The sequence below is a fragment of the Python bivittatus genome, unplaced genomic scaffold, assembly GCF_059951505.1.
Source record: "Python bivittatus isolate LINGU-HERP-01145 unplaced genomic scaffold, Pbiv_v1 ctg000210_np1212, whole genome shotgun sequence".
NCBI classification, from domain to species: domain Eukaryota; kingdom Metazoa; phylum Chordata; class Lepidosauria; order Squamata; family Pythonidae; genus Python; species Python bivittatus.
Window position 1 is genome coordinate 8,636,149 of NW_028277053.1, and position 144,179 is coordinate 8,780,327.

General features: G+C 40.9%; 1 protein-coding gene and 1 long non-coding RNA gene across 8 annotated transcripts; one reads left to right on the top strand and one right to left on the bottom strand.

The window, feature by feature from the left end:
- Window positions 1-683: 683 nt before the first annotated feature.
- Window positions 684-30,865, top strand: LOC148216161 (uncharacterized). 3 transcript variants are annotated; one of them, XR_015795910.1, is made up of 4 exons: window positions 684-1,900; window positions 2,483-2,564; window positions 8,219-8,371; window positions 17,947-19,153. It is a non-coding gene; the product is annotated as an uncharacterized LOC148216161 (long non-coding RNA). The 3 variants fall into 3 exon arrangements; XR_015795911.1 differs by lacking the exon at window positions 17,947-19,153 and adding an exon at window positions 30,205-30,865 and having other exon boundaries at window positions 688-2,564; XR_015795909.1 differs by having other exon boundaries at window positions 690-2,564.
- Window positions 14,644-88,895, bottom strand: FGFR3 (fibroblast growth factor receptor 3). Of its 5 annotated transcripts, none has more exons than XM_088139436.1 (18): window positions 88,763-88,895; window positions 88,176-88,415; window positions 61,173-61,436; window positions 50,891-50,953; window positions 45,508-45,677; window positions 41,531-41,654; window positions 38,851-39,041; window positions 36,290-36,434; window positions 34,714-34,901; window positions 32,245-32,390; window positions 32,020-32,141; window positions 31,272-31,382; window positions 29,596-29,786; window positions 26,150-26,272; window positions 22,916-22,986; window positions 22,403-22,540; window positions 19,175-19,280; window positions 14,644-18,069 (listed from the first exon to the last, which is right to left on the bottom strand). In XM_088139436.1, exons 2-18 carry the CDS (start codon window positions 88,363-88,365, stop codon window positions 17,908-17,910), a joined length of 2,505 nt encoding a protein of 834 aa, XP_087995562.1. In that variant the 5' UTR covers window positions 88,366-88,415; window positions 88,763-88,895; the 3' UTR covers window positions 14,644-17,907. The 5 variants fall into 5 exon arrangements, with proteins under 5 accessions (XP_087995562.1, XP_087995561.1, XP_087995560.1 ...); XM_088139435.1 differs by having other exon boundaries at window positions 32,245-32,393; XM_088139434.1 differs by lacking the exon at window positions 36,290-36,434 and adding an exon at window positions 37,306-37,456 and having other exon boundaries at window positions 32,245-32,393; window positions 34,714-34,898.
- Window positions 88,896-144,179: the final 55,284 nt, after the last annotated feature.

Consider the following 144,179-nt stretch of genomic DNA (forward strand, 5'->3'; position numbering starts at 1 on the left):
GATACAGCATTGAACAGGAGGGAGCAGAAGGAAAACAAAGCTCACGTTTGTTTTCAGGAGAGCAAATGTTCACTTGGACTAAGGTCAAAACAAAACACTATCAGTTGTGTTTGCTTTCTCTGTGTAGATACAGAGACAGGAGTGTGGTTTATGAGAAGACATTGCATTAAAAAGGAGACTGCAGGGAAAAATGGTCAGAGTGATTTCACAAAGACTATTTGATAGGAACATGTGAGATCCATTGGCCCTAACAGATTTGACAGAGAACTCTTATGCAGGTATCCGGACTCTGGGGGTCTGCGTGCAAAGCCACTCAATTTTAGATGTGCATAGCCACCAGGACTCATCCTCATCCGTAGGATTCAAAGTTCTCCAAGGTGGTTTTGCACCTCAATCTTTTTTAAAATTTATGCATGCAGAGCAATTCTATGATATGCTGAAGGAAACAGACTGGGACAAATGAATACTGTGGAATCTGTGCTACATACTTTCTTGAAACAAATGCTGCTTGGTTCATGTTGCTTTCTCCCCAGTCAACCAGTGTAGCAGGATGTGACCAGTTTAAAAAACAAAACAAAACTTTTCATCTATGTAAGATTCAACTATTTTCTAGAGGCTTTTTATTATTATTTTTATTGCATTAATATAGATACAGATAGAAAAAATACATTAGCCAAGTACAAAAAATGCAGATGTATTAAAAAAATAAATAGAAATGAAAGAAAAATAGAAACAACACTAATGAGCCAGAAATATATAAGATTTTAAAAAAAGGTTCAGTTCTTAAATGTGAACTCATAAAGTAATATTGATTTAACTTTCCACCATGTCAATTCATATTAAATCAGATATAGATGTTTTCCCCATCTTCTTAGCTGTAGGCCAAGTATAATAAATCCAAAATTCTTTATACTGCATAGCTTCCATATTTTCAGTATATAATTCAATGACACATTCACATCTTTAAGCCTCATTTTTCTTCAAATACCATATTAACAACCCAACACCTGGTGAATATTAAAGCAAAGAGTATACAAGAATCTCAAGACACAGGAGTCATTGTCCTCTCCATAATATTATATTTCCAGTATACTGAAATTAGGATCCTGCCCCTGGTTGCACCTTAAGATCATAGATACAAATTTAACTTTATTTTAAATTCTAATCCATAGATGTTCTTGTAGGTTTCCCATATATATCTTCGTAATATCTTTCAGTTGTGCATAAAATTTTTAACTGAGACTAGGGGACCTCCAAAACTTTTTCTAGTTAGATAATTGTTTAGAAGTTACAGGCATAACAAATGCATCAAGATCAAGTTATAAAATTCTGTGTGCATCACATCAAATGTTTTAAAAGACCATAACAATAAACTGCTCCAAAGTGTAAGAGCTCCAGAATAAGATTTTATGAAGATACTGGTGTGGAGTTTCACAGCCAGTGTCAATCAACAGGGATAAGATTTTGAGCTGAATGGCCGTGGCCTAGTTTTTTGGTGTCCTGACATTTCACTGGCGGTTGTCTTCAGAGACAGAGTGAGCTGTTTTGTGGTGAGCCTTTCGGCAGCACTTTTCAGGTTGGGCTCATTCTTGAGCGTCAGTTTTTCATGTGAATTAAGATCAAATTCAAGTTTAACTCCTGCATCATCGAAAGATGCCTTGCAAACTTTAATATAAGAAAGGCAACTGACTTATAATTAAAAACAGGTACCTGCAAAGACATCAAAGGGGCAACCTAATTTTCTGTATCTATTTTTAAATTATTTTTATTATTATTCTAATGTTTTGGGGATAAGTCATTTACATTTTCAGAGAAAACTGAAGTCAAAATGTAAGCTCAGTGATAAAGCTGGAAATCAGTAAAATTGAACCCCCATCCTCGTGTGGAAATTGGAATTCAGGTAAGGAAAAGAGTCTTTTGAAATATCTTGTCAATCTATTTACACTTTAAAAACACTTTGCAGGCATTAAGATGGGAATCCCTCTGAGAACATATAAAAATCCTGAAGTAGTATCATCTTAGTATCATTTATTGCTTTCTATAAACCTACATGATTTTAAACCATATGTTTATTTCATTATTAATTTGACGTAAACAGTTTGAAATACTAATTTCTATAAATGAAGAAATCTTTCCTGGAATAATTATGCCAAGATATAATTATTCCTTAAAGGAATTCCTTAAGGGAATTCAGACACTATATAAGTGTCCCCCTCATTTTTATTTATTTTTATTTATTTTGGATTTCTCCGCCGCCCATCTCCCCCACAGTAGAGGACTCTATTTTTGTTCTCTTTTTTACAGAACATCATTATTTATCATTTACAGAGAATGTAAGACTTATTCCAATTAACTGAGTAATCTGATTATTTACCAAAGTGTGTACTATAACCATACATTTAGGTAAGGAATATTGATCATTATTAATAACACATACAATACCATCAAGCTCATAGCAAAAATTTGTGTTCCACCCTAACAGTAGTTGACTGCTAAAACAGACTTCTGTGCAACATTCAGATGGGTAAAGAAATAATTCAATCTGTGAAAACTTCAGCTAACAGGTAAGAATGCCAGCTTTATCCATGGTGAGTTCTACATATTTAAACTGCACCATATTGGAGGGCTTTTTCACATCCAGTATACCTGACAATCGAGGACTTATTAATCTAATACTGGGGCTTGACATCCTTTTTAAAATGAGATTGGGCAGGATGAGCCTTTGAAGGTAATATAGTTTGAAATGTGAGCCGGTCAAAATGTAAGCATTATTTAACTAAGAGCTTGGGCAATAACTTGCACAATCTGTAGGACCCTGACCAGCTTTCAAAATCAAAGTTATAAAAGCATCTTTTAAAAAGAAGCCATTGCTATAAGCCTTTGGCTTTTCCCAAGTCTGTATGAAACACATTCTTATAATTCTCCCCAAAATAGGAAGAAAGAAGTCAATAAATAATAATAAGTCAATAGGGGAACCTTAACTAATTTCACCCATCTAATAGTACCTATTGTCTCTTGAAGTGATCATGGAGAGGCTAAATAAGTAGTATGATCCTGAGTAATCTTTTGGAGATCTATTTTATTAAAAGAATCTTTGATTTGTTCATCTGAAACCTTTAAGTCAATATTATGAAGTTTGGTATAGCAATGGAAAAAATGCTGATTTATCAGATTACATTGAGCTTGTCCTGAGAATGTTGTTGTTGTTGAACCAGTGAATCTGACTTGTTCACTCCCAATAATAATTTTTGACATTATTCAATAAATGTTTGATACTGAGTGCAAAAAAATAATTAAATTCCACTTTAGCAGCTATTAATGTTCTATAATACCAGTGACCTTGGTCTCATTATCATTCAAAATCTCCTTGATTTTGTTTTCCAAATTTTCATGTTCTAATGTTTATTTCCTGTTTGGATGCCCTAGAAGCATCTAAACGTTTGCAGTATGCGTATATATATATATATATATATATATATATATATATATATATTCTGAGACTCTTGATCCATTTGCTTTGTAAAATAAGAGTTTCTTCAAGCAATATGTCTAAGTAGAATGTTTTTCTTTAAAACAATAATGTAGCAGGAACATGCTCAGGAAGTGCAATCAAACATATATCACAATTGTCTACTTGATCAAGTAAAGATTGAAAAACCAAAAAAAAAATAGTCAAACCGAGTACAAGTTTTATGAAGAATTTAAAAAAAGGTATGTTTACACTGAGATGAATTCAGGAGTTGCTAAGGAGCTTACCGAATCTAATTTCAATCAATAAACTTGCAGTACTTTTCATGAGTGAGCATTCAATTGATTTGAAACTATTAAAATTAATAAAGGACCCAAAATTTGGTTAAAGTCAGAATTATTTGATAGACCACCAAACATAGACGCCTGGACATTGGGGAGGGACAAAATGACAAAAAATTCATCAAGAGATTTTGTGAAAATGTCAGTGCTGCAGATGCCTTTGTTAAGAATTTGAGCAAAGCACCTGGATGGCCTTTAGCTGGGCCCAAGTAATTAAGAAGTGCTACCCTGTTGTTATAGCTCTTATTTTTAACATTAAGTTTTAAAATTCACCCTTATGAATCGCTTATTTTTTTGTTCCATGACAAAAAAAATCAGATTTATTAATCAAAGCTACAATGCAATCCATTTAGCAATTGTGAGTTTCTTCTGGTTTATGTTTAACCTAGCCATCATCTAAGAAAAATATTCTTTTCTTCTGTGAGAATGAATTTAAAAACTGTAGGTTTTAAATCACCCAATTTATTAAAAATCTATCTCCTCTTGGTAGGTCACCTAAGATCTTTAACATCACTGAGGGCGACATAAATATTAAAAATTGTGTGTGTGTGTGTATAATACAATATATATTACACACACACACACACACACGAAAAAGGTAAAAAATAAAAATGCATTTATATTACTGACATATTTGTGTAGAAAACTAAAATTAAAAATGGAAAAGATACCAAAGAAAAGAAAAAAGGGAGACATTTGAAACACTCAGAAAGCATCATCATCATCATATCTTTTTTTAAAATGGGAATTTTTAAAAAAAGTGGCTGAAAGGAAAAGAGATTGAAAAACAGAGACACCCCCCTCCCCTGCCATCAGGAAATCTCTCTCCAACTAAAATTTTGTGAAAATAGTACTTCTTTGATCTATTTGCTCCTCACTGAGTAAAGCTGTCAGCAGCTTCTGGATCAGAGAATTTCTGCAGTAAATTTCAATTTTATGCAGTGCCTAAGTTGGTTCATTTATTTATGTATTTATTACAACTCCTTTTATGAAGATTCAGTCAAGTGAAAATAAGCAACTTACAAAACTGTGTAACACATATCCAGAATATTAGGAAAATCTGTGTTTCATAAACAAATTCAACATCAGTGATGGCAGTAAAACAGTTATTATCATTCAGTGACCACAAAACCTACCAGATACATACTTCATTGATTCCTCAATCCTCAAGGAATGTTGGGACTGGCAGACCCAAAGTGTGTGTATGTAGGTGTCTACAGCCTATGGGACATCTGTTGTCCCTTTCCTAGCAGATGAAACAGTTCAATACAGGGTTGTTTGGTGAACAACTCTAAGAACAATTTAAAAGCCTTCATCTCAAATCCAGCCAGAGTCTTCCAAAGATTTTTTTCAGTGCTCAGCCTGAAAAAGCCCCTCTGCTCAAATCTCAGGTCATGATGGTTCAGCTGGATGCCTCATTGTCTATGGCTAATTCTTCTCCTCTCTTGGGCCAGATCATAATCCAAAGGCTACTCTGTGGCTGGTGTCTTGTTTCTCACATATTCTTTTTTCTGTCTCTGATAGATGGATACTATTCCCATGAGAGTGGGAATAGTAAGTACGCCATTTTTTTCTTTTGGCCTAGCGAATAGCTTTGTCCATCTGCAAATTTAACTTGAATGTGTAAGATAATTAACAGATGAATGCTTGCCTGAGTTAATGCATCCAACCCCTGAATGCTTATGAGAGAGAGTTGTTTTCAATATAGAAGCAGGTTGTATCAGTGGGGTGCTGTGCAAAAGCCAATCGCTTTCCCACACATGGTTCAACATGGGTATACAGTATGTGCTGGTTTGCATATGAATGGGCAGTAATGCAGGAAGAGTTGACAAATCAGGTGACTTTAAAAGAAGATTAGACAAATTCATGGAGGTTAGGCCAGTTATTGCCTCTGAGGTGTGTTGATAACAGATCAGAATTGGTTCGTGCTTGGTACCCGTTGCTAGGCAACGGGTGTGGGAGGGTGCATTTGTACTTGTATTTTGCTGATTTATTTTCTGGGGTTAGCTATTGCAGCTCCTTATAATAACAAAGTTGAACTAGAGAAGGTTTGGATCTGGTCCTGCAGGTTGCTACTGCTGTGTTTCTCCTCCGTTTGCCAACTATGAAAGTGAAAATAATGTAGGTGTGTTCTCATTTTGAACGTTTTTCAGTTCTGGGGTTATATTTAGCATACACATATGCAGTGTGTATTCATTTTATATCTTTCAAAAACCCTTGGGTAATTTGACTCCTCAACTGAGTAAATGTTCAAAGGGCTTTTAATGTGGGCTAGTTCCAACATCCCAAAATTATTTTTGATCCCTCAAAATAACTGGGTGTGTACCCAGTTTCTCCCTTGCATGTATGGCAAGAAACAGCATGTCTTTTTCAGTGTAATGTTGATGTTACCTTTTGCCAGAGAGATGCTTCAGAGAGATGCTGACATGCACACACACCCTGCATATATATGGGTGGATAATTAAGTAGGAAAAAAAAAATCTGGTAGCATTCTGTCCATACATGTCTTAAAGGAAAAAAATAAAAATAAATTGAAAATAGCAAGGTTTCCATAGGAGATGAACGGTGGTGTTTAGGCATTGTTATAAATAAACTAAAAGCTTAACTTTTTCATAATCCTATTTTCAGGATGGTCACCTTTGCAGCATGTCTCAGGTATTCACTTCTGATTCTTTGGCTGATCTTACACTTCCACCCAATTTTAAAACTCTACAGATGTTTTCACAAAACAGTATTGACAAAGAGGCGGATGTAGAAGATAGCGCCAGGTCTTTCTGAGTAACTTGCTGTTCAGTGGCTATTCCTTTCCCAGATTTCAAGGAATGATTAATAGCCATTGTTTTAAAGCAGCCTACTTGAAGATTGCCATTTGAAGAATGATGGATAAGTGCACCAAGAGCCAACGTCACTGGCTTAGGAGCTGCATTGTTCAAATATGTCACAGCATGAAAACATGCCTTTGAAACCAAGTGAGTGGGATTAAGGTTTGGATTCCCTGCTTGGAGGAGGACATAAGGCCCTGGAAGAGTTCTTTAAAGCAAGACCCTGGTATGCCACACTTTGCTTTTTAGAGTAGAATTTACAATTATGAAAGTCTCAAGAGAAGAGGATTAACTTTCTGACAAGTCTCCAACCTCTTGAGGATGTGGTGGGGATCCAGCTGCATAGCACCCTAGAGGAAATAGATTGTTTGAACTCTTTTCATCAGGGTTCAAGCCTGGACATGGGATGAAGTCAGCATTGGTTGCTGTTACGAATGACCTCTGCAGTGCACCCCTCTTGGTCCTTAGTATCCTTCTGGACTGACATTGGGAGATTGGGGACCCTGGTTTGCAGGGGTTCCATTCCAGTTAGTGGTAGTGAGGGAGGAGAGGCTGGCTGGGTGATCATGCCCCTGTGGGGTTGGTCCTCCTGTTCTTGTTTAACATTAACACACAGCTGCTGAGAGAGGTCCATGTCACCTATGGCTCAGATGAAGCTTCTAGTTAAAGCTTTTCAGAGGCTCTAGAGGCTCTCAGTCTGGATGGGGCAAAATTGACTAAAATTGAATTCAAGCAAGAGAACGTTGCTATTTATCCGCTGCATTTCTCTCTCAACTCTAATGCAGTGTTGTCCCTCAAAAAGGGTGGCCCTTCCTGGAGGGAGGAAGTTCATAATGTGAGGAAAGTTCTCTCCTCAAATTCCAGCCTTCTGTGTTTTATGAAACTACTTTCAAACTTTTGTACTCCCATTTATTTATTGATTTGACTTATGCCCCATCTTTGTACTCCAGCAAGTACTCAAAGGAGTTAACAAAATGTACATAACAGAAACAGAAGACAACATACAGTATTTAAAAAGCTGATTATAATTAACAGTAAAGTAAGAGCTGAAGTTATTTACTAATTAAAACTTAGCAAAAGAAACCTTGTTACAGATTTTTTTAGTGTCCAGGAAGTGGCAGCCAAATTCAAAGATGGACTCTGGATTTGTTAATTCTTATAAAAGAGATTCCATGTTTATCAAAAGGAAATGCAAGTATAATGGGAGTTTTGCTTCTGTGATCATGGCAGTAAAACATTCATATAATCTGAGTGTGTGTGTGTGTGTGTGCATGCACACGTATCAAGTACTGTTAGTGCTGAAAATATTTGCTTGCTACAAGGAACCCATAAATCAACGGCTTTTCCTGCTTTGCCAGCAGCAACTTAATAATAAAGCAAGTAAAAATGTTTTTAAGATTTTGCTTCAAAAACAAGCTATACCAATTCAACCGTAGTTTAATTAAAAAAAGATGATCTATCTGCCTGGGCAAGGAACCAAACTGTAATGTGTGTAGTGAAGGATTAACTCCTTGCTCTCATAACAGGTTTGAGGAGAACTTTCTGTCATCTGAAATATACTTTGCCAATTTGTGTTATTTCCTCAGCTTTCTCGCTGTGTATTCCAAAATGGCATGGTTCCTGTCTTCTCTGTATGTCACAAAGGGATCCTGAAACCAGCAGGTTATTCAAGGAGCCATTGGCTAATGTCCTTTTTTCTAAAGAAGATTCCAGTGCCTTTGGGATCACAACAGCTCAAGGTAGGGTACCATTCGACAAGGTTCACAAAATCTGATCAACTAAAATGCGGTTTGTTCATTGGTGGTTTAAATATGTTGTATGAACCCAGCTGCTGTGGTTCGTAAAGCAGGATTTATGGCTTAGCCTGTTGTGTGAACTCAATGAGCGCAGCTTATCCGGGGAACCACAGGTAAGCGGAGTTTGTCCCAGTGTGCAGGGCTGTCAAGGTGATGATTACACTGCCCCTTTTTAATGTGTGTGACATGTAAAAGATGCAGGGCTTTTATGGTGCGATCATGACACCATCTTCACTCTTCTTGATCCTCTGTTAATATGTGTTGAGATCTGCTGTGATGGGCTACAGTGGCCCCTGGTGTGAAATGTGAACCCAGATATATTTAGTCCTGATTTTACCACGCTTATGAACTCAAAGTTAGATGCAAACCATTTCTCTCACCTCACCATCTGAGAAAAAACCCCCCAAGATGGATTAACCTACTTAGGATGTCAGAACCACAAGATGCTGAATAAGTAGCAATTTCCCCACCATTAGATATTATGCTAATTAATTTCATTGTGCCAGTGACTCTCCTTACCTATATTTATCCTGAAAGGGATGAATGTAATGGTAGCAATTGTTAACCCTGCCAATTGGCTTGATTTTCAGCTAGGCAAGCCAGTGGAGAAACTTGGGGATAGCTAGGAAAACATTTTCTTCTAGGAAGTTCTCACCTCCAAACAGGCCATTTGAACCTCAGAATGGGATATCTTGCCAGGATGTTCTGCATATTCCAGATGTGCTCCAATCTGTTTTGATGTTTGACTCTTTCTACAACACAGAATGGCCTGTCAGGGATTAGAACTCTGCAGTGCTTGAGCCATTACAGGGAATTCACATAACATCTGGAGGGTAAGATCACTCATAATCCCTTGGAACTGGATCCCAACTGGGCTAGTCCAGGCAAGATAGTAGAGGCCTCATCTTGAGAGATTATCTGGGATTAGTTTGAGCCCATGGATCTTGAGGAAATGGATGGCGTTCTTGGTTTGGTTGGTTCTGCCACCTGTGTGTTACATTTCTGCCCTTCTTGGATGGTAAAAGGCACCAGGGAGGTGATAGGAGCTTGGTTTGAGCAGGAGTTAATGCAGCCTTGAGGGAGGGGAAGATGCCACCAGCCTTGAAAGCAGTGATGGTGTGTCCCTTCCTCAACAAACTATTGCTCGACTCTGCTATTTTGGATAAGTAGCAGTTTGTCTTCAACCTTCCTTTTTTTAGGGATGGTTGTTGAAAAAGTGGTGGAGCTGTGGTACAGAGCATCCTGGTGGAAACAGATTATCTGGACTCCTTTCAACTGGGATTCAGGCCTAGGTAAAGGATGCTTTGGTTGTTTTTGTTGATGACCTTTGGCAGCACTGGCACACAAAGAGTGTGACTTTCATGGTCCTGCTGAATCTCCTGGCTGCTTTCCATATAATCAGCCAATATATCCTTCTGGGCTAGCTGAGGATTGAAAGTGGGCCAAAGGGCTGGTTCCAGTTAGTACCACAGAGCTAGATTTTCTCCCTCTGGCTGTTTGACATCTAATGAAACTCCTGTCATCCACCGGCATGGGGTGAGGTATCAACAATGTGCAGATGATACTCAACCATAGATCTCTACTCTTAGCCAGGCAATGTGGTAGAATTCCTGACCCATTGTCTGTAGGTTGTTAGGGCCTAGATGGGGAGATACAGACTCAGGCTTACTATCCTTCTGGACTTGCAACTCCTGCTTCAATTGCAGGTAGAGGCCATCGCCAGAAGGACCTTTGCACAATTATATCTTGTGTGACAGTGCGGTCATTGCTGGCTCAGGAGATTTTGCTTATGGCCTTGTCATCTTGCATACGGATTGTGTTTCACACAGAGCTATGGGGTACCTTGAAGACCATTCAGAACCTTCAGCTGGTTCTACATGTAATGGCCCAGGTATAGTTATGGGTACTTTTAGTAATACTGCTACTATAATTGTTAGTTGCAATTCAAGGTGTTGGTGCAGAGGAGCAGATATAGCCTTGAGGAAAACATGCAGCAGTTGTTAGAAAGCATCAGTTTAGCCTGGAAAGAGAGGGTGAAAAAGAAACTCAAGATTGACCTACTTGTACTGTCATGGGTATAAGAGGGAGGGAGGGGGAAACTCTGTCAGGCTCTCAAGATTTGGTTATTATAGTTGATATCAATAGAGTTCTAGCTGAGCCCATCTGACTTAGTGGCTCCAAGTTAGAAAGCAGGAAACTGTGAGTTCTAGTCCAGCCTTAGGCATGAAAGCCAGCTGGGTGACTTTGGGCCAGTCATTCTCTCTTAGCCCACGATGTCAGTCAACAAGCTGGTCAGTCAATTCCTGTTGCAACCAGTGGATCAACATTCGGTTGATTTCCCCCCCACCCCCAAAAAAATAACGTGGGAAAAATGCTGAAAAGAAAAAAAAAAAATCAATAGCGTTCTAGTATGTCTTGTGGTGTTTGTTTCCTGACTTGGTCTATCTCAAAAGGCTGAGAGTGAGTTAAAGCCCTGGATGTCTCAGGGCCTGGCTATCTCAAAGAATGTCTGCTTAGGGTTGATTCCGCCATACAGAAAATCAGAGAGAGAAGACTGTCATCTGCAGGGATCCCATAGTCCAGCTTTTTTGGTGAAGACCTCCTCCTTTGTAACAGGGTAACCTGAATATCTGGACTATCCCCTCTTTGTTATGATTCTGAAGAGTTGTAGGAACATGGCTGTTGAGGATGGTTGAGGATTCTTCTACCTCTGAAAAGTAGAGCGTTGGGTTGGGTTGGGTTAGTTTGAGCATTATTGTTGTCATTTAGTGGTTTTTAGATTTTCTTCTTGGTTTCTTGAGCTCGTTGTTAGCTGCTCAGAATTACTGCAACCGGAGTAGTGTACAAGTTGGAATAATCAACATTTGATGGCAAGTTTTTAAGGACAATGCTTTGGGGGGAGCTGAAACTGTGCTTCTTCTGCCTGACGACGGAAATAGGCAACCAAGGGCCATCCAAATGGTGAGGGACTGCGGGATGTGTTGCTTAGCTGACCTAGGGACTTGTGGGTACTGTCCGTGGATGAACAGGGGTTGAAACCAGCCAGGCTGATGAAAGCAGCATTGCACCATTGCAGTGCGTGCCGTCATGTTTTGCACACATTTGCACACGTTGCATGAATGTCCCAAAGAGGTGAAGCTTGTTGTATGGCGCTGCTTAAAGCAGATGGAGATCTGGAAGCGCCTGGGCAGAACACAACTGTTGGAGCTGCTGCTCCCCTCTCCTTCCAGCAGAATCTCCTAGAAGAAGGCTGAAGCCACACACTGCAGCTTTCCTGCTCTTTCTGTGGAGGTCAGTGGAAGGGAGGACGCTGTGTGCTATCCTGGCAAACGAGAGATGATCCCAGAGAGGGAGACATTTCCAACTCAATCGAGGCTGCTTGTCTCAGCAAGTGGCAGGGTCTTGCTGACTTTGGAAGCTAAGCGGTGTCAAGGCTGGGTTAGTTTTTAGATGGGAGACCACCAGGAAATTCTACAGTGTTAAGTTAGACCGGGAATTTGAAAATGCATTCTGGATGAGGCAATGGCCAAGAAAAGCAGCCAAGTTTCTACTCCAAGTCTCTAGGAGTCAACCCTGACTTGAAAGAAACTTTTTAAAGGAGTCTGGCTCAGTATCTGAGAGCTATCAGTGTTCTGCTGTTTTTCCTCTCTCGTACTTCACAGTGTAGCAGTTCCAGAACTCCCTGTTGAGTGTTCTCTTTTATGAAACAATCTGTTTACTATGCAAAATGAGCATTGCTAGAGGCAAATTACAATTATTACAAGATTAACACTTGTGGGGGGAAAAAAGCTTGCCAAGAGTATTGAAATGTATCAGATGTAGAGATTTCAATGCAAAATACAGAAGCATCTACTAGTTGCAGATAGCAGCAGACAAACTTCTGATGAGAAGGCAGTTGGCAGTATATATCCTCGAAATACAACAGCATCACAACTGAAAACCACACGTGCCTAAAGATAACCCAAGTGTCTCATTCATTTCCCACTGAATAGCAGTGGTAGAGAAACCCTGACTTTTCCTAGATGTGCATCAGGAAAGAGAATTCCTACTGACTTGGGTCTTATTTTGTGCTAAAAATGGGGGGGGGGAGAGATTGTGAATGGCTCAAGAACCTGCCCAGGTTCCCCAAGGGATCTCCTGTTAACACTGCAGCCTAGAGTTGATGGGTCACCTTTTTTGGGGTAGTGGGAGCCCTGGCTGGGGAGGACCTGGGAAGGAGGGGGTATTCCTAGTGCTGCAGAAAGACAACTATCTTGGGAGGCCTCCAGAGAAAATGCTTGTCTACTCCAGCAAAGAAGGTCCTTGTAGGAAACGCACTCTTTTCTCAAAATGGTTGATTTTAAAGATGTTAATAAATTACAGTGGAAATGCACGGAAAGGTTTAAAAAGGGGGGAAACTCCTCTTGAGCGACATTTGACGCCCTGCATCTACACAGGTGCCCCTGTGCAGCTTCCTTGGAAACAATCCATCCAGAGTTGGCTTCTCTCTGGTTGCTTCAAGGACGCGAATTCAGTTGTTAACCTCCCAATCTAACCTATAACTTCCTGCAAGTGTCCCATCCAAGCAGTCCTCAGCCCAATCCTGTTTTGAGATTGGGCAAGATGGTTGCCACCCAGCTGGGCACAAAGTAGAGAGAGCACCGTTTCCTGACCCCTCAAACAATTCCACGCATTTCTGCTGTGTTCCTCTAACAGAACCCTTTTCTGAAAGCAAAGCTGAAATTAGATGAATAAAAATAGGAAGACCAATTGTGTCAAGTATATCTATTTTAAATCAAGAAACATGCCTTTTCTATATATTAAATGCACGCAGATGGAAGTTGGGGTATTCCTCTCCTGGCTTGCCTCCACCCCTCTTTGTGCTTGGAAGATAGTTCATCTGTTCCTGAGAAAGATTTCTAAATTTAAAAACCCACTGACACTGTACATTGCTTGTAATTTACAAGTTAAAAATTTCCCAACAGTCCCTGCTTAGTTTTTATTTTTGGTGAGATAGGAAAGAGTTGTCTTTTGAGACAGGGATGGTGCAAATGGTTTCAAGATAAATGCAGCCCCATCATCCTCTCTTTACTTTCAAATAATAGGCTCTCTCCTTTTTTTTTTTGCCTCTCTCTCTCAAGTCAGAGAGAACAGCTTTCTTGTTTGAGCTTCTAATGATCCAGTCTCCTATTTGGAAACCCTTGTTCCACGTAGGAATTCAGTTCTGGTTCAAGGCCACTGAGATGCTTCAATTTTTGTTTCACTTCTGGGTGGGGGAGATTTGATTACTTATGTATCATGCCAAGGAAAAGGATCTGCACGGCTGCTTCCCAGAGATGCCAAAGTTTCTTTTGGATAAAGTCATGTTACGAGCAGCTCCATATAATAATTGTTTTTTTGGGGGGGGGGGTCTTCAAGTCAATCTTGACTCCTGGCAACTACATAGAAAATCCATGCAGGCAACATTTTCAGAAGGGGTTTTCATGGGCCTCTTCCTAGGGTTGAGAGAGAAGGATGGCCCCAAACTTATCTGCTGGCTTCCATACCTAAGGCAGGACTAGATCTCAGGTTTTCACGCTCCTAGTTCAGTGCCTTAACCACTATACCCAACTGCATCTCTTTACTTATAACAACATTGCATCAAATAGTAATATTGCATCAAACGGCAATACTGCATGAACAGATATACAGTAATACCTCGATTCATGAACGCTTGTGTTTACGAACAATTCGGTTTGCGAACAGAGCGTTTGCAAATTTTTGCTTCCGTTCGCAAATTCCGCATCAGGTGACGAACACAACCCGCTGCCATCTTCCCTGCTCTGACACGTGGTCGTGGCTTCCTCTAGGCAAGATTGCAGTCGCAGACAGCAGCTGTGAAGCTTTTTGGTGTCGCTTTAAGATTAGTGTTCTCTCTCTTCATACTGTACTGTACTGTACATTGTTTCATATTTTTGTGGTTAAAAAAAAATACATATGGTTCAGAATGGATTAACTGTATTTACATTGAACCTTATGGAGAAATTTGATTCGGTTCGCGACCAATTCGGTTCGCGACCAGAATCGTGGAACAAATTAAGTTCGTGAACCGAGGTACCATTGTAATCTGATGTCCTTTTAGGATGAAAAGCTCTCAAGATCCCTTTTCTAATATATTCTATTATATCTCTGTATACATATAAAATCTTAAAGATTTACTCATAAAATAAAGGCAGGAGTGACAATAAATTATGTTTAACTTTTTTATTTTTGGGCCAGGTAAGCAAAAACAGAATAAGATTTCTTTTGCTTTTTGTTTCACATTTTCTAAAATGTTCAAAGCAATACAGAAACTAGAAGATGCTGAACCAGGAAAATGTTCATCAAAATGTCACAATATGCAAACGTATTGATCGCAACATGGACAGGAATAAAGATTTAAAGAAATATTCAAGTTTTCAAATCCTGGCTTTAAAGTTATATAAGAAATATATCTTTGTAAATCTTTCATAAATATATTATATATGAATATAATATATTTAAGGTAATTAATGAACTCAGACTGGAATAGCAATTTTCAGATCCTTGGAATGTACAAAACTACCATATGTGGTAAGAAAATAGCACAATTCTTTATTTCCAAAAAAGTACTTGTATACAGAAATCTATTTTTTAAAACTCTTTGAAGCTTCAGATCTATAAATTAACTATTTTGAAACAATCTTGTGGTATTGCAAGAATATACTGACTACTGATCTGGAATGGTGCTCATTTTCTTTAGTGAAATTGCTGATCTGTAGAGAGAATACAATTGCTATACTATAGGTTCTTGCATTCAATTTCCTAGTTCTTACTTCTTTTTATATAGCCCTACTTTTTACTTCCTTATTCAAAAGATATGTCCCTTGCTCCAATTGTTGCATCACTTTGGGATCACCTTTGGACCTGACAGCTTTCATGATGCTGTCGTTGAAGCTGATTCATGGCAGAGCTGCCATCAGTTGCTGTGGTTCTGCAGACCTGGGAGGACATCCATTTTCCTGCGTAGGGGAACTTTTGCTTCCTTGCTCTGAGAGCTAAATGGGCCACGATCTGCCCTCCCCCCGCCCCCTGCCCCCAACTAAAGGCTCATCATCTTGTTCCTGGAATCTGTGTCTTCTTGTATGCATTAGCTATCTATTGTTTCCTCCCCTCTCCCAACCTAGCCACACTATAGCAACCCCTGCAGCTGTAGTTAGAGCTACTGGGGAAAACAACTCTTTGCAAAGCTGCTGACTTGCTACCCTTTCATTTTCACAACTCACAGGGCTTTTCAATGCAATAAAGGAATGACGGAAAGATGGCTGGGAAGCTTATGGGGAATTTCCATGCTTTTGTTGATTTTCAGAGTTTAACAATTAACCTTCCCCTGCATAGCTTCCCATCACAGAAGCCTCTCAGACTGGAGTTGTGATTTGACACGCTACCCAATGTACACCAACAGATGTGGCAAACATGGAGGAGAGCAATAGCAATTTAGGCGCTTTCCTCTTCGTGTGAAATGGGCTGAAAGGAGTTTTTGACTAGTGATAGATCAGAAACTTGGGAACTGACTGAATGATGTCCTCTGCATTCTCCTACTGGAAGAATGCAACTGGAGAGTGTCCGCAGCATTTTCTGCATATTCATGTTTCAGGGCCAGCAGGAATGAAAATCAGCCTTCAGTTTCAAATTGTTATGTGAGAAACTGGAAGGTGGAAAAACCAGTGATGGTGTGGAACTGCTCTCAGAGACTCTAAAAAAAAAATCTTTAAAAACTCTTTAGTGTGTTTTGACTGAGTTATCTACAAAACCTAGTATTTTCCCAAGCTAAATGTTAGGTTCAAAGTCTACCTACAATCATCAAAACTTTCTCTACATATATTTTAAAGTATTATTTTGTTTGGATCCATGTCTCTACCATAAAAATGCAAATGGGAACACACACACGTAGAGGATTAATCATTGGCAGTCAACATTCAGCTCTGCCACATATCTGTTATTTAGTCAACCATGAAGAACACCTTCATTCAAAGGAAAAAACTGGAAAAAAAACCCCTCTGACTTAATGCACAGTGGCAAAAGTGATGAAAGATTCCTTAGCTCTTACAGAGATGGAAAAAGGATTATTTCTGCTGCCATAGGTTTGGATTTAACATTAATATATTACAGAATGCATGTCCTGATAATTGTTGCAACCCAGGAAAGGCATTTTTTTGTTTTTAAAAAAGAAAAATTAGTATTAAAAGTAATGTGTTAAATGACTATACAGCTATACATTTTTCTAAGATTTCTCAGGAATTCAGAAAAACAATCTTGAATTATCTTCCTCTATTTTCAATAAGTTAAATCCTTAAATCTGATGAAAATTTAAGTGTATACATTAATGAACATATGTTAATATCTATAAATAATTTTACAAATATACATGTTAAAATATAACTTTTAAAACAAAACAAGCTGACAAGATAAAAAAAAAATTCTTTGCCTAAATCAGTATGTCCTACTTTAGAAGAATTCTTACTTGGAGAAATTCTCTTTCAGACTTGTCAGCCATGTTAATATCAGAGATATTATATACACACAAGAGCTATTTATAGATATATGCACAATTGTAGGAAATAAAACTTTTTGATTCACTGAAAGGCGCTTGACCATGGGTACCCGTAATATTTTTTTCTCCAAGTGTCTGATGATAGATTTCTGGGAAAAATTTATAGACCTCAGTTACAAATATATTTAAACCTTATCTACAGAAAACTCACCCAGAAAATAGCTGAATAAATGTAACAAATAGCAAAATTTGGGTCTGACGCAGTTTACAATTTATAGAAATCCCCTGGAAATAGTTAGCAAAAGTAATTGCTACATGCTCATAAACAAATGACACACACACACCCCAACACACGCACACTCCATTTCCTAGAGCGTGCAACACCCCCAGTCCTTCACGTTCCTTCTGCCTGCATACATTCATCTATCCAACTGTTAGTGCAAGGGGTGACTGTTCCCCACCGTGAGAAAGTAAAGGCAACTTTAAAAGAGGTTTAATGCTTTCAAGAGTGATTAACTCCTCAGAATGGCTTTGAATATGTTCTTAAGTAGATGGCAAATTTTATATTTATTAAATATAAAATTAGTACTTACTTAAGATTCCCTGCAGGCAATGTGGCTATTGAGCCCCACCAAAGAAGATTCATGCGCGGATTGCATTATGCCAAAGCCTCCTACATTCTTTGCACACTTTTCATCTTCCCACCCACCACCAGGATTGCAGGCACAGAAAACTGACTTGAAGGCTGGAGGTTCACGATCCTCTACCTGCCTTTCAAGGTTTTCATGTGTTTTACAAGAAAGTAGGAAGAAAGTATGTTCAGTGCCACGGCTTCACAGCAATACACTCTTCTGTGCCATGGAGCAGAATAACATCTTCCTGGGCATTTTGTTCTTGAGTTCCCTTAGACATACATTCATGAATCTATTTCTTGCAGCTCTATCTGTCATCATGTCCTGATGATGCCATTTGCTTGCTGTTTTGGAAGACAGGGCTCATCTGAGAGAAGGTCATGTGCAAATACAGAGTCATCTCCTGAAGAGCAGGCACTGTGGGTATCGTGGCCTGCAGGGGAGTACTGCTCAAAGGCCACTGACAGGTCAAGATATTCCTGCAAGAAGAACAACTGCGTGAATAACAGCGAGGTGTACACACAACAAGTTCATCATTCCCAGTGACACCTCCTTTTATTTACTGAGATGAGATCTGAAATTCCACTCCAAGCTGGTAAAATCTTCTGGCCTCCACACATTAAGGGCCACCCTACCTTCAAGAATCCAAAGTGTGGTTTCATGCCAACCTGGCAGGACTCAAATGAAATTAGGATTCAAAATAGGAGTCAAAATGCATTATGGAGCAGAGTCTAAGGATGATACCAAGCTGAGGCTATTATTCCATTAACTGCACGGTGCAACAATGGGCAAGGCTCCTCCTATGTCAATTGGTCCAATTACTGAGGTCATCCTCATGGGCCCTATTCAGAAAGAGTCCACCTTTGAATGAAAAGTGGGTGGGCAGAAACAGCCTTTTCAGTTGTGGTACTTGGATTGTTGGACACATTCTCTTACAGATTTGCCTTGCACCTTCTTAAATAGTTTACAAACTATGCACAATTCTTTCTGGTACTTAGGATTTTTATACTGTACTTTTGCTACTGTTAGACAGTCTTTTTTGGTTTTGTCCCATAAGCACTTCCTCTTTTCTATTGCCAGTTGGTTGTTTTCTTTGACTGAAAGTGCACTATTTTTAAAATTCTGCCTGAGAACGGAGAGGTGCATTAAAATGTTCCAAATAAAGAAACAAAATCATGTCATTAATTACATTAAATTTTCTTTTTTTTCCTTCTTCTTTTTTTGTGGCTGTGTGGTGTTGATCTTTAGGGTTTTTTCCCCCCCTCTTTTTCTATCTGTATTTGCTCTTCTCATTTTATGTTTGTTAGGTATTTGTGTGTGTTAAATTTTATAAGCCAATAAAGATTTATAAATAAAAAAAAATTATTACATTAAATTTAAATACTACATTGCAGCAATGAAAATGCATTTCATGTGGCACTGACTGCAGCATATCTCCTTATTCACTCCCTGCAGCTCTCTGTGCTGTTAAAATGATTGCAAAGCTCAAGAATGCTCAAATCATCTAACACTGGAGTAGAGTACCCATGCCAACTCCACCCTACAATAACAGCTCTAATTATTAAGAAAGAAGGAGATACACACATCTGTTGAGGTCACTGTCAGCACTCGATCCAGGTCTTCTACCAGCTGCTTAAAAGTTGGCCGCTGTGAAGGCACTGCGTGCCAGCATTCCCTCATAATCATGTACCTGAGGAAGAGAAGGAGCTGATCAGTACAACTGATAAAGGACGGGAAAACACACAAGCTTTAATCAGCACATTTGAGAATTGGCTGGCGTTTTGTTTACTGTCCATGTTTTCTACAGTTACATTCGTTAAAAAAAAAAAAAGCAAGGCTTTGAAGTTAAGTTAGAGGAAAGACCCATACAATAATATTTATTTATTAGATTTATATCCCATCTTTTTTGCAGAAAAGCTCAAGGCAGCATACATATTGCTCCCTCCTCTTGTTCTTCCTCACAGCAAAAATCATGTGAGGTGGGTTGGAGTAAGAGAGAGAAGAGAGAGAGAGAGAGAGAGGGGAGAGAGGAGAGAGACTGGTCCAAAGTCAGTCAGGGAGCTTCTGTGGCTGAAGGTGGACAAGAACCTGGGCCTCCTCACTCTTAGCCCAGCACTCCCCCATTACCCCTCACTGCCGCTGGGCTGAGATGGAGGGATAGTCCCAGGGTCCTCCATGAGAAAGGATGGACTTGAACCTGGGTCTCCCCACTTCTACTCCAGCGCCTTCATTACTACGCCACACCAAACAATACTCCCAGGAGATAGGAGATGATCAAGATGACCTTACAGAAGCACTTCCAACTCTCTAATTCTTGAATTTGAAATCTCACGGAGTAAAGGTGTTCTGAGGCAATATCTTTTTATACCTGAGAAAAGCCAACTTGAAGAGTGGAGAGGATCCACTCTTCCATCGTTCTCCACAGAAAATCTGGCGTGTGCTACAGGTCGCCTAGAAACCTGACAGAAAACTGCTGGCAGTTCTAATGGGATGCATCATCATGTAGCTGTAGAGCCAGAATAGTCTCTATATTAGAGGGGACATGTTTGGGATAAAACTGGGCTTTGACTGTGCTGTGTCGAAACTGACCTGCACTGAATCTTTCTCATTAGCAGCAATGCTGAAGATGGAATAAATTCAATAAGAGGGACAGATCTGAAAAGTCATGTACCAGAGCAAATGTGTACAAGTTACACATACATGGCAAAAATGAGAGCAAGCAGATGAGTTTGTGTACCTTGCTAGAATATTTATTAAATGTATGGAGAAGTTTTAAGATGTGCAAATAGTAGCACATCAGCAGTGGGTGGCCTGTGGCAAAGAATGAATGCTGAAAGGAAGGAAAATGGCTTGTCATGCCTGGTCTAGGAAGAGGACAACGGCTAGTCCGGGGCTTGCCTTTGTGGAGAGGCAGTTTTGGAGACCAGGGGAAAGTGCTAAAGCATCCATAGACCATCATGTAGATCTTGGCATAAAGCCAAAGGAACCTCTAGAAACATGCATGACTTAGGTGAGGACCTGCATTTTTGACCCTGTTTGTTTATATCACTGTTGGATGTTTGTCTTTTGCATGCTAATGGCAGTAGTATTGAGAGTTTTGACAGATTCATTTTCTAGCTGTTCATTAAAGGTCCATCAGAAAAAGGACTCTCACGTTTCTCAAAGTTGCATACAAAAATGGGGAATTATGTTTTAGGGAAGGAGAACATACAACATACACTGTAGGTACTTGGCCTTTCTCAGTCCCTTTCCCCACTTTGCCACTGTACTTGCCTTCTCTAGCACATACTGAGATTCCCATTATGTTCTCTCTCCAAGTAGAGATGGAGAACAAATCAGTAAAACAGATGTTTGTTTCAGGAATCACCCCCCCACAACCAAATTGGAAGGCTCGCCCTATTTATAGACAATGCAGTGGAATGGATTTACACATCCTTAGTTCTATCTGGAATGTCTGAAACTGTCTGGAAATGGAATGGTTGGTATTTTTGTGAGTGATGTTTTCAGCTTGTAGAGGAAAACTCCACCTTGGTCTACCTTGAGGAAGAAGAACTTGACACCTAAAGGAGCATTCATGAATTTAACTTCACTTGTTGCGCTACAGATTGAGGTTACTGACAGGCAAAGACCAACATGACCTGGTGTTCATCAAATACTATGTTCTTTTGATCAAGAGTGTTTATCCACATCTTGGCAAATTATATATTTTTAATTTTTTTTTTTATTAGCAGGGAATCCTGTTGCTTTACTGAGTTTGGGTTTGTTAGCAGGGAATCCTGTTGCTTTACTGAGCCCACTGGGTTAGCTTATCCACAGATGGGCTTATTTGTGAGTATATATGGGATATATGTGTGCTTAAAAAAAAAGTATTACCATATATATTCGTGGATAAGCCCATCCATGGATAAGCCAAACCCAATTTTTTGGTTTATTTTGGCACCTAAAATTCTCAGCTTATCCACAAGTATATATGGTATATCTTTCTATTGATAACCCGTCTGGTTATTTTTGTCAGTAGTTGAAATTAAGACGTAAAATGGACTAATGGGCTATAGAAGAACTTTAATTCTCACTGGTGCTAATAACTGCCGAGCCTCAGAGTTCAATGTTATGGCCTTCTCCCCTGATCAAGAGACCACAGCCTAAAAGGAGACATCACTGAGTATTTCCCCAAAGGTCTTCATCAGAAGAACATGCAGTCATTTCAGCTCTGGTTTCTCTCTTCCGTCCTTCTTGTCTACTATGTTGTGAGCCTTCATTCAGTCTTATCTTTTAATATGTATACTGTACTTAGGATAGTTGGGATTTTATAAGTGCCCAATAATAGCAACTATTGCCAACTGCATGTCCAACTGAATAGTCCTACTGAAAGGTATCATGAAGAGGAAAAAGGTATGCAGTCTTCTCGAGTGGTGAACTGTGCCATGATTGGTCATTGGAATGGACTTAAAGTGAAGTCAAATCAGCCAAGCTGAGAACATGTAACAGTAGTCCTGTCAAGGCAGCTGCTGAGAAATGCTAAACAGAAGAGTCCTTCTCTGCAGTTCATCTGGCCTGATGCAGGAGGGCTTTTCCTGGGTGACTTGGTCTTTCAACTAGGCATCTGAGTGAATAAACCCAATAGATTGATTTGACAGTTACTGTACTTTTACTGTCTGTATGCTTCCTAACACAAATGGGTACTTTTTAGAGGTTAAAGATAGTTATGAACAGAGAACATGGGGGTGAAGAAACTGAATTAACAAGAACTCATCCTGATAGACAGAAAAACATGCCTTCCCAAAGTATGGTATTCCCAGGTAGAAGACTTACAAATCTGGGGTACAATTTGCTGGCTTGTCCATACGATGGCCCTCCTTTAGCAGTTTGAAGAGTTCCTCAACTGGAATTCCTGGATATGGAGACCCCCCCAAAGTGAAGATCTCCCATAGCAGCACTCCAAACGACCATCTGAAAACCAAAGTTGAAAAATCCAATGAGATGTTGAAAAAGGAAATTAAGATGTATTTTTCCCCCTGTGAAGCCATACAAAGGTAACATGTCACCAGGAGCTTGAGGACTGAATTTCCTGGATCTTATTTTTTTAAACCAAATACTGGCAAATCTGTTGATACAGCTGAATAGAAGCCGAAATTTGAAATTAGATAAGCATTTATATAGATACAGCCCATCTCTTTGATCTTTGAGAAAGTCTCCACTAAGACCAATGAATGGAATAAGCCCATTTATTCATGGATTTCAGGATATCTTCCCTGCATGGCATTACAACTCTTTCATGAATAGACATTTTGTTCCTTTTATTTTAAAACTGTGGGTATTGCTTACACATCACTCTGATGAGTGTAGACACGGTCAAACAATGCTTCTGGAGCCATCCATTTCACAGGCAGCCGGCCCTGTAATTAGAGAGAGGAAAACAAAATATCTGTCAGCAATTTCTGCCATCCTGCTGTCACTCCATCTGATCCCCTCTGCTGTAAACTGGTCCAAATAATTTTTAATTATGACCAATCCAAATTCATCAAATCATTGTACACTGTAATGATGGCCATTACACTTATTATCTACTTGATCCACCATCCACAGTTAATGTATCTAATACAAACTTCTTCCTCTTAAGATAACCAGTCAAGATTCTCATCAATTGACTTATCTTCTTCCCATCTCTGTCTGTCTTCTGGTTTCCCCTCTTACCCAAACTGCAGCTCTTTTATTGTCCCTGACATGCATTGTAATGGCTTCACTTCACAAATAAAATGCAAGACAGAATCTTATCACAAAAATCAATTGACTATATTCAGACAAATTTAAGAATTGGTATAAAAAATTCCTCTTGTAAGAAGACAGAAAGGTTTACTGGGCAGAGCAGAAACACTCTCTGGGCTGCTGGATCCAGATCCAGCTGGAAATACTGTCACATCATGAGATTTCTTGCCTTAGGGTGAAAGCACAAGCAGATTTCAGCAGCATTTGGTAAGTTGTTTTACCTAATCTCACCAAAATCTGAGATACCTTTAACAAAATCTAAAATAAAAGGAGACAAGCTGAGGATTCCAGTGGACAATTTATCAATGACAAGCAATACTTTCCCTAAGAATAAGCAGTATTGTTTTAAAGGTTTTTGATTAATGACTAATAATCTATTTCTGTTCCAAGAAGCATCACAGAGGAATGGAACGTGAGCCTCACTGGGCCATAGCAATGCTAGGGAAAACTAGTTTTTTACAACCTTGGCATGTGATCAAAGACTGATAATCCTGATTCTTTTCTCTTCCTTTTGGCCAACCTCAACTCATTCTGCTTTAACAGGGCTTCATAACAGCAGCACTTTCGCACCCTTCTACAGCAGGCAAGTATTGTTCTTAGGGAATTTACTACGAAGTTTTCACCTACAACCTGCATAGGACTCAGCCTAAAGCTGTCCTGATCAAGTTGGCCATGCTTTAGCCAAACAGACGTTCACCAGCCCTTGAGAGCTGAAACTGTCTCGTGCCAGCACCCCATATTCCAGATTAATCCAGATCATGGACCCAGAAATCAAATCTTTCCTGTTTAGCATATGTACAAATGAGTCCCTATGCTTTCTTCTGGAAATTGGACAGTTTTGCATTTACACACATATGCACTATTTCTTGTATGAATATCTCAAGATACTGGATTCAGCTAGTTAATGAGTTTAAAATGTACTGGATTCCTTCAATATGTGTAGAAAGCTTTCCTTTCCTTTCTCTCAGTGAGAATGAATTACAAAAAGAAAGAAAGTATACATGTACAGTGGGGCAAAAAAGTATTTAGTCAGCCACCAATTGTGCAAGTTCTCCCACTTAAAAAGATGAGAGAGGCCTGTAATTTTCCTCATAGGTATACCTCAACTATGAGAGACAAAATGGGGGGGATCCAGAAAATCACATTGTCTGATTTTTAAAGAATTTATTTGCAAATCATGGTGGAAAATAAGTATTTGGTCAATATCAAAAGTTCATCTCAATACTTTGTTATATATCCTTTGTTGGCAATGACAGAGGTCAAACGTTTTCTGTAAGTCTTCACAAGGTTTTCACACACTGTTGCTGGTATTTTGGCCCATTCCTCCATGCAGATCTCCTCTAGAGCAGTGATGTTTTGGGGCTGTTGCTGGGCAACACGGACTTTCAACTCCCTCCAAAGGTTTTCCATGGGGTTGAGATCTGGAGACTGGCTAGGCCACTCCAGGACCTTGAAATGCTTCTTACGAAGCCACTCCTTCGTTGCCCGGGCGGTGTGTTTGGGATCATTGTCATGCTGAAAGACCCAGCCACGTTTCATCTTCAATGCCCTTGCTGATGGAAGGAGGTGTTCACTCAAAATCTCACGATACATGGCCCCATTCATTCTTTCCTTTACATGGATCAGTCGTCCTGGTCCCTTTGCAGAAAAGCAGCCCCAAAGCATGATGTTTCCACCCCCATGCTTCACAGTAGGTATGGTGTTCTTTGGATGCAACTCAGCATTCTCTCTCCTCCAAACACGACGAGTTGAGTTTAGACCAAAACATTCTACTTTGGTTTCATCTGACCATATGACATTCTCCCAATCCTCTTCTGGATCATCCAAATGCTCTCTAGCAAACTTCAGACGGGCCCGGACATGGACTGGCTTAAGCAGGGGGACACATCTGGCACTGCAGGATTTGAGTCCCTGGGGGCGTAGTGTGTTACTGATGGTAGCCTTTGTTACTTTGGTCCCAGCTCTCTGCAGGTCATTCACTAGGTCCCCCCGTGTGGTTCTGGGATTTTTGCTCACCGTTCTTGTGATCATTTTGACCCCACGGAGTGAGATCTTGCGTGGAGCCCCAGATCGAGGGAGATTATCAGTGGTCTTGTATGTCTTCCATTTTCTAATTATTGCTCCCACAGTTGATTTCTTCACACCAAGCTGCTTGCCTATTGCAGATTCAGTCTTCCCAGCCTGGTGCAGGTCTACAATTTTGTTTCTGGTGTCCTTCGACAGCTCTTTGGTCTTGGCCATAGTGAAGTTTGGAGTGTGACTGTTTGAGGTTGTGGACAGGTGTCTTTTATACTGATAACAAGGTCAAACAGGTGCCATTACTACAGGTAACGAGTGGAGGACAGAGGAGCCTCTTAAAGTAGTTACAGGTCTGTGAGAGCCAGACATCTTGCTTGTTTGTAGGTGACCAAATACTTATTTTCCACCATGATTTGCAAATAAATTCTTTAAAAATCAGAGAATGTGATTTTCTGGATTTTTTTTCTCATTTTGTCTCTCATAGTTGAGGTATACCTATGATGAAAATTACAGGCCTCTCTCATCTTTTTAAGTGGGAGAACTTGCACAATTGGTGGCTGACTAAATACTTTTTTGCCCCACTGTAAATAAAGGACTTGTTTTCAGTTGGAAAAATGCTTAAAAAGAATATAAAACCATTTTTGAGATATCCAACGTATCCTTCCTTGATATGGTGTTCCCCATGCTGGCTAGGAAATCTGGGAGTCACCATTCTAGCACATCTGGATGGCAAATGATCAGAACTGCCTCATTTTTTGGAAACTTTCCACTTACATTAGTTGTTTTTTTGTAATAATCAATGTTGTGAACATCTCTGGCTAGGCCAAAATCAGCTATCTTCATCACATTGTCTTCTGTGACCAGAACATTTCTAGCTGCCAGGTCCCGGTGAATACACTGCAAAGGGATAAGTAAATAGAAAAACATGGCTTAACATGTTGTTAAAAAGTTATAATGGACATTTGGAGTCAATAAGCAGCTATATTCTCCATTAAAAATTTGAGGGTTCTGTTTAATTCCTTGTACTTTGGGGTACAAATTGTTGCAGCAATGTTGAGATTTTCAATGTAGTAGCAGCTCTTTATTTGCCCTTAAAGGTACATCCTAGATGTTACTACAAAACAACAGGAATTGGAAGTAAAGGGGAAGTATAAAATTACATCATTATTTGCTGCTGCTATCCTAGCAGTTGCCCAGATTTTTACACCCTAGGTTGGGTTGCCTAAATGTTAATGCCTATTAAGTGGGAATTAATCCATGCTAAGGAATCTTGACTGCACACTTCACTTGTGCTCTTTAATAAAATGTGTTAGTCAGAAAAGGTGTTACTAGACTCCTCCTGATTGTTTTAACACCATAGGCTAGCAATGACTCTTTTCCTACAATGCAGACTCCCACTCCTACCATGTCTACAACAAGAAACTGTAGTGCTTGAAAATCATTTCAGGGGTTCAGGGTGAGCCACAAAATCATGCAGAGGGAAGGACTGTCCCCAGAATTCTGGATGCTCTAGAAGATTATGAATTATGATGCTCTAGAAGATCATGAATATCTCTGCACAGGCCCATTAATGCTGTACGTGAACCCCCAAAACTATGATGAAGAGATAATGCACTAACCCTTGCTGTAGCAAAGTCAATAACTGCTGTACATTTTTGGTGATCAAAGTGTATCTCATTCATTACCTTTTGCTTGTCTAGTAAGGTAGACAAGCATTCTTATTTGGTCTTCTTAATTCACAACAGTGGCAACGTTTTCAACTTAAGCATTTTTTGATGGCTCAACATGGGCCAGATGCTTCAGTCACTTCAGAGGTACCCAAACTGCTTTCTTATTTGGCAGAATCCAAGACTGAGACTAAACTACAACGTAACGCTATCAATATTTTTTAAGGTGAAATCACTGTGATTTAGGGACTATGGACTAAGAAATTGGAGGACCCCATAATGTCACATCAACGATCACAAGTCCTTAAGAATATCACTATGAACCGATTTGAGATTAAAATCGATCCATTAAAAAACTGTGTTTTGATTTTTTTGGATTCCTCATATATTTGAAAGGAGAGACATTAGATTTCCTTGTTGGAGAGATGTAAAAAAAATTGAGGGTTCATTGTCCCATATGATTTGATCCTGAGAATTACTGGATTTTTTTGGGAGGGGGAGGAATAACATTTTAATATGCAAGAAGATTTATAGGGAAATCCCTCAATGTAAAAGTTGTTAATATTATGCTGAATTATATTCCAAAACTCTGGAATCTGACTGTCTTTGAGGAATTATGCTTATGCTCAGACTGGGGAACTGCCAAAAGAATTATTTTGAGAAATAGGGAAAGTGTAATGTATCTGTTTTTTAAAAGGCAATTCTTTCCACTAAACAGAAAATGAAGCAATATGCTTCCCTTTGACCTAGTTTTCATGATATTTTACAACAATAGAGCAGTTTCATCATTTTTCCATTTAATAACAGAGTATTGTAAAGTATTTTTTGTAAACCAATGATTTTTTTGAGTTTTTTCTCTCTTTTGCTCTGTTTATATTTTTCTTATAATTAGTTGTTTTCTGTATTTTTATTGTTTATGTTTTATAATCTTGTTAATCTTTTAATTCAATTAATTAACACAAGGAACCCTCACTTGAAAATACTGTATTACAAAACTGTGGCACATGCAGATCCCACTTTGGTTACTAAACAGATCAAGAGGCCCAAGGTAGCTCCTGAACCAGCTAATCCAAAGATCTCACTAGGGAAAAACTCCAGACCTAAAGCTACTAATACCACTGAATCCATTAGCAGTCTTTCACTACCATTAAAGTTAAAACCTTTCTCCAGACTTTGTTCTTAACTTCAATATGAGGTAGCCCTTGACTTACAATGGCAATTGGAACCAGAATTTCCATCACTAAGCGATGTGGTCATAAACTGCGACTGCACTGCTTAGCGATGGCAATCCCTGCAGTTCTGGTTGCCATTGTTAACCGAATCCCACAGTGCCAGCCTCCCACAACCAAAGTCACTGGGGAAGCCAGCAGGAAATTGCAAGTCCCAGCTGGGCAGGCAGGGAAGTGGCTGCTGCCGGGTGTGGGAAGGAGCAAGACGGTGTGTGGGAGAGTGCACAAGGGAGGGACGGGGAGGGTGCGTGGAGGTGCGCAAGAGGTGCAGCGCAGGTTGGGAAGGATGCACAAGAGGTGCAGCACAGGTTGGGTGCATGAGAGAGGTGCGGGTCAGGCAGGGTGCATGGAGTGCACAAGAGGCACGGCACAGGTTGAGTGCTCAAGAGATGCGGGCTGGGGAGGATGAGTGAAGGTGTGAGGGGATGCGCGAGAGGCGTGTGGGTTGGGCAGGGTGCAAGGGGATGTGTGAGAGATGCAGCGGGGGTTGGGTGCATGGGGAAGTGTGGGGGTGCACAGTGAGGGTCAGCAAGGGTGCACGAGTGGCCAGCATGGCACGAGCACAGAGAGGCTTGGGGAGGACTTACCCTAGGATTTGCCACCTTCCCTGCTGGCTTCCCCACTGACTTTCTGGGGAAGCCAGCAGGGAAGGTTGCAAATGGCTATCATGTGATTGGGGGGTGCTGCAACTGGTCATAAGTGCAAACTGGTTGTCAAGTGCCCAGATTGGGATCATGTGATGGGGGGGTGCTAGGATGGTCAAAACTCCGAGGACCTGTTGTAACCACCATTCGTTCAGCACCGTTGTAACTTTGAATGGCTGCTAAATGAACGGTCATAGGTTGAAGATTAGCTGTATAGGGGCTATATCAACCTCAATAGGCTGTTCAATTTTGTTCAAGGCATCTAATCATGAAAGCACATAGGAACTGAGGCCTTAATTTTTCATGCTCTCTTCAAGATACAGAATATTTCTGATCTAGACATCCCATCCTTGCGTCCTTTCTCTCAGCTAACCAAAGGAATAAATATATCATCTTCAAATCAACTTTTAGCTGTTCCATCTCCACGATCTCTCCATGAACTATGTATGTTCCAATGCAAGCGAACTCACTTCCAAATTAATGTCACTTCAGCTTCTTACACTTCTTCTAGCCTATTTATCTCCTTTCCCAGCTGTTTGACCCAGTGTATAATGTTATTCCTGTTCCCTTAATACAAATTAGTATATTTGTTTCACATTATCATATAAACCATCTTTTTTTGGCTCTCAGTACAAGGTAGTCTTTGAAAGCTTAGGTTTTCCAAGTTCTTTGCTACTCACTTTTTGAGATGCCAGATACTCCATTCCACGCGCTACCTGGTAGGCACACGAGACTAAGTCTTTAAATGTTAGCTGTTCTTCAGGTAGCTTGCAGGTATCAAAGGAATAATCCATGCCAGGTAGCCGACAAGCTCTAAGGTATTCCCTTAAATTCCCCTTTGATGCATATTCCACAAGAACATAGAGAGGTCCTGGAGAAAACAATCAGTCATTGTTTGAAATGCACTTTCATATCTCTCCACGTTTTCTGCCAGCTTGCTACTTATTTTATGATTGGTATGTCCTTTCTTTCAGATTCTAGAAGAGAGGAACTTCAGTTCCAGGATAGATGCATTAACTTTAATACTGCAAAGAGGAGTTGCACCATAACAATTTAGCAAGTGTGTGTGTGTGTGGGGGGGGGAATGGTTCTGGGAATATCCTCAAACTACAGACATAAAAGCTCAAACTGGAAGAATCAGAATATCTTCCAACCATTTATCAGAAAGGAACCTATATGCCCACGTCAAGTCAAACTGGCATTCAATACAGTATTGATAAAGATATTTTTTTTCATAAATCTGAGCCAATGGATATTTACTGACTAATCAAAGCCCTACCTCTTCACAGTGGCCCTGTGGACGTCTCATCTGAAAGCCCACTTGCATGTTAAGCAGAGATGTCTGACCAAGATGCCTTCCTGAACACCCACTAAGCTTCTACTGGGTTCCAGTTCAGATAGTGGAAGGTTTGAGCTCACGTGGGAATTTCCACACATACAGTTCGACCTGTGAGGTTCCCTCATGGAGATGCTTCTCCAGATTAGATACCACCAGAGTGCTTTTGCAGAGGCAGAATTCACCTCAGCAGGAGAAAGCAGAAAGCAGGAACATGGAGGGAGAAGATATTGGGACTCTGCTTTTCAACTGGTTCACACAGAATCTTGCATTAGGTGCCATCAGAAAATTGATATTCCTTTGCTGATGACATCAATTTACATGGATTAGAATAAAAACAGGCATTGTAGAAGACTAAAATAATCTATTCAAAGTAGGAAAATGGGTATTAAAATGGCAATAGCAGTTCTATGTAAAGTGGTTGAAATCTAATGATGGGCTCTGAACTGACAGAGATTGCTTGGGCATCTGTAGTTAAATTCATGAGATCTGGTTCAGGCTGGTTGCAACACTGAAATGGTTCCAGAACGAGCAGCCTACAACTGCCAGAAACTGCTCTGTGCATTACAATAAAAGTAATCTTTATCATTTTATAAACTTTTTTTAAAGCATCAGTTCTTTCTTTGCGAAAACAGTGCAAAGCTGCATGGAATTCACTTCACTTCAATTTTTCCTTCTAGATAGCACATTAGTTGTTCTGCAAACACAGGTAAGTCAGAGAAAAAGTGTGCAAAAGAACACTGCTGCAGAAAAATGGGCTACTAGCCCCGTTTAAATAATTTAAATATTTCAATTGGTCCTTCATGGCAACTGAGGCATGAGAAAGAGTTACTTTTCTACACCAGCTCTAAACTCACAGACAAAAGCATTATTAGGCAATATTTAATAAAATACAGCCCCCCACCCCCGCAAAAAGAGTATTCATGACAGCATTGGTTCAATATGCATAAAAAGATCCAGGCTGAGCATGCACATGACTAACTTTATCAAGTTCCACAGCCACGTGCTTTAGAAACGTACCATCCTGTGTGCAGGCACCCAAGAGATTAATAATATTTTTGTGCTTCCCAATCATTTTCATCATTTCCATTTCTGAGACTAAGTCAGACAGATCTTTGTCTGTGGCATCATCTATGAGAGAGAGGAGAAAAGCAGCACTGAGAAAAAAGCATTTCTGTCCTATGCCACGCGTATCTAATTCTGCCTGGTGGTCTTTGCACCTTGATATTTTAGCTTGCAGGCTGATAGCACTCGCTGCTGCTTGCTTGTGATTCCACCCTATTTCTGGCTTTAGGGATCACTGGGTCTTCCCCCACCCTTCCTCCAACTTTGGATAACAAAGGATGTTTTCAAATATACAAATCTGCTATTCTGCACTGCAGAATTGCTGGTCCAAGTTCAGGTCCAGGCTAGGTCAGGGGAACTGTTCAGAATTTATTCAGGAATAAGGCCCCTTCTGCTTCAAAGATGGAGTGGGACAGAAGGCATGGCACTTATAAGCAAATGCTCCCTACTCCCGCTTCCTGTCTTAAACTGTGAAGAGCAGCAGTTTAAGAACTGAGAGGCAGAATCAAGGATGAATTCCCACAGCCTGTTGACTTGGTATGAAGGACAGGGGAGAGACCCCAAAAGCCTGAGATGTTGTATCTCAGAAGTCAGTCCATGGAGATGAAGCTTGAGAAGGGAACCAAGGCAGGGCTGGAAATCAGAAACGCAGAGGCAAGGCTCATGGGAAATCCCATCTCCTTGCATTTGGTGCTTTCAGTACCTTTCAGCATCTTGACAGCTACAGTAATAGGCTTGTTTGGTTTTTCCTTGTCAATCCCCATTGCTTCTGCCATCACTACTTGACCAAAGCAGCCTTCACCCAGTGGCTTCCCTAGAGTCAGGCTGAAAAGCAAACAAGTGAGAACGTGAGCATGGAAAACACCGTGATACCCGAAGAACAAAGAGGTGACCATCCCCAAGCAATGCCTGTATCCAGTTTCCTCACCGAGATCTTGCCAATTCCCACTTCGGGTCAGCTGGCAACTCAAGCTCAGAGACATTTGCCAGCATGGCTCCCTCACTGGAGGAAAGGCGGGTGATCCTGACCAGAGGAGTATTGGAATTCATGGAAGAGTTGGACTCCAAAGACACCTGCTTGAATAGAGCAAAGGAGGTGTTATTGCCATCAGCCTCTTAAGGTAGCACATGGATGTTGCAGAAGAGGTGGAAAAGGGGTGGTGAGCTTTTGTGAGCTGCAATGTAGGAGTTATTAAACCTTTACTGGAAACCACTGACTGTCTATCTTGTATTTTGTACTGTGGCATTCTTGTTAAGTAATCCAATTAATGTTTTTCAGAACTATGTATTTTGGTTTAAATGATCTAACTTCTAATTCCTGAGAGTTAACAGCGCTGCTCCTTTGGAATTCATTCCAATGAGAGAAGCACATCTATGATTTTGCATAACATTAGGCCTCCTCCTGGCAACAGTAATTATCTATGGAATAACTTGCTTGAGTGCCTAGATATTTCAAAAAGCAGACCCTTTTCTTTGAAATAAGAAAGAATATTGAGAAAATCTGGAGCTCCATTTGCCAGGACTTCCTTCACTTATATAACCTGCTATTTTCAGATTAGCATGCTATGTGACCAGCTGATTGTATTTCATTCAAGAAATTCACAGTTAAATAAGTCATGTTTAGTATGATGAGTGCACCAAATGAAACGATAACTAAACCCTGAACGGAGAAGAGGTAAGTGTTCCACACATTGCGCTTCAGACTCCTAAAAAACTGACAATTTCCTTTATTAGACAAATTCTACAACATTGCCCAAACCATTGTAATAAAGTAGGAATAAACACGCAATTTTCTTAATGGAAGGAAAGAAGATGTGGAATCCTTTAAGAATTAAGAGTTTTAAACTTGTTCATAAATTACTTGTTGTAGTAGTGGAAAGAACTACTGAAGCAGCACATGTGCAGGTACGGAGCTCTCGTGGATGAACAAAATCTCTGCCCAACAGCTACAGCTTTTCTGGAACTACAAGAGCTGAACTGGCCCCAAAGGTATGGTGAACACACACTGCATCTCACATACATAGCTTCAATAAACTGGACAGGGGTAAGCAATGACATTGGCAAAGTTGTGGATAACACCAAACTGTTCATGGTGGCAAAACTCAAAAGTGATTGCGAAGAGCTCCAGAAAGATCTTTACGGTGTTCAGCTCAATGGCAAATGAATGTAAGGTGATGCACACCGAGCCCCCCCACCCCATTTTTCTTATGTAATTACCGGATCAGAGCTGTTTGAAACTAGCTAGGAGAAAATCTCAAGGCCATTTTGTCAGTGCTCAGCAGCTGTGAAAAAAGCAATTCCGTGCTGGGGCTTGTCAAGAAAGGGACTTGAATATTAAATGGCCAACGCTGAAATGCCATTATAAATATAGGGCACACTTGCATCTAGAATACCATGTCCAGTACTGCTCCCCATATTTGAAAAAGATATGACAGGTAGAAAAAAAGAGATGTGGCAACCAAAATATCAGGGCTAGAATATTTGGGACTCTTTAGCATGGAAAAACAGCAGTTGAGGGGAAACATGCGTGACATGGAGAAAATGAATAGGGATTTTTTCCCCCTTCTCTTGTAATGTTAGAACCATTCAATGAAAACTGACTGGAAACAGATTTAGAGGAGGTCAAAGGAAGCACTTCTTCACACAATACTTAATTAACTTGTGGAAGTGATTACCACAAGATGATGGTTCCTAAAAGTTAGGCGAAACTCAAGGAGGACAGGTATATCAGTGGCTGTTGACTCTGAAGACTCAATATTATTTATTGTCATGGGGCAGCATGACAACACAGTAAGTTGCCTATTATTGCAGGCAAATAAAGGAGAGAGATATTTCCACCACTTGTCTGCAAGCACCCCAGAATCATCTGGTTGTCTATTGTGAAAAAAACAGTACTTGGTTTGATCCAAGAAGGCCTATTCTTATAATCTGAATGTTTCCCACTTCTTCCCCCAAACACAGGAATCACCAAGTTTGTTAAAAATAGTACTGACGTGATCCTTTCCTGGTACGCTCTTCCAAGAGAAAGCCTTCATGTTAATTTTGAGTTAAATCAGTGAAAACAGGTTCATTTGTGCCTTTTCTTACTGTAAAAAGAAGCAGTTTGGGAAGTGTGCTTTTAGTCTAGGTCTGTTTTATATTCCATGTTAATGTTAGATTGTGCAGAATCCAAGAGAGAGTCAGGATCCGTAAACCAGAATGTTGTAAGACGTTAAGGCCATCCTTTAAACAAAAGTTAAGTCTCCAGCAACAGCAGAGATCCACTGGAATAAATCCACATTCTCCAAAGCGTGACCTGACAACTTGCTTAGTCCTTCTCCAGATCTAAAAAAATAAGGAGGACAAGGAGAGGGTAGAGATATAGGGAAACCGTGATCTTGTATCTACTTTCTGTTACCTGTCTCTTGAGAGGGAACTTGGAGACCTTCTGAACTGTGGTGGTGTTCATAGCTTTTTTGGCTGGCCTTTTAATTCTATAAATCACCACTATCACTGCCACCAGGATGGAAAGCACGAAGGCGATCCCATAGCTGAGGATGCCTGCATAAAATGAGCTGGAATCATCTCTCGCAACTCGTTTTTCTGCTGGAGAGGGAGAGATGCATGTTAGGAACCAGAAGAATGGCAGCCCGATCCTATCCTTATATGTTTCGGTAGAGGTCATGCCCAATCTAAAATACACTACTACAAAAAACACTCATGATGCACTACTAAATAGCTGTTTTCCCCCTTCTTACTCATGGCACTCACAAACCTCCTAGGTTGCATGCAAGTTATTTTAAAAGGTAAGTTCAGAATTGTGCCACAGGACCTTGAAAAGCATCTCGCTGTTCTTCTGTAGGGGTGACGGGGTTCATGCTAGCACTGGAAGTTTCGTTATTCAATAATAAATAGCAAAAGTCACAAAACCTAATGTGGCTTTCTAAAAATTTGGTGATGCGAACTTCGGCGTAGAATGCTTTTCAACAGATATGAAACCCTATCTTCTGAGAATCTAGCAGCTTTCTCTGCTAGATCCTTTATTTAGGAGGATAAGCCATTTAAATACTGAAATGAAACACGTCCTGAAATTCAAATATAATTAACAGGCACTATTAACAGAAAAATGCTGAAATGCAAAATTTCAGTACGTGCTGCAGCACTGTTTGAGAAACAGTCTAGAGTTTCTGAGATGAGCTGGCAGCCAACAGACTTTATGGAGTTGGGGCAGAGAAGAATATTAATTTGGGAATGTGGTTCTATGATTCATTGGCACCAATCATTAACATTCCTCCTTGCCAAGAGACACCCAAAGGGAGAAGAAGGGCTGGGGCTCCACAGGGTAGGTGGGTGTGAGCCAAGAGGCTGCCTTCAGGTCCACCTTGTGAGCAACTGACTATAGAAGGTGAGAGCCGCCAATGACTCACAGCGCTTCACATAACAGGTCCGAATTAAATGTGGAAGCTTGGAATCCAGTGACACGAAACCACTCCACATAAATGCCCAAGCTCATGAGTGGTTTAAAACAAAGGCTTTTGAACTGCTATGGGGCATCCTCAGGAGGGCCCAAAAAGTCATAAGTGTGTTTGCAACTGTTTCACATGCATGACGCACATAAGAAGGGAGCGGGGCTTCATCAGCATGGGCAGGCCCCCTCCTGAACAGGACCCAGAATCTGTGGCAGCATCTCTCTTCTCACACGCTTGTAGCTGTTTAAAAATCAGTGTTACAGCCACAACAGTTTAACAGCCTACATTCTGAAGATGGCACCACCCCTCCCAGCCACAGAAACGCTAACGATTCAAGCTCATCTCCAGAATAGAAGTGTGTTATTTACTGCCACTTATAATGAGTTGCACGAAGCGAAACGTGCCTGAAGATGATCATCCTGGCCTAAAACACCAGATGCATCTTCTGCTCAAGAACTAGGCCTTCCTGAAACGGGTTCTATGCCCTTCAGAGGCAGAGGGGAAAAGGGGACCAAGCAGAAATACCTGGTAATACCGTCAGCCAAGCAGAATGATGTGAAAAACCAATAGAATTCCCAGCCAGGCAAGTGTATTCCCCAGCGTCCTCAAAAGTAACATTGTGCAAGGACAGAATTTCTAGCTCTTTATCCGTTTTGTTAACACCCGCTGTCTACAGAGGAAAGAACAAAACAAAACAGAGATAGGAAAGGAAGGAGGAGAACAGGATAAGCAAAATTCCCAGAAAAGGTAACCCAGACAAATTTCAAAAGCAGATGGTGATCTGAAGTGCCTGTGGCCTGTTCCGGTCCCCTAGCACAACCAGATGTCTGTATCCAAAGCACCAGCTCCCTTCACCAGGCTCTTACTCTGTCCCACTAAAGATGCATGCAGGCCAAAGCGTCTGATGAAAAATTCCCTCCACAGAATGACTGTCTCGTGGTCAGGAGGGTGAGGATGGAGACTGGGCGGCAGAGAGAAGTGAAAGAGAAGGCGCCGAGACAAGCAGTGAGGATTAAGACGAGTGGGGCAAGTTAAACGTGGTTTTCAAAGAAAAGCATTTCATGTTTTACGTTAGAATTCATCCAGAGATTTCTCCATCAAGAAATCCCTTGCTCACCTATTCCCGTTGGGAAGGTTTCAGTGCCTTTCCTTGCCCATTTTTGGAAAAGCGCTGAAAATGGGAAAGGAGCTCAAAACGTGTGGCTTTTGTGACTAAAGGTTTCCTCCCTTGCCAATGCGAACGCCTGCTACAGAAGCGAGCGGGATGAATCACGAGAGGAGGAGGCAGAAAACTCAAGAAAACAAAGAGCCAGTTAATAACACAATAGGGAGGAAGAGAAGTTGAAAAGACAGTCATTAATGTGGGAATTTTTCTTAGCAAATGATTCATAAAGCATTTCGTTATTCTAAAAGTTAGAAAAAGTGAAAGTCATTATCTCAAGCATCAGGGGAGAGGAGAGAGAACAAAACGGCCAGCAGCTGAATCTGTTGCAGCTCATTCGTGCAGCTGCGAAGCCTCTGGGACAGAGTTGAGGGATTACCTGGTTCTGGTTTGTGAATGTGGAGCCAAAATGATTTTTCGGCTCTGCCTACGAAATTGTTGGCTCTACAAAGATATTCGCCTTCATCTTGTTTTGTCACATTGAATAGATTTAGGTAAACATCAGCTTCAGGATCTTTACTGATCCAAGACTGCAGAACAGACAGAAACCTGAACTTCAGTAAACCGAACAATCTCTCTCCATCACACGTTAGACAGACAGGGCTGATTAGCTGTTCCTATGCTTTGTCTTTTGGCAGAACTATAATGTTGGAAGAAGACAGCTTCTTCTCAGTGCAGGAGTCCAAATTCAGGGCTCTCAGAGAGAAGGCTGCTGAGCCTCTGCTTGGACATATCCAGGGAAGAGGAGCCCACTGGTCTCACCGCCAAATTGCTTTTGCTCCTACGAAAATCCCCTTAACATTTAACTGGAATCTGCCTTCCAATCACTTGAATCTGTTTTTTTTTCAAATGCTGCACTCCAGCATGAGGGAGAACAGGTCTTGGCCTTCTTCTTTGACAGATCCCCTCAGGTATCTGAAGAGGGCTATCCTAACCCCCTCCATCTTCTCTTTCCAAGGCTTAACAGGCCCAGCTCAACTCCTTCAATCTCTTCTCACACCAATCAATTTCTAACCCTTTGATTACCCCCATTGGCTTTCTCTAAACCTGTTCCAGTCTGCCTTAATCCCTCTTGGAGTGTGGTGAACAGAACTGGACACAGTATGTAAAGAGGGGTCTGACCAGTGCAGAATAAACTTAAAAACAGTATTTCTATTGCTGCACCTGAGAATCATATTTACCTTTTTTGCAGCCACATTGTAATTGGCTCATGCTCAATTGGCATTTATTATTCAAAACTCTCTTACAAATACTATTATCAACTCAGATATCCCTCATCCTATACTTGTTTTCTAACATTGTTCAGAAGCTTCCCAATGTTAGTTGGTCTATATTAAATGGTCTGTGGATCTTCCTTTTTTTGAAGATAAAGGACATTTGGTATTCTCCAACATATTTCTATATTCAGAGATCATTTCATCCATGGACCAAGTGAGGGAGGCCAGCAAAACACTGTAATGGCTCTGCTAAGGAACTACATCCAGTGTCTTTGCAAAGCAATCTCCGCTTATTGCTTGCATGAAAATTGCTCTTGAGTTAATGTGAAGGTCCTTTTGGGAAGGCTATAGTGCTGGGAAACAGCTGCCCCACCTATGCAAACAATTCTTACGTCAATCCTGGGTGGTGATCCAGTGTTATTATCTTCCCTATTGCAAAGCCTGACAACCAGTAGTGTCCTGAGTGTGCCAAATAGTTTCGTGATAGAGCTCAGATTTATATTAAGCCTTTCCCAATTTCTGGTTCTGTCTCTCAGATACTGTCATACAGTCAGTTCCTCTGCAAGATTAAACCCTGTTTTTTTCAAAAAAAATTTCAGCACATATCAAGGGTAATCTGGTAGTGGGTTGTTATGAGTGATTTCCTGTAAATACTGCTCTCTCTAGTAGGTTACAGACTTAAAAGAGTTGTGTAGCTATGCACCAACCTTTAGGACGGAAACATAAGGAGTCCCATCTGGCCCGTATTTGCTTCCGTTGACTTCCACATGTTTCAACCACTGGATGTGAGGTTGAGCATCACTGTATACTTTGCAGTGGAATTCGACGTTGCTCCCAACCACCACGGTCTGATTAGCAGGCAATCCTGCCTGGAGAATAGGACGGTGGGGTGATCTTTCTGTGGAAAGGAAATGGGGTTTACTTAATATGGGTCATCTGTAATATCAATTGCTCTACGTAGCATTTGTCCAATAAAAGCTTCTTTTTACCACACCACAATGCTGCTAGCTTCTGTATGAGGCCTATATAACCATACTACTGATGTGTGATATAATATTTGTGTGCGTAAGCTATTGCTCAATTTCTTTATTAAATGTGGAAGCTACACTGTTGACTGAAACTCTGGCATGGAAACTGCAAAATACATTATTGCCTTGCTCAATCTGGCTTCATAAACGGACCACAAGCTTCACCTATCATCACCTATCATCAATATATTAGAAATCTAATAAAGAAAACAGGATGTGGCAAACCTCTTTGAAACAGTGTAGATTTAATTTTTGGAACGTGTTTGGTGAGACGTGGTTTTCTCTGGTTTTTATTAGTTGGATTAAAATGCGGTATCTTAATTCATCAACTGGAAAGACTACAATTGGATTTATCTCTTCATCTATTTAGATGTCTCATGGAATTCAATAAGGATGTTCTTTATCTCATCTCATATTGAATTTGGCATTGGAACTGCTGACCTGTTTTAGTAGAGAGTCAAAGGAAATTTGGGGTATAAAATTGCAGCCACAGTGGAACCTAAACTGCTATTATATGCAGATGGGAATTTGGGTCTTACTAACAATGATCAGAATTCTTTGCCTAAATTTGTGGATATTGTTCTGCATCTCAGTAAATTATCAATTCAATAAATTGTAGTAGATTTAATATGCTTCCAGATCTAGAGTATCTGAGGAAACTTGTAAGAAATGAACATTTTTTAAAATTTTATGAATCCTCTTTAATATCTCGGAATAGCTCTCTATTTTGTTGTCTTTAACACCCTAAACTGATTAATTCAAACATATTGATATAAATAGCTTATATGGAGTAATAAAAATAGTTAAATATAACATCTGGATTGATACATATATTCGGAGTAATCTCTATGTTAATTCCTCTTCAATATTTTAAGCAAATTGATAAGATATTGAGCAAGATTTTATGGGTCAGATCTTCCCACTCAGTTTTATCTAAATTGTTACTTCTATATGAAGAAGGGGTTTCAAAAACTATTATACTGGAAAGTTATTATCTGACCTCCAAACCAGTTTACTGCTAATAATTCTTTCAAGTCCCAGTGCATTGCAAAAAGAATCTGTCGTGTGCAAATTTGCCAAAGGATAATATAAAGCAGTTTTTGACTTCATCAGTTTCTGAAACTCCAAATGATTTCATTGGAAAAGGTTTTATAAAATGTTAAATATGTCTCTTATGATCTTAATATGAGACTAATTCATCAAAAGAGGCTTTTCCATGTTTATTGGATACCTTAGTGGATGTTTAAGAAGAGTTGGGTGTCAAACATTTTATGCCGTATTTGTAATACAGCTGAGGGACTCTGACACGTGTATTCAGCTTGTAGTTCCATTTGGGGCTGATTCAAATCAATGTTAATGTGATTTTGTAAAGAAAAATAAGAGGCAAAGATGTTAATGTGATGATGAATTATATGCTGAAAACTTGGAATTTGTGGATTATGAAGGAGTTTGCATTTATCAAGCATGGAGTGTAGCTAAAAAGATGGTTCTTTTTTGTTGAAAAGAAGTAACTCCAGACTCAAAATCTTAAACTGAAGATATGTGTTCACATTTGTCTTTGAATTTGCTGTTTACTAATGAAATGGAAACATTGATCAATATGATTGGTAAGGGCAAGGTTGAATTTGTTGTTCAAACATGAACATCATGTTTCTACTGTAATACAGGTAGTCCTTGGTTAATGATGGCAATTGGAACTGGAATTTCTGTTGCTAAGGGACGTGGTCATAAAGCACAATGTCACTGACTGTGCCACCTAGCAACAGCAAGTCCCTGGTTACCATTGTTAAACGAATCACTGCAGGTCATTAAGTGAGGACCTCACATGACCATGACTTCCGACTTCCTGCCAGCTTCCCAACTGACTTTGTTTGTAGGAAGCCAGCAGGAAGGTTGCAAATTGTGATCATGCGACTGTGGGATGCTGAGATGGTCGGAAATATGGGCTGCGTTGGCCGTAACTTTGAGGACTGGTTGTAAGTACCACTCATTCGGCACTGTCATAAGTTCAACTGGGTGGACATGAAGCAAGGACTACCTGTATGTGAAGTTTTTAAAATTGTATGTGCATTATTTTTTTAGGGATTCCCCCCCGCCCCTTTTGGGATAGATAGATACATACAGTACTTTTTCATTTTTTGCTACCTGCCTCCAAATTCTAGCTTAAATCTGAGGCTGAAAGGAGATTAGTGTACTGGATTCCAGTCTCTTTCATCCAACCCATTTTCCAACTGTTTTCTCTTTAGAAGTGGAGTAGTTGAGAGGAATTCCTTCCTCCCTCAAGAGGATGTAGCTGGGGCAGATGGGGAACAGCTGGCACCACATGATTCTTGGATACAAAGTTTAAAACAACACTTACCAAGAACATCAAGTTGGTAAGTATGCCAAATTACACCATATTTGTTCTGGACCACACAGGTGTAGTTTCCTCGGTCTGATGGAACAACACTCTCCATGACAAGACTCCACTGCTGATGCCGCAGCTGCCAAAGGAAAAGGAAGATCAATATAAACTTGCCTTGTTCCTTCAGAAAAGGACTTACCATGAAAATCCTTTTTCTAAAACAGAGATGTGTGGTATACAAGAGTGGGTATCTCTCCCCCACATGCTCCAGAAGCAGAGCTAGAAGTGTGAGGTTTTTTCAGGTGGGAAGAAATATCTCCTTCCCCAGTTTCAGAATGACAAGCCAATGCAAAGAACATGAAAATGTGGTGATAAAGGAAAGGTATAGTACACAATGTACATTTGGTCGCAAAGAGTGATGTGGTCCCCTTTCTCCTTCCTTGTCTAGTGCCTGGGCAGACCAGATACCTTGCTTCCATTGTAGAAGAAGGATCTTCATAGAAAGAAGTCCAATCTACCATTTTCCTACAGTGGACCCAGGTCATCCTAGGATGGGAGATGCCATGCCATGCCATGCCCTGCCCTGCCCTACCTGTTCCTATAGACTATCTTGCTGCTGCTTGAAGCAACAACATTCTGCAATTCCCTCTTGTTGAAAGAAGCTTCAGCCAAAGTATAATAATTAAGCTTACAGTGCTTTTTAAAGAACACAGTGGAGCATGTGGGATCCCATCTGTGGCTGCACTTTTAGTGAAATAGGTTCCAAATCCTTTTGTGCTCCATAGGCTAGTCTGATCATGCAAGCTGTAATTCATCTGGAGATCATGATTGATGCAGCCTAGATGAGGCTGTCAGAAGGAGCCTAGGAGGCTGTCTGCTTGGGTAGACCTTGGTGGCTCATCCAGTCTGCCATTTCCCTTTATATGAGTCTTCAGATTGAGCTAGAAGGAAAGGAAGATACTTCCTGTCTCTGGGGAAAGGTCAAATTCACCTTAGGCATGAAGGCTGGGGTTAGGTGACGACTGATATGTAAGGCTGGATGATACAACTCTTTTGGCTGAAAATGTTCTTATTTCTGACATCTGCCTCTTGGAAGTTATGGCTATGAGGACTGAGGCGCTTTCCATTTCAGGTGCTCTAACCTTATGCATGGGTCTGAATGGGGCATGAAGCATTAGTTTAAGGTCCCATGATGGAAACTGATGGACAGTGGATGATCTTAGTACAGAAGGTACCTCTTAGCAATTTTCTGATGTGAGGGTGGACCAAGAGAGGCTCACTGGTCCCAAGTGTAAGAACTGAAGAGATGGGTGATCTGGGGATGCTTGGTGGGGTCCCTCCTTGAGGTCCTCATATAGGATATCTTTCCTTTTGGTCCATCTGTCAAATGCTCACCATATGAGCTTGTATATGCAAGTGATGAAAGCTCTTCGGGATGCTAGAGTAGTCTGTATGTTGTTCGTTACATTTTAGATAATGAGAGGCCCTGCACATTATGCAGACATTTAGTTGCAACCAATAGCAATCTGGATGTTCAAATATCTTTTGACTCAACACAAATGGTGATGCTGCGAGGTTCCATGATCAGGATATCAGCAAGTTGGCCAGGTGTCCTGAGACAGTTGGGTGCTGTTACTATCAAGTCCACTGTGTGATTTCGCACTAGTTTCAGAAGCCTGGGGATTAATGGAAAGGGACAGGGTAGGTCTTTGGGCCAGGTGGCACTGAGCATCTTGCCTCAGCTTCTTGAATTGGGAATCATGAAATGAATTACTTGACCTTGCAATTGGCAGAACTGCACCAAGGACTCCATTGGCAGAATCGCTAGGAAGTCATCACGGACCTCCTGAAGGTTGATATAATTTGCACACTCTGCGATTGAGGCTCCATTTGTTGGGGTTCAAGTCCTTGTGGATGAGCTAGTCTGCCACTGTGCTGTGGATTCCACTGGATGTGGTGTACTGTGAGAGATCACTGTGTATTATTTTCCTCAGCCCAACTTAGCAACTTATTATCATACTTCATCACCAGTATTGATCTGGTAGCTCCCCTCCTCATCTTGACAGCTTGAAGGAGGCCTTTGGGGGAGGAGTAGGGGGAGAGGAGAATGTGAAGCAGCACCATTTTCCCCTTCCCTTCCCTTCCCTGGGGAGATATTTCCTGCTGTCATTGTTCCTCTGGGTGACCAAGACATACCATGGCCTTCCTCAGGCATCTCTGGAGAGCAGACGGCTACAAGGCTGAGGTGTTTGGAGGAGATAAAATACATGGAGGAGCCAGATGAAAAATTGGAGGCCGCTCTTCTCGTGGCAGTGGTAATCAGGTGCTTGGCACTGCCAGGTTCTATACCACAGAGTGCCTAAATCATCTGGCTCCTCAGAGGAGTGCTGATGGGCCCCTGGGCAGCTGTAAATGATTTGGCAATTACAGCACTGGCTGGTGTCTCCTGTGGAGAGTGTGACGGGACACAGGAGGGTGTGTTGAAAATGCCACTGGAAATCAGATCTATGACTTGGGTCCAGAGAGGTCCTCTGATTTATCTCGGAGCACCAGCTGCTGTCCAGGCACTTGGTAGAAATACTGGAAATCCAGAAGAAAAGAAGATGCAAAGAAAAAATAGAAGCAGCAAAAATCTCTGAGGTTGATCCAACAGGCCTGTGTGCTTTTAGGAACAAGGCAGACCTGGAACCAGGAAAGGAGATGTTTCTTCAAACATTTTCTAGCTGTGCTTCTGGATTAAGCAGGAGAGAAATACTTACTCTAGGAAGCCCTGTCTCTGCTGTGGGGAAATGAGCTGACTTCTGGGAAAAGAAAGGGCTTTCTTGAACCTTTAGATTGCAAATGCTGATAACTAAAAGAAGGATCAAGGAATCTGATGAACTAAGGTGAATGATGAACTGCTTGTATGTTTAAAAACTTTGCAATAGAAAGTTATACATTTAGAGCTAGGTTAAGATAGGACCTCAAAATCACTACAAAATAATTTCTTATATCAAAACAGTCAGGAAGGGTTGTTTTATCACCCAGAAAAATTATTTTAAAGCTACTTAATCTTCAGAAAGTGACTTTCATGTCTGAAACACAGTATTGGTTTGGACAGAGTATAAGGAAATCAGATCACATGAGCAAATTCTGCATGCTGGAATTTTTAGTAATTTGTGTTCTAAAATTATTATTATTTACCAGAATTAAAGCATTATATTGAAACTAATGTTGTAAACCAGAGAAATTGCTTCACTAAAGGTCCAAATCTCATGAACTTTAAGACTGCAAAAATAAATGGAAATCTTGTAAAAATTAGAATGTGATGCAGTAGTGTGGGTTTACTTTACTCTCATGATTTAGGAAACTTTTCTTGAAATGACTAAGGAAAAAAGTATGTTTCTGAGCACCCACTGAGAAGAAATGTTGCCTAGTATTGCAAGGGGTTTTATGACATGCAGCATGCAAACATTTTATCATCCAGACTATGGCCCCTCATTTGCATCATAAGAATATTAACTGTGCAAATATGTTAATGAACATCCAACAGCATTCTGGCACATCCATAATAACTATGTGTGTTTTCTTGAATGATACAACCAAGTGGATGCAAATTATGACATCAACTACCATACTTTGGCTAAGTTGGATTCAAGTTAGAAAACTTAATACTAACATTCAAGTAGGTTCACACTAATACACACTACGTAACAAAAAATATATACATAAGCATTAAATATATCATTTTCTTTGTACATCAACATTCATTACTGGTATAACCTCTAGGTCTAATTTACAAGTTTCTAAGGCATCTGGTGCATTTCAAAAATAATGCCCAAGCAACTCGTCAGCATATTGAGTTTCAATATGAAAATGAGTGGATCCTACACTCATTTATCCTATAAAGGCTCTTCTGTCACAGAAAAAGGAAGGACAGCTCTGAGAGTGCCAACTCCGGATCTTAAGCAAGGTGGGTGGTCAGCAAACACCACCCACAAATGATGCCCTACTTTAATGCCTCCAATACGGTGCTCTCCTTTGAACTCTCTGCCATTCTTCAGCCAGTATATGGAAGGAAGGGGCTTGCCAGCAGATGGGCACCGAAAACGAACGGTATTAGCAGCAGGCACAGCCAAAAGCTTCTTTTCCATTCTGTCGCGATGGGTCCAATAAGGTGCAACTACAAACATAAAGCAGAATGATAGGAGAGGTCAGATGGTAAGGACTGTAGGTCGTCAACTGCTGAACTAGTGGTTCTAATCCAACCAGCTATGTATCAGGGATGGGCTTCTAAAGGTAACTGAACAACAGCTTTCAGAACCAAAGGATGATGGGAGTTTGGAGGATGACACACCACCCATCCTTATGTACAATGACTTCTCCCACGTGTGCAATTAAGTGTAGGATGAAGAGGAGGAGAGAAAGTTTGTGAATGCAAAGACAGCCACTTGAAAAGCCAAAATCACAGAAAACAAGCTGACTTTTTTCTTTTTAGCGTTGTTACAAACAAGTGGGTGAACAGTAAGTTCACTCATGTGGAGAACTGGTTAAAGCCAAGAAGACAAGTCAGCTCATTCAAAGATAGCATCACTGCATCGCTGGTGCTGAGTTGCAGACAACAAACAAATAAAAGCTGACGATGCAGGCCGTATAACTGCCTTGCTCATACCAGGAAGGAGAGTTTTCAGCGCAAAGCTGGGTGGCACTGGCTCACAAGTCCCATTTTTGCACCCCAACAGTTCCCTCTATCCACGATGGCTGAAAATCAAGAGACAGTTTTCTCTCATTTTGAGGGAAGAAGGACACTGAAATAACTTAAAGTTGGTTAATACAAAGAAAAGCTCCAAAACTTCCCACAAACAAGGAATAAAATAAAATATTGACCTTGCTACTGTAATCCTTGGTACCCCAAAATTATTAGATATGGTCCCTAGCCACCAAAGGGCTGACCATGTCTTCTCTTTGCAGGTACCTTCAATTGTCTAGTAGAATTCTTCTGATTAAACACTGTGGTGAAAGCCAGTTCAACATCATTACGGACTAGTGGGCAATATCTATGAAGAGACCATGATACTGAGAGGAGCAAATGTGTTGAATTCTACAACACAGCCATGAGAAATGACAGAAGTACTAACTTCTGTTGTCATACAGGACTCCCACTGAAAAGAACAAGGATACCATGGCTTGGGTGCAAGGCTAGTTTGTATGGAAAAATGCTCCTGTCAACTCTGGTGCAAAAAGGAGCCCTCTTAAATTTTGGCAAGTTGACCAAAGTCTCAACTTTGGGAAGTGTTACATTAGAAACAAGGAAGCAGGAGGGCTATTGTGGCCAAAGGGAGAAATTCCACATTTGTGCTACAGTCCTCAACTTTCACATTCTGTCTAAACCATTATCAATGTATGTATTTAAGAAGCTGTCTCCATCAAAAGGGAGATCTGTACCATGGAACATCAGCTTTGGGCCAGATCTCCCAACCTGAGTCAAGCATAATAATAAATTGTCTTCCTTCAGTCAAGAACTTGAAGCAAAGCTTCTTTGCGAGACTAGGTTTTTACCTCAGAGATCTTCTGGATGGTTGTCTAAGAATGAAGCAACTTTTCCCAGAAGTATGGGCAATGCACCATACAAACTTGATAGTTTTTGTGCTGTCCCTCTTAGCTAGCACAGAATAAAATTTCAGGCTGGAATTTCAAGTGAAAAGCTGATACTATAATCAAACTGTAATCATATTCCTGAGTGAACCCCATTGAGTTGATAGAAGTAAATAAGCAGACTGAAGCATTCCCTTCTTTATCCCTTGGTGACCAAAGCTGAATCTCAGATGATGGACGAGAAATGTGACCTTCTTGGGGTCAGAAGATCATGGTGTGGAGCCATCAGCTGAAGGGGACAGCTAATCTGCTGAGTTGGCTTCAACAGTCCCAACAAAGAAAATGATTGGGGCAGCTATAATTACTAGCAAGAGATCTAGCTGTGAGATTTGCCAATTAATAGTAAATTCAAAGCACAGGCCCAAAGCAATTTCATGGGATGCTGGAGTTTGAATGATCAGCAAACTCCATGGTACATTCCCACAATGAGCTCAAAGCCACAAAGATTAGTTTTGCCAGCTGGACAAAATGCTGACAACATGGACACATCTGGGCAGTATGTCTCCCGCCCAATCAGAAGAATAACATAAAATGCCATCTACAGCTGAAAATTTAGGACCATGCAACATATATTTTCTGAAGCCAATCTTCTGGCTAGAAGCCAACAGGAAAGACAAGGGGGAAAAAAGGCACCTAAAACATCTGTAGATGTTTAACAAAAAGTTAAAAAGAACAGAGAGAAAGATGACTAAAATAAGAAAAACACACTCAACTCAGTGAGAACACTTCAGAGACGACCTAGAAAATACTCAAGGAGAATTTGGAAGCCATTCCTTCCCAAAATCTTAGTTCTAAAACAAGGATGGGCAATTCAGAGTTTGCATATGGCCTCCAGTACCCCAAGATCAGGCTTCCAAACTCGGCTTACAAAATGGCCTGAAAATGGCATTTGGGGCCTTGGTGGCAGTTTCAGGGGAGGAAGTGAAGTGTTTGCCCAAAGAGACCTCCTGTTCCCATTTTTATCCTTAACATCTCTCCCCAAAGCAGTTCCCAAATATTGGGAATGGTCCATCCAGTGGTGTTACCACCCTTCTGGAGATGTCATTTGTGGGCCTGAATCACAGTTGATGAACCTCCCAAAAGTTGTTCATTTACATCACCTCAAAAAAACAAAAAACAAAAAAAAGTATGGAAATTGAAGAGAAAAGCAAGGAAACAGAAATATTAATTTCTAAGAGTGCTTATGTGGAAGTTCACCAATGGTCAGTAGGCCAACATAACAAGTACAAACATGGCAAGAACAACTTCATTCATTGTAATGAAGTGTTGGACAGCTGGTTCACTACCGCCATCATTGGACTTGTGCACACACAGTTTCTGCTAATCCAAGTCTGCAACATCAACCTCAGGCTTTAGGTCATGTCAGTATATGACATGTATGCAATAACTACATATGTGTGCAATATGACAGTGCGATAATTCAGTCTGGGTGAACCAAGTAATTACATGGAAACATCTTGCAATGCCTAAATCTCGCAAAGTACCCTATCTCACTTGTTTTAACTAATCCCCTAGAAAGCCTGAGATTTTATGCTTGCATTCTTTAAAGGGATGTCAGACGGGTTGTACCTCGGAATCAATTTGTGTTTGAAATACCAGTGTATGAGCAAGGCAGACCACAATCATATTCCTTAAATAGTCAGTGCCTCTTCTTGCCATTTTTGCACACATTTGTTGTTAAATGACAAACCTTTCTCCAGACTAACACTGCCCAGAAAGATCTGTGAAGAGACTAATGCAGTGTTTCTCAACCTTGGCAACTTTAAGATGGGTGGACTTCAACCCCCAGAATTCCCCAGCCAGCATGGCTGGCTGGCTGGGGAATTCTGGGAGTTGAAGTCCACCCATCTTAAAGTTGCCAAGGTTGAGAAACACTGCATGAATCAACCTTTTTTCCTTAAAAAAACAGACCTCTGCCTAATGAATGGCTCTTCCTTCCCTGGTGTCAAGGACATACCTGAATAAATACTGTGGTGGCTAAGAAGCAGAAAAGCAAGAGACGGGAGGAATAGGCTAACTGAGTTATCCATGTGGTGGGGTTCCCTTGGCAGCCCAGTGGGCATCAGCTTCCTGGCACAGGAACTCTATAGCTTTCATCCGCTTCCATTTATTTCATCTAATGGAGGCATCTGCAGACCACAGCCCATATTAGCTTCTCCACTGCTAACTTCTAAGAGAGGGAGGAGGCAGGCAGCCATGTTTACCTGTGCAGTCAAGGGGCTATCCTGTTTTAAAAGCCGAAACTCCAGGGTATTATCTACTCACAGGCTGGCATGGGGGGAGGGGGGGAGAGCAGCTTTTGCCCCTCAGTCAAGCAGTCATTCTTACAGAGAGAGGGGTGTAGGGAACAGAGAGGGGAGAAAGAAGGGAAAGGCTTCTAAACAGTCCAAGTAAATTCTTTTATTCTTAGCAGAATTTTAAAAAATCATTCAAACTGTGGTTTGGGCTGTGGGTGTATGTGTGTGTACATGGAATTGTCCAACATGGGAAAAAAGATGGTTTCAATTGTAATTCTGCGAGGGGTGGTTGATCACGCACACTGCCTGGGTGATGGCACTTGTGTTACTGAACACAGAGAGACAAATATGTTAAGTGTGAGACAGATTTCCTTCTGCTAAAGAAGTGATTCATCCATGTAGCATGTAGCACAATCAGAAATACTGGCCAAGACCATTCTGGGTAACAGCAAGGTCACTTAGCTGTTCTACTTTTTCAAAAGAAAAACTCCCAACACACTCAGACTTTACGAATGCTCAATTTCCCTCCCAGATTCTCCTGACCCATACAATTTAGGGACAGCAACCCTGAACTACAAACCTTGGGGGAATGGAGGTGGGTAGAAAAAACCCCCTGTGTTTTAAAAAGAAGACACTAAACTCTACTGACCCCCAGTTCTTGCAAATTGGAAGACAGCAGCACGTGAGTAACCCAGAGGGATTGTGAACTGCTGCGGCCTTACTATCTCATAACCAGTGGCTTGCTACTCATCTCCTCCTTTGTGCCAATAATTCAATGTCTGTCTCCCTCCCTCTATCCTCTCTGTTGCACCCAGGCAGAAATGACAAGCTGACCTCATGCTCCAGAGACTTCAGTGATCTGCTACTTTCACTTATACTATAAGCTGCTGGCTCTGTTGGCAATGATGCTCCCTCTGCACTCCTAGGCTTCCTTCTCTGTATGTACAGTACGTGTGGGCTCTGTAATAGCTGGCATAAGTGGACAGAACAACATAAAAACCCAATGCTGCACATACGATAGATTGCTCAAAGGTTCCAGCCACATCGCCTACTCTGAGCCAACCATGTCAGATGACTGTGTGTTTGTATAATTCAGCTGTTGAGGAATCATGGATCAGCATTAAGTAATGAGAGAGGAAAAACAGAGAGGTATATGCGCTGTAGCACCAGGAACTGGGGGGAAATGGAGCTCATTTAAAGCCCTGCAAGGAATCCAGGGTGCAAGGAGGGGGTTTCTTCCTCTGCAGAAACCTTCCTGAGCCTTTAAGAGGCAGAAGGAAGAAGTTAAAGGACAGAAGAGATTCGCTCCAAACTTTCTTTGGGTCTTTCTTCTGGGCAAATATTTTCCCCCAAGGTGCTGAAAGGCAGGGCAACAGACTTTCTCTGAACCCTCTGAAAATCCCAGAAAGGTAAATAGAAAATGCTTCATTAGATGGATGTGATTTAGCACTAGCTTTTATAAATGCTGGCTATATCAAGCTTTGCTTCTCTACATGAGATTTACCTCTATCTTCAGAGTCATCATCATCATCGTCATCATCTTCGTCATCACCAGATGATGGGGATTCTTGAAATGGAAAGAAAAACAGATGAAAATTGTTTCTGAAAGTAAAATTCTGAACTTACCTTTGCAATAACTTTTGTAATCATCAGAATATGGGGGATGATTATAATAGTGGGACCTTAGCAAATATTTTCTCAGTAAAGAAAAGATCTTCTGAATTAAGTTTTTATTCACGGCCGCATCACAAGTCTCCAAATACGGCCCAGATACAAAATGCCACCAAGTTTTTACAGCTGTGGCACCCTGCATTATGCAGATTTATTTAATATACGTCTTAAGTCATTTGTCTGATGTGTTGCACCCCAGAGCAGTAATGCCTAAAATCAACAAAATCATGGTGGCTACGATTGATGAAATTTATAGCCTAGCACTTCTGGTATTCACCAGTTTGGTGAAGACTGCCATGATTTATCTATGAATCTTTGGTAGTCACCACTGAATAGTTCTGGCAGCATAAGGAACTAGTTTATAGTTACTTTTTATTGATTGATCTTTTTGTTTTATTGTGGTTGGATTGCACCTTGACACAGCGTAAGGAACATTTTTGTTTGTCTGCCGTATTGTAAAAATCATATGACAGTCTATCCTACTGTAGTGCAATAGACTTCGTTAACTTCTGTTCATTATACAGAGTGGTGTTCAGCAAGCATGTTTAATCTTTTTATGATAAAACACTTCTGTAAACAAATTTAGGGGTCCCAGACACTCAGGGAAGTATTCAGGGGGAACCCCTCAGATTCTGTGGTTATTCATGTGCAACTTGCATGTTAAGTCCAAAGTCCACTTTCTACCTCTGGTGACCTGGACGAGGTGGTGAGCGCTCTATTCCCAGGACGTCACCCAGACCGTGGTGGTAAAGAAGCTGCAATGGGCTGGAAGATTACCAGTTCAGGGGTCAGTAGAGGAAATGAGCCCTTGCACGATAATCATCTTCATTTAACATCTTGCCAACAGCAGAAAAGCAGGGAAATCAGAATTAACATTTGTACTTAAACCAGTTACAGTGCAGATGGGAAGAAAGGGAAAGATGCCTGTATGAGAACAGACTTTCAGAAGAATGCAAGACGAGGCAAAGTAAAAGGCAGGACTGAGGTATCCTGGTTAGGCTTCTGCTCCCCAGTTTCTCTCTCTCTCGTTACACACCCTCAAGCTTCCAGTGGGGGGAAAAAGAGGGGGGCCAAGTACAGCTGGGCTTTTTAGTAAGGGGGGGAGATACAAGATTCCTTCCCTCCAGGAGCAAATTCCTGAGCACCTGCACGTCAGCTCAGTAAGTGTGGCTGCGTGTGGGAAGAGCAGTTGCAGCCACTGAGCGCGGAATCCATGTTTCTGCAGTGGGTGAACGACTGGCCATTCTTTCACGTTCACATTTCACATTCTGCCCTCTCAGGTTCTGGCCACATTTGCCTCTGAATATCACAGGCAACCACGGAGGAAGTTGTTCAGTCCCTGATTTGATTTAATACTATGTTAATCCTACAGTTTAAACCATAGACCACCAGGGACTTGCTTGCTTGCTGCACCAGCTGCAGAAGAAAATGGTCCATTTCTTATCCATTTGCTTTTTGTTTTGTTTTGCATATCTTGTTTTTGTTTTATTTCTAAAAAGGTAAACTCCTGGTGATGATGGAGACATAACTCTGCAGCTTTCTTGGCAGCCTACTGAAAGTAATTTGCCACAGTTTTCTGACTTCCCAGTCTGGACTACTTAGGGATCTCCTAGTGGTCTCCCATCCCAAGGCCAACGCTGATGAGCTTCGAAGCTCAGACAAGGTTGCCCAAGCCCTGCCACCTGCTGAGATTTGATTTTGTTCCTGAATACTGAATGCTATCTTATGCCTGCTGCACTGCAGAATGTTTTAACTATTTGGCAGCACGATTTAAAGAGTAAAACTTTCCCTATTCCTGTAATATAGGTTGACAGTTCATAGAAATCTGCAATTTCTTTTTACCCAGCCCTGGGGTAGAAATCTTCATCTGCAAAAATGACAGGATATCAACTCCCTAGATTCCCTCCCCCAACATCTGCCAGTCTGAACTTACTGTTTCCCCTCCTACTTCTATCATCAAAAAATGTGTTCCAGCAGCTCTCGTTTGTAGGTTTAGTTGAGAGGAGGAGGAGGGTAACAAAATCCAATTTAAATCCAATTCTACCTTCTAGGTGGAAAAAGGATCTCACCCCCCACATTACCAGTATGCCAAACAATATTTACATTCACTTTTTATGGCATGACAGGACCTATCTAGTCCCACAATGTTTCTTCTATCTGACCACACTTAACCAGTCATTTTTTCAATAGTAATTTTATTAAAAGTTACAACTACGATAAAAAACCAATACAATAAAAAATAAAAAATAGAAGATGCAGAACAAAAAAAAATAGAAAAGAAAGAAAAATAAGAATGTAGTAAAGAAAAAGAAAAGAAATATGTAAAGAAGTGACTTCCCCCTTCATCACAAGTATAAACAATTTTAGTAACTTATCACCTTCTCTTAAAATACAACAAATGATCTCTTCTTCCCCTATTCCATCTCTTATCTGTAAATAAATCCTTACAAACCTCATCATTTCAGTCCTGATGTCAGCAAAAGTCCATTAAGGGTTATCAGAGACAACAACTTATCTATTTTAACCTTGATCAAATAAACCAACTTTACATTCCTTCCTTTTACTTTTAACAATCTTGATCTTTAGTCCCTTCGTATCAAATAATGTCCTAAAACTTGATTTCTTTTCATTTTTTCTTTGTCCCTTCTCACAAAATTCTTCAAAGCTTTAACAAGTCTCTTCTGTAGGAAGATTATCCAGGTCAATCTCTTGGTTTGTTATTTGTGTATATTTGTATATATTTTAGTTATTAAGACATCAGCCGGTTTTTTTTTGTATGAAGTATAGCATCTTTTTCCACATCATTCTTGTAGCTTGTCATTTTTAAATACACTTACAGATCAGTCTCAATCTTGTCAGGTAAAAATTGTTCCTCTTTCATAACATCTTTTAAACACAGTGTATCTATAGAGGCAGACACTCTTAAAATTAACTTCTGGGTCCACTGTTCAAAAAAAATCCTTCAATATACTGAATATTAAAATATTTTGCTCCATTCTGTATTAGTAACTCAAATTTAAGTGTTCTTCTCCTTTAATTGTAATCTTTAATTCTTTCTAGTTCCCTCTAGTGTCTAACATTCAAAGTCTCATCCTTTCATGTTTTTTTTAAAGAATTCAAAACAAAAGTATTTTCGCAGGGGAAGGATTCTTATAATTAATTCCAAAATCTTATTTCAAATTTATCTCAACCTTTAGTCCATTTGTTAACTTTCTAAAATTGAAGTTTTAATCACCCTTTTGCTGTTTATTCCAGAAAAAAAAATTAAGTCCTTAAACTTGTATTTAAAACTTCTTTCACTAAGGATTGAAGGAAACTCACCCAGTGCTGTAAAACAGGTCTATCCAAAGGTTCCTAATAGCCAAAAAGCAGTTAACAAGCAATTTCTGAAAGTGATTAGAAAAGGAGGCATGTGAACCCAGTGCCCATAAAGGCGCTGACCGTGGTTTGGGCAAGACGGCTATTCCCTCATCTCCCAGAGCTCTAAACCTGCTGGAGACCACTGTCATGCGGTCTCCTCATGAAGAGCAACTGTCAGGAGCACTTGTGGGAGATCTCAGGTGTTTTCCTTGTCCAGAGAGGAATTAAGAAGAGCCGGTCTACTCGCTGGCTCTTCATTCTGCTGTGGTTGTTGGCTCTGCTTTTTGTGGAGCCATCTTCAGTTCACCTTTTCTTCCCCAGAAGTCCCCCGCTCAACCAGTCATGGGCAATCTGTGGTCCTCCAAATATTGCTGTCGCTCTGGTTTCTTATTTGAGAAATGAAAATCCCAGCTTAAGGATAGCTTTAAGTTAGAGGGCCCCTTTGCTTTTGAACCAATATTAGACTGAAATGCTTCCATTCACGGTTCAAATCAGCCCTCCATGCTCTTTTCCCAGCCATTCCATTTTTATTCTTTAATTCCCCCGCACATCCTCCTTCCACTCTCTTTTCAGAAAGCTGACTGTACATTGATAGCCAGCCACCTGCAAGGCTGCTTTCATGGCTTAGAAAAACATTTAAAACCAACCAACAAAAGAATAACATTAAATAACATACAATAAAATTAGATCAAAATTAAAAACGAGCCAAGTTAATGGACACATTTTCAGGTCCAAATTGGATTTGAGCAAACAGCTGCTTGACTTAAAATATCTAACAGCAAATAATAGGTCAGTAATATAAACATTCTAATTCTCAAGTTGTTAAGTTACACTTTTCGTTTGGTTAGCATATTATGGTGATTTGGCTTTCCAAATTTGGAATGAGCTAAAGTCATTTTAAATAAGTTACTGGACAGTGTTCAGCACAACCACTCTTTTCATGAAGAGAACTATTAGAATTCCATGTAAATGAAATGCAAGCATGCTCGGTCCCAGATTGACTGATTTCAATCTGTATTGTCACCTGAAACTATTTCTACAGATTCCTGTTGAGAATGTGTGAATGCGTTTGCTTAAGAGGCTTTGGAAATATTTATTAAGAAGCCTCAACGTTTGAACGGAGGGTGTGGAAGCCATATATTAATATAGTATTTCTTTTCTCCCTGTATAGTTGCAGTTCCATTATGTCATACAAAGCAAAAAAGCTTGCACGGAGCGTTTTTTTAATTAAGCATTAATTTTTCAGTTTGAAACAGTAATTTAGAAACTGAGGGAACTTAATTTTTATTAAGATGTGCTTAAGAGTCCTAGTGAACTCCCAGTTTTTCACACCAATGCTACCAAAAAAGGAGATCTGATAACCTAGCCATGGAAACTTCATTTTTCTGTGTACTTCCAGAGGACTGGGGGCTTCCTCCTTTTTTCATGTAATGAGATGTTTGGTTTGCCAACATCAGAAACTTACATTATGTTGAGATCATGTTTCAAGAAGAAAGAGAGGATTCTATGTTTGCTCCAGATAGGCATCTCTTCTAGTCAGTCTGCCTATGCTCCTGTTTTGCTGCAAAATGTTTTTGAATATTGCTGCCCTAAAGATCTGAAGGTCTGGGGAAAAAAATCCAGTAGAACTTGGGACATCACTCATCCCCCCAAGACAAAAAATTGGGAAATCCACGAAAACAATCCCTCCCCCACTGAACTGATAAAATGATTAAACCAGGACTTGTGTGAATCATACGGGTGGCCTTCCAGCTATCTTTCATGTCTGAGAGCCTGTAATTGTCCTAGTCATCTTCATGGCCTTTGTTTGTTCTCTTCATCGGTGCTTATCTTCCTATTCTTGTTTACTTTCGCTGGAGTCATGCAGATAGTGAGCAAATCAATACACTTTTTGCGCACAGCAATGTGAAGAGAAGAGGGAAGGGCTGCTGTGACTTTTGCTAATGGAGCTGCACCCCATAAGTTATGATTGAAGAGGTGGACTCTTTCAACCCAAAGGACCATATTCCCCATGGGAAGCCTTCTGGTCATGGATGGGCAGGATTAATTTATGAACCAGGGATATTTGGGTGTAGGGGTCAAAAAAGTAGATAATGCCATGACTGTCCCTTTTTTTCAGATGTGCATTGCACAGGTGTAAAATAGTGGTGGGTCATCAATTGTGTAGCTGAGACCGCCATCTTGACTTTTTTGACTCCCTTCTCTACAGATGCCCGTTATCAATCTAGTCTCATTCTCTCTTTCTTTCCTGCAGATGAAAAAAGCCCAATGGCTGGGCAGTGAGGGGCTTGTGAGCCAGTGTACTCACAGAGGAGAAGGTTATCCATTTCTCCCTCCACAGAAATGTCCCCCTCTCCGGCTTTTTAAAACGCCACCATGGAGGAGTTTTTAAAGTTAAACTAGGACTAAGAGGGTACCTGCTACTAAACTCTATACTAAACGACTACTGAGGGTTAAATATTAATTTAACACAATGCTTTGCGCATTTCATGAGATACAAGTTGCAGCAGTAAGATAGGATTTTTTGCGGGAGGGAAGTTTGCAAGTTTTCACTGCCCAGCAATACTTTAATGCAGTCTCTCCAATGGAGTGTGGAGAAAGCTTTTCTTTACAGTCACCATGCCTGCTTTCTCAGCTGTGACTTTTAAAGGTTCCAAAATAATTTATATAGACTTATTTGTGAAGCCAAAGAAATTCATTAAAAGAAGATTATGTTAATATAAAGCTATTAATACCAATTACAAATTGAGGAATTCATGAGGGCAGCAAACAGTGTCAGGGCCCCCATTAGCTATGCTCTGATGACAACACACAGACCAAGGTTAAGCAATGTGCTTGCAGATGTTGTCGTTAGTTTCCTGCCTTCTGATTTGTACAAGATGGTTTTAATTTTTAAAAAGGAAGCACCAGCTTCAGCATAACCCCAACCACATCCTTGCAGAATGAACAAGATGGCTGGCTGAATGTAAGCTAAGATGATACACCATAAAACCGCACCCGTTTGCCTGCTGGTACAGGGATGCCTTATGGCCAGCCAAACCCAGCAGGGCAGCTGTTTTCTGAAGAGCAAGCGACAGACACTTTGGAGCCTACTTGTGATGGAGGTAATATGCCCAAAATGGTTGCTTTCCTGCACGCGACAAAGCTGTGCTTTGACAATAGTCAAAGTTCAGGCTGCAGTCCTGTCCTTAGATAGTTGAGGCCTACAGGTAACCTGGCAGACTTCAGTCCTGACGATGCCTGGCCTTATTTAAGCAGCTGACATTTTAAAACACTGCAGCCAGCTTAAGTGACTTTGAGCTCTGAAAAAAGGTGGGTTATAAATGCAACAAATAAATAGACACACATATTTCTGCTTCCACCTTCACTCTGGTTTCTCTTCAGATTGTATAAATCTTTCTCATTCAGCAACAACAATGTGCTTCAACTCCTGCTTTGTCTTGCACCATTTACCAAACATATGAAGTTACTGGTTGCCCCAGTTCCAATTCCTGTTGGCATGAACATTCAAAACAGGGTCCAATCATTCGTCTAAATAAGGAACCTAAGTAGCAAGCCTGGTCATTCTTTATGCCTCATGCATTCATTCATAAACAGAGAACTGTTTCTTTCAATGCCCTTAAAGTCACTTGCAGAATACTGTTTAATGCACGGTGGTGAGAAATAAAGAACTGGACATCTGCAAAACAGGCTTAACTTTGGGCTACCTCAATTCATAAATCTTATGTTCAAGAGAGTGACTTTTACAAGATATGGTTCTATACCACTTTGTAAAGGATAAAAAGAGGGAAATGTGACATGAAACAATCCCAAACCTAGAAGAGAATGCATAGTTTTTTTACTGCAAGGCTTAATTATTGTTGCCTTTAAAGTTTCCTCAAAATAGATACTTGGATTGATAGTTTACCCCACCCTTAAATCAATGTTGATTACTAATGGTCTGCCCTCTTGGTTAAATTTATGTCACTCCAAAACACCATCTTTCACCATTCTTTTTAACTTGGCCACAGAACTTCTTGCTAGCATAAAGAAATTCTGAAATATTCATGGCTGGGTCAAGGGGCAGAGGATAAAAGTCTGCTACATTCACAAGATAAGTTCCACTGTACACACAGGCATTTTTATTCCAATTTTTATTTTATTATACTTGAATTCACTATCATATATATTCATGTACTGTCTTATGATTTTATAATTTGGAGTATATTGGGATTGATGGTGCTGGATTATAGCCATAATTTTCATAGTTATAAATATTAGGGGTTTTGATTATTTTCTCTTTCACTTAGTATGAAAATTCTTAGGTCTCATTCTCAACTGGTAAGTTTGAATTTATTCCCTGTTTTGGTGCAAATGAATGAAGATGTATTCAGACAATCCAGGTATCTTCTGAATGTTTGGGGAAAGATAAATCTGATTACACTGAATTTAACTTCAAGATTGATTTACAGTGTGATACTGTTCTCTGTTTATTCCATAAGCTTATTTTAAATTAATTTACTGAACACTGAATGGCATGGAATAAAGAAGTTCAGAATTCAGCTTCTCTTGGGTTCAGCTTGGGAGTTATTATCCAATCCTGTTGAAATCCTGACAAGTATTAAAGATCCTGCTGGGGTGGGGATCAGTTTCAATACTCCCACAATAATGCAAATATATATGGAAATATTAAATCACATATATAATTTTGACCATTTTACCATGAAAAGCTTTCATTATGGGATGATCTGATTTTAAAAATAGCTGGTAAATATTTTTTGGGAGGGTAAAATGACTCTCTTATATTATTATTCTGGATCAAGTTGGTTTTGAAGAAGCTTTTTAAAAACTTGCAGAATTAGAAAAAGAGTTTGATTCAGACTGTTTCTTGGCAGTTAAACTTTTGTTATTCAAACTATCTGGATTAGGTTACAAACAAATTAAGTGTGAGTCCCCTTTTTAAAATAGGTAATTAATAAAATGTCCTATTTAATTAAGAAAATGAATTAATAAAACTGATATAGTTATTTACATAACCTCCAGAATAATGTATTTAAATATCCTGTCCTGATAAACACGTGAAAAGATGCTTGAAATAACCTGAACTCTATAATCTTAAAATTAGGTTAATACAATAACTGCTTTGTGTGTGCCCATACATAGTATATCTCAGAGAACGTTTGGTAATGGTTTGCATGTGCTCATGTGGGATGCTTTTATGATCCCACTGGGCTGCAACTTGAATAACATGTTCAGACAACTCTCTTGAATCTTTTGCCCTCCTTCCATTTTACAAAGTGCATTCCACAACTTGCATGAACAGTAAGCATTTCCCATTGCCTAAACGTAACTTTTCTAGTTTAGAACCCAAGGGTGCATAACATGAAACTCCAGGTGCAGGGTGTGCTCTTGGGAGCTCTTTCAAAAGTTGCTCTTGAATTATGCTTTTTAATATGCTGAAGGGGAAAAATATTAAATACACAAAGGATAATTATATTACCCAGTGTGGTATGGTGATCAAATATTGGACTAGCATACAGGAGACTCTAGTTCAAGTCCTCATCCATGGAAGCTCACTGGATGACCTTGGGGGCTGTCATTTCTCAGCCCAACCTATCTCACAGGAAGAAATTGGGAGGAGAGAGGGCTACAGACACCACCTTGAACTCTTGGAGGAAATATGGGATAAATAAACACAAACTAAAATGAAATCAGTGAAATTCAGTTCTGGCCCTACCCATTTCTTTGTCTTTGCTCCTTTCCTTACTAAAATGCTTCCTATCAATCAAAAAAAGATTTGTACACTCTAATGTCACCCAAACAAAGAACAAACTTTATCTGAGAGTATGGAAGAAATATATACATTAATCCTTTTGATCAAAGCAGGGTTTCACCAAAGTAATCTCACGCCAGTAAGGCAAAACTCTTTAAAATAAGTATTTAAGTAGGATTAAGAGACTTGTGTGAACTCAAACATAAGGAATGGGAATAACCTTTTATTTACTGCTAAAGCCTAGCTGTGAAAAAAACCCAAAGTTACCAGAAAGAAGCACCATACAAAAAGTGAAACAATAAAAGGATTAAAATTCACAAAGATGTAAGAAAACTGGTTAATCTTATTTGTGATGCAGCAGGATTGAACAAGTGTAAATATTTAATGATTCGGAAGCCCAGACAGTTGGCCCTGTAAAGCAATACCAATTGTGCATTTTTGCAGACACATCCGCCAATAAGAGGCACTTTCTCCTCATCAGGCCTGCCAGGATAATTTAACAATAAGGAGGTTATTAAAACTGTGTGTCAAGCAACATAAAAAGGGCAACACAATAGAACATACGTAACAGGCTCAGTATCCCCCAGCTGGCATAGGCATAACGGATCCTGTATTCAGATGTTATTGTATCTCCCTTCTACTAACATAGATGGCAAAATACTGAATCTTGCCAAGGAGAAGACTGTCCAGCACAGGACATGTGAAATGTTAATTAGTTAGCTAGACTGAATGGTCTTTCACATAGACCACCCTGGCAGTCAAAGACATGTTGTTTCAATACCAAGTTGGAACATGAGTGAAACCAAATGCTCAACTGAAAGACCACAACATCAAAGATCCAATTCAATACTCCCCCCCTCCCCCGGATATTGAAAACCATTCTAAGGATCATCTTATCCCTTGTTGAAGGTAAACTTTCACTAAAATCCGAGGTGGAATTCAAACATTTGTGGCAATCAGATGACAAAAATAAGGAGACATAAGAATGAAAGAACTGACTCACCTGTCACTCGGACTGTAAAGTTCCTAAACATTTCCACTGAGTGCCTCATTTTACAGCTGTATAGGCCTGAATCATCATAGGACACATTTATAATCCTCAACAGTTTTTGACCAATATGAGTCTGATTGGTAGGTGAAATCCCAACACCATCTTTATACCAGAGGAGAGATGCAGACGAGCCTGGAGTATTGCACTGAAGTTCAACTGTATCGCCACTTCCAACCACCAACTCTTCGAGGAAACCCATTTCACTTCTTAAATCATCTATGAGAAATATATTTCAAGAAAGATAATCAGGTTCTTGAGCATCTGGAATATATTAGTCAGAATATATAGGAGCATTGATTGTGTACCACCATAAGAGCACTGACTGATTGATTATGCACCATGAAGTCCGTGTCGATTCTTAGCAACCACATAGACAGATTTTCTCCATGATGATCCAATCATGTAATGGGATAAAGGTAAGTATGTGGGTGAGCATCATTCCAAGTGATTTTTCAGTTTTCTTTTTAGCTTACTACTATTTTCCATCTCCTAGCCTGTGATTGCTTATCTCCACTTTATCATCGCATCTGCTCATTATGCCTCTCACTTTAATTCTTATCTGGATTTTTAAAGCTCTTGTTAGCCAAGCTGTATACACTCCACCTCCCTTCCATCTTCTCAATCTACTTCCTAAAATTGCCTACCTTCTCTATCCCCCCCTTCCTTGTTCCTCCAGCCGTTTCTTCCTATCTTCTCTACTATAAATTGCTTTTCCATTCCAGGGTTGATCTATGGAACATGTGCATCATAAGAAATAGGATTCCCATTTTCTCCCCATAATTAAAGAATTGCCTCTTACGCATGCATTTCACAAATCCTGCAGTCCATCAAATTTACCAAGAATTTCATAGCTACCAAGCTAGAAGTCATAGGATTGGGAAGAGCCTCTGTCTGACATCCAAATGGCAATATGCTAAATGGCATAACTGTTTCAGTTAGAAGAAGGTGACCTCGTGTGATTTTTTTCATTCATCGCTTTCTGAAATTCTACTTCTAGACACATGATCCTGTCTCTTACAATAAGTTTTTCCAAGCTACTTAGTTCAAAAATCTTTCCACCAGTTTCAATGAAATTGAAACAATGGAAGAACAATATATAACCTGTTTGAAAATCTTTGCACTGAGGACAATAAATTGCTCTCTCATGAGATTATAGGTTGCCTGTAAATTCACTGTATTCTTCTGAAAACAAGGAAGCTATGTATTTTCCCATGCTAATCTTCCATGCTACCCCATAACAGAACAAATTGGTTTGGATCAGACTTCAGCCAGAGTGACTGAAGGAGTTCATCCTCCTTCTGGAGCTCCAGTTTTGGCTCCTAAAGCGTTCTGTGTTCTCTGCACACCCCATGTTAGTAGTAGGTTGGCCAAACCTCAGATATGAATGCTTATAATTTCATTGGTGCTTTCTTAAGAGTCATAGGGATACAAGTCTTATTTCACAAGGAGCATTCTCTAAAGGTCTCTTCAAAAGTCACTGGCACTCTTCCAAGCAATCAGTGGACTGTCACAAGGGGAGGGAAGTGTGGGGAGTTCTGCCTTCATTTCCCTTCCTTCCAGGTCTCAAAGTGCATGGACCTGCTGCAGATATCCATGGGAAAGTATGAGGCAAGAGTGAAGCCTGCTGTCACACTGTTGCCATTTTCCCTCATACCTGAGCACATTGACCAACTGTGTGGGAGAACCCCAATGTTCGCTGATGCCATTAAAAAAGCATGTGCCATTAAGAAAGCATGTGCTACAATAAATTTTAATTTTAAAACATCTGTTGGAAGTTTTTCTCTCGCGTTGTGCCTGTGGTGGAGTGACATGACAGCTCCAAAGAGAGAGCTAAAGGGGCACCTTTGTGTTGCTGACCATGGTCTGAGCCACATTAAAAAGACGCTATTGTTCTTAAACTTCATTTCAAAAGCAAGCACTGGAAGCCTTACATAATAGTTTGAGACAAGATTTAGTGTCCACCATCCCTCCTTAATTTTTCAGTACTCAAAACATGATTAACACGCTGTTTGCTATATGTCACTTTGTGAAGGGTCATTTTCATCCCAACTCTTCTCCCTTCAGTTAGCAATTCTGCAGATAAATGTTCTCAATTCTTATGTGTTTCCCTGCCCTTTTGTCACCTCTTAGATTAAATCTTCACTTAAGACAGACAGCTGGCATCCAATATCTCAGTGCAGGATCCTGGAGTCCCAAAAGCTTCATTATGAAAAAGAACAACCTTTGGATAATTCAACAAAAGGACACAATAACCGAACTTTTGCTTGGCAAGCTAATTAAAACGGAAGCCACCACAGCCCAGAGCCAATATCTTGGGCCAAACCAGGAAAAGGGGGTCGGGAGAGAAAAAGAGCTAGGGGCTTTACTCCATTCAAAAACCAGCTTCCAACTGGGATTATACTCTCTGCACATTAATTGTCATTCCAACTACAACTGTCCTAGTTTCAGTGTGAAACTTACTCTCCAGTACATAACTACTGAAAACCAACATCAGTTTCAATGCACAGATAGCCTGTATTTTTTCCACAGCAAGTAAAAGAGAACTTTTAAGAAGCATAAAGGCCCTTAAAATCTTGGCCTTGTATTTTTCCAGCTTTCCATCATTTCCTTCCATTCCAAAAACATGCAATCTCATAGTAACTTGAGTGTCTAAGATAGTTTCTATACATGTCTATGTACAAGAAATACTGAATCTAAAATCAACAGCAGTACATAATAAAAGTGAAATGAAAGCAAAGAGAAACCAGTCATGAGATTTAAAATATGAAAAACTTTCTATGCCTAGGTCTTCTATACAGGCCCCTTCAAATACATCATAACTTCTGTTATGATATAATCTCAAATTTCCTTCTTAAGGACCAGGACTCTAGTAAAGAAGCTTCATTTTGTCTGACAGCTGTCAAAATGGATTAACAGCTACTGTCTACCTGAGAGATACTGATGGACTGAATTTTAAGCATTATCTTTTAACTTATTTTTTATTTACCAGGACTGAACCTAGATTTAACTGTCTGGTCCTCAGTCAGTTATTACTTTAAAGTTTAAAAACAGCTATTCAAATGTGTCCAGAGATGGGCTAGTTTCGTTGACTGTATTGGTCAATTTCTATTTGACCTCCACCTGAGCAGTTTTGAGTTACCAGAAGTTTCTGGTTTTCAAAGGCAGCCCCATATACGATACACTAAATGGATATTATCAGAACATAAGTAACAATTGCAAGATCATCTCTCTTCAGGTAGAGGAGTGGTTGGCACATCAGTTCAGGCTGATCAAAGTTGCTCTCAACTCATGAAGCTAACTGAACCTTACTGACAGTTATGGACCCGAGAACACCATTCTATATTGGTTGGGAAATATTTTCCAGTTGTTTCCAACAAGAACACCAGTGGGGAAAGATGTGGGGAGCTACAAGTACTCAGCAATACCTGGAGGCACAAGTTCCTTACATCTCTTTTGGGGGAATGAACCCTCTCCAAAATATGATAAACATCAGTCCATAAGAACATCAGCTCCCTCATTGCACAAACAAATAAAGCTGGGTATCATCTGCATAATGGTGACATCTTGACTGGAATCTTTGGAGAATCGCTCCCAATGGTCTCATATACTGTATATGCTGAAAAGCTTAGAGGGGGTTAAGCATCTGAATCTTAACCACCATAAGTCAATATCCTCCCTATATTCCCTTCTAGAATCAGTCATCCAGGTAGGAGGAGAACCACAATAGTGCAGACCTTGCACTGCCAATTCAGAAAACCATAATGGCTGGTAGCCCTGAGTGCCACAGAGAAATCCAAGAGAATAAATAAATCTGGAGAATCCAGTTTGTTCAGAAGTGAGTACAGTTAATGATCATGTCTTGGTCCAGGAAGGGGACATTGATAACTGACTTTTGGTATCTTACTTTCTTCAGAACTGGACTGTTCAGTGCCTCTTTAAAAGAGATTGCCACCACTTCTGCTTAAGACTCATCCAGGCAAAGGAAGCCAAGATGTGCAGAAATTGCTACATGAGCTTAACTGGCCTTACCAGCTGAAACGTATGCAGCCTACTTAGATGAGATGGAGCATGCATGAAATATGAAATATGCTGAAAATCATCTGCAAATTTGTCAACCCACCTCTGGACCCACTAAGCCAAATAATAACTCCACCCACCTTTTTCCTTGCAATAAAGGAACAACCATGTCCATGACAGTTTGCTGGCAACTCTTTGACACTGCACCCATTTCTCTGAATTATTTAAGTGCTCTGGATTGTTCTATCACGCCTATCTCCTCTTCCTTTATCTTGAGAAATGTCACTGGAAATAACGAGACTTTGCTTGCAACTCATGGGACTCAGTATGTAAATCCATTCATTTTTGCAAGGACAGTTGGAGAAGGATGCCTAATCTACTCTCTGCTCAGAGATTCACCAACTTTGCCCACTCTGGGGCTTAATTAATCTGTTTTTACTATCCTCAAATTGTTAAAACTCCCTTTACACTAAAATCCCATGATTTATCTATCTGAAATTGGGAGGGTTTATCCACACAGGAGAGGCCACTGTGCTTGTAAAAGATATCTAACATACTCACTCACTAACACTGATGATGTTACCTAGTTGGGCAATGAAACATTTGCAAGCAAACAACCAAGCTCAGAGAGCACCAAGGACTCCACAGTTCGACTGCATATACTGTATTCTCTTCTATTCATATCTAATGTATAAACAAAACAAAATACTGGCACTTTTAAGTGATTCTGGCTCCAAACCTCTTGTACCTGTTTTCCTGAAAATGTGCATACTTCATTCACTAGAATCATGTTCCCTACTGTTCCCACTGTACTGGGAAAATAAATAACTGACAGTGATTTTCTCATAGTTGTTAATGGGAACTGACTAGGGAGCTTTCCATTTGGTCTGAGTGAAAGCAGGCACTTTTCCAAAGTGTAAAATTAGGCTTACTTAGAGCTTTCAACTGCTGATTAAACTACTTACTCAAATTAATGAAATTAAATTTCTTCTAGTGAAGCTTCAAGATGTGCAAAGGCCACTAGGTCATTACACGGCTGGTGAGTTTGTGAAAGCTTCTGTAAAGAAGCCAATCCAGAATCTTTTCAACAACTAGTTAGAGCATGATATTGTGTTCCATTGCAGTTTGTCTACTGGTAGCCACTGGCCTTTGTGGCATAGCTTTTGAATTGTTCCATCCGTCAGTTCCAACTGTTGATTTAAAAGCCTTCTCTGGAGATGCTAAAACAGAAGCTGGGCTGTACTAGTGGATTCCTTCACCTGGACCAGGATCAGACCAGATTATCTCCAAGATCACTTCCATTGCATTCTATGTTTCTAAGATTATCATGTAAATAAATAAATAGCCAAAAGCTCATTGAGAGATACCTATCAGCTGTGCCTTGAAAAAGTAACACTTTTTCCTGGTTTCACATGATTGCACCATGCAAGACTAAAAAAAAAGGTGAGGTTTCTTCAAATTACAGCTCACAGGTAAAGTGAAGGCACCATCACTGGATCTGTGGCACCTTTCTCATTTTGGATCTGAATGCCACATACCTCTGCTTTCATTCCTTGGTGCCATGCCATCATATGTACAGCTTCAAAGTTGTATCCTTTATTCTGGACTGAATAATAAAGAATAAAGCTGAATAAATAAAGCTGAATCCAAGTACCAGCTGGTGTGTGTGTGTGTTTGCAAGCACACATTTTCATGGATTTTACCTCTATGGTGAGCTACACCTTGAGGTATTTCTTAGACCATATCTTCTGAGTCTTTCTTTTGCTCAACCTCAATTTCCAGGACCAGAGATTTCCAATTTCTTGTCTTTTTAGAAATGCCTTGTTTACCCTGAGATATCCTTTTGCCTTGAACTCCCAATGATTATCTCTTGGTAAATAACTATTGAGTCCAAAGCTTGGTGCTATCAAAAACCATGATAAAGTGGGGAGATAAATCATTTCAAGGCGAGCTAAAACACATACATTCCAGTGTTTGAGAAAGAAAGAAAGAAAGAAAGAAAGAAAGAAAGAAAGAAAGAAAGAAAGAAAGAAAGAAAGAAAGAAAGAAAGAAAGAAAGAAAGAAAGAAAGCTGTTTAAAACCTGAGGAACCAAAGTCTTGGAAGGATCAAACATAAACTCTCCCTGGTGCCTCTCCATCTTGTAAGGATTCAGCATCTATTTATCAGCAATAACATTTCAATTTCAATGGCTTTGTTCACACAACACACTAATTCGTGGTTAACTGAACCACAGTTAATAAAGTAATCCAGTTGCTTTGATTTGCACAACATAGAGAACTATAAGCTGGTTGAATAAGACACTGAGCCATAAATTCAAGAACTTGGCTTTAGCCTAGTACTGTATGAAAACCCAGCCACTGAGAAATGGAGACTGATTCGTATGCCCCTTTCTCTCCCCCTTCCAATATTCCTTTTTTCCATGCAATTTTGGCTTTCCACTCAAGCAGTTACATAGTGCCAATGTCCACATAACAAATAACTTGCAGTGCTCATGTCTGCCTCAATGCACTTTGAGTTGCACAAAAGGATGGCTCTGCCATTAGACCATACATGCAACAGTGAATTAAAAACGCTACATTCGGTTTAGCTCTTCTTGGTTGATTTAACTCTTTGATTGAAGATCATTTTCTATAATAAAAGTATTTCTGGTTTAAGACGAGAGTCTGAAATATTTGCAATGTATGTTTATGTTTCAAAAACCAAGCAAATAACAATTTAAGAAATCCATCTTTAGTTCCATGCCACACAGACTGTAGACACTTTTTTTCAGTCTTGTACGTTGTAATGGAAGGCAGCTATTCTACAGGCAGGGCTTCTCACTTATAGAAATGCTCTGATGAAATGTGCCTGATGCATATCTATGATGCATGGTGTTTCCCAGATATACAAATATGAACATGCAGGCAAAATGTAAAGAGGTCCACAACTCATCCATAATCGCTTCACACAAATATATTTGATACAAATGTTCCACATACTGACAATATGCACCATGTCCCACATATGAAACTGAAGCATGAGAGTCCCAACCTAACGGGGAAGAAGAAAGCTCTGAGGGGAAGGCTTTGCAGTTTGCGTCCAGGGCGATTCAAGGTGCTGGCCATTACCTACATGGCAACAGAGATCGGTTACTGGAAGGACTGCCTGTCTCCCATAGTATCTGCCCAGCTGATTCGGATCAGGCAGGGTTAGCCTGAAGCAATGCCATCTACTGGGACCCCAGAAGCGTGCCTTCTCTCTCACACCATGGTCACCACTGTAACTGAGTCCATCCACCTTGCTGCTGGTGGTCCTCTTCTCTTTCCTTCCACCTTTCCCAGCATTAGAGCCTTTTCCAGAGAGCTAGGTCTTCGCATAATGTGTCTGAAGTAGGGTAATTACAAAAATTCAAAACTGAGCAGGGTTATTTGGTGCCATTGGATTGTTTTCAATTCCTAGAGATTATATGGACAAATGCTTGCACTCTTGGCCTGTTTTTAGCATAGGCTTAAGAGCTCTTCTAAGGGAATTTTAGTCATCTCTTTTATCTTGCCTATTCATCTTCACATTCAGCTTTGCTGAAAAAATATTTCTTTTCCTAGCTGATTATCCATTTGAGCCTTTCTCAACCTTTTTGCCTTGGAGGAACCCCTGAAATAGCATTCAGGCCTCAGGGAACCCCTGCATAAAAATGGCAAGAAATACAAACAAACAAACAAACAAAAAACTTCACAATATAATTCACTTCTAAGTTACACAATCCATGTTTTACAATGTTTACAGCAACAGCAATGTGGCAAGCCAGCAATTGAGTTGCAGTGCATACCCCCACTCCAAAAAACTTCATGCTAGTGTTGTATGCCATGTGAAGTTCCAAAAACAGTGTTTATTTTTTTCCCAATCACAATCTCTTGTGGAACCGCCAGTGACCTCTCATCCAACCCCAGCTGAGAGAGGCCGATCTATTTGCATACCATGCCCAAAGCACATGAGTTTGTGCTTGCTGATCACTCAAGGGAACAATCAGCCTGTATTGCAAGTCATGGCACTCTTAGTAACCACCCTCAAATCCATAATTTGAATTTGTGCAACTACTTTCTCTTGCTCTTTCTCAGTGTCCTCAGTGAAAGACTGCTTTAATTATTTTGATCTTTGTTGTTGTTGTATCCTTCATAAACTTGTCTATGTTAGTCACTGTCTTCCTCATGAGCACAAAATGGAAAAAAAGAAAGAAAAGAAAAGGTGCTCATAACAAGCCTCTGCCTCTGTCTCATAGTTAAAAATATTTCATTCAGGCTAAACAAGGGGAACTATGGGAATTCAAAACAAGCCTCTTGCTCCTGCATTGCTGGTCCTAGGGCCACAAAACAGCTGAAATAGTTCATGTCAAGTGCTTACTGGGGTCAGAGGCTACCTCAGAAATATACAGTGAGAAGCCTGCAACTATCCTACTTCACAAGACTATAGGTTGAAGTGTAAACATCCATAGGACACTGTTATTACTGTCTTTTCTAACAATGCTAAAATAATATTGTCCAACCTCCAGCAGTAGTGGGAATTCATATGCGCACAGATTCATATATGTACAGAAGTAGTCCTCAATTTACGACCATTTGTTTAATGACTATTCAAAGTTATGACGGCGTTGAAAGAAAGTGACTCATGACCGGTCCTTGCATTTATGATTGTTGCAGCATCCCACAGTCACATGATTGTGATTCAGGTGCTTGGCAACCGTCACACATTTATGACAGTTGCAGTGTCTTGCAGTCACTTGATTGACAGTTGTGACCTTCCCAACCAGCTTCCAACAAGCAAAGTCAATGGGGAAGTCAGCAAGGAAGGTCACAAGTTGTGGTCCCATGAGGTCTTGCTTAACGATCGTGGTGATTCACTTAACAGCTGTGGCAAAAAAAATCATAAAATCAGGTGCAGTCACCTGATGCCTCACTTACTGACTACACCCCTTAATGACAAATGTCCTGCTCCCTCTTGTGGTCATAAGTCAAGGACTACCTGTATGTTTTCCTGCAAGGCATAAACTGTAACTTTGCTACAGTTGCTCCACTGCAGATGCCTTATTGGGGCATATTTTGATATCAAAAACCTAGGTTGATCTGCATATCCTTATGGTGTCACACTCCAAAATGGCTTGGTACTGGCCTGGCTCATGATAACTGTGCCAACACAATTCCACAGCACCATTTGAAGTTTTGGTCAAAAAATGGTTCACAAAAGGAGAAGAAACTGAAAATCTCTAGTCCATTAAAGCTGCTTCACAGGAAGCTGCTTGTGCCAAATTACCCCACCTGCTCTTCTAGCAACTTCTCTCGGACCCCTCAGATGTTATAGACCACATCATCCCAGCCAATATGGCTAATGACAAAGCATTATGGACATTGCAGTATAGAACATCTAAAGCATGTCTACAAGGACTAGAGACAGCTCCCAGGGTTCTGCAATTAGGGTCTTTCCTAACCCCAGCTGGAGATTAGGGACTAACCCAGAGACCTGTTCCTTTCCATTCTTGGGTTCTCCATTTCAGCTCTGCCTTCTACATTCCTTGCCAAGGCACAGTTTCTGCTAAGCCACGTCCAAATCTCTTTTCCTTCCCATGCAGATCTGAATTTCATTCATGAGAAATGAAGGCTCGTAGCCCAAAATGCAAATCCCTTGTCTTCAAGTTTATTACTGTAACCACTCAAATGAAGCTATTTTTGCACCAGGACTGCAAATTTCATGCCATTCTCTAAATATTCAGATTCATCATCCATAAAATTTCACAAATCTCCTTGCCCAAATGCTTATTTTCCTCTTAACCTACTTGCCCTGTGCAAGATTACAAATTTGCTAATTGCAATATAGCAGTCATTATTTGCTGGAAAGATGAATTTTTTAAAAATCCTTGTTTTTCAAGACATATGAGGCACACAAATAAAGCAGTGAGCTGAACGGTTCTTTTTGGTGTTCTTAAAGTAAACTCAAGCCTTGAGAAGAACTCCCCAACTCCCACCCCCGCACAACTCTTTTCCTCTTTCCCATTCAGTGCTGCCCATTTTGGGAGCTCTCAGTTGAAAGTACACAACGTACCAGTGTTCCCTTTTGTATGTTAGGTAAAGATGCAGAAGATGCATTCCTTTCACAAGAATGCAACAACCTTCTATTTCTGTACTAATTAAAACTGTGTTTTGAGACCTCAAGTTCTGAGACTTCTGCCTTTTTTCCTCCAAGCATCGAAACTGCTGAGAATTATATTTCCTGCCATATACCTACAGCATGAACCTTGCCAACGTACTTTACAAAGCTCATTCTGTGTTGCTGTAACATGGGAGACCAGCCACTACCTGATAGTGTATTTCTTGTTCCACAAGCACAGAAAATAAGCTACTGTAAGTCAAAATTCATTCTCACAATCAAAATGCAGAAATCTAGATTGTTGATATGTATTTATATTTAACTTAATCATAGAAAAAGTGAAGCCAACAACTAAGTCTTTTTTTCACTATGCAAGAATATTAAAACAGGGAAATATGTTTTGGAGCAAATTAAAAGTTAGCACAAATGTTATCTTAGTTGTTTTAAATATTTCGAGTCATGGATTTTCTCAAAGACTAACTAGCTTTCTGAAAGTGCCGAAGGACCATCACACAAACCTAGACTTTCTAATGTCAACTGGAAATTGTGCCCTGCACACAGCAGGACTAGAAGCCACCAATGAGTAAAGCTTTGAAAAGGAGACAAACATTATATTTGGGAGGCTTCATTTTTCTAATATTACTTGGTATTCAAAAGCTGATTAAACAGTAATGTGTTTATGGAGAGCCAACACATGGCACTCTTCCTAGAAACTTGTTGATCTTAGGAAGAGCACCCAAGGGTGTTGTATCACCCATGTTTCCTATATTTGACTGCAAGGGTCAGGACACGGACCTCCTGCCACACTGGCACCTCCTCAAGAACCTCAAATGATATTCTACAGTCACCTTCTGGTGCCCCTTTCCTAGCAGATACTTCAGTGTAACTGACCACTATGTTTAGAAAATGTTATCCTTGATGTTAAATCAAGACCACCTATACTGCATAAATAAGCCAAAATACTGTGTGGGACAAGGAGGCATTTGATTAAAAAAAAAAGAGAGAGGAGGTTTCCTGTATTTTTTTAGCAGAGGGATGGGAGTGAGGGTAGGAGTCTTCTTCTTGCTCGCTACAAGCCAAACGGGTCAATGCTCCCATCCATATGTATCTCCAACATAAAAACAAGGGACCACCTATTAATTTTCTGTGATTTAAATGGAAAGCACCTCTCTCCAAATTTTGAGAATATTTTGTTTCAGCCCAAACTGGAGAAATATTTGTCAGAGCTCTTTTAATAATTTCTGCTGTTCTTATTCTTATCTGTTTGTTTGTTAGATTTACATTCCACGTTTCGTTCAGGGGCCTCAAGGTAGTGTTCACAGCCTTCCTTCCTATTTTTCCCCACAACACAGCCCTGAGAAGTAGGCCGGGCTCAAGGAAAGTCACCTAGGGAGCTTCTGTGGTTGAGGGTAAACCCAAACCTGGGTCTTCCCAGTGCCAGCCCAACACCTAAGAACACGTGTGAATATATAGAGATTTAATCATTGAACCACTGACTCATTTTAAGTTATTATCATGGCATTTCAGCTTTTGGGTTTCTCCACTGAAATGTCCACTGGACTTTTCAGAGGTTAGCTACTGCCAGGATCCCTTCCTTGACTACTGTACCATGGAGTAGAGCTCCAAGCTGTTTGTTTAGAAAGAGGATTGAAGTAATTCTGAGGTACCAGTTCACTGGTACAAATAGCCCTCACTTAACGATGGCAATTGGGATCGAAATTTCCATTGCTAAGGGACGCAGTCTTAAAGTGTGATGTCATGTGACCATGCCGCTTAGTGATGGAAATTCCGGCATTTCTGGTTGCCCTCGTTCAGTGAATCAACACGGATCACTAAGGTCACAAACAGCAATCACACAATGCTGTGATGTAATCGTGATCATGTGACCATGGGGATGCTGCAACTGATATAAGTATGAGGACTGGTTGTAACTGCCACTCACTCAAACCATCGTAAATTCAAATGGTCATTGAACGAGGGGTCGTTAAATGAGGACCACCTGTATTTCTCCAACACAACTAATGCTTGGTGGGCATATATCTTCACAGAGATGTCAGCAACTTTTTCAGGCATCAGGCATCATCATGTGACTTCACATTATGTTGTGAACACCCGAAAAAAATTACTGACAAAAACAAATGCTTTTAAAAACAATCTACATGAGAACCCAAGAGAACTTGTGAAAAGTATCTTTCAATTTTTAGGAGTTTAAAATGTTTTTAATGTTACCTACAATCTGAGAGGTCAATTGGTGCCCTCTGGTGGCATTCTGTTGCCAAGCCCTAGCTTAAAAAAAGGCACCTATCCATCAGAGGGCTTCAGTTGCAAAAGAAGTAGGTAAGGAGGCAGATCATAGCAGATTCGTTATTTGTGATTAGCGCAAGCCACGTGTGCGTGCCTCTAGTTGCATCTAATGAGATTCCTTCTCTCTAATGAATTCACGACCACTTTTGTGCTGTTGTGTTAGACTGCTGGATGTTTAAAATTCCTGTAACTACATGCCCTGCGCTGTCATGGTGGTATGAAATGAAAAGTACATTTTAAATTAAAAGTTGATTATACGCTTGACAGGTTTGCATAGTTTTTCCTGTACAGAAGGAGCTTATAAAAACGTGAACTGTCCGTTCTGGCAATGCCTCTCCCCGCCCCCAGTAATTCTAAGCCGAACGCTTCCCTAAGGATAACCGCAAACAGGGTTTTGATGTACATGAAGAACTAGCCCTGTTCCCCTTCCATCCCCACCCCATTTCTTCTATCCTGAAAAAGCAGTGGGGAAAAAACCTGAACAATAAAGGAAAACAAAGATGGGAGGCTTTGGATGCGCGCTGTGTGAACTGTGAATGACTCCCATTGCACATTGCTGGGATATAAAGGACTTGTGACAGTGATCCCTACCTCTCTGAAGAGCAGATCTCAGGAAATTACGTTCATGCCAACGCTAATGAAGTGTTCCAAATAAGAGCACAATTTCAAGACAAGAAAACAGAGTTAAACAGACTTTATCGCTTGACTTCTGAAGAGCTTATTTGGACATATTAAACTTGCAGAAAAGAAAACTAGCTGCCTGGCTTGGTTCATCCCCTTTCCTCCAAAGTTATGAAGAAAAACAAGGCAGGTTCAATCAGATTATCTTTCACATTAAACAACTAAGTTTACCTAAGGTTTAGCTCTTCCCTTATCTCACATTCCTGTTTGCTTTTGCTGTCCTGGTGACCAAAGTCAATGGTTACAACAGCCACATATAGTGAATATCAGATTCACTGTGTGAAGCCTCCCCTTGGGGCACAGCTCCAGAGGAAGGGAGTAATAAAGCACAATTCAATACTACAGAGAGAAGAGAGGGATTTGAAAGAGGGCTAGATGCACAACAACATTAAAACAGTCCAATTTTCCCAAGTTCTGAGTCTCCAACTCTTCCTCAGGAAGGAAAAACAGGAACGGAATTGCCATGGTTCTACCTATATTCTGCTCAAGGATTTCAGACATTTTTTATACTGCATTCAGCAGTAGGTGGTGTTCACTGAAGTGACATGGGAAAAGTTTGGCCACGTCTATGCTTATGGTCAATAAAATTTCTTGGCAGATTATTCAAATTCTATCCCCAGAAAAACTGAAGTTGTAGACAGTCAAGCAAATTAAGTATATTTGTTTGTCTTATTCTGCATATGTATTTTGTTAATCATGGCAAAAGGATCTATAAAACAGGCAAGCCCCATCCTGTGTGACTGGAAATCCCACTGAACTATGCCTCTGATTTTGAAAAGTCTTTTTAAAAGTCTTTCAAATATCTCATCTCAACCCCTGGGAATTAGAAACTTGCATGTATGTGATGTGCTGTGTGGTTCATAAAAGCCCAGGGACACTGCTTTGCATCTAACTTCGTATTATATGTATTTTTCCTTTTCCTTTATACCTGAATTATTATAATTATAACAACTGGATATACAATATCCAGTTGTTCCGCCTAGCTTTTACCCTGAACAAGATTGAAGCTGTATCATTTAAATAGGTGTGGTATTCAGTCTACAGAGCCCAAGATGAAGGTTAATTGGGGCCAATGTTCCTGAATAATATATAGGTAAGATCAATCTGAGGGTACTACAGTACAGTGCAACCATACTGATCTCTACTGTCAGTACTGTGAAGAACTGAGCATTTCCAAAAAGTGTACATTTTCTAAGCCTGAATTTCTTACTTCTAGACTCTGTATCATGTTTTACAAGAACATAAAATCCCATTAATCTTCCTGGTACTTTTTAAATTTTAAGAATGGATTACCACCTAAACCTCCATATTCCAAAGGCAACTGTATACATCTTTTCACAAGTGTAGCCTCTAGGACAACCACCGTGAAGATCTGGTCTCTAGACGAGAGATGTGTGGAGGAGCCAGCCAAAAAGGAAGAGAGTATTAGACACAACCAAATAAAACAAGGTTTCTCTAGCAGGATCTGTTGTGCCTAGATTGTGTTTTGTTATTTCTCCACCCCTTTATTTCTTTAAAATCTTATACTGATTTATTTATTTAGTAGAACCCTCATGAATCCCCCCCTGCTTTTTGCTGGGGAACTGTCCCGTCATTCCTTGTTACCATGGGGCCAAGTTGGCACAGCAGATACTCTCCCCTCACCCATGTTCATTTGAAGTAAACACTTCTTTGCAAACACACCACAGTGAAAGGGTTCAGAACAGAGTCTCATTTTGCTTGTTAAAGCTTTACAAATTTTTCATAAGGACCTACGTTTATCCATGTAAAACCTAGCTAGAAATGTTCTCACCAGGACTTGCAGTTTTAGGAAACAATTAAAAAAGCACAGGAGGTTTTTATTCCCACTGCTGAATTACAATGGAATTTACCAAAGCAGAGTAAATGCCAGCTGAACTTTGAACCCGAAGGGCTTTTGGAACAAAACTGCCCTGGTTATCTAGAAAGGGAAGGCAGTCAAAGATTCATTTGAAGAAACATAAAATACAAACAGAAGACCTGTTATGATAGGGAATCAAAGAAGTTAAACACACTACCGCCAGGTAATCAACTGTACATCTACAATTACTACTCAGCACAGGCAAGTTACCAAGAAATCCCACATTCTGTTTGACAACTTCCAATGACCAAACCTACTAAAGATACCAACAATTTACTTAATGAGAATCAAATTCAGACGATCAAATTCACTGTAGCTCGAACGCAATGCTCAAAACAAAGATCTGATCTGTGCAAAGCTTCAAAGGGGTGATTCAGTGTGAAGGAGAACTTATTTGAACTCACTCCTTCAAATAAGATGTTTGAATCAATTTAAATGTCAGATCAAATTAGATGCCTTCAGATCACTTCAGAAAAACATCAGAGAAACATGAGGTGGACTTGCCATTTTGCAGGGCCTCAAATTTTTGCAGCTTTCCTTCCATACTTGTACAAAGTTGGGGAAGGAACTGATACTGACATGAATAGCAGCCAATGGCTTTTATTACCTCAAAAATTCCTGCCTATTAGAAAGCAGAAACTACTGTTTGTATCTCTTACTCTTCTACTAGAACTTAATTTAGGCAGGCCGGTCTTTCTTCAAGTCCTCTGCTTTTTCAGCTCTCTATCTTTTCTTTTCATTCTGCCCATCTGCCTCAATTTGAAAAGCAGAGTGCAGGTTTCCAAGGTTGGTATGGACCAAGGAAATTAATTCTGGGTAATACTGTGTGAGACAATATGTACTGATGTTTATCTAGCCATGGCGCTTACTTCTTCAGAGGAGATCTAAAACTGAACTCTGCAACAGATATCATAGTCTAATGTACTGCCTGTGGACCGTTCAGTGGAGTGGAACGCCTGAAATCAATTGCCAGCCCCCTTTAGATGATAGTTAATAACTTGCCTTCCTATTTAAATCATTTGTAACCTAGGAAGCGTACAAAATACATTGCCAGTGTTGGGACAGCTACACTGGAGATACTACACTGGAGATACAGGATATTCCAGAGAAGACAGAACATCATGCTTCACAATAGTGTCTCTCAGCCTTGGTAACCTTAAGAGGTGTGGTCTTCAACTCCCAGAATTCCCCAGCCAGAATAAGCTGAAGTGCACATTTCTCAAAAGCCGCTAAAGTTGAGAAACACCTTACAACAGTTGAGAAACACTTTACAACAACCTTAGTTGAGTGTCAATCATGAAGACCAAATCACAAAGTGGATTTGAAGAACATTTGTATCTTGGCATAATATAACAGTATTTCCCCATTACAGAAATAATTTAAATAGGAAAAAAGGGTTCTCAGCTGGTTGCTGGCATGCGGCTCCACAGAACCCAGGCAATGTATAAGGAGGTGACATCTGTTGCCAAGTTGGCTTTCAGCAGTGCGGCTCACAGAACATCAGCACGTATTCTTTGTCTCCTATGCCATTACCCAGAAGTCAGTTTACCAGTCATTTTCTGTTTTCATTTTGCTCTTTGTCTCTGTCTTGTTTTGCCTGATCTTTTTCACTGTACATGAGTCCAAGATAGAGTGCTTATTGCTGTATTATGGTGCATAGCTCTTAATATCATTGTATTTTATACTTGCAATAATAGTAATACAAGATGCACACACTTCTGATTTTCCCTTCATGTTGCACAAGCAGCGCATAATGCATCAGTCCCAGAAAAGGCTACGATTCCCAATGGGCCATGCCCACAAGCATGCCAGCTCAAAAGTCAGAAGCCGACAGGTTCTTTGCTAGGCTTTCCAACTATTTTAAGTTGGAGCAGGACTTTCCACATTAATTCTGCTTTATAGGCTCTTGGAGAGATAATATGGAGGTGGCAATGTTGTCCTTTGCTGTAAAATGTTGCTGTGTTGTTCAGTCGTTAAGTCGTGTCCGACTCTTTGTGACCCCATGAACCATATCGCACCAGGCCTTCCTGTCCTTCACTGCCTCCCTGAGTTTGCTCAGTTTCATGCTCATTGCTTCAGTGGTGCTATCTAACCATCTCATCCTCTGCCGTCCTTTTCTCCTTTTGCCTTCAATCTTTCCCAGCATCAGGGTCTTCTCCAAAGAGTCCTCTCTTCGCATTAGGTGACCAAAGTATCTGAGCTTGAGCTTTGTTATCAATCCTTCCAATGAGCAATCAGGGTTGATTTCCTTTAAGATTGACTTAATCCTAAAATGGGGGATATTTAAAAAGTAGTTGCAGGGAAAGCCTTGAAACTACCCAGCCAAAGTCCTGCAAGGTTAATATCTACTATTCCCCCTGCTTCTTTACTCGTATTCTGACAAGCAATGAGCAAACTGCAGGCATTTTGATGTGTCCTTACAAAGGCCTACGATTTAAACTTTTATCAGTTCAAATGGAATTGAATCTTGGTGCCTGGATCTAAAATTGCCATTGGAGCTGATTCATGCAGCCTAGTAAATAGCAGACATTTGGAGCAAAAGCCAGGATAGGTTTCCTCATGGAAACAGTTTGATGCTGAGTGAAGAACAAGATGATATACCTTCTGCTATTCCATCTTCAGAAGCTGTCTAGACTCATAGTTGAATCGTATTATTTTATTCATTGGTTTTATATATTGCCTTTCATTAAGAAGAAATAATAGGGCAGTTTTCAGGATTAAATACTGTAATCAGATTAAATTAAATGGTTGGACAAACCCTCTCATGAGTCTTGTCCACATTCTTAAGCCACAACTGAAAGCGACTCCATAAAATTAGACCAGATGATACCATGGATACTTCTTTTAGTATCCAATGGCATCCAATTCACAGCAAATTTGAATAATGTTGCTCAGAGTGCCTAGTGAATTGGACCTGGCTGGCTGATGGGGACGCCAATTACCCGGACAGACGACTGGAACCATACAGCCCTTTTATCATCATAAATAGCTAAGCTAGAAATCAAATTGAGGACAGATGATAGTGGAGAAAGCGCCTTCTCTTCCAACACTGTTATCGTTACTCTGCTCTGCTCTGTCATACTGGTAGTGAGATTTCAGCTATTTGCGTTTCAACAGTTCTTCAGTCTGCTTCACTACCTACAGTTGTCCAGTGGACTGGGAAGAATCCCTGGTTTTACGTTACAATACTGTTCAAAGTACTCAGAAGCAATCAGATCAACAGCATCTTGTTCTACTAAATAACTAGATCTTAACTGTAGCCCTAGTCATACCAGCCAGAAAATTCCAGAGGATGTTCAGGAACCTATCAATTTGGGAGTGAAACAAGTAAGTTTCCACTTTGCGAATGCAGCTAGCTACACTCAACCCAAATTTGACCAGGGATTGATCCATTCATGACAAATAAGCTACATTAATCACTTCCATGTTCTGAATATTTCAAATCTGATCTTAGTGAAGAATAACAGATTGAAGGTATGACCGGCCACATGATGTTCTGAGACAGTGGCCAAAAGCTTCAGAGCTGGCCCTCCAAGGTAGACCCTTTATTGACACTCCAAGATCAGGGCTGGGAACATTCCAACACTACACAGAGAGACAACATTTGACATCTCTGGCAGGAAGAAGGCTGAGCTGAAGCGTTTACCAGTAAGGTCCCTCTTCTGTCTTCTAGCCCAGCAATGGGAAAATCCTTCAAAACCAGCTCCAAAATAGATTGGCTCCCTAATAAAAGAGATGGAATTGTTACAAACAACTGCAGTTCTGCAGCAAATTTGAAGATTAGCTTGGTAAGGTCCACTATTATCAATCACTACCAATACCATTACCCCTGCTGGTTGGTGACTGCTGTTCACAGGCTGGTTGGACAACTAAGAATGGGAACAAAAGAGAACTCAGACTGAAGTTCTACTCATACACAGGGCCTGCTCCCAAAGGATTTAATTAAGGCAGGCAAAATTAAGCTGAGAAAACCAGGGTATTAGCAGGCACATAACACAAAGCTTTTGCTGGAGGACAAACGTCATGGACAGGTGGTCCATCAGCAATTCAGACTGGTGTCCCAAGCCACTTTCCCAAACATCAGCTTCATTACAGTACTCCTCCACTTCATTTTCCTCTTCATCTGCCCAGGATTTTCCAAAACCTGACCCTCACCTCAAATCCTTCTGAAATCAACAGAATTGTCTTCTGATAGGACATGCTCAACCATTAAGCCAATTATTTTTGTTTAACACAGTATGGTGGATTATAACATGAGAAAGGGTTTGCCTGTTGGAAACAACCATGCCTCATGTCTTGATACATGTCAAACAATCAAATATAATCAATTTCCTGACAACGTGCAGCTCTATTTTCTGCTACTGAGTATCTACCTTGGTGCTGCTGCATAGTCCAGGTTAGATGAGTGAGAGTAAGCAGAACTGTACAATAGAAAATGAAATCTGGCTGATGTCAAAGAGGAGCATGCTGGAATACCCTTTTCTCTTTTGAAAATTTGTGTTAAATTTATGGAGGTCATTTCACTTTCCACAATCTGCATTTGGTCTGATTACTTTCACTTGTTTTTTTACTGTATTTTACTTATTTATTCAACCAAAATCCTTAAAACTACTAATATCTGTTTTAATTGCTTTGTAAGTTTTGATACATGAAAAACATTGAAAAATGTTTAAACTAAAATAAGAGCAGCCTTGCTAGATATTCTACTAACTAGTTCAGAATCCTGTTACCCACAGTGTTGCCCACTGTTGCAGTTACAACAGTGATGAAAAGGTAACTTTGTGACCAACCTTTGCATTTATGACCTTCGCAGGTCTGTAAAGCAAAGGAAAGCTGAAGTAAGATCATAAGCACAGTTGTGGTTTCACTTAGCGACCACTTCGCTTAACAACCAAGTTGCCAGTTCCAATTGTGGTCATGAAACGAGAACTAGCAATAGAGAAATTTACCATCTGTCCTTCAGATACATAAAGGACCAATTGGAGAAGGCTTCCTGGAAGTCACAACTTGGTTACATGAAGAGCTTCATATCTTTATCCTGCAAGTGGTATTTAGAAAGATAATTTTTCTTACTTGCAGGTTCTATGAAGGTATCATGGCTAATAATTTGTTAGGCACTTGTCCTCCATGAATTGAATAGACAAAAGAAGAAAAGGGGACCAGGCTAGTTCATACTGGGTGCACTCTAGATATAGTGGACTATAATGCCCATCCAGCAAATCATGGAGATGAATACTGGTAATCCTTGTTTAACAATTGTTTGCAGTTACAACAGTGATGAAAAGGTAACTTTGTGACCAACCTTTGCATTTATGACCTTCACAGGTCTGTAAAGCAAAGGAAAGCTGAAGTAAGATCATAAGCACAGTTGTGGTTTCACTTAGCGACCACTTCGCTTAACAACCAAGTTGCTAGTTCCAATTGTGGTCATGAAACAAGAACTACCAATAGAGAAATTTACTATCTGTCCTTCAGATACATAAAGTACCAAATTGGAGAAGGCTACCTTATTTCTTCATTCCCCACACAAACCCATTCTACATTCACCAGCTGAATTGATGAAGATTCAATCTTCTCTGCCCAGTGAGGTTCCCCAATCCTTCTGCATGCAACTATCTGTGATTCTGGATTTCCCTTGGCTTCTTCAATGGGGTGGGGGGAACCCTGAAACACTCTCTAGCACAGCACAGCCTGGCCAAATCAGCACCTCAATTTCTTGTGTAACACTTGAAAAATCAACATTTCATTTAGGTTCAGGTTCCCTAGCAGTGTCGATTTCCTGAGACTGGATGGAAAACGTGGCATTATTGTTACTCAAGAAATTCACCTCAATTATTTGCTGAAAGTACTTTATCAGCTTTTGAATTGAAAAGGCTCCAAGAGTGGCTTACATAAAGTCAATAAAAAGTCATGGGGCATGATTTTACAGTCTAAAAGACATACAAGAGCAAAAAGAATGGGGAAGAAAAGGAGAACAAGCAAACTTGGAAGTCTAGTTCTTAAAACTGAAGAGCAATGGACTCTAATCAACTTTAGAAGTTTTCTACGAACCTGCCAAGAAAACAACGCCGCAATATGACAATTTATAAGAATTTTTTCTAATATGATTTGACAGAACTCATGACAAGGCTAATATACAGACACACAGCAGCTTAATGCAGAGCTAATAAATAAAGCTCTGCTTATCTTCCATCTTAACACAACAGGGCTGAGACCATTTAAATGTCCAGAACAGACACCTACATCCAGAGAACTAAGTATTGCTATATGACATCCAGCATTCCACAATCTATTTGTTCTCTCCTCTAACATTTAATATTTTCTTGCCCCTGCTGTACAGTCTCCAAGGTCAAGACACCTTTATACTAAGGCCATGTCACTTTACGAGTTGTACTAATTAAATACATGCTTTACTCATTAAAACAGCAGCATCTTTAATGAACAGCAGAGAGAGGCTGTGCTTACAGGAGGCCCAAAGCCTTTCTTCCAAATCATTTTCACAGTATGCATAGTCTTACTTTTTTTATCACTCCTGTACAGGTAGTTCCTGGATTAACAACGCCTGGTTTACAGAGGATCCATAGTTAAGAATGGAGCCAATGTAGCAAAATTTGAGTTAAATACACAACGATTCGAGTTAAATACACAATAGTTTGAGTTAATTACACAACACTACTTATACAGTATTATACAATAAAACTGTTCCGGCTTACTTACAAATTTGATTTAAGGATAGACCTTGGGAATGGAACTTGTTCTTAAACTGTGGACTACTTGCATTTGTTTTATTTATTTATTAATTAAATTTATATGCCACCCAGCTCCCCCAGAGGGTGACTCTGGGCAACTCACAATTAACTTTTTAACATTTTAACTTTTTCCCAGCACTGTTGCTTCTAAACCCTCTTACAACTTCTACTTTTTGGGGCCTTCTAATCAGCTTTGCAGAGGTATTTTCAGGATCCAGTCCTTTCATCCAAATTATGAAAGCAGCAATGAGTGGTCATGTTGCAAGCTCCATCCTTTTCATACATGCATGGAATATCACAATGCCCATACAAAAGAGGTGGAACTTGTATCTGCACATACAGATGCCCCCTATGGATGCCTCTACTTGCCTGCCATGACTCCTCCCCACAGATCTTCCTTCTATAAGCTTGTATAGGTAGTCCTCGACTTACAACCATTTGTTTAACAACCCTTTGAAGTTATGACCGCTGAAAAAAGTGACTTACAACCTCACACAACCATCATAGCATCCCTGTGGTCACATAATCAAAATTGAGGTGCTTGGCAACCGGCATGTATTTATGACAGTTGCAGCATCCCAGAATCACGTGGTTGCCATCTGTGACCTTCCCAGGGGGCTTCTGACAAGCAAAGTCAATGGGGGAAGCCAAATTCACTTAACAACTGCAGTGATTCACTTAACAAATGCGGCAAAAAAGGTTGTGAAATCGGACACAACTCACTTAATGACCGCATCGCTTAGTGATGGAATTTCTAGTCCCAACTGTGGTCGTAAGTCGAGGACTACCTGTATGTTCTCAAGACACAATAAGCATGGATCTATGAGGGTTTCAATTCCCCAAGTCACTGAAGTGTTCCACAATCTCACAGCAGCTTTACCGCAGATGTTTCAATTCACCAGCCTACCAGTCCTCAACTTTTCCCTCATAAGAACCAAGACCTCATCACTGGATGTTTCTGTGGACCACCACACAAGCCAAGCCTTTTAAACTCTTTCTTAAGCATGCCAGGCAAAAACCAATGATTCATATTTGGATTCTCACATTCTAACTGCCAAAGGGGGCAAAATGCACCATTTCACATTCATGTCATACAAAAGTACCACTCTTTCAAATGAGAGAATGTTTCACTGCGCAAGGATGTTTGTGAAGCAAACTGAACCGCAACTAACAAAAGAATACCAAATATGCCACATAGTATTATATATTATCTTCCTATCCCCCAAGAATCACAGATACCTTCTATAAACTGCAGGTTGGGAAACATTGCTCTAAGCACCATAAATGTAATTAGAGACAGCAGGGCTATTTTTAAAAAAGGAAAAACAGTTTTCTTATCCACCAAAAAAATAAAAATAAAAATTGAAGTTAGCAAGATATTGCTGACATCACACAGTAGCATGATTCAAAACCTGTGTGATTCTGATCACAAGATCACAACGATCCTGTTTTAAACAAGAAAGTGATGTATAGCACGATCTTCTGTGTGACAAAAACGTAGTAGTCATTCCAATTCTCTTGAGATGTTTATACCACAGATCAACTTTTCTTATTATTAAAAATGTGAACGAGATGGCCAAGCATATGTTTCTGTGCTGATCCCTGTGCAGAGAAATTAAAAGGACACACGAATGCATTTCAAGCTAAAGAGAACAGGCCCCTTGGGATGACACTGGTATTTTCAGATCAGGATGACAGCATTACAAAAAGTGGCCTATGTAGAAGTTACCTAAAAGGAATAACTACTCTTATCCCAAGAGTACACCGACACATTCTGAAACAACTCTTCTGATCAATGTTTGAGCTATGCACAACCATAGTATTTACCCTGGTGGACATGTATTCAAAACTTGTGATTTGCCGGACCTTGACTACCTCTAGAAATAAACACAAGGACCCTTTAAAGAAGCTAAACTGGGTTCAGTGCTTTTCCACGTCCATCATGTATCTCATGTGGACCTGCTCATGATTTAAACGTGGCTTATTTCAAACAAGTCACAGTTCATCACTACGGCTTTAGTTTTAAGAACTGCAATTAGCCACAAATGAAAACAAAAGTTTCCATCCAAATTTGCTATCAATCTCCGGTTTAGTGTCTAAGCCATTTCTCATGCTTCTTCCCTATTCCTTTTGGGCTGTAATATTTTTGAAATATTACTTTGGGCTAATTTGCTGTAGGCTTTTAAAAATAAAAATATTATTTTTAATTGCTAAAGTCATGTAATCCCGCCAGGGCCTGGAAAGTGGACACAATTATACCAGCTAAAATAAACATGCAGTTCAGACAATTTCCCTCTCCATGTATCTGTTCTCTTTTGCACATTATAGGTTTTGTTTATATTTGCAAATTAGCAGCAAGTTGTCTAAGGTACCTCTTCAGTTTGTAACTGTAAATATGGAGGAAAAATACACATTCAGTACAGAGCAAAGTAATCTTTCTTTGGGGATTTAAACATAAGTGTGGCGGGTGGCGCACGATTGGGACAGAACACCTTGTGGACTTCTTAATAGTCCCACTGCTCTATCTCTGTCTATAGCACAGTTAGCACTACTTGACATGCACCAATCATACCAACTTATATCTTTATCTGAATACAAATGCAAATTCGAATGCTTTTTTATCTCAGTGTCTATTCTGTGGCTGCTGAATAGAGTGGCCACATGTTCCAGGCTGCAAAGGAGTTCACTGACCTCTCTAATCATCACTGCAATTGCTCATGAATGACCTACACGGTCAATTCTGTCTTGCCTCTCTACTTTCATTCATGAAAAATTGACATTGTTCTTGCTGCTGCCTTGAGAAAAGGAACAGGAGAAAAATTCAGCCCAGATGAGGCCCCCAGAGACTTTGGTTTGGATTCTATTCAACTGCAGCCCGCCATCTGCCTTCTTCTTGCTAACATCAGAATACCTCCCTGGAGAGATGCTAGAATTTGCACCACCTTCGCTAAGGGCTAGTATTCCTATTAGCAAACATGCACATGCCTACAGAATGCCTCCTTTCAGTATAGCTGAGTGGTAGCACAAGGCAGTAGCTGTTATAACCTTCACAGCCCCGCATGGAGAATTAGATCACGAGGGAAAAATGTTTCCAAGACCCTTTATGGAAAATAAGGCCTTGGACCGTTAAATGCAAGGCTGCTGCGCCACACGCCTTAGCAATGAACCAATACTAGCCCCCACTTCATCCTCAAAAAAGTGCCTGTTTGCGACTGTCCAATGTACTGATCTAAAAGTAAACATTTGTGCTGTGTCTGGGACTGAACTGTCTTCTTTATACAAGCTATTCAACTGAATATTTTCACAAAACTAAGATTTATATCATTAATGTTACATTTATAACATTTATGATGTTATATTTATAACATTTATGACCAGTTGAATGCATAGTTTCGCTGCACTAAAATGTTTTACTAGCTTTACTATTGAAATTCACATTTGCCTCCAGTGCCAAGCACTGTGGACAACTACTGTCAACATGTACTCAATTTAAGAATGTTCTGTCTTCAGGAATTGAGTCTATTTGTGATTTATTCTGGTGGGACTATACCTACTTATATCCAACAAATTAGTCTTTTGTATTTCTAGTCTTCGCCACATTTCTTGTAAACAAATTGTGTTTATTTACATATAACATAGCAGCAAAACCAAATTTTGGTGTTGCTTGGGTTGCACCTTTACTTAATTTCTTACGTGTACAACTAAACAATGTAATGTAATACAAGAAGCAGCTCTTAAAATGCATAATTTTGGACAGATGTTTCTTGCCATTTCTAAAGAACTGGAATTGAAAAGCGATATGGTTGTCAGCAAAACCAGGTAACCTCTGCTGGACTATTTTTATTTTTACATGGCAAAAACTAGATATTGAAATAGCTATTCCTTAGGACAGCAACTCTGTCCTGAACATGGAACTCTTTAAATACATCTTCTAAGACGTGCACAGGGCTGTGGTATTAAGTATCTTTCAACATAATAACATTTTTGAAAAAGTCCCAGTGTTTTTCATCAGGAGTTCACAATGTTTAAATAATAAATAAAGGCAGCTGGGAATGTAAAACACTGAATGCAATCATCCAGTTCTCCATTTGCCAATTTTTAATATCCCAAGGACTGAAACTGAACTTCATTTCTCAGCTGTTTTCTGCAGCATCTGAATGAAAAGATGCTACAGAAATACCCAACAGTTGTACACTCACTGCACACGAAATCAGAAAACACACTTGCTTCTTTCAGGTTTCAAAAGTACAAAATACTTTTTATATAGAACTAGTGGCTGTCATAGTTACTATTTTCAGAACAGGAGGCACACCTTGTGTTGTTACTCTCGTGCATAAGCGACTGAGCTATGGAGACTAATATTTGTTCAGGGTTTCCTCCTGCAGTACCTGGACAAAATATTATTCCTCTATGTTCAGGGTTTGCCTTGAACCGCTGGCGATTTGTCATCAAGCAGACTGGAAGCGATCAAGAAGAAAGTGCAAAGCATTTGGGAGGGAAGGAGGGAACAGAGTTGGGACTGCAAGTTTCTAGAGGAACAGTTGGAGCAGTCTTTTGCAAGGACAGAAAAAGGGGCTATTGCACTAGAAGGACTAGCATTTATCAAGGGAGGAGCTGCCCTTTCAGCAGCTGCATATTTCATTATTTTTTATCTCCCAAATGCCACTGCAAAAGAGGAGAGCCAAGGGGAACAGCAACCGCTTTATCTTCGCGGAAGGAGCAGAAGAACACACCGCTGTCTTCAAAACACCTCGGCCAGAAAGAGGTGAACCACCCTGACCTTCTGAACGTTCCCCAACGAGCCAAAGAGCGAAGTTACCAGCCGGAGCAACCCTTCTGGGATCAGAGAGGAGGGCCCGCTCAGAGGAACGAACGTCCAACGCATCGCCCGCGCTAGCCGGGGCGCCCCGGTCAGTCTACGCGCGCCGCCGTTTCGCACCGCGCGCGCCGCCTCTCAAACTTTCTGCCGCAGTAAAACTGCCGGTCCTTCGAGTGGCAAAACTCGAGGGGCTTTAGAAGATGCTCGACCCCCAAGAGCTCCATCTACGGCCCGAGGAAGGGAAAATCTGGGGGCGGGACGAAGAAGGCGGCCGGCCGGCCGACCGACCCGCCGTCGCCTCGGCGCCCGCACCCGGAGCGCTCCGGCGGCAGGCTGCTCCTGCTCCCGCGAACGAGCTGCCAGGACGCTCCTCGCCCCCCGGCTCCTTACCTGACGGCTCCCTCGTCACCCTGCCGGCGAGGTCGGCCATGGGCAGGCCGGGGGCTGGAAGACCGCGCACGACGGCCAGCAAGAGAAGGCAGAGCAGGGCGCCCCACAGCCCCAGCATGCCGCCTCTCGTCCTGGGCGCGGGCCACCCGTGGGGCGCGGGGGAAGCCCTCTCCTGGCCGGCCTCAGCCATCCTCCAGATGCATGCTGCCCCTCCGGCCGGGCTCTCGTGCCGCCGGGCCCCTGCAAGGGTTCAAGCACAAACCGGGGGGGGGGCGTTAGAGAGGGGCAGGGGCGGCGGGAGCGGAGCCGGAGCCGGAGCCAAGCCCCCGTCCGAGCGCGCTTCCAGGGGAGAGGAGGTCTGAGGTGCCTCCCGCCCTCGCCGGCGTCTGCCCGCACAGCAATCCCGCGAGGTAGGCGGGACGGGATGCCCAGGGCGACACCCCCTCTCCGTCTCCCCTTCCCCGCTCGCCGCCGCCGCCGCCGCGCTCCCTCCCCAACCCCAGCTCCAGCCCGGGGCAGCCCCGAGAAGCGCGCCCCGCTTCCCTGGCAGCGTCCCCCGCGGAGCCCGCTCCGGCCGCTGCGCCTACCTGCAGCGAGGCGGCGGGCGCGGGTCTGGGGAAAGGCGCGGCTGGCTGCTGGCTCGCCTGTTGCGGCTGCGGCTCCCGCCTGCCTGCCGGCGCCACCTCTCTCCCAGGGTGGGGCAGGCGGGCGGCGAGCGGCCCCCAGCAGCGAAGAGGAGGGCCATGCCTCGGCCAGGGCGCCCGGCGGGCCAAGCGCGGGGCGGAGCTTCGTGGCCTCGCCTCGCGGGGGGGAGGGGGAGGAGGAGGAGGAGGGTCCGCCCGGTCTTACCTGGGGGGCGGCTGGCCGCCTTTCCCGCAGCCCGGCCGAGGCGCGGCGTGGCTTCAGCCGCCTCTGCCGGGAAGGGGGACGGGAGCTCGGGCTGAAGGTCTGTCCGAGCTGGAGGCAGCCTTTCCCGGCTCCCCACTGGGAGCGCGGCCGCCCGGATTCGGTGAACCGGGATGGAGCTCGGCTGTCCCCTTCGCCTGTCCTTCGGGAAGGACGGCAAAGGCACGGAGCCTTGTGGGTCCGCTTCCGCGGGACCCTCCAAATGCCAGTCCCATCCTTCCGCACAGACGGTGATCAGAATAATCACCCATTCCCCGCCCATTCCTTTCTCCCACTTTTTAGATGGGATCCAACAGAAGCACAGACCACCCCCATCGCCAAAGAATGGGCTGTAGCAATGACAGGTCTCTGTAGGGCCACCAGGGTGTAAAGACTGGGGCTCTGAGATGACTGCCCTCACCTCAGGCTTGGTGACTTCATCCAGGCAGCTTTAGGGCAACAAAGTCATTGCCTCCTTCTTTGACTTTCCAAGAAATTCACACTTCTTCCATGTACTAACCCTGCCCAGCTCTGCTTCACTGCTGATAGCTCCACTTCATGGCTCTCACGATTTTGCATGGGAGCAACCTAGAACCATTATGGAACGACACAATATCGCATACTGCACGAATCACAATCATGCCACAACAATTCACAATTTGCTGTGCCGTCAAAGATGGAGGTCAGTATTGATCCAATAGTTTTGCCCTGTACAAACTAGGAGGACCCATGAGGATCTCTACCCCGGTTCCATGTTCCTGGATCATGGTGCTACCCGAAAGCATCAGGAGCATAATAATACTGGCTCCCTATTGCAGAGAGATGCAGTTTGTGAATTGATGTGGCTCTAAGTGGATTCCATGGAAAAATCAGGAAGATCCTCATGGATCCATCTGTCTGCCACATCTTTTGTTCTGCCTCCTGCTTCCAAAATTGTCAACTGGTTGTTCATGTACTTTCTCTGTGCCTGCCACCAACATGGTGCCAGTCTGCACCCTCGTAAAGCTGTGGTCTTCTGGGACATAGCATGATCAGACGATGTGGCTGCTGACATCTGGAAGCCCCAGCCATGCTGGAACTGGCTTGGTTTTCAGTAGGTTGGTTCCCTCTCTTTAAATTAGCCCTTCCATAAGCGCACTTCTCAAATTCCAGATTCTGGGCTCATCTTGATGCAGAGGATTTAAATATTCCTAAACGTTGATATTTGGAGTAACTGAAAATTTGGTCAGTGCACTAATTATCATAATACAAAAACAGCAATTGTGCATTCCAAACTCTTTCCTTGACCCGTCCTCTCACCTCCCTGCCTTTACCTTGGACAATTTTGCTAATCCTTTGGATAATGCTCCCTTCGTTTTGATGCTTCTGAATAATGCTGCAATCAAGCAACCAGGTTTCTTTCCTAAGGTGGCTGGGAGGGCTGATGCTCTGGCAGGGCATAGCTGAGACCCAGGTCAGAAATCTTTTAATTCCAGCTCTGAGGTTGCCAAAGACCCATGCAAAGGAGGTAGGAAAAAATCTCAGTAAACTTTCAGATAGGATAAACGGAAATGCTGGGTTATGTATGGGCTGTGTGAGGAATCTTGGCTTCAGATGCTGCCAGAAGAGAGATGCCTCCTAAGTTACTTTACCATATAAGTTTGTAAATAAATACATAAAAGAAATACCTAGCAAAGGGCCTTGAACTTTTTCTCCTAACCAACTTATCTTGCAGACTGGCAGTTATCCATGTTAGCAAGAGGTCAAGCAAAGCATGTGGTACAAACTTGCTCAAAAGCTGGGTTTGAATATAATGGTAACCCATGATTTGAGGTTTAGAAACCACAGTGGCTGATTGGTTCCATCTATTGCACTAACCCCAAATGAAACAAACCACATTATAGCTTAGTGCACTATGTAAACACAGTCCTGGTCTGTTCTCATGAACCAACTTCTACTCCTTCCTACTTGATGAGCAATGACCTGACTGAGGCTGCAATGCCATTTGGGAAGAAATGCCCCCAATATACAGTCCCATTCTTCTAATCACGGAGTCCCTCCTTGGAACTGGCCCTCGGGGGCAAAGATGTGACATGATAAGAGGCCAGCAGGGAAGCGTTTATGCCCCAAAGTTGGAATCCTGCCCTGTCTCAGAATCTGCAGATCTTTGGGAGGAAGATTTGTCTTGCCAGAGAAAACTTGCGTAAGGCTCAAGAGAAACAAAGTACTGGTGTGATAAAAGTGTTGGAACCCAGGAGTTTAAACAAGGGATCTGCCAGGAGAGAAAGTTTTCCCTCCTCCTGGAATTTTTCTTTTCTTTAAATTATGTTGCTTTCTCAGTACTTTCAGAATTTTGGGGGTGGGGGGGTGGGGGAGGGAGCAAATTAAAATATTCAGCCATGTTGGTGCTTCTTCTTCATCCCCACCTACTGTTTTAAAAACAGGAAAAAGAAATAAGCTCCTCTTTTCAGAGTTACTAAAGGAATTCATGAAGGAAAGGTACTTGGAACAGGAATTTAAGGGGAGGTATTGGGAAGCTGTCCTGGCTGAGATATTCCTGGAATGTGGACTTCTAAAATGATTATCATAATTTAATCTTAAAATAGAAGCCTCTGACCCTTACTTACTGGAATGATTGTAACAGGGATAGACAAACATTTACTTGTATTGGGGGGTGGGGATTGCAAGGGACATTTGTTGACAGCAGGGTGATTCAGCAAAGTGTGCAGAAATGGCAAATTCCTACTAAAGTGATTTGTATTCCTCCAAAACAGTTTTCATCTCCATTTTTGTCTGTATAATGAAACTGTTGAGTTTGCCATCACAGCAGGGGCATGGGGGGATAGAAGGGGGGAGTTGTCAAAAAAGTCAAGATGGTAGCTACAGTTATGCAGTTGCAACCACCATCTTGACTTTTTGGACCTCCCCTGCAGACGCCCCTGTATCACAGGAAGGCGCAAAGGCCACCACTGTGGACTGCTTTATGTTTTCCCCACCAATGCGCCTTGCATGTACTTTAGACTTTGGGAATGAAGTATCCAGTTGGATATTTTTCTAAGTTTTCCCTCTAAATTTTGTGGGCGGTACAGCTTCTGCTGAACGTAATGTCCAGTGTTTGATTCTGATGGAAGCTGTTGTGTGAGAGATTCTGCGAAAAGTAGAAATTGCAGAAAGTACATTAGAGATCTGATTATGTTAGAGATCTGAAAATCTGACATTTTTAATTAGCAGAAACAGGTCCCAAAAATCTCATTGGGCTCATGAGGGTTTAAGGCTAGTGGCCAGACAAATATCCAACTGAACACTCGTTTCCGAAGTCTGAAGACTATGCAATATGCTTTTAAAGTATATGCACCAATATCATACTGGTGGGGAAAACATAAAGGTAGCTGAGTGAAAATTACAAGCCAAGGTTGGGGGGGGTTCACTGGACATATTATGATTGCGTGAAAAATAAACTGTTGCCTTAAGCAGTATATCAGACCCTAAGTATTAAGTGCAGAATCACGAGCAGAAATTTTACCTTCAGAAAATTTAGGAAGGGTGGATGCTTGCAAATGTGGCTTAAATGTCACATTATGTAGGATTTCATCACAGCTCCCCAAAGTATCAATTCAGCTATAGAAAGACAAATCCATGTGCATGCTAATTTGCCTTTTCTCCTCTGTGACCCTACCTGCACTTAGACCATAGGAGTTTACAAGAGGCATTGGCATTGTGTAAAAGTGGTAGAAAAGGAAAATGATTTTGGACACCCTTCCCCACCCTGCTACCTTTGTATCCTGAATGACAGCTCCAGAACAGACACTGGTCGTGCTGACTGCAAATTCTGGAAGACGTAATCCAGTATATCTGGAAAGCACCAGGATGCAGAGGGCTATCACGGCTAATCCCACTGTAGTTACGTTTGATGACATTGGCGTCGTTCGGTTGCTTGAATAAATTCCATGGGCACCAGTTCCCTTTAGCAGAAATATCTTGCCCTTAGAACTCAAACTAATTTGTTTCTTTTTATGTATCCTCACCACCTGAACTCCACTAGAGCAAGTTCGTCCTTCCTTGTAAGTTCCATCTGTATGCATAAGCTGCTTCTCTCCATTCTGTGTTGGGGACCAGTATGCCCAAGCCAGTGGAGGAGAGCTAGTCTGGTAAAGAGGTAGAGGAATAAACATTATCGTAGCTAAAGCTTTTCTTTGGATATGAGCTGATGGAACTCCTGCTGAGGATGATCTACGTTTCACAGCAGGCAGCATGAGGTATGGGAGAAGTGGTAGAAACTGACAAGGCCTATGCTTTGACTTTTTGCAACTATATCTTTTTTTTAATATACAATGTTTATTAAGAATTTTGATTATAATAGTAAAGTCTAACACAAACTAGACTTAAAAGAGAATAGAAAGGAGTAAAAAGTGCAGTGAAAAAGAAAAAAAGAGAAGAAAGAAAAAAAGTAAGAATATAGTAAAGAGAAAAGAAATATATAATGAATGATTTCCAACCTTTGTTGCAAAAAATATAAACAAGTTTAGTGACTCTTCTCTCCCTCTAAGGTTACCAAAATTGATCTCTTCGTCCCATATCCCATCTCTTATCTATAAACAAATCCATAAAACATCATCTTTTCAGTCCTGATGTCAGCAGAAAGTCCATAAAGGGTTGCCGGAGGTAACAACATATTATTATTATTATTATTATTATTATTATTATTATTATTATTATTATTATTACTACTACTACTACTACTACTACTACTACTACTACTACAACATTGGATTTATCTCCGCCCATCTCCCTAATAGGGGACTCTGGGCAGCTCACATAGTGAAACATCTAACAATTACAGTTACAATTACAATTACAGCTCTACTCTATTGCGGCCAGCAGCGGTTGCAAGGGAGTCAGGTCATCTGGGCTTTCTTCCACTGATGATCTTTTCCACCCATCGCATCAGTCGTGTCCAGCGTCCGGCGTTTTTCTGCTGATCAGGTCCAGCACCGGTTCCAGCTTTCCCGCGCAAAGCGCCACCAGCGTTTTTTCCCACCGAAATGGGAGTACCTATTTATCTGCTTGCAGATGTTATGCTTTCGAACTGTTAGGTGGGCAGAAGCTAGGGATGAGTGATGGGAGCTCTCCCTGTCACGCAGAGGTAGGCTTGAACCTCTGGAGTGTCGACCATTTCTGGCTGGCAACTCCAGCGTCATTAAGCCCTCTATGCCACTGTGTCCCCAGTTAAGATAAGATAAAACATATCTTGTTTTACCTTGATCAAGTAAACCAACTTTATAGTCCATCCTTTTACTTCTAACAGTCTTAATCTTTAGTTCAGTGTTTCTCAACCTTGGCAATTTTAAGATGTCTGGACTTCAACTCCCAGAATCCCCCAGCCAGCCTTGCTGGCTGGGGGATTCTGGGAGTTGAAGTCCACACATGTTAAAGTTGCCAAGGTTGAGAAACACTGCTTTAGTTCATTCAAATATTGTTGCAGGATTTGATTTCTCTTGATTTCTTCTTTGTCCCATTGCACAGAGTTCTTCAAGGCTTTAACAAGCCTCTTTTGTAACTCCAGCAGGAAAAAATTATCCAGGTCACTCTCTTGGTTTGTCATTTGTATTTCCTTTTTAAACTTTAAAGCCTCAGCCAGTTTCTTTTGTAGATCCAGTGAAACATCCTTTTCTAAACCATTCTCTTGGCCTTCAGTTGTAAATCCACTTTTGATACCATCTCTATCTTGTCAGCTAAAATTTGTTCTACATCTGTCATTTCTTCAATAACATCTTTTAGACATAGTCTATCCATAGAAGCAGACATCATTATTGACACTGCTGATATTGTGGCTACTATTTTCTGATTCCATTCTTCAAAAGTCTCCTTAAGTATTTTCACTGTGAGAACATTTTGCAACATTGTGCAGGTTTGTAAATCTTTTCTTTACCTAAAATCTTTAGTCCCCTCTAGTGTCCAGTTTTTGAAATCCTGAAATTGCTTATCTTTGTTTTGTCTTGTAAAAACCAAAACAAAATCTATTTCCCATGAGAAGCTGTTTGCTTTTTATAATTAATTCCAAAATCTTATTGTAAAAGTTTCAATATTCCAATTTTATCTGGGCCCTTAGTCCATTTATAACTCTCTAAGATAAAAATCTTACTTAGCTTTTTGCTGTTTATTTCAGACTCTTTAAATTCTTAAGCTTATGTATGAATTATGAATTTTATTTCATTCAGGACTGAAGGCAGACTCATCCGGTTTTCAAACTTATCATTCCGAAGGTCTCTAGTAGTTAATGAGCAATTTCCAAAAGTGATTAGAACGTGAGATTTGAACTTAGTGTCCTTTAAAAGTCTTCACCATGGTTGCGAGGAAGATGGCTAATTCCTTTGTCTCCCAGTGCTCAAACCCATGGAAAACCACTGTCTCGTGGGTATCAGCCATCTAGAGCACATGTGGGCAATCTCCCATCCTCTCCTTATCCAGAGAGGTTCCAAGGAACTGGTCTACTCTCCGGTTCCTTGGTCTTTGCCATGGTCATCGGCTCTGCAAAAGTCCTCAGTTCGCCATACCTCCCCCGGAAGTCTGACTTTTTGCAACTATATGAAAGCCTGCTCTGTGCATTCTTCTAGAAAGACTATCAGTAGATTAATTATTTCTCCGACATGCAATCACCTGCCATGGCTGGGACATAGGGAAGCTGGTCATCTGAAGGATGGTCATCCTAGCATCCAACAAACAATCTGTTGGGGCTTATGAACCACGCAGTTCCCCCACGGTGCCTTTTTCTCTTTCCTTGATAGTCCCCTTCCCTGAGAGTCATATTCTAAGGAACGTGGTTTTTCACATCCTTAGACAAAAAAGAAAGGTTGGAGATGAGTTGGATGCCAGCTGGGCTCCTCACTGGGGTTTCCTGTGTAGCTCATTGCTTTAAATGACCACAAAAGTGATTTGCTTTTTTGGGGGGGGTGCATGCATGCACACTTCGGTGTAAGTAAAGGTCAAAGGTTCTCAAGTCAAAGTCAATTCCTGGTGAATATATGGACACAACTGTGCAGCTTTCTTGAGTGTTTTTAATCCTCCTGGTCCCGTTCAGGGGTGTCTGCAGAGCATAGTAAAAAAAAAGTCAAGATGGCAGTCCAAGATGCTATGCTCAAAGTGAATCAGCATAGCCTCCATTTTGACTTTTTTTTACCATATCCTGCATGCCCCCTTGCTGTTCCTTGGTAGTCTTTTTTTTTTATGTGTGTGGGAGTATCTCTGTGTGGGAAAGTAAATGTCATAACTGTTTCACAGGCAGAGCAAATACAACCATTGGCTAATTTATTTTTTAATGAATAATCCAACAGTCACAGGGACTGTAGCAAAGCATAGGGCAAAAGTTGAAGATTTAATAAATGAATCCTTTTTCGGAAAAAAAGAGAACATCCTTTGGAAACATATAGGTATTGCAGGCAGCATTTCCTAATGAAAGAAAATGTTTGATAGAAAGATATATTGGGAATCAAAAACATATCATAACCGACAGAAGTAAACAAGTACATTTCAAACAAGCTGTCAACTGTGGGCTGCATTATGACGCTGTTAGCAAAAGGCAAAGTTGTAAACACCTTGGTTCCTGCCCCAACATTATTTTTTCTGAAATCTGTAAATAATGGATTTCTTTGGCATACAAACCCGTTGTTATGAGTTTGTTTCCTATTTGCCTACGTGAGGTTTACAACTCAGAGTTCCAGGGGAGTAAATCTGCCATCTATAAATTGGCTCTACTTCTGCAATGGAACCAGTAGGTGGATACAGAGATATTAAGCAAGAGAAGCTCTTCCCATAATTGCATCCCCATTCCAGGCAAAGCTCCTTCTGATCCATGCATTTCTGAAAACCTTGAAGGAAAGCTATAAGGTCCAGCTTACCTTGAGGGACCGTCTCATCTCCATCACATCAACCCGTCCCACCGGGTCAGGCAGAGAGGGCCTGTTGCGGATCCCGTCAGCGAGAGAATGTCAGCTGGCGGGGCCCAGGAGGAGAGCCTTCTCTGCCGTTGCCCCCGCCCTTTGGAATGTTCTCCCCCCAGAGGTGCAGTGGGCCCCTACCCTCCCGGTTTTCCGGAGAGGACTTAAGGCCTGGCTCTGCCAGCGTATGTGGGGCGACATGAGCTCTAACCATCCCTGGGGGTGGTTAGCACCCTGACGACGCTCCCTGAGTTATTTGCTAACTCTCCATCTTTCTTGGAAGCTATTTATTATTAGGATTGTTTTTATATCATAGTTAATGAATTTTATCTCTGCTGTAAACCGCCCAGAGTCCTTTCAATGAGATGGGCAGTGACAAATTTGATCTGTAAATAAAATTAAAAAAAAAAAAGAGATGTAATTTCTGAATGGCTGTAGGAGACAAAAATTCTGGATTTTCCTTTCTTTCTCACCTTCCAACACCCTTTGCTCTTCAGTCTTTGTTCCTCAAGTCACTCTTTTGCAGGGAGAGAAATAGAAGAAATAACTAAGGAAGGGGAAGGAACAATTATGGGATAATTTTAGTTATTTATTAGGAATCAGGATGGGTGTAACTGGATTTAGGCATTGCCCCCAAATCTTATTAAGACCCACTGCACAATATCCACTCAACATCCTGTTCCACAGAGTGAAGGACTGGGGGTTGAGTGTGGGGGCACACAAACAACAACAAAAAGTATTATTGTCGATTTTATTTCATTAGTGTGATATACTTTGGACCTGCTGTCTATTTTCAAGGGCTCAAACTTCCAAAAACAAGTTTGTAATTTAGGTTTGTACCAAAAGGAGTTTGAACCCTTGAAAATGACCAGAAGGTTTGAAGTGCCATTTAAATTAGACATATATAAGATTTCCTGAAGACTGTTTCTTCCTTTTTTTGAGTGGGTTTACTACCACATGTTCTAGCTATATATCACAGGAAGATCACAGAGAAGACACGGAAGTGATGGTCATTGCTCTGATCAGGCAGGTTCCATTTCACTCTTCTGGGTGAAATAACTCAACAATTTATTAAATAATTAGTTAAATTGTTGTTTTAATGATTTAAGTTTCATGAGTATTATGTGCAATGCATGCTTTTTTCTTTTTTAACACAACTGCCTGAAGTTGTTTTTCTGTCCCCTCCCAAGATTTGGGTGGGGAACAGGTCATTGTAGCCAACATTGGCAGAAGACAATATTAAGGAGAAATGCTTGTGGTAATGTTTGTGGCATACAATCCATCTTTGCCTTAACAAAGCACATCTCTCAGCCTGATTAAATTGCCTTAAAATTTCAACAAGATTTCACCTTTGGGGCTCAGATACCTGCTTTGATTTTTGATTTGTGTGTAGTCAGTGTTCTCCTTTCAGTAACAAGGAGCCAGATTCTTCTGCAAAGCAAAGGCACAAGGTAAGAGCGATCCATAGTGCTTGTCCCCAGCACTGATCATGGAGAAGTAAGGAGTGTTAATTTACTGTATATGTAAACATCTCCAAACATAACTCAGAGTTTTAGACCAATTCAAGATTTAAAGTGCTTCAAAGAAAGGAGACAAAGAGAAGGCTAAAGAAGAATGCTCAGAAATATCTGATAAACATAATGAAGCAGATTTGCCTTCCAAAAGACAAAGGTCTTGACTTGCCAACCACCTGCTTGGATGTAGTTTGAGGTAGGGAGTTGCATACCTCAGATAGCCACCCTATTCTTGTCCCAGTCAATCACGGTTCTTCCAAAGTTGTGACAGGAAGAAGGGCTCATCCATCAAGAGTGGGCAGCTGACATGGCAAGAAGTAACCCAGCCTGCAACAAATGCCATAGGCAGATTGCTGATCAAAGTGTTGTCATTATGACAAGATGCAGTATTATACTGAAACACACCAACTATAATGAACGGTATCATAAGTGATTGCAGTTTTGTAGCTCAAATGTGAGCAGTAGAGATTAAGTGGGGGAAAATACTTCTGCTACAGCAGAACAAAAACATCCAGAGGTTAATCTTATTTTACCAAAACATAATTTTCAAAGGCCAATTATTGTCTCAATCAAGAAGCCACCCCAAAAAACCGTCCTCAAGCTTTTGTGTGCCTGTGCTAACATCCAGCATAAAATCAAATTCCCTACAGCCAGCCAGTTGATGCAGATGAGTAATTCTGCACGGATTAAAGAGCAGGACACTTGAACTGAGCCGACAGCTCCTATCACATCTTCATTAAGGTGGGGGTGAGGCCTGGTTAAGTCCCATCTTGGTGTATCTGGAATTACAGCTGAAACAGCAGTGGGAAAAGCACGTGCTGGGATAAACATCGACTGCCTGCCTTCCCTGGTGCTTGGGGAATCCCACTGTGAGCCAATCAGGGTCCTAATTAGCATGTGCTGCAAATGAGAATTTCCTTTGCTCAGGAGTGGGGCAGATGGTTTTAAGCACTCCAAGCAATTTCCCTCTCTTAATCCCCCTCCCTTGCTCCCGTGGCTGTGGAGATTTGCATGTGCTCAACAATAATTTACTGAAACAAACCAGTTTGTTTCCACCTAAGACGCTGCTGTAGGCTCCTGCCCCACATGAGAACCTCAGCATGAAGGATCTTGCATATATCCAGAGGAAGCCAGCTGAAGCACACAGTGGCCCAGTCTTTTTAGGGGAGTGGGGCACGATCTATGTACTCTGGTCATGGATGTCTATGGGGTGTCTAAAAGTCAAGTTGGTGGCTGTGACCATCCAATAATCCCACCCTTTCTTTTATGTATGTTGCACTGTGTATCATGGCAGCATGAGAAAGAAGATCATTAAAATAGTGCCAATTCAAGCCCCCCCCCCCCCCGCCAGGCTAAAGGTAATGTCAGTCTTCCCCCATCCCTTCCCAGCTCATTGTATATGAGTGATCAAGTGATCAAGGCATCTCTGTGCCAATTCTCTCTCCCAGAGAGGTCCCAGGCAGTTTCTACTGATGGGAGCATCCACCAGGGCTACCACCTGGCAGAGATTTTCAGGGTGGAGGGAAGAGGCAAAATGATTGTGGGAACTGTTAGAAGAAGCTCCATTTGTGTGACCGAATGTCTTCTAAATCTATCCCATGGATGTTGGAAATAGTCTTTAGCTTCAGGAATCAAAAAGTGTTACCTAACCATAGCTTCTGTCTGATCTAAGGTTCAGTTCAACTTGATCCCCTTGCCATGAGAAGACCCAATTAATCCTTGACTGTTTTCATTTATTCCCTGCCATGTTGCTAGAGGCTTGTGCTAGACAGCCACGCACTTCCTCTTCTGGCTTCAGGATTCACTTCCTGTTGCCAACTACTGACAGGTGGCAATATTTGAATACCAATGAAAGCAGGCAGGCTCTTTTGAAGAGGTTTGGATAGGAGGACTCTGTAAGCAGGGTGAGATCCGAGAGTACATCTGCCTGAATATAGTTTCACTTGTGCCCCTTTTTTCTAGGAGAACAGCATCAAATTGGAAGCCTTGCATTCAAGTTCAGGAGGGTGGTGTAGTACGTTCCCCATTTCTGTGAATCAAACATTCAGCTCAGAAATGTCTCGGGTCATCCTAAGTGTCAGGTGGCAGCAGTTTCTCAGGACTACAAAAAGTGGAGAGGAGGGCAAAGCCTGGGGAAGCGAAGGCGAGGAGCCTTTGCGTGGAAGCAACCAGTGACAGCTTTACAGCCTGCAGAACAATGGTGAGAGAAGCTTTGCTGATGATCAGATGTAGCCTGTTCTGGCAGTGGCCTGCCCCCACCATTCCTCCAGGGCTGCAGAGAACAAATCCACAGATCTCACATAAAGGGCCCAATTGGAAAGACACACCTTTGTGATGCACTCTAAGAAAAGCTGCTACTTAGCAAAACAAAAGGCATTTTATAATCTACTTATTGTGCTTCATTAGGGTGGAAGGCGGGTGCCGCATCGCATCATCCCAATATAGAGGTGGGCTAGGCAATCCCCCGTTCCGGTTGGTGGTAATAAAGACGTTTCTCTCTTCATGCCCAAGCACGACAACACATTCTTGTCCTTTCTTGGGGACAATTTGACATCTTCATTATCTTTGTTGGAGGAAGATTTCTTCTTGGATTAAAAGCAAAACAGCACGAAAATATCTATTTCACTATGGAACAAGTTGGTTTGTTCCAAAAGTTGGAAAAAGGAGTTCATGTTTGTCTGAATGGTTTTAATGTGCCCTTGGAATGTATCAATATCACTGGAGAAAATGTGTATTTAATCTCTTCCGCAAGTTTTTGGAAAATATGCTATTTTAACTACTTTAAGCTCTCCAGTGTTTGTTTAGCAGTCATACATCAAAGGCACTTTTTGATACATCTGACTGAACTGAGTGTTTGACGCCAGAAGATAGTGCATGTTCCAGTTTAAATGCATCCATGGGGCAATTTACGCGAAGCGATTATTTAAAGCAGTGAGTTGAATTCAAACTTTGTGTTTACGGCAGAGCTATTATAATCAATAGAAAAAGTTAGTCCCCTTGGAATCATTCAGCCCCAATGATTTTCTTTCCTTCTTTACTTATTCTGGTTTTTTTTGTCCATAGGTTGATGTTTCTGTTCATTCCCCTCCATCTTCTGCACACACTTTCCTCCTCCTCCTCTTCCTCTTCCTCCTCCTCCTCCCTTCTTCCCACTCAGTTGTATCTTCTCCTCTCTCCTCTGCTGGAGACAGACAGAGAGAGAGAGAGAGACAGAGAGAGAGAGAGAGAGAACACTTCTGCATTGTAGAAAACAAACCAATCCAGCCTATACCTGTATGGCTCTGCGATGTTTGTACAGTCTTGAAATCCATGCATTTTAATCTGCAAATAAAATTGCATCTAAATGCATACATCTTGAATGCATGTGCTATTTGAATCGAATGGATTTCCAAAGTATTTTTTCCCCCTCAACATACAACTTTTTCATGTGTTTGGAACGTATGCATCCCAAAAGCCAATCAGGTCATTTAAAATTGGGATTTATAGTTATTTGAATTATTCCCTGCTAGATGTGCTTCCTTTTTCTTCTCATGGGAAGTACCAATGCAAGAGACTAAGAAGGGAAGAAAAATCTCCCTGCCTTGACATCTGAACGGACTGGGTCCTGTTTGCCCTCGAAGCAACAGAGCTGGGGCTCTGAGGAAACATACCTTGCCCTTATTTTTCCTAATGCCCAGGAAAATTCTTGATGATCAGTTTTGGAGAAAGAGATTATTGCCTCAGTGAGCAAGCAAGTCTGAATTAAAAGAGCACTACTTTTCCGCATTACTTGAATCCTTAAAAAGAAAGTGTCCTCTAACAATAGGAACTGGAGGCTACCACGGGAACAGGTAATATCTATCAAACTAAGATGAAGCTTCATTACACAAAAGCAAGGACATCCAAAACATGATGTTTTGTTTAATAAGAATTATTAAGTAGACATAGTGATTAAGCAGAGTAAATATTCTGTGGCAACTAGCATGAGACTGTAATGTTTTTATTGAACGAACTGTATCAATATTTAGGGTAGGATTCTAAAATACAGCTTCCCCTTAAATTTGCTCAGAAATGTTCAGGTGAAGCAGTGTGGAGTAGAAGAAATATCTCAATCAGCCTAACCCTTACTGGTGAAAATAATTAATTGAGTTTAGTTGGGCTTAACTGGCAGAACATCTTAAATGATCATGCGGGAGAGACATAACCAGTGAAAGTGATATTTGGTGGAAAGGTCAATAACTGGTTAATTAGATAAAACATTAAAGATATCCATAAATCAAAGATCAAGGATAGTTAAGCTATCCAGTTGGTTGTAGAGAATCATATGAACCCTTCCAGATATCATTTTTAGTTTGCCTACAGAATGCCCCATTTACTGGACAATTTGATGACACAAACATTGTCCATTTCTTGCCCAATGTTTCTTCAGCCTTCCCTGAAGTCTGAATAACACCCACTTGCAAAGGATTTTCTTTTTAAAAAAACAAGTTCACTGATGGAACTGTGAAATGGTGGATGATCCTCCTCCTCCTCCTCCTCCTCCTCCCCTCCCTCCCTCCCTCCCTCCCTCCCTTCCTTCCTTCCTTCCTTCCTTCCTTCCTTCCTTCCTTCCTTCCTTCCTTCCTTCCTTCCTTGTATTCTGCAAGTGTCCCCTTCTAGCCAAGTGACTGAATGGTAAAAAGGTGGTGTTTTGTTTGGTGGTTTTTATTTTTACAGTACTGGCCTGGTGGGTGTACCAGACAGGATGTGGCAGGGGGGTGGGTGGGAGGAGGGCTCATACAATGGAAACCATATGTCCTCAAAGACCTGCCTACAGAAAGGAAAGTGATTGGTGTTTGCATTTCTGACACAGATGGGAGGGGTAAAGAAGCAGGGAAATCTACTGACTAGGGCGTAGAACCCCAGACAGAACACCTGCCAGCTTTCTGGCCAAAACTGAAGAATGACTGAAACCCAGATGGCAGTTTCTTAAACAGACTTCATTTCCCACTGGTATCAGCATGGGAGACAAGTAGCTCAAGGCTGCCTTGTAGAATTGCCCCAAGATTTCATAGATTTGTTAGCCCCAGGGCATAATCCTCTGCTGAGCAAGGCCCCAGATTTCTGAGAAGAATGAGAGAAAACTTAATTTCTCTTGCCTGATGATAGATCCCCAAAGGCAATATGGCTGGTGAAACAAATAGGTGTCCTAATTATTGCCAGTCTAGCCTGATAGTTTGGAGGAGGGCAGGTGCCCGGGAGGACCTGCATTCTCTGCCCCACTGAATCTGATTTCAGGATAGAGGCAGAAGGGTCTCTACTGCCAAGCCAGTAAGCCTAACGTGGCTTCTTTGCCCCAGACTGGAGAGGACGGAGGAGCAAAAGGTCTCTTCTGTCTTAAGCCCAAGGATGAGTTGGGCCAGAGTTGAGCCCATGTGAGATGCCAGCTGGACGTGTCAGTCATGATCCTCTGATTTCTAAACATCAGTTCAACCAATAAAAATTTAACTGAGATTTTGAACTTGGTCAACAGTACAAGGATGCCAGTGGCTCCAGATTTTCAATTGGTTGGAAAAGTGGTTTCAGATTAACCAATGGATTTAAAATTACGTGACATTTCTGAAAATCTTTCTTCTTGTCTTTTAATTCTAAATTTTGTCTTCCTGCAATGAAGGTCCATTACACAGCTGCATTTTTAGCATTTATAAGATCTAAAAAATTATTTTCCTGCTGTAGACAAGGCAGAAAGCACTAAAAAGTATCAACAAAAAGCTTAGGCAGAACATACATTTTAATGCAAATAAATTAAAGACTCAGGTTCTAAAATCAATTTCATCTCAGAGTCCCTCTTTTGCAGTGCTGTGCAAATTATTACATTCATTCTTCATAGAAAATCCATGCTTGTCTTTTTTAGGCTGATTGCAGGAATTCAGTGGGATAGTGTTATTTTAAATTAGTTTTGATACATTTAATCAGAAGCTGGGAGTCTCACAGTCTAGCAAGGTGAGGAGATAATGTGGCAGAGTGTGCCTGCAGTGCTCAGGAAGCTAGACAACACTTCCTGTAAATTTTGAGATCATAGGCATCTGATATAACCCATGAAGTTGTCATATATATCATGATGATTGTGCAAATGATGTGAATTATGGGAGCTGCATCAGTTGCACGAGATGATGCAAAGAGCAGTTCATGTCATTTGTGCATTGAGGTCAGGATGCCTATGATATCACCATGGATGCCCAAGTTTGAAATAGAATTCCAATCAACCATAATTAGGACAACTTGTTCTGGGGAGTACCTTTTACAGAATAAATTGGAACCAGACATCCTAAGCCGGTGAAAATGCTGGTCAGGAGTTTTTCTGCTCTGCTCTATTAATCCTGCTATGAAGACTAACAGCCACAAGAAGCTGCTTCAATCTCCTTGAAATCAATGGGTTTTGAACAAGCTAATTAGGAGCAGGACTCTGGTTAAGACCAACCCTTTTGCTTGAGATCTTTGTCACATCCTTTGAAATATTCCTGAAAATGACTCAAGAGTAGAAATCTGGACCACAACACAGTATACTTAGTTGGGAATACCTTATACATGTCTTTCTTCTGCAATCTGACTAGTTTCTTCTAATTAAATGTCAGTCTTCATGTTTCCAAATATTCAGAGGAAAGGCTGTCCTATAATTATGTTATCATTCTGCAGTTACATTATCACCACACCAGAGTTGTGTTTTTACTTTGTAAATTCTCAAGTTACTACTGCTGTGAATTTAGTTATTTTCTATTTATAAAAGTCATTTTATAAAGCTTGGTTTCCATTGCTTCTCACAGCCTTTAGGTCTCATTGTCTTCTTTAAAAAAAAATGCTATATCTGTGGGGGTGTTGATGAGAGATTGGCAGATTTTACCCTCATAGGATCTACTCTGATCTTTCCTGGGGTCCCAAAATATACTAAGCAAGGGGAGATGAAGAAGACCTGGAATTAGAGAGTTCTGATTCCAGAAATTGGTTTCAACCACACCAGCACTAAATTCACTCCAAGTCCTTCTCAGCAAAAGTCCATCCAAGCATTCTTCACTGCAGCAGCCTAGTTTGGAGGGAAGAGTGTCATTCTGTGACTATTACAGTATTGATAACAAATTTAAAATTGGAATAAGGAAATTGTTTGCTGATGTAGTTGATCATTCAGAGATCTAGCCATGTAACGGCTCAAATCTGTCGTCAGTCCAGCAGTATGATCAGCACTTGTGCACTGGAATAAGTGGTCTAGATTCACAAGCTTACGCTGTAAAAATACACTAGTCTTTTTGGGTCAGCACTGCTTCTCTTACTACTTTACAGAGGTAAGGAAGAGAAGGGAAGGTAAATAAGGAGGTGCTGGGAATAGCAGTTCTCAATAGCTCTTTTACTACTGTCACTGTGACACAACAAGCTGACTGGTCTCTTCTGCAGAACAAGGCCTTTTCCTTATTCACACTCATTGTTCAGACCAGTTGTACATCCTAATGAATATCATGGTTTAAGTTTTGCTTGCAAAATATAGTTCTCCTCTATCTCTTCTTCCTTCCAGTAAAAGAGCATACAAGCTCCACTTACAGGTCCAGCATTTTGCAGAACAAGATCTGCTGATGTTTCCATTCTCTGCATGGGTAGTTGCATCTTACCTTGTACTGGGATAGACAAGCTTCTGCCTAACGTTCTGCTGGCTTGCAAAATCAGGTGCATTCCTGTTGGCACTGGCTACGCTGCATAAAGAAATGCAACAGGGAAAGAACCACTAAAGTCAAGCAGAAGCTAACACTGTTGTCATCGGATCACTAGCTCAGGAGGATGGAAAGTACTGAAGAACAATGAACAGGGTAGCTGATGCCAACATCCACTGGCATCTGTGGATCCACCAGCATCCACTTCTTCTGTCTAATATTACAAATATATAGTGGTGTGTTATTGGTGATGTGTTTTATATATGTACATTTTTTTAGAAACTAATTATGGTTCCTTTGTTCATTGTTCTGTTTTTAATTCCTAATATATATATAAGGCGTGTATATCTCCAAATAAATGTGTTTAGCATCACAGTCTAAAACCTGGAAATCAGTGGAGTTGCTACAAAGATTTGAATCAGGTAGACTCAGTAGTATTTTACTGAGTCAGCATAGATGGCTTTAAATTGCAATTCTTCCTCTAAGCAATGCTCTTACCTTGCTCTTCTGGTTTTTCAGGAAGATACCAAACTATTTTTATAATCAAGAACATTCCAAAAGCCTTGCCTCTGTTTAATAAAAACAAGAAAACATACAGTAAATAGTTGCCTCTGAAACATTGCAGCAGTCTCAGAAGAAAATGACTCTACCAGTGAGTTCAGAATATTGCAAATTCTGTACCTTTAAGGAATTGTTCACTTGGCTGAATTCTAAATATTTGTAATTGAGGAAACATAATTACACAGACCTATGTGTGTGTGCGTGCACACCTTCTACATGCTTGAGCAACGGGCACGCAGAGGAAAAAACAAAACTTTTACTCCTAACAAGTTTGACATAGCAGAGATTGTTGAGAAAACTCACTTACCTGCAATCTTATAACCTACAATCAAGTAGCTACCTTTGATTGTCTAGGACACCCAGCAGTGGTTAGTGCAAAAGCCAGAGCATAGCTACAGACACTGGACCTTTCAAGACAGTGGCCAATTTTCTGAAAATTCCTATTATCTTTATGATGTCCATAGTTCACCCAGATGGGTCTATGACCGTGTATAACAATGTTCTGGAGTAGTCTAAAATGGACTCTAAATGGTAAAATGGCAGGACCCTGTCCCTTTCTGTACTCTACCCCTGTATTAGAAGTGGCTCTTGCCGTTCTGCAAAATACTTTTTGTAGTACCACAACACCAGGAGGATTGCAAGTATGGTTTTTGAAAGGATGGTTAGCCCTTCCTTCCTCCCTCCCTCCCCTTCCTTTAGAGAAAAACATCTTGATATCAGACCTGTCCATTACCAAAAGAAAAGGCAGATGGAAACTGAGAGATGGATGTCGGCAGAGATGCACCATGATGAAGTAAACTCTGCCCCTCTGGGATGAGCATGCGATGACACACCAGTCACTCTGACAAAAGCCGCATCATGCTGTGGCACCACAAGCACCGCAAACTGCAGTGCAGATCAAAAGGGCCAGGACTCGGGTCACAACTATATGACACTGCTTTTGCCGGACTGGCCGGTTTGATTCTCCCCCACAGATACCGCTGGCTTGTTTCGATTTAAAGAGGCGGTTTGTGCTACGGTAGAGACATCCTTTGCTTCGTCAACTAGGTGAGTTTTCAGGTTTTCTTTCAGAGGGTGATTTGATTCAATTGTCACTGTATCATCCACTCAAAACTTCTTGTAATATAGGGTGATCCGGAGTGCTCCAATTTTCCCACCTTTGGATTACCGTGTCAGAGTATTCTTAGAAGGGCTGGTAAAGGACTATCTACCGATTTCTTCCCCTGAAATTTCGTGGGAAAATTCTTCAAATATGAATACAAGTACAACTTGGGGGCTGTTGCCTGGATTGCATCAAATCATTTAATAGCCATGGCCAACCCCCTCCTCAGATCATTACCCTTCATTTAGCCAGAAAAGGCAAGCTTGATGAGAGAATGAGAACTAAGCAGAGTCTCAGGCGAAGCACACAACAATGAGACCGCTATAAATGAACCTTTCAACCATAATTTCCATGTGGACAGTAATCCTCCCTACATTCTTTCTCCCCACTGCAAGTCTCAGGACAAAGGCTTGCCTCTCTGAAGGATGCCATTCTGGGGGATTAAGCAATTTTTGTTGACAAAATACAAATTACAACTTCTTTCCTGGGTATCCCGCCTTCTCTGCTGGGGCCAGCTGTCTTGGGAGCAGGTACTATTATCTCTGGCCGGGTGAAGAGTCCCGTAGCGGTAGATGTAATTATCGGCACCGTTCCATAGGGGTGTCCTTCTGAACTATCCATTAAGAACCTCCGCACCGTCCCTTGTGCTAAATGCTCCCTGTGATGCTGCGTAATCTCTTGACAATGCATTTGTTGTATGAAGGGGCAGGGGGAAGGCTTTTAGGGAAAAATGCCTGAAAGGCTATTATACTCTTCCAATACACTCATGACACATGGGGTATACGCAGCATTTATACAATATTTTTTTGGAATTGATTCCAACATATTTTGGATGGGTGAATCTTTGGTGCTTCAGGCCTACAGTTCTGCTTAGTGTGAAAGCCTTGATTCTGAAAAAAAGTGCTTTGGGGTAAACTTTATTTTATTATATAAAAGTGTACTATATTTTTATGGGATGGATTGGGGATCTTTAGAAATATGCAGGACCATCCAGCCATTAGGGCCAGTAATAAGGATCCTGCAGCTTCCAGTATCAGCTTTTCAATATCTGTAGCTGCCTTGAGTGCTATTTTTGAGGACTTCAAAGAAGACACGGATTCATATCCAAATGAGTTTTTTTCCTTGATGATAATATTTTTACTTATTTTTATTCTAAAATATTTCAAACACTTATCACTAAAAATAAACTGTAAATATGTGTACATGCACTTTAAAACAAACTCAGGATAAAACAGATCAACAAAAGAAATATTAGGGAGGCTCATCAAGGAAGCTCTGAATAAGGAGACCTACTTTAAAAACCGTGAACATGGCATAAGGCCTGGTGTTGCTTCCACTGGCATCTTGGATTTTTTCTCTTCCTTCCATTTTGTGTAAATGTGCTTTTCTTTTTTATAAATTTTAATTATGTATTTATTTGTTTTAATTTGTTGTAAACAGCCCAGAGTCCCCCATTGCGGGGAGATGGGTGGGGATAAGTCTGATAAATACATACATACAGTACATACATACATATTAGGAACAGTAGCAGAAAAAACTTCCCCTTGGTTTTTCTGCTTTGATTGATCGGTGTGTGTGTGTGTGCACGCATTCCCTTTCTTTCTCTCCCAGATCTCAGTCCTACTGGCTCCAAAGTCTTTCTGGTTCTATCTGAAAATGAAGTTGGGATTTGGGCTGTTTTGATTCTGCAGATACCAAGAAATGCTGAGCCATTTCTTGTACAATTACAATCATACATTGTACAATTACAATGTACAATTATCTGCTTATGAGATAACTGACAGCCAGTAAGCAGCCAGTTGCCAGTCACAGTTGTGGTTGCTAAATGAGGACTACCTGCATTGGACTGCATAGGAGAGTGGCTTCTTATTCTTGATGTTTTTGACTGTTTTTTAAAAAAATAAACTGTATTTAAAGTCGCAACAATTGCTACAAACTATTTCCTCCGTTTTGCAAAACATCCAGATACCCTGCAGCAAAAGCGAATGGTATTGTATGTCATTTGTGTGATTCTCTCAACCACTGAAGAAAGCTCTAATGTACCATAACACAATTATCTCAATTAAAAATGTAAAAAAGTTTTCAGTCATGGGAACTGTAATGAAAATGGCAATTATGCAAATGAAATGGGACCATTATCAAATTCATCTTGGTAAAACTCCATGTAGGTGGCAAAATTTTATTTGTAAAAGATGGAAAAATCAAGCTAGAACTACATTCCTGTAGTTATTCCATTCCGTTTTTTGTACGGACAGAAAGATTGGATTTTCTATGGTCTCAGAAGAGGTGGAAGAACTATAGGGGACCATCTAAGGATGTTCTGTAAAAGGTGAATGCGCTTCTACTTCCTACATAATTCAGTGGAATAAATAATTTCTTAAATTAGGACTTGCTGAGGACTGAGAAACAGGAGCTTGTCCTTTGATTCTTCTCCTAATTAAATCCCATCCTCAAATCCTCAAGTGAGAATTGAGAGCCAAAACTTCAATTTCACTTTATTTTGCATTTTTCTTAATATATAATATAATATAATAATATAATATAGTAAACATATATATTTGTTTGCCTTGACTAACTGCTTGTTTGTGCTTTTTTGTTTGACTTGAAAAATTACTCCAGTGATGAACAGCCATTAAACTGTAGCCAGTCCTGTCCGTGGTGGGTGTTCCTTATTTCTACTGTTTGCTTCACTGCATTTAAAATAGTCAGAGTGTGACATTCAGCATGCATCCGGCGGGCCTTTACAAGGGTTGAGCATTTTCAGAGTTTACTTTTGCCCTCGGAGTTTAGAGATTTACATACTAGTCCAGAGCTGCACGCCTGGCGCTGAGGGGCTGGGTGCTTTGGGCGTATCACCTTATACGGTGGAAGCTATGCTAGACAGGGTGTCTTGCTGAGTGGCTAAAGTTAGCCAAAATCACAGAGAGCTCATTCTGTTACTGTCATTCTGTTTACTTCATATTTCAACAAACCAACCTGAATTTTAAGGCAAGAAGAATAAAACACTAAACATGGGGCCCATCTTACAGAGCTGTCTGAACAATGAGTTACAATGCTGCATACTTCAACAGTGAAAACACTGTTGAGACCAGCTGCATGTCATAGGCCTAAGACAGCATCCGTCCATGGCTAAGATGGTCCGTCCCACAGAGAACGTATATCGTATATTGTCTGGGGTATATGCATCGCCTCAAAAGGCTGATGTAATTAAGATGGGGCAAATACTGGTGCTTTTCTTTAGGCTGATTTGGATCATGCATTGGGTCAACGCATTTCTAAAGTATCTCCAAGCTAGCTTGTGCCTCAGTTCAAGCATAAACAAGGTATCGGTAGCATTTAATGGAACAGCTTGGCCTCTTCACAGCGAGGACCACAGACTTCAGTTAGGGGCCAGTGCCAAAGGAGAACACAGCTGTAGGCCCTACAAATAATACAGAGCACTGGAAATTAGCCAGATAAGAGGGAGCCCTCTTTTTGCAGGCATGGAGGCAGGAGCTCTTTCTTAGTATCAAGAAGTACCAGCCAGGGCCTGAAAGGAGGGATAATAGTTGAAAGCCCAGGTGCTGAGCGCCCACGTTTTCTCTCTCCTACCAGGCTAAGAGAGCTTCCATCAAACTAATTATGAGTACAAATCTTTTCTCTCTTAAACCATCTCCACTGCTCCTTAGTAAGTCTGTAATATTTCTGCTGTGCCCTTCTCGGGAACTTCCATGCTCTGGAATAGCTTTGGCCACATCATGTCCTCCAGAGGCTAAGATGTCATGGTTTTGAAATATCTTTTGGAATAACTCCTAAGGAATGGTCTAAAGAGACTGAATTCCCTGATCTATTGCTCACACCTCCCTTCTCTCCCTTCCTTTGCACCTTAATTAAAAAAGGATGGCCAGTAAGTGACCATTAGGAAGGTGATCTGAGAAGAGCATCAGTTTGTTTGTTAAAGGTTTGAGAACCTAAAGATGACATTGTGGAGATGTACTGTTTATCTTCCAGGCTAATAATTTGGCAGGTGTTATAACAGTTCAGAGGCTCTGTGCTCTCAAGAATTAAGGTCAGTTAGTGAAAATAGGAGTTTTTAAACATGCCAAGCTAAAACAAATGAATTAAAGAAAGAAAATGTCTTGACAGTGGCAAAAAATGTCCTTTTCCTGGTTTTAGGAATGTGCATACTTTTGGCTAGAAAAGTGAAATGCCCAACATCTGTCAGCATTAGGAGAAAAGCCTCTGCAGGCAATTTACACATGAATCACACCAACTGGCAAACACAAGAAGCTTCTGAGAATTAAAGCACACATACACAGAAAACTCTAAGCAGAACAAGATTTGATTTTCCCAGGTGAACCATCCTGACGCCACAGGACAAGGGACAACACTGGTGATCTGTCCTTCTTGTTTAAATAAATAGAAAGGTAGAAAGCAACTATTCAGGACGGTCTGTGGAGTACAACCCATTTCCCTAAGCAATCAGAATGCCATTATTAGTGCTACATGATTGAATGCTCTTTGGATGAGAGAGCTTTGGGCCCTCTTTGTAATGCAATGCAATTCATTTGCAAACACTCCAAAAGAGAAGGTCTGTTCTGAGTAGACTGACTGACTGACTAAATAAATAAATAAAGCATGGAGAAAACAAATAGATTTCAAAATCGGTCAGCCCCACCACCCTCCTGCTTCTGATTCCCCAGACTCAACAATGTGGGCCTCTTCTGACCGCCTCTCTCTCCCGCTGCCAGCTCAGCTAATTCCAGCAAAAACAAAAACAAAAACAAAAACAAACCCTTCTCAGTTTAATTTTTTAAAAAACAAGAACACTCCCAGCATATTGAGTGTGTCATTTTAAGCTCCCTCAAACCATGACACAGGAATAAGCGGAGTATGCATACTTGGGCTTTGAAAGTAAGCATGCTTACTTGAAAAAGCACATCATTCTGGCACAGAAAAAGAAGCTGTTTGAAAAATAAAGACAATAAAATATTTGGATCATGAAGAACATTGAAAAACAAGATTAAAGCGTGTTAGAATGACCAGCATGGACTACAGAGCCCTTAGTATGACCATGCAGGCCTTGGTGCTTCTCATGAACTTGACCTGTTGACATGAACTGTTCTTGGGATTGATGTCCTTGACCTACCAGAGCTGATCTGGATCTGAAATTGAGTTTGAGGTGTACCAGTACACTGGAGGTCAGATGTATGTTTAGATGTTTGTTAAGGGTAGCAGATATTTTGTTTCCACATGTATCATGATTGTCTTTGGCATTCAGGTATGGAAGAGGGGCTTATGTTATTTTCTCTCTCATGTCTGAAATAACTGGGTTGGGTTCAGTGGGGTGCACCTTGAGTTGAACGGCAGATGAGGAAAACTATTGATTGCCCTTGGATTAGCCCTGAACACCCCCCATTCCTTACAGGATTTATTTTTGTCCCCCACTTTCAGTGAGCTTGATCTGTTGAGAGGGGAAAACAATAGTATGAAAGCTTTATTCATCGAGGTTATATCGGTCTGCAAAAAGGTCATATCCAAGCACTCTTCTGAGATTGCTTTTGGTTTTAAGGATATCAACTACATAATTAAAGAGAGGCAGCGGTGGGGATGCTGAAATTTCTTCTACTCTCCCATTCATAATGCTTTAACTGTTCGTTGGAACAAACTATCTCCACACATACAGTAAGCTAGAAAATGTAAGTAGTTACTCAAGGTTAAGAGCTCTCTTGCATTTATTCCTTTTCATATTAGGTGTAAACTTGGGCATGAACCAGGGCAATTTTTGACAGACTTTTTATTCATTCAAGGCAAAGCAGATGGCTCTTGCTTATTCTGTCCCAAGTGAACGAAGTTCATGCCTACATCTCTTCGGGAGCTCTCTCTTGCCCTAAATAGTAATGCTATGTAGCCACACCAAAAGGGATTAAAACAATACTTTGGGTGCTTACTTTTATAACATACCTTAGTGGGGAGGGAAAGGGAGAGAGGAGGTCAGGGACTATTAGATTCAGTGGCTGATGTGTTTGTCCTCCCTCCAGAATGACTCTTGTGATTAGACCACCATCTGCGGAGAAGTGGCACGATCATCAGAACAAGGTTTCCCACGCACTGACTGAGCTGTGCAGGGAGGGGTTCATGTCACCTGACACTCCGAAAAGGTTATTGGGAGCTGGGGAAACTGTGCTGAAGTGGTCTAAGAGCCAGTCAAGTATTGAACAAATATAATATGAGATTACCTTTTCCTCCTTTCTTATGTAAACAATACATGTTTCTCTCTGGCTGAATTAGGTTATGGGTGATCATGTGATGGAGGCGACTTCCTTATTTTACTGCCTTCACCTATACAGAGGTAGTTCTGATAATATTTGATAGTTGGCTGGCTGGGAAGAAGTGGATAGAAGAGGTCTGTCCTGGTTTCAGTGCAGTGGCTGGCCCTGGCCACTTTCTCAGATCCAGATTAGAAATAAGAAACAAACGCCTAAGCCCTGAGGGGATTGTCTCAGAAAGCCCATTTAAATGACGCAGATCCTGTTGTTAGAAATCCCAAATCTGTCATCTTTCATTATGCCTTTTGGAGTCTGAAAGATGAATACCTTCACCTCCAAGCCTGGCTATTGTAATGATTTGGGTTGGGGGGGCGGGTTGAGTCAGTTTTGACTCCTGGTGACTCTATGGACAAGCCCTTACAATTTTCTTGATAACATTTTTCAGAAGTGGTTTGCCTTTGCCTGCTTCCTAGGGCTGAGAGAAAGCGACTGGCCCAAGGTCCCCCAGCTGGCTTTGTGCCTAAGGCGGGACGAGAACTCACGGTCTCCCAGTTTCTAGCCTGGTACCCTTAACCACTACACCAAACTGGCCCTCTTACTGTAATGATACTGCCTATGAAAATAATTCAGAAGTTTCAGCTGGTACAGGATGTGGTGGCCCAGATGATGCAATATCAGTTTTATGTCAGTTGCATTTGCTGCCAATGTGCACAGCTGAGTTCAAAAGGCTGGCATTGATCTTCAGTGTTAACATGTGAGGCCAAGTTACCAGTAGGGCCATAGACGCCTCTAAGAACCTTCTAAAGCATTAACAATGGCTACAGATCCACTCCGTATATGTCAGGAAGGGTAGCTAGCCTGGGGAGCGTTTGAAAAACTGCCCCTTTTCAGCTCTGGGCCTTTGGAAGTACATTTAATGCTTTTTCTGATGTCTTTTTGGCACACCTTAAAATGGATTCAGGCTGCTTTTAATTGAAAGGGGAAATAATGCATGTCTTGTAGTTACTGGCCTTGAAACAGAATGATATATATTGCTTACAGTTAAAAAAAAGTCATTTGTCTTTGAAGTCTGATAATATTGTTCCCTTTTTCTTTCTGAGGGCTGCTGCTATTATTTCATTGTTTTTGTGAATTTACAATATTATTTTACTGAACTTCAGTTACTTAAACACATTTTCACCCTTTGAATCTGTTTTCCTTTCCTTGAAGAAGGCTAAAAATGAGCATAATTGAATCTTTGTCAACTAATTGGAAACGAATATTTTGGTTCTTTGTTTGAAATCAGGTGTGATTTATTTGTTTTTGCAAATTATTGATTCTGACAAGGTTACCCAGTATAACCATAGCATGAAATAAATAATTATATTATATTATATTGATTATATCCTCCTTTGGTTCAGTAAAAGAAGTTATGGTGATTACAATCTTTTCCACTTGCACAGTGAATTCTTATAATTCTTAATTTAATACTTCCTTAAATGATTTAAACATTATTGGCTTTTTATATTTGGTATTATAGTAACTTTTTAAAAAGAGAAAGCAGTAATAGCATTCACTGTTTTGCGCAGAGTATCTTATAAAAATATTCTGAAAGCAACCTGTATTGTTTCTGAGACTGTGAATTTACAGGAGAAGAACTTGCCTGTTTTCATCTGTCTATATCCACTCCATCCCCTAAAAAGGTTGCCCTGTTAAACAAGATCAGGTTGGTCTGACATGATTTGTTCTTGATAACCCCAACTTCGCTTGGCTCCTGAATTTCTAAATACTCACAACCTGATTGCTAAATTATTTGTTCTAGAATTTTGTCTAGTATCAATGTCAAGCTGACCAGTTATAGGCCTGTTGGGTTTCCCCCCGCCTCTTTCTGAAGACTGGAACAATATTTGGTGTTCTGCAATCCTCTGGCACTGTTCCTGTTCTCCATGATTTCTTAAAGATCAGAGAAAGGGGTCCTGAAATGACATCTGCAAAACCTTTGCTCGTAAGATTTTATTTTTATAGTTCATAATCGTTGGATGTTCTAATGTAATATTTTTCTTGCTCTACTGATATATTTTATAGTGTATCCATTTGTCAGCACAACAAGGTAGACAGGACTAAGGAACCAATGCCATATAGGTCTGAAATGACTTTTATTGGAATAGCTACAGTAACAGAATCATGCAAGACTGAATGTGCTTCCCTCCTCCCTTGCTTTGTGTGAATTAGAGAAGGACTTGTCTCAAATTGTTGTCGTGGCCCAAGCTCAAGCCCCACTTATCAGACTGTTGCCTTGCTAGCAGTTCGTCCTCCTATCCTTCAAGGCCATTCCCCATGTCCTCTACACCATTACTTAGAGGAGCATTACACACAGGTGTTGAATTTTATTTGCTTGACTAGTTGCATCCTTATTTTATTAGTCCTGTTCATTGTTTTTTTAAATATAATTTTTATTAAAGATTTTTAAAAGGGAAGATAAAAACTAATACAAACTATTATAAAGTAAGAAAAAGAAAAAAAAAGAAAGAAATCAAAGAGAAAGCTAAAAGTGCAAGAAAGGAAAGAAAAGTAAAACAAAAAGTATACAAGGAAGTAGCTTCTAATCTTCTTTACAGCAGTTGTAAGTACAATTATAAATTTACCTCTTACTCTGTGGTTACAACGTAGCTCTCTTTTTTCTATAATCTATCCTGTCTAATCATCAAAACCATAAATCGTATGTTTATTTTTTTCTGTTTTACACAAAAAGTCCATAAGGGGTTTTCAGTCAGCAATAAACATAAATATTGTCTTTTCTCTAATCAAAGAAGTCAATTTGGTCATCTCAGCAAGTTCCATCATCTTTTCACCAACCATTTCTCCCCATTGTGTGTAGTGCCGAATCATTCCATCTTTGTGCAACAATAATCTCACTGCAGTTATCAAATACAAAAACAAAGTTCCATGACTTTTTCCAACTGTTTGTCTATCAATCCCGAAAGAAAAACTTCTGGTCTCAATTGTATATTAATCTTTTAAATCCTCTGAATCAGTGTATGCATTTGAATCCAGAATTTTGTAGCTTTTTTACATGTCCACCAAACATGATAAAATGTCCCTTCTTGTTGTTCACTTTTCCAACATAAATTTGAAGTGACTTTATACATTCTAGACAATTTCTCTGGTGACATATACCAACGGTGCATCATTTTATAAAAATTCTGTCGAAGATTATAACATAAGCCCTGTTCATTGGTGACCTAACTATGGATAAGTTGGAGTGATGCAGCATTGAGATAACCATCTCCGTGTCTCCTTTCTATATACTTCATAGTTTCGATGGCTATCATTACTTCACTTCACTAGAACAGATATTGCCCCAGAATTATTAAACAGGATATAGAATTTATAAACAACCAGATCATTTAAATGGGAGGAGAGTTATCAGCTATTGTCTACATGGTGGTTGGCAACTGGTTCAATGGAGCTGCTGCTCTGTTGAACACAGGAGATATATAAAGAAGTGATCTCTGATGCCAAATTCAGTTTTGCATCTGCTCTGAGGAAGCAAACAGCATGGCAAAGAAAACATCAGCATATATTCTTAGTCTCCCATGGCATTACCTAGAAGCCATTTCATCCATAACCAGCAGCCGTGAAAACCTACATTCCAGGATTAAGTATAGCTTTTCTCCGAAAACCTTTTGGAGTTCTTGCTTGATTCCTGTTTATGGAGAGAATCCTCTTGAGGCGCGATTCATCAGTGTGGCTGGGAATAGGGAATGCAGCCAAAGGCACATACTCCACAAGGTTAACCACGCGGAAAAATATAGAGTTCTCACACACAATCAACCACATCGAAACCTTGGGCACTAGCAAAGTCTGAGAGCACTTAGGGTGCTTCCAGCTGAGGCTTTCATCCGACAATCACTCTGCTTCAGGACTTCCCATGCTTTCTCACCATTTCTTCTACAGAAATATCCAGAAAAAGATTGAAGACTGAATACTGCCTTTAGAAGCTATCTGTCTAGAAGAACCATAAGAGAATGACCATTAGCTCACTATCTGGGATTCCCATTTGGATTCACCATGTCTGCTTTCCTATTATTGCCTCAACTGAGCTTGTGGTCTTTCTCCCACACAGGGACCAGCAGAACTTAGTATATCCAGCTCCACCGGGGAACACCTATTGACTCTGAATGAGTTCAAATGTCCAGGGCTGTGAATTGCATCGTAGCGTACTAAAGGAATTTGTTGATGGTCTGGCCAAACCTCCATTTGTTAACCTTGAAATACCCTAGAGAAGATTTAAACTACCAGCTGACTTAAAGATGGTGCATATCATCCTTGCAGTATCTTCAAAACTGAGAAAAAGCTGGATCCAGGGGAAAACAAACTAATCAGTCTGCAAAAATTTTGGTCCAGATCCTAAGGAGATCTATCTGTAAAACAATGCATGAACAGTAGAAACCAATATGGATTTGACAACAAGTCTTGCCATTTTAATCTGACCTTCTTTCTGTAACTTCTTTAGGATGGTTTCTTGGTCTTTCGGCTCAGGTCAAGTGTAGTGTGTATTATTCATATATACAGAGGTCTTTAGTATGGAAAAGTAGTCAGATGCATAGGTATAGGATGAAGGCATCTGAAGAAGACTGCTTTTGGAATGATGGTTGATTCTGATACGAATATGAGCAACAGCATAATGTGGGTGCTAAAAGGCAAATGCAATTTTAGATTGCATCAATATGTTTTCAAAATTAATGGAAACAATAGTCCCACTCTATTCTGCATCCTCTTACTTTTCAAGAAATATTCCAAGAAACTGGAACACAGAGAAGGAAAATAAGGATGATCAAGGGGATTGGAAAAAAAGAGAGGCTGAAGGAGTTGGATGTGTTTGGCCTTGAGGGAAGATATCATTGTATGATAGTCCTTGAAGAGGTGTCATGCAGCAGAATGCCAACCCTGTTCTCTTTCATTTCCAGGTGCACGACATGGAATAATGGCTTAATGTTTCAGGAAGATACCCCAGCTGAATGACAGAAAAGCTTCCTAGCTGAAAGAGCAACTCAGCAGTGGAAACTAATTACCCAAAGAAGCGTTGGGCTCTCATTCACTGGATGTCTCCAAGCAGAGGCTGGACAGCCATTTGTCTGAGATATTTTAATTTAGATTCCCATATTGAGTAGGGATTGAATGGAATGCCTCAATGGCTTCTCCCAACTCAACCGGATCCCCTGATTGTGATGCTGAGCAGATTACTGTTATCTCCTTCAGTATCTCAAAGCTGCTTACAGGTCTAACAAAGGACCCATGGGCTAACTTGAAGGATTTGTATTTATTTTTTAAAGTTTAGTTAAACTACAGAATATGGTAACTAAAATAATATTAAGTACACATGTTTTAAGTTGTAGGAGGAGGAGATCAAGTCTGTTGTAGCCAAAAATCAGAAGGAGCCTGCTAATAAATTTTATTGAAAGGGATCAACTTCTATGAACTGTAGAACAGTTCAACGAGAACAGACAAATACTTCTTTTTCCAAAGATTGTGCGTTCAGTGTTGCTTTTCCACCTCAGGAGGCAGATAACTCAGTCCCAAACAGGACTAAGACAAAGCTTTGCAAATTAAGATTTGCAGCTTAAAGTCAGAGGCTTGCCTGCAATAACAGCAACATAAAACCAACCAACCAACCAGGAATACCATGGACAAGCATAATGAAACATTTATACAAAATACAGTAGGTTAAAAAAAAAGGATAGTTACGTAAATGTATTGGAAATATTCATATATGCATCTGAATAATATTTCCATTAGATAAATATATATAGATTTGTAACTATTTACTGTTATAATATTAACTTCCCTCCTTTTTTTCTTTTGCTTTCTTTCCTTCTTTCCTTCTTCAGCATATAGAACACATCATTTTTTGGTTTCTGTTTTGTTTGTTTTTATTTTTTTCCAGGAGAGTCTAGACATGGGAGTGTTCAAAGGCAGGAGCTGGGCAATATTTGGGAGGTTCATAAATATCGATACATGTGCCATGGTGGTGACTGCAAAGTATGCACCATGTTTATATTCCTGCTTGAGGAAGACTTCCAACTGTACTTGTTGCATTGCTGGAGGAGAAAGTGGCGGGGTTGGAGGCATGTCTGGCCAGACTGAGATTCATCAAGGAAGAGGAGGAGATTCTGGACAAGGTAGAAGAATGTCTCCAGAAGGAAGGAAAAGACTACTACAATGGAAGCAGGAGCTCCAGCGGAGGAGGACTGGCAGGACCAAGAGGGGATCCTCATCACCACAGCTGCATAATCAATTGCAGATTCTCCTCCTAGAGGGTGATTTGCAGACTTCTGGAGAAGGGTTTTCACCCAGTGTTCCAGGGATGGGAAGGATATAAATTCAGATTTCCACTGAGAGGAGGAATCCAATAGTTGTCCCAAAGAGGAAAAGGGGTGTGGGGGTGAAGGGTGAGAGGAATGGAGTTGGCAATCTGCAGACCAGACATGATGTCAAGGGAAACATGAAGGGTACGAAGATCTAAGATGTGATGGAGGAGCAGAGTTGTCTGATCAAACCTGGTAACCACTATCTCTTTCTTCCATTTCATGTAAGAACAAATGACATGGACAGGAAGAGCCTAAAAACAGCCTACTGAGAGGCTATGAAGAGCTACTCAGGAAGGCAAAAGAGTTCAGAGCACTGGAGTTTTTTTATCCATATGGCCAACTGAAGGTCATGGCCCAAGAAGGCAAAGGAAGAATCTGGAGGTGAACTGCTGACTCAAGGGGTGGTGTCATTGAGAAAACTCTGGATAACTGGACTATAGCCTACACTGTACTTATAGGAAGGGCTTCTGGTAAGAAATGGACTACATTTCATAAAGACTAGGAAGAACATGTTTGGAAGATGTCTTGTTCAGGTCATCTAGTGAGTTTTAAACTAAAGCCCCAAAATAGTAGGAGACCCAGTTTGGTGCAGTGGTTAAGCCACCAGGCTAGAAACTGGGAGACCATGAGTTCTAGTCCTGTTTTCGCCACAAAGCCAGCTGGTGACCTTGGTTCACTCACTCTCTCTTAGTCCTAAGAAGGAGGCAGTGGCAAACTGCTTCTGAAAAACCTTGCCAAGAAAAATGCAGGGGCTAGTCCAGACAGTTGCCTGGAGTCAACACTGACTCAAAGGCACACACACACAAAGATAGTAACAACAAGCAAACCCATAGCTTGGATAACAATATACATATCAAATGCTATTCTTGCCCACAGTATTGGTCTCTTAAACTGCAAGTGTGTACTTACTTGCTTCTAAGTCAACCAAATTCATTGGAACTTACTTCTGAGTAAGATTCATGCATATATAGCATCGATTGCACTTTAATGATCCATCCTCAATGTTTCAACATGCTGTTTTTGAATAATTTTTCTATTACTTTGTAATAAATGTGATGTTTATATTTGTAGAGGTGGGGTGTTTGCTTTGCATTTATTGTGCTTCCTGCCAAACAGGAGCATCTATGAAGCATAAAAGAAACACACTATTTTAAAAAGTCTGAAGATTGTTTTAGTATATTTCTGGAAAATAACCTGAATTACATGCCTTGGACTTGTATAACTACCAAGGTTAGGTACAAAATGCTCTGCAAAAGAGATGGAAGGACTGCATTGAAAAACATTATTGTGCCTCTGCTTCTCATGCACAATTTCACAATTCTCGTAATCTGCAGAAGGTAGTTTTCTGTCAAAGGCAGCTTTGTAAATGCAACTTAATCATGTATTAAAACTCACATTTCTCTGGCAATAATTTAAACAGGCTGCCCATTATGATAAAGGAAGATTTGAAGGACTCGCTGTCTTGTTCATGCCTTCCCTTTTCCTAATTTCACCTTTTCTAGACAAAAAAGTACACATAGTCAGAAACACCGCTTACAATATCCTCTTTCTTGTAGGAGTCAAGTCTTGGAATCTCTGCCACGTTACGATCAGGCGTGTTTTGATGAACCTGAACCCACTTCCTCCAAGAGCCATTTGCTTGATAAGGGCAGGCACTTCAGAGGCAACATACAGGTCTTGTGTAGATCCACAACTGCATTAATGTAACAAACAGCTGTAAGGAAGTCATGGCAAAACAACCAAGCCTTTTTTGCAGCATGCTTTATATAGAACTAGAGGATTGTTAAAGGAGAATGCTGAGATTTTAGCTTTATAGAATGATCAGCATAAATGTATTCCTGATTGACTAATCTATTTTATACGCAAGTAAAGAAGACATAGATTCTAACGTGGAGGGGGAGGGGCTAAGAAATGATTTTCATTTTAAGAAGATAGCTAGAGGGTCCAGTCATGGACTCCATGCTTTAAGGAGGATTCAGAGAATTTGGAACAGATTCAGAGAAGGCCCTCAAGATTGATTGTGGGATGGACATGAAGAGAAAGGGACTGAAGTGTGGCTCCTTCCATCTCTCTGATTCTGTAATAATAAAGTATATGGATGATCCCATGAGCTGTTCAAAGCAATCCTATCCATTGTTCCCACACAATTCTATATTGTTCTAACCAATGTATTCCTGCATCTCCAGATTGCATGAGACGATTTCCCCTTCCTTTCTTTAATAATTTCCTTGCAAAATTAGTACTAGAAGATAATTAATGGGCCCAGAATGCTTGGAACTGCTGGGGAGTGGGGGACCGTCTCCATTGGAAGCACAAGATTCAGCTTTGGACAGCTCAAGCTATTATTATTTTAGGATTGTGTTGATAGAACTTCTTTCAAAACATTGACCCTTTTAAAGAAGGAAAGGAGAAGAGAGGCAGAGAAGAAGGATGAAGACTAATGCCAGCTCCCTGAGTTCTACAGTTAATTCAATAGACCGGGAGAGTCTGTAGGCCTGCACAAGTGTGTAGGTGTGGCAGGTGAACCCTTAATCATTCATTTCTGTCAAGTTACCCTTGCTCTGGCTTACAGATCAGAGATCAAGTGCCTGCAAGGTGCCGGTCCTTATCAGACTGAAAAACAGAGAAGGGAACAGACAGCTAGAAGAATCAGTAACATGTCTTCACGCTCCAGTTGCTCTAGTCAGATCCTTTCTAACAGTGATGGGCAACTTTTTTTCAGCCTGCAGGCTGCACTTTCTCTTTTTCCCAGGCCTGAGAGCAGCAGAGTAGCTGTGACTAGAGATATCGTGTTGTCCCTCAAGTTCCAAGTTTCGCTTGGTGTCAGCATTTGCAGTCTGGAGACTGCCCACTGCTTTTTTTTTTTTAATGAATACGGATTTTACTTGTTTTTGCTATTTTAATCTAATAAGGTTCTAGTTTCTTCCAGATGGTTTTTTCATAAAGCATAGAAATACTTCTAGGGAGAAAAATAAATAAATATATGTAGAATGAATTTTGAATGCATGAATGAATGAACAAACTGTTTTTGTTGGATACCTGATGGTCTTCTGGATGAGTAGTTCCTTGATTTTCTAAAATTATTCTTATTAATTCAGTTTGTACCTTATCTTTCTTCCCTTCTAGATGAGCTTATTCCTCCTCTCAACCCATGCTGGGTATCAGATGCATGCATGTATCTTTTCCTTATTTTTGATGATCAAACTGATTAAAAGCAACAAGAAAGGAAAAAAAGAGGAAAAAAAGAAGGAAATATGTTTTATAATGGCAAGTTTGTATGTGCATTTCTGTAAGTTGATTTTTCCAGCATGGAGGGGGGCAACTTTCAGAGGAAAGGCAGTGGTGGACATGGAGAAGGGAAAGACCTTCTTCTGGCTCCTTCTTCACTCCAAACCTGTATTCCCAAGGCTATTTCATCCCATAAGAATGGTCTTTTCTGTCTTGGCCTTGGCCTTGGCCGTGGTCTCTCTCTCTCCTTTACCCTTTTCCTTCCCTCATTGTCATATTAAAGAGCTCCCCACCAATCCTTGTCTTGGCAAAACAACTGAATAGCTTGCACAGATGCCACTTTTTGACATTTTCTCTTGCCTTAATGGACAATTTCAGCAGAATTCCATGTCTACTCCTTGGCTTTTCTGTTGGAAAGAGAGAAAAATAGCCAGCAGAGAAGAGTGTCTGGGTACGAAAAGGGGGGGTGTTTCCACCACATCCTGTAGTGGCCAACAGGCACTGGCTGGTCTCGCTTCCTATGGGTCCCTGGACTGTATGCCAAGAGCACGTCTTGAAACTGCCATAGGCTGCTCTCAGCTCCAGGGGGAAAGGATATGATTAACGTTGATTTAGCCAAGGATGATTTAATGCTGTCTCATGCATGGGTTGGGGATGAATGAAGGCAGAAAAAAGATGTTTGTCCCATGGTCAGATGCCAGTGGGAAAAGCCCTCTCTCTTATTCCAGGATAGGAGACAAGAGACTTGAAATCTGTTGGTGACACTGAGCACAGTACAATGTCCATTACTGCTGCCCTTGGACCTGCCCTCACCCATCACATGATGCAGTTTGGCAGAAGCACATTGCAAATAGTGCAACTCTCTTTCTCTTCACCTTTGGAAAATAGTGTGGGTGTGTATGTGTGTCCTGCACTTCTGTGCTGGATGCAATTCATGCACCAAGGCCAACCTGGGGAAGAAACATTTTACTGGGCTTGCTGATCTGATCCTTTAGGGAATGCAGGCTTTTCTGCACGTGGTATAGAAACAAGCAAGAAAACAAAAATGAGAATACAGCAGTATCTTATCATGAAAGGAGAAGTACTACTTCACAGAGCACTGAAACTGAGAGTAGAGCATAAACTTGGTGATTGGTCATACAGTTGGATTGGAGTAAATGTGGGTTACATTTACAGGTAGCTTCTGGTTAATGCTATCCCTCTTTTTAAAAGATGAGCACCTCTAACGCTAGTTGGTGGATATCAACTTCCATGGGAGTGACCTTTCTGAATTAGCTATTACTTCTTGGCTTCTTACCTTTGCACTTACTCTCACGGGATACAGGGAAGTGAGAGCTCTCCTGAAGCAGCAGGTGATCAAGGTGGAGTGACATTGGAACCTTCCTGTTACTGAAAGCCACAGGTATATAGCAGCACTCGCAGGATGACTGATGCACAGAAGGGCAGTGAGTCTGGTTTGCTAGAACACCTTCCCTGCAACTGTCTAGAAGGAAGTTATAGGAAGATGTCTTTCTTGGAATGCCTTTGGCACCCAGGTAATGTGGAATCATTGAACAGGTCCTTTGCTGTGTATGCCCATGACTCTCAAAGCTACCAGGCTGCAAAGATGGATTTTTTGCATATCTATTTACTTTTGAAAAATGACTCTTCCAAGTCACATTGCAGCCAAGAACTACATGACAGTGGGCAACATCCATCAAGAACTGACAGAAAGTAAGCATGACCTAGCCCTGAAATCTGTATCCTGATCTTGTTGTTGTTGTTATTTATGTTCACAGGGTTTTTAAGTAATAGTTTTATAGTTTCTTTGGTAATACTGAAAGTCATTTGAAAATAACATGGAATAAGTAAAATGGATTAAATGCATAGATGTAATCTATAATTGCATAGATTTTAGCACCAGCCATCATGTTGTGCGTGCGTCTGTACACCCGCAAAAGGACCGATGTGAGAGGAATTCCCGGCTGCTGGAAATTCATCTGCAAAGCTGAGGAGGTCTAAAGTCAGATCAATCGAACAGACCTCAGAACTACTGCAGTCCCACCCAGATCTCTTTCCATTCTGGGGCCTCTTTAAAACCATTTCCCCAGGATTCTGGGACAGGCCACCTGCAGAGCCTGAAAAGAAAGCCACCACTAAGAGAAGAGTAAATATTGAACTGCTGGAAGACTTACACGATGATTCAGATAATACTGCAAATAAATACTGCTCTTTTTTTTTTCTTTTCTTTTCCTTCTTTCTTTGTTCACCATATTTAAATATTGCCTGTCAGGCTATGCATCCCGAGCTGGCATTCAACTCAAACATGCCTTCAGTAAATACAGAGTGCTGTAAAATAGATACAGTAAGATAATAAAATAGGTGATATGCCTATATCAGACAGGTGGCCAGGAGTAGTGAAACAGGATCCTTACATCCTCAGGAGAATAAAAAGGGTTTCTACCTGTGTCTACAATGTGAAGAAGTGACTTTTTACACTAGAAAGATGCTGCGATGCTGCTATGCTGCTCCTTCAAGACTTGCAGGGACTAGGGGTTTTACTCCACCAGCTGAGAGTAAAGTAATATAAGGTTGAATTGAGATGTTTTGTGAGGGCATCTATGGGGGGTGAGGGGTAAAAAAAGTCAAGATGGTGGCTGGGTCTGCATGATTTAAGCCCCACCCTTTTTGGACGTGTGCACATAAAGGGTGAGCTTTGACTGTCATAGCTGTCCTCCTGATATTTTGAACCCCTGATGTTCTGTGTGTGTTTTTAATCTCTGGGATGTAAACATGATATAGTGGTGCTTTATTGACTAGAATAGAGCTGTTTTGATAAGACAGAGCAATATAACTGCTACATTTCATTTCTAATCATCTCAGAACAATTCCACTCAAGTCAAAACAAGGGGTATGGGTGGTTGAAAATAAAGCCAAGGGCAACTGTGTGGATTTGATGTTGGGGTTGCTACAAAATTGTGGTTGGTGACTTACTGGTCATTTACTTGTAAACAGAGTTATGCATCATGTATATGCGTAACACGTGAACAAGATAACCTGGAATCTATCATGTTTCCGACTGGGTAGAGAAAGAAATGACATTTAATATAATTTTAACATTCTTTTGAATTTTTAAGTGGTATTGCCCAATTTGTAACTTGACTTCACTGCTATATTGATAAAAAAAAAATCCCCCCCCCCTTTTTTTAAGCTTGCATGGTATCTAAAATTATCTAGAGCTTTGCTCCCATTATATTCTAATTTCTCTCTGTTTCCTGGGCCAAGAAACTCATGTTTCATATGTGGATTTAAGAAGAATCTAGTAATAGATTTATATTTCTGCGTTGGCTTTCCCTTAGTTTTCCCTTCCCAGACATTTTGAGGGGCCGATGCAACTTGCACTCATCACAGCATCAAGTCAATGCTAAATGAACATTTATAATCTCTTCTCCTATGGTTTTTGTGATTTTGTGGCTTCTGCACCAAATCAAAGATTCCTTTTTTCTGCTTTCCTTCCTTCTTTGCCTGCTTTTGCCACATCTCATCCACTGAAGAGAGCTGGATTCTCAAAAGTCTGCACTTTAGCTGGCGCGATAAATGTTTTCCCTTAACAGGGCCTTTGGAACGCTGCTCACAGCCAACGTTAAGGATGGGGCTTTGATCACACGGTTGTGGCGGCCATCTTGAGTTTTTTCGCTGCTCCCCTGCGGACCAACCGGTGGTTACCTTTGCTTTTCGCATTCCGTTCACAAAGGCCCAAAGCAGGTTCCCAGGCAGGGATGCAGAACGCGATTCTGACTGCAAGCCTTCCGCTCCCATTCTGAAATGAGTTCCAAACAGAAAAAGTTCCAAATCTTGTATTTCAAGCCGTAACTGGAGGCGCCTTGTTCAGCTGGACTTTTTACCTTCCTACCTTACCGGAGGAGCTGCTTTGCTTTCTTTGTTGAGGCTACTCGCTGTCAGACACACCGACTCCACTTAATAAACTCAGATAAAGCAGCGCTTTCTTAGGGAACAGAGTAAGCACATTAATGCAGCTAGTTGTTGCTGCATTAAAACAAACACCCTTTTCCATCACTTTCTCTGGCTCACCTAGTTAGCAGCAAGGAAGCCAAGTCGGTGATTAGCTGCGAAACAAAGAAAGCATTGGGGATGTTGTCTTCGGGCCAGAAACAGGGAGGCTCTGGGGCCAGATCTCCAAAGAGCAGCATGAAGCGCAAACAGGAGGCCTGCTTCACCAGAATCAGCCGAGGCACCTACTTTAGAAACCTCCTTGCAGGATTTGTTTATTTGGTGATTTATTTAATGCATTTTAGCCCTGCTCCACCAAAAAGAAGAGGCGTACAAAAGTCAGTAATTAGCCTCGGCAATAAAGAGCCCCTTATGCCCCTCACACACAAGCCAGAGCAGGCCATTGAAGGGAACAAACTCACCCTGTGTGTGTAGACCCCACACCCCAACCTTCGAGCGTGGATGGAGTTAAATGAGCACATATCTTTTTCAAGAGGTGGGAAAGAGAAGGATCCCACCAGATGTCCACAGGTACTTCATAGTATGATGTAGTGGAGGCAAAGTTTTACATCCATGATGTATGTGACATGTTTATTGTAATTCCCAACACGCTGCTTTCTTTTGTCTTCTGTGAGCCATGTGGATTTCCAAGAAGATGCGATTGCTGCAGAATGAGAAGAAAACAAGAAGGTTAGCCTTTCTTCCTACCTGTCCCCTCCAGGTAAAGCATAATTCTTAAACAGTTCCTTCAGGGATTCTCATCCCTTTTGGTTTGCGAAGAATAATCTCCAGCAAGAGAAGCATACAGTTTCACAAGATAAGTGATATATCATTTTGAATGGCTGAGTTTTGGCTCATTGGTCTCATGCTAAGAAATATGTGTTCTGACTTTGTTCCTGTGAATGACAGAGAACCTGGGGGGTATAAAGGCAAACATGCACGCATGTGACTCAGCCCATCCTGACATACAACTTATCTTAGAAAACTCACCATAAACATTTAACAAACCCTGAAAACTAATTCTGATAAGTCTGCAAGAGCTTATGAACTACTGAAACTTGCATGCAATGACTCCTTTCATTGTGATATTCTTGTTAAGTGTGTGAAGTTGAATTGGGATCCTGAAGTATCAGGAGCTGGAACAACTGCACTATTGTGCCTAACAGAATGATTGCATTATTACTGACTGAAGAGAAAAATATTTTCACACTTGATTACATCTTAGTGTTTTTTTTTTTTTAAATCTGTTTTATTTCATTACCTTGCTGTGAGCAAACAAGTACAAGAAGAGAGGACTTCTTTTTATTAGCCAAAATCAAAGTTATCACTTTTAAGCAGAAGGAGACTTTATTTAAAATAGCTTGAAATAGCAATAACATTTTGAAGTAGTGTGTTCCACAATAAGTTCAGAAAATTAATATTCATCCCTATGTTGAAGAGTTGGTTTATTATCACATTTGAGATGGCTAATAGAATGGTTCTTAAATAAGTAGTGTGAAAATGCTATCATTGTAAGGTCTGATATTGCTCTTATCATGCTTAACCAAGATTTGTCAGAAGAGTAGTTGTCTCCTTGTTAAACTATGATATAATTGCCTCTCTAAGCTTGCCTATTCATCTCATATATCACACATAACTCTTACAGCCAGGGAGAGCCTTACTTGTACTTGCCAAATAAAATCATAATAGAGGGAGGCATCCTCTAGTTTGACAGGTCTCCTGGGTCATGTTCATCTCTCTCCTTACATGATAGCCACGTTCAGGTAAATAGAGGGCAGCTACAGGGAAGAGGATCAAGAACTAATTTCCCTGTCTAGAGAAATTAACTGGCATTAGTTGAGTTTTGTTTAGATATATAGAAAAACTTCCTGATGGTAAGATCTCTACCACAGGGGAACATCTACCTAAGAAGGTAAAGAGTTCTTCATATCTGGCAGTTTTAAAAAGAGGCTGGACAACCACTTCTCAAGGATGGTTTAACTGGTTTTCCTGCACATTACAGAGGCTTGGACTAGATGATCCTTGTGGTTCCAACTCTACAGCTCTGCAATTCTTTGAAAAAGTTTGCAAAGGTTCGTTCTCAGAGAACCAGTGACACTGCAGCCAAGCGAGACTTTGGGGGGCATCCACACAAATGTCTGTGGAGCCAGCAGCTGCCCCTAATCTGGAGAGCCACACTGGGACCACTGCACTTCAGAAGTGAACAGGGCCAGGTCCAATGGTGGGTTTGGCCCTGGGAAAAAGAGTGGTGACATCAAATTAAAACACACACACACACACACACACACACACACAAATTCCACTTAGGCAGAGTCACTTGCATTATCCTTCTCTCTTCTTCTCTGGCTGTAGAGACAGCAAAATAATTCCAAGAGCAGCAGCAGCAGCAGCAGCAGCAGCAGCAGCAGCAGCAGCCTAAGGAGCACATGGACCACTGGGGTTCTGTCTTGGTGTAAGAAGGAAAGGTGACAAGTGGAAACAAGGGTTAAAAGAGCAGGATGATTAGAAAAGTAGTGGCTGTGGAGATAACGGCCGAGGGCAGGAATTGGTGGTGAAGGGGGCCAGTGTCGCGGGTATGAAAGAAGCAGAAGAAGCAGGAAACATGGCAGCAGGAAGGAAAAGGGGAGACATTAAAGAAGTCACAGGTCAGGACAGAGTGGAAGAAGCTTTAGGCGGCTGAGTGCGTTGGGCTTCCCTGGCAGATATCTGGGCCACTTGGATGGGACATCTGCACTTCTGGTATACCTGGATAGCCTAATAGATCTAGTCTCAGTTACATCTTGGACACTGCAGTGCAGGAACATTATTTGGAAGTGTCAGCAGGTGGAGAATATTACAGCCAACCATGGGATTCCCAACTGCAAGTCAAAGGACTGGTTTCAACCTTGAAAGCCTAAAAGGGTTTAAATTCTGATTTGTCTGAAACACTGCCTGCTTTGTTCTAGGATAATCATCAGAGGCCCTCCTGACTGGATGGCCAGGTTGGCAGGGACTAAAAATAGAGTTTTCTCAGTGGTGGATCCCGCTGTGTGAAATTTCTTTCCGACCTAAGAGATACATGGCTGACTCCCTTTACAGCTTTAAAAGACTTTGTAAAAAGTGCTTATTCTCTTCAGCTTTTAACCAAAAGGCTTTTGCTACATTTTTCATATAAGCTGGTTTTAAGTTTTGACCTTCTTATGCTTTTAAAAAGTAATGCCCATATTTGTTTAAAAATATCTGGTGACTGTATGAATCTTGGATACTGATACTAAACTGGATGTTTTAAGTTGTAGGGTACCTCAGGAGACTTGACAGATGGCTAAGAACTGGGCTAAAGAAATAATAATCTTAAATATTTTATAATATTTTCAACCCCACATCCCTTCTCTTGGGCTCCAGTACTAAACCCATGTCCTATTCAGCAAGCCACTTCAATGCATCAGGATTTCCTTCGAACTAAACAAGATTGGGATTACTTAATTAGAGCGATTGTTCTTGCATCAAGGAAGACCACCCGAGGCCACCCAAACTGGTGGAAATGCACAGCTCCAGAAGCATCAACTAATGGGACCTTTTATCAGAAACTTCTTCTTTCCTAATGTAAATACCAGAGTTCTTTTCTCCACTTCTGTCTCTGCTTGGCAGCCTGCAGACCAGTTGATAACATTAAAGTGGGGGGGGGGGGGAGCAACCAAGAAGGAATCAGGGAACCTAAGCCAAAAACTGGAAGAGACCTGGCAGCAGCTGATACTAGCCACAGGGGAAGGGTTGTGCACCTTCCAGTGTGGTCAAACAGATCATGCTTTTCGAATGCCTGTGACAGCGCAACGGACTTTGCTTCTTTCAAAACTGGTGGTGAAGCACAATAAATCTCACATACCTAGAAGGTGTGCTGGGACGGTGCTGGATTAAAAATAGGTATTTGTGTCACAAAGTGATGACACACTGAAATCATTAAATAAGGATGTCTAACTCAAGGCTGAAGGTAAGGTGAGCATGCATCATGTGAATACAGGGGTGCATTATTTTGGTGTCACTCTGAGCTGCAAGTGGGAATGCATCTATGAGTCTATGCCTTAACACAGTGTTGTCCAAACTTGGCCACTTTAAGATGAGTGGACTTCAAATCCCAGAATTCCCCAGCCAGCCATGCTGGCTGGGGAATTCTGGGAGTTGAAGTCCACTCATCTTGAAGTGGCCAAGTTTGGACAACACTGCCTTAACAAGATGAACATGTGGGACATACTCAGCCTAGCAAACTGAATTAGGCTGACGGGATGAGTAAACAACTTCACCCATGTCTCCTTCTCATTCCATGTTTCTTAGAGATGAATTGTTCATTTACAGTGGATTCTCTGTCTTAATTTGTTTTTAAGCGGTTTCTTAAATAGCCTGGAGACTCAATCATTGTTCTCCTAGGTACTTTACAAAAACAGGCTCAGTTAGCTAGACTTTTGTGTGGATTTTCTCAGGGTTATTATAATAGATTTTTAAATTAGAATGTTTTGCATCTCTGAAAGCTGGATACGTGGGATATCCAGGGATAAAAGTAATGTTTGAGCAAAGTTATTATAATGGATCTTTAAATTAGAACGTTTTGCATCTCTGAAAGCTGGATACGTGGGATAAAAGTAATGTTTGAGAAAAGTATGGAAGATTGGAAATTAAGTCTTGCAGTGAGTTTGTACTATTGAAAGGTTGATTTGTGTTCCCATTATATAGGTGCTCGGAATATGGGTAATTCTCAGCACATACAATGTTTCCTATGGGGGTAACTGTGGCTGTATAGCCCAAACAAAGTGCCATTTGGAAGAACTGATTTGTAAACCCATTTCCCAAACTTAGGTTCTCAGAAAATCTGCCTGTGAAAGGAGAATTCTTTTCATAAATTCTCTTGAAGTTTCAAAAACACATAATTGCTCAGTTGTGCTTTTCCTAGTGGCTGATAGTCAGCGTTGCTCAGATGATTTCAACATAAAATGCAAAGGACTGTCTAGGCATGAACTGTATTACTTGGATTGGAGAAGCTGAAAGGCACAAGTAGTTGGCTGTCTACATTCAAGAGAACCAGTCAAACACTGCTGGAATCTCAGGTGAGAACCTGGAAATGACCCTGTCAATCACGTGATTTTTCCATAGCATTTGAAAAGTCAGAAGTTGTCTCCCTCTTATAGGGTCCAGTTCTCGGTTCATATAGCTACTTAGTGCAAATTTTCCCTTTGGTCAGTGTGCATTTACTCAAGGTGGTTTACGGTGTAAAAAAACAGCAAACAACCAAAGATAGAATTCAAAAAATCAAGCAAATTAAAACCGAATTAAGCAATGATCTGCTGTTTTCCATGAATTTATCTATCCCTTTACAAAAGCATTTGGGACTTTTTTATTGTTATGAATTTATGTCTTTCTTAATAAAACACCCAGCACAGAGCATGCAGTCCAGAGATTTACAATCTAAACCAGGAAAGAGCCAAGACTCTTAATAAAATCTTAAATAAAAGGCAGAGGTGTATATGAGCCACATATGCCCTTTTCCATGTTTACGAAAGCACAAGAAAATTCCTATAAGGGGATGAACTGGGGAGGATCTGAGAAACACACACACAATACTACCCAACCTATAAACCATCATTAAACACACACAGAGAAACATACTTACTTTTCTTCCTCACATACCCTTCTTCAAACCAATTTCTACATTTTTATGTTTTCTCCTTGTGTCTCCCCCCCCTTCCTTTTGTATTATTTCCAACCCACTAGACCAGAGCTTCTCAACTTTGACAACTTGAAGATGTATGAACTTCAACTCCCAGAATTCCCTAGCCAGCTGGCTGGGGAATTCTGGGAGTTGAAGTCCACACATCTTCAAGTTGTCAAGGTTGAGAAACACTGCACTAGACTGTTCGAAAGAAATGACTGTATACATGTAAAGGGACACTGAGCGTTCTCTGTTTGTCCATCAATAGGATAACTCTCTGAAACCTGAATAGAAAAGAATCAAATTTGGCGTGAGGGATAGACGCTGGAGAAAGAAACATCAGGACTGAAAACGGGCCAGATCCATCCAGCATTGCCAGAGGAAAAAAATTGAGGAAAATGTCCCGCAATGCATCCTTTTGGAAGAAGCAAATGGGGAAAAGCTCAGAGTGTTGCTGACTGCTCCATTCCTAAGCCTTCCTCCACCTTCTTTCTGGTCACATGACCCAGAAGGCTGATGCTATTAAGAGGCTGGAAAAAAAAAAATCCAGAAACCAAGTTCTTCAAACTTTCCATAACTTTTTTTTTTTTTTTTAAAACACCCAACAGTAGACACAGGCACTTTCCAGTACTCATGACCCTCATGGCATTTTTCAATAACTTAAAGGAGCCTATGAAAACCTAAAGGCTTCTTTACATTCCTTTCCTCTTGTTTCTTGGCCCTATTCCTGAAATACACTTAACCCAGTCAGCTGCTAACTCAGTCAAATGTCTTTATTGGTAGATCTGGCAACAGACAGTCACATTACTGTCAAAACCCACCATTTGGGGAACACAAAATCCCCACCCACGTTCCCTGGAAAAATGCCTCAACATCCCTTAACCCTTGAAGCAGGAGAACATTGGTAATGCTTCCTTATATTCTTAGCCCTTTCCCTACTGGTCAGGCAGGAATAGTGGGTGTGGCTTGGCTGTTGCAGCCAATGGGTGCAGCTGGATCTTAGGATGGACTTTTGCAACGGGCCAGCTGGTTTTTCAGTTACCATTTCTTTCCAGCAGCAGGTCCAGGGAAGGGACGTCAAAAAGTCAAGTTATCTAAACATCAGAGCATTAATAATCTCCAGTCAGTATTATATAAATACAACTGTACTCAAATAATATAATGTACTACTTATGTTTTACAATAAAACAAATTATAGAAGGAAAGGAAAAAAGTCAAGGTGGCAGCCGCAGTTGGAGCTCTGCCCCTTTTTGACATGAAACACGCATACGACTCAGACAAAAAAGGGTGGTTCTGACTTTTTTGCCCCCTCTCCCCCCTGCAGATGCCCCTGATTCTTTATCGTGGAGGGCTGGATATGAAAAAAAATGAGTCAATTGCCTGGGTGAAGTAACCCAATGTTCCCACAACCCAACTGACTGGAGGAGGGGGGAGTTAGTTTGACTCCTGCATGACTGAATCTCTTTGGGGTTACATTTAACCCCTTTGGGACCAATTCACTAAGTCAACTGGTACATTTTAAGCGTTCCCACATTCAGCTCCTTACTGATGCTAGAGAAACGGCCATTCTCTCCCCAAAGCCTTCATGACAGCTAGGAAGAAGCTGAGAGGCCCAGCTAACAGGAAAAGCATCTAGTTTCCCTTTATGTCTGAATGCTGAACTCCTGAAGCCCTCGGGAAAATACATTTTGTTCTCCAGTTCTTGGCATGCCTCTGAGCATGTAAATTTTAGTTGCGTGATCTAGAACAGCCCTACCCAGTCAAAAGAAAGACCCAGCATGTGAGAAACTGCTAATGTGAATTAGCCTGCAAGGCATTTAAGTTGGCTTCCTTCTCTGTTGAATGTAAGGGTCTGCCCTAGGTCTGTCCCAGGGCAATGATATGCAGGTTGAAACATGCAGATGAGTAACAAGATGTCAGCCAAGCTCTAACTCTTCCCAGTATTTTGCAGCCCACTGCAGTAGTCCTAGTCTCCTAGATTTTAGATTGAGTTACCATCATCATTCATAGTACAATTTGTTTCTTAAAAAAAGGAGAGGCAAATATTTGAAAACGGAGATGTTCGGGAGCTTGGTTTGGAATGGGGTTCCGAAAAATGTATAGCACTGCAGTTTCAGCATACACATGTAATGATTTATCCCATTCCAAATTAGAAAGCATGGTTTATTTATTCAGCCCAAATCAGAAAGGAGATCTGAGTAACTGTGGCAGCCTGCAGAACTACTGGTCATTTGCTCCTTAAAATCTGAGTGATCCCATTAATTCCCCACAGATCATTTTACGAGCCAGGAGTGGTACACTTGGCGTCATCTGTCTTGAAGTTGATTTAGAGAGGCTGGTCTGTGTGTTTCAACAGGTTCAAAAGTGCAAGGCTCAGCTCATTTGGACTGAATTCTTGCCCCTGGAAAAGGCCTTGAAAGCCAAGCTTGTAACTAGGAAAACAGAATAAAAATCAGGGATTACTGACATTTAGAAATACAATATTGCTCAGTAGATTGAGTGTGACATCGTACCATCCAGTTTAGACCTAGGTGACACAGGAATTGTGGGTAAGTTAGCACTTTCCTTCTTGTTTGATAATATTTTTTCATTATATGTCTGGCTTATCTAGACTTGGAAGAATCCTCTCTCTCTCTCTCTCTCTCATCTCTCTCATCCATCCATCCATCCATCCATCCATCCATCCATCCATCCAAGGCTTATATGCCACTCCAACCATTAACCAACTCTGAACAGCTAAAGCTTCTCAGTCAGTAAGGGTCAGTTAAATGTCCTCTGCCAAATTTTCCCTTGGATGGAGAAGGAGTTGAAGCTTTAGATAGGAAAGATGGCAAGAATTGACACTGAAGCTTAGGAGAGTTAGGGGAGAACCACCATTAGGGTTTGGTGGAACATCTCTGGCTGCTTCTATTCTTGCTGGCGCCAAAGGACTCAAGCAAGCTGGATGGAGTGGCCCAGCTCTCTGTCTCTTTGGTGAGGCTGGCTGAAAGGAGACAGATGATGGGCCCTGCCAAAACCTACATAATCTCAGCTAGCCATTGGTTACTCATATATCTTCCCAAATTATGCCTTGTTTTCCTTTCATGGGCATACATTTATAGTCCTACAACCAATGCATTTCATAACCACAAGTATTTATTTATTTATTTATAATTATTTGTATGTCCCTTACTGAACAACTCTAAGCAGCTTACTGTAGGTTATTAAAAACTTCCATAACATCCAGATGTTAAAAGTCTTTTTCAAAAATCTTTAAAAATCAAACTCAACTGCTTCCTTAAAGGATAAAAGGCTAGGCCAGCCTAACTTCAGCCTAACCTCCCTGTTCTGCTGTCACTGAGAATGACATTTTCCAGATTTTCACCAGGGAAGGGTACACATAGCACTTGCTCCTGGCCAGACCATTGGAGATGGAGGGGTGGGGGGCATTTATTTGGAGACTATGGTCCTGAAAGAGGCAAAGCATAAGTCATATAGATCTTTAGAGTTTTGCACTGCAATCCTGATTTCACAATACATACGCTAAGGGACTCACAGGACCCACAGTCCAAAATAGCTAAAAGCTATTAGGTGCCAAGATTCAAATTTTGAGGTTCCATACAGCAGTGCCAGAGCAGCAAAGAATGAAGGCACCATATCAGACGAGATTACAGATGTTGCTGCAATGGTGACCTGAAGACCTGTGAGCTTTGATGCTCCAGGCTGAGGAGTTCCATCTTGACATAGCCATCAGCCTTTAGTAAGTAATTGGCTGGAAGGAACATTCATGAGCAAAGTCCTCCTCCTGAGTAAATCAATTACTCCGTGCTTTTCAGCACTTCTGTGACTTAGGGTCCTAAGTCTGCCACTTAATAAACATAACTATCGGGGAATTCCACCTATTTCAGACTGAATTTTCACTGATGATGTTCCCTAGTTGGGTCATGAAATGTCTGCAAGCCAACAACCAAGCTCAGAGGGCACCAAGGACCCCACAGTTCAACCCTGAGCTATATAGTCTCTTCTACTGAAATTCCACCCAGTCGTCAACTTGAACTTCTTTTCTTTTAATTTCAACCTTGTCCTACTCTCGAGATCATTTCTGCTGGCTCCTCCAACATGTAACATTGGGTGTAAATTGCCTGGCCCTGGAGACATGAATTTGCTGAAGATGGCAAGGTAGGCCTTTATTATTTATTTATTGGTCTTGAGAAGCAGCCCTTTACCCCACTTTTCTTAGTTTTATTGGAAAGTCTATCACCTTTTCTGAGAGAAGACGGTAGTTTTCTTCTTCTTGTGGTTTCTCAGCCTTCTCTGTACAACAGATCAACAGCCTCCATTATTCTTTTTTAATTTGGACATGCTTCCCAATCCTTGTTATAGTTTGCATTCTTTGCCAACCTCATCTCATTCTGAGCTTTCTGCCTCCACCCCTACAGGCTCACGCTACCAGCCGGACCTCCTCCTCCTCAGTGGTTCTCCTGCTTCCATTCCTTAGACATCTCTTTTTGCTTCTCAGCTTCTCAGCAAGACATTTATGTCCCTGCAGTTTACAGTTCTTGCTGAATGTGGCTTTGCTTCTGCTAATAGCTAAGGTAGTTTCTCATCTTCTGGTGCCCTTTAGATGTGTTGGACCCCAAGTCCCATAACCCCTCACCAGCACAGTTAGATTGAAGAAGACTAGGAGTTATGAGAGTTGAATTGGGAGGTTCCCAAGTTGGGGATGGCTGAGCAGATGGAACAAAGGTATGTCAAAACAGAACAGCAGCCTTTCTGGTCAATATCAACTTTTTGCTTGCCCGGTCTTGTTTTGTAGAGATTAGGTGCTTTTAGTTCATGGAAAGTGAAGCTCCCCCCCACCCCCACTACCCCAGAGGGCAGCCACTGGCTGAGAATGGAGGAGTGTTTGCAAAGCTGCATTTCTAAACCATGAGGTCAGTCTGTTTTCTGGGTAGAGCACCAACCGAACCTTGAAACACAAACAGAAGCCACAGAATTGCTATATAAGCAAACTGCAAAGAATGAACAAATCAGCATTCCGCTGCACAGGACCTGAAGACTCATTTTAAAAAGGGAAAAAAAGAATGAAAGCATCCTGCTGATTCTGTGCCTGTAGTCTTTTTGACCAAGTGCTGATCAAAGGACCATACCCATCCTCTTTTTCTTTCAGACTGGGAGGAAAACCAGCAGCAACCTAAATTAAACGATTCCATGGGTTATTAGATCAGTTGGAAGCTGGCTGCATTGGGACGAGAGACCACCAGGAATTTACAGGGCATGGGTTGAGAAATTCAACAAACATCCTAGAAAAAGTTACTGATATATTGATTAGGTGCCATCAGGTTGGTGTCAACTTGTACTGAAAACATACATAGATTCTTCCCATGATGATCTGTTCCCCAACCTGGTCCTTTAGGTCTTCCAAGGGTGCACCGATCATCACTGTAACTGAGTCTGTCCACCTTGCTGCTGGTTGTCCTCTTCTTCTCTTTCCTTCCACCTTTCCCAGCTTTAGGGACTTCTCAAGGGAGCTGGGTCTTCACATAATGTGTCCAAATATGATAATTTGAGTCTGGACGTTTGTGCCTCAAGTGAGAACTCTGGGTTGATTTCTTCATTGAGCCATTTGTTTATTTTATTGGCTGTCCATGGTATAGCAAAAAGCACTAGCAAGCCATTTTTGTAGTGTTGACAAGAAAACAACATAGATGTGTTGATGTAGTCACCAGGAGTTAGGACAGACTTTGCTTTTACTGTACAAGTTTCACAATGGAAAATTCAAAACAGGCGCTCCAGCCAGTATTTCTTTACAGCAGTCTTTCTCAACCTTGGCATGTGGACTTCAACAGTTGCTCCTCTCCAGTTACTGGTGACAACCCCTGTGGCCTTTTTAGTCTGGGCTGCTGGAAAGATGTGACCCAGAAGAGCTGCATAGAAGAGAAGGTGATAGACCAGGATCTCTGTTAAGCAGCTTGCTTCTCAGGCTGGTGTAGAAAGAAATGCTCCAAATTTGTGAAACCCAAATGCCCCTAGAATAAGGTGAACTGTGACTGTAGAACCTACAGTGCAATTGTTTGGCATTTTCTTCTACAGGGATCTGCCAAGCAGGTCAAACCAAGAGTACTAGAGCAGGGCTCACATTGAATGGTTGCAACAGATGGCCAAGCATGATGCTCTAGCCACCTGTGAAAACTTACCTTCTTCCCCAGCCCCAACCCATATTGGAGGGGCAATTGAGGGATGTTTTTCCCACCCACAGGGTAATCCACCAATCACTGCATCTTAACTTTCTCCACAGTCTTCTTGTCTTGTTACTGAAGCTGACTAGAGATCAGTCAGCATACAAGGGCATACAATGGTGCCTGGAGAAGGGGTCCAAATATGCAAGATGGTGGAACCAATGTTGCGATCTAAGTCCTGCCCCTTTTGTCTATGCATACACATATATGCAAAAGGAGCATAGATCATGGAGCCACACCTGCCTACCTGCAGATTTTGACACTCTTCTCACCCACCCATGGACATTGCCGCTAACATACTTATGTTCCCCATGGACTAAAGGAAAGCAAATTAACTTGGCTGTCTAGAAGTTCTCCTAGTCTTTTGGTTTTGCTGGAGGCTGCTCTCCTTCATCCTCATTTCTGCTTTGGTCCACCCCATGGTAACAGCACCAAACTGAACGTGTGGCCATTTACCTAGTTTTCTTATGGCTGGGGGTCCTATGTGGACTAAATGAAATACACATGACTGCAGATAATGTAAACCACATTATCTCATAATTATAATAACTGGATGTTCGTCTCCATGAAGAATAACTGAAACTAGGACGTAGCCAGTAAAAGAACAATTATGTCAAATAGCCTTCCAGTGTATCCATATACATGTGTGTTTGTCTCTCTGTGTGTCTCCTTCAGCCTATTTTCACAAGATGCACCCACTCAAAAAGGAATCTGTATTTTAGTTCAGCTAAGGAGACTAAACGACATTCTGTCTCTACACCAATTACTGTATTTTAGCTGTGGGTTGGTAAGATTTGACTTTACATTCTGACCAAAAGCCATGCTCCATAACACGCACACAGTTGACACAGCAGTCATTGAGGGTTTTGGTGGTGTGACCACAGATGACATTTATGGAAACTTAGGCAAGGAACTTTCTTTAGCGTTAAGATTTTTTTTTTGTTCAGTCGTTTTGAAGAAAACTGTCTTACTGCACTATTTGTTGACTTTAGGGACAATTCATTCAACCCCAAACTATCTTAAAATTGCCCAGGTGTCTGAATGCATAAAGATCTGGCTATGGTGCATAACAGCGTGACAAAGATGATTATCTTTGCATGGATAACATCTTTGCATAATAGCACACAAAGATGAACTTAAGATATTTAATGTTAAAATGACACCATTTGAAATAAAAACATTTTAAAAAGTGCCTCTCAGCCCAACCCTATGCATACTTATATACACCCTACCATATTAAAACAATAACAAAGAATCTTGGAGCTAATCAGTTTGTTATTGCATAACGTTTCTGTGGATTAGAGCCCACTGAATTCAGTGGGGCCTAAGCCTAAATGCATAACGATGCCTGACCATCTGAATGTTCTAAATCAGCCTTTTAATAATGTGGCGAGATAACCTCTACCCCCCCCGGTGATGCTTCATGTTAGAAAACCTTTTGGATCCAGAAGGGTCTTTTTGCAAAACTGAGCCAGCACTAATGTTTGCAAAGCCAAGAGCTGCTGCTGAACGTTTGCTCCCTTTTTGCCTTCTCCTTCCCACCAACATTCCTCCTCTGGGTAACGTACACATACTCAGGTCTTTAACCCCCTTGTCGTCCCACAGACCAAGATCAACAGAGGTGTAAACACCGATGGGGCTTTTGCTCAGGGATGACGTCAAAACATGCCACCAGGAAAAAAAGAAAAAAAATGGGACGCCCTAGGAACTTTTTCTGGAACATAAAAACAAACGACTAGCCAAAGTCCTATTTTAGTAACAGGGGAAAAGAACAAAACCTCAGCAAAGTGTGAAAATATTGCAATCAGATTTTCATTTTTCTGTCTGAGGATCTATTGAAACAACTCGCTCTCTTCTTTCTCTGTCTCGTATGTATTGCTAAACACATGTATGGATTGTGTGTGCACATTTTGTTTTTCCATCATTCTCTACAACCTGACCCGTGAAGCAACTGGGAAGCTAGCTGATGTGAAGATGTGAACACAGGAACAATATTTCTCTATTTGCTGGGCCACTATGATCCAGACAAAGAAACCACTGAATCCCCATTTCACCCAATCAATCCCCAGTCACATAGTTGGTGTTGCTTCTTGGAAAGGGTGTCATGGATATGGAGTCCCTTGCTTGGGTGATAGGAGGGCCTCAACTGGGAAGAGTTTTGATGAAGGGCCCTTTGAGAGACAGGCTCCCTGGGGGTGTCTGCTTTTCTGAAATGCATAATAAATAAGAAACAGGAAGACAACAGTGTGTTTAAGCACCCTCCCCTATTCTGCAGGTCTGCAGGGAGAAATTGTTTTATTTATATATTAAATGATTTAAATGGCTGTCCAACTTGCAAATATCAACTCTGGGCAGCTAACACAGGGTTCAAAATGTAAAAATAGGAGAACCAATCACAGCAATCACAAAACACCACAATGTCATGATTTGAGACAGCCCTCCCAACTACCGTTTGAAGAGTCCCCCCTCCTGTTCTCTTCCCACAGACAGGGCAGAAGTAACAGGGCCTCCAACTCAAATTTGGAGAGTCAAACCTGGAGGATATCAAGGTCAAGATCACCCAAAGCTACTGAGACATCAGGTGGCCGCATTTTCTCTGTTCCTCTGTCAATAAAGGTAATCCCCAAGTGAAATTCTGCTCTGACAACACCACGTTTGTTTTGGTTCAGAGGTCTGACATTCTGTGTTCCAACATTTGACAGCATAGAATTGGCCTTTTGCCTCCAGGCAGATCAGCAGCTGGATTTTCTTTTGGCTTTAATCCAGCCTTATCATAAGCACCAGTACTACTTTTACTTGCTCTCTGCTCTTCCCCAGGACCTTGTTGGATACCTTCTGACCTAGAGGCTTATCTTCTAGTATCATATTGACATTGTCCAATTTGGGCTTCTTGGCAGAATATGGAGTTGATCAGTTTTAGTCTGGTCCTTGTGTATAACCTGCCTGGAGTGGAAACTCCCAGTGGTTTGGCTTGTAACACAATTGAAATGCACAAACTTCTTCAGCACTACAAGGTAACAATCCGTGAAGGGAGTCCCACTTTCACTTTGACTTTCAGATCAGGAAGTCTAGATATACAGTATGTCACCTTGGTTTCTTCTGCTATCTTTCCCCCGCTCACTGTTGTGTTTTTAAGTCTCTCCCTCTCTTTCTGTCTCCCTCTCCCTCTCTCCCTCTCTTTTGGAGGGGTGAGAGGAATACATCTGGCTATGCTCAAATGGAATTTTCTTCAAAATTAAGACTTCTAATCACTTTCCAATATTATACATCCTTTCACTTCACTCACTAAGCACTTCCTGTTAGTGTAGGGAGCCATAGAGATGACCCTGGAGAATGCATCCAGAAGCCATTAGGACAATGATAGGTGCAGAAGAAGTATGCACTAAGCCCGGGGAGTGGGAAAGTGCTAGGAAGAGACTCAGACTATCCACCCCACCCTGACCCCCTGAGGTACAAGAGAAAGGGAAGGGAAAATGCAGGCAGACTTGCTTGCAAGTTCCTGTTATTATAGCTCATCTCAGTGAAGTACAACTATAGTCATCCTGTGGAGTCAGGGTCCTGATTCGCTGTACCTTGCAGGGCTGATTGTTAATATCCAGTCAATGAGAACTGATAATCTTTCTGCACCCTCTTCAGGAGAAAGTTTTCCCTAAGCCAGATTAAGTACTTCCATGCTAGGGGTGATGTTGCCCAGTATTTACCCTCTGCTGGGCATTTCCCTGTGGTGGTTTTAAGGTACCGTGTTCCCCTTACATTACCTTGAGTGCTCCTGTCTGCTTTGGCTGCGGTGCTTTTCTTTCATCAGCTGAATCCAGAATTATTCAGATTATTAATATCTTCTAGAGCTGAAATAGCATACTGGCTATGATCTTTGCCTAGCATTTATAAAGTTGCCAGTTTGCACCTTTCTGAAACGTTTTCAAAGTATTATTTTTCTGAGCTAGCTAACATTACCCCATTACCCCTGCTATCTATCTATCTATCTATCTATCTATCTATCTATCTATCTATCTATCTATCTATCTATCTATCTATCATCTCTCTCTCTCCCTCTCTCTCTCTCTAGGAGAGAGAGAATAAGAGGTGGAAGGAGGAAGGGTGGTGGTGGTGTATGATTTCATAATTTCTTCAGTCACATGCTTTTAAATAAAGTGATTGGAGAAACAATGAAATGGTGCGCTTGTGGGTGACTTTGGGTCACTCACCCTCTTTCAGTCTAATCTACTCACAAAGCTGTTGTAGCTGGGAAAATGGGAGAAGGGAGTGCTATGTACATTTCATAGATTGCCTAACAAAAGGTGAGGTATAAGGCTAAAAACAAACAAACAAACTCTGCTACCAAAATGGCTGACTTTCAGTGCACAATATTTGGTAATTCTTAGGAAAATTGATGCATTTGAGTACATTACGTTTATGTAAAGCCAAACAAAAAGTATTTCATTTCCATACTTCAGTCCCTCCTAATCCCCCCTCCTCAACATGAAAAATGAGTTGAAAATGTTTGTTCTTCTCCCACCTACTAGATATGTCCCTTTGCCAGCAGTACAAGGTAGACTAAGAAACCAATGTCATACAGGTCAGGACTACTTTTATTGTAACAGCTGTAGTAACAGACTTTTGCAAGTCTGTCACTTCGTCTTCATGTGAACTAGGAAAGGGCTTG

Excerpts from the sequence above, each read along its gene's own strand:
- FGFR3 (XM_088139432.1), bottom strand. The coding sequence starts at position 88,365 with ATGGCTGAGGCCGGCCAGGAGAGGGCTTCCCCCGCGCCCCACGGGTGG. Across the intron at positions 39,042-41,530 it reads TTACCAACTTGATGTTCTTG|AAAGATCACCCCACCGTCCT; the intron begins GTAAGTGTTGTT and ends TCCTTTCCACAG. Across the intron at positions 32,394-34,713 it reads AGTTCCCTCTCAAGAGACAG|CAGGTGTCTTTGGAGTCCAA; the intron begins GTAACAGAAAGT and ends GCTCTATTCAAG.